A 134,364-nucleotide genomic window follows, 5' to 3' on the forward strand; every position below is an offset into this window, starting at 1 on the left:
TGAACTCTCCCACGGCCAGCGAAGCCCTGGGGAGTGACACCGTGACTGTCACGCAGCCTCGCGCACAGGAACCGCGCTCACTCCCATCTGAGCGCGCGGCCCCCAGGGCGGAAGGGAGCGCAGGGAACGGTGCTTTAGGGAACTTCCCTTCCCCTCTGCCCTACTGCTGCTGGGCCAGCGCCAGCGCACAGTGCACGCGGCCCGCCCGCCGGGGGAGGGAGGGAGGGAAGGAGCGAACGCGAAGTCTCCCCCCTCCACTGTCAGGGCCCGCCCGGAGGCCCCGACCCCAGGCAGGCAACGTGCACACCGAGGGTGGTTTATTATTCGTCACTGGCTAGAGAGCGAAGCACAGGCAGAGTAAAAAGATCAGTTAAAAAGTGAGTTGAGTGTGGAGAGGTGCAGGCTGCAGCCGCCGTACTTGGCTTGAGCTCTAGGGTGCAAGGGGGAGGGTAGCACCGGGGAGATGCCGCTCGGTGGCCCGTCCCTGCCTCTCTGGCCAGGCTCCCCTCTGCTCCAGTTTGCCCAGAGGCGACAGCGTCCAGTCCCACAGCCCGCCGCAGACCTGCCTGCCCTTCCCCCTTTTGCTGCTTTTGGCAACTAAAAGGCAGTGCTCTCTTTGCCAACGGTGAACCCCAGGGCCTCCTCAGGCCCTCGACGCTGACCCCCCCCGCAGGCCGAGGTGCTGAGCGCAGAGGCTGCAGCCAGCGTCTCCCTCCTCGGAGGGGCCAGGAGGGCTGGGGTGTTCGGGGGACGCAGGCAGGATCAGGGGCTCCAGAACCAGGTCAGAAGCAGGGCTGGGGGAGGGGCAGGGGACATTCCACCTCTGAGGCCCCTCACAGCTGGTGACTGGGCAGGGACAGGATGGGGCTGGACTCCCCACCCTGAGCGGCTAGGTCACCAGCAGACGAGACAAATGGGAGGGCTTGCACCCATCCTGTCCTGCCCAGGACGGGACAAGCAGGGGCCTGGGAGGTCCTGCTTAGCTGAGCAGTTCCAAGTAGGTGACAGGGACCTTGCCCTTCTTGTTGCCCCTCTCGCCGACCAGCCAGTCGGGGTCCATGCCAGGCAGGCTGTAGACGGTGATGAGCTGGAGAGGAGAGCGGAAAGGGAAGGTCGCACCCCGGCTGGTTGGGGCAGGGAGGGGCTTGTCCAGGGATAAATGGGGACAGGGCTGTGCCCCCACTGTAACACATGGGTACCTGCACTCCTGAGGTGGGCGTTCGCCCCCTCACCGGCTCCACAGCACCCCCGGGATCCCCTGGCCTCAGCCCCACCCCCAGGGCCCCTTGGAGACAAAGGCGGTGGTGGCGTGGGGTCCGCGGGCCCAGTGAACCCAGCTCAGCTTCCGGGCGCCTGAGCCAGCCCCTCCCGCCGTCCTTGCGGCACCCAGACCCACCTCGTCAGCCAGCAGGGCCAGCTCGCTGCTGTCGGCTGCCTCGTAGTCATAGAGGACCCGGGCCTTGCGGGTGCCGCTGGCCGGTGGCGCCACCTCCTCCAGGCAGAGCGAGGCCTCTCCCGGAGGGGCTAGGCCCGCCACCGAGGGCTCCATAGGCATGGTGGCCGCAGTGGTGGTGGGCGAGGTGCTGCTGAGGGGCGGGGAGGCGGGCTCCGTGGTGCCCACGAAGGTGCCTGGAAATCTGGAGAGCGGAGGGCACATCTCAGCACCCGGGAGCCAGATCCAGTCCCACGTGCCCCCAGAACGCCAGGGGAGCCCACCGCAGGGGCCCGGGGGCCCCGGCTACTTACATGGCTCCCTGGGAGCTGGCAGCATGGAGGGGAAAGGGAAGCAAGGGGAGAGTGAGAGGCCCCGGGCCGTCCCTGACACCTCCCACCCTGCACCTGAGAAACCGCTCCGAGGTCCCCAAGACCAGGGCCCCCACGGTCGTCCAGCGAGGGATGTGCTGGCCCACCAGACAGGGGCCCGGGCAGGGCCTCGGCCGACAGCCCTCCAACCCGCCCTGCATGCCGTGAGGGTCCCGGCTTGGGAGAAGCTCTCTCCCGAGGGAGGTGGGGCTGCTCATGGGGCCTGGGCGCCAGGGGACCCCAGTGGGCACCTGCCCAGCTGTTTCTGCAAGTCCAGCATGTGGCGGTAGCACTGCGCATAGTAGGTCGTCTGAGACTCGACGAACTCGTGCAGGCAGCGGAGGTGGTTCACCTGTGTGGGCGAGAGGCCAGTGGTGACGGGCCGGGAGGGGTGTCGGGGTGACACGTTCCACTCCCGCGCCCCCCCCCCCCACCCCGGCGCAGCATTCCCGAGGCTTCTGCCCCCACCTCTCACTCCTAGCGGGGAGGAGAGAGGTTCCCACCCTTGGGGACTTGCTGGTTCAGGACTAGTTCGCCCTCCTACGGCCCACGGGCCCAAGCACACCCCTGCCCTCCCGCCTCCAAGATCCAGGTTCGCTCAGCCTCGTTCCGGGTGATCGCAGCGGGGGCATGAGGGGCGACAGGACTCACGTGAGTGCTACTGATTCCTTCCAGCAGGAGACGGGTCACCTCCGCCTGCCGGTCAAACTCTGTCTGGGCCACTCGGAGCTCCTGCTCGGACTGGGAAGAGGGGGGTGACAGTGAGGGTGACAATGGCCCCCAGCTTCCCTCCCGTCACCTTCTCCCGTGCCAAGCCCCGCCCAGGAGTGGCTGGCTGCTCCCCTCCCTGGCAGCTGCCACTTCCCCCTGGGGATGCAGGTGGACATCTGGGTGGCAGGGCCGCACTTCCCAGCCGACCTCAGGCCGGGAGCCCCACCCCCGGGGGGAACGACAGCGCTGCTGACCGACCCCTGAGGCCCAGTCCCCTGAGAGCAGTCCCGGAGACAGGCCCTCAGGGGCTGTGCCCAGGCTCCCCCAGGCTGACACCGCCCACCAGGGGAAAATCCCACCCGCAGTCACCTCCGGGGGCCTACTGTGGAGGTGGTCTCCCCACGAAGGGGAAGCGGCAGCCCTCACAGCAGCCCCAGTGGGCAGGGGGCGCAGCCCCAGAGCTAGAAATAGGTCTGAGCCCCGAAGCGGCAGCCGCGCCCAGCCTCCCGCTTCCCGCCCGCCGCAGGCGCCCGCCCCAGGCCCCCCGCCCCACTCACCTTGTCCACCTCATCATTCCAGAGCTGCGGGCGCCACGGCAGGGCCGGTGAGCAGGGGCGGGAGGGGGCACCGGTCAGCAGGGGGCAGCGGGCAGGGGAGGGCAGCCGAACCCCAGAGCCTGTGCCCTGCCCCAGCTCCTCAAGACCCCCACCCTCTCCGCACCCCTGCCCTCCCCCAACCCGACCCAGAGCTGAGGCCGGGCTGAGGCCTGGGGGGAGGGGGCGCTTCCAATCACACCCAGTCGACATGCCGCATGCAGGGAGGGCACAGCCAGCTGGAAAGTCCTGCTTGGGTTCCTCCTGTTGCGCAAGCCCCGGGCCCTGACTACGGCTCCGGGGAGACCGAGCGTCCTCCAGCCCCACCCAACACTGGGCTGAGCCTGCCGGGTCGGGAGGCAGGACCGTGTGACCCCAGGTCAGTCACTGAACCTTCCTGTGCTCCGGCAGAGGAGGGCAGCCTCGTGCCTGAGTCACGCTGGGGCTCAAGGGCGAAGAAACAGGGCAGCCGCCACCCTCTGGGACATCCTCCCTGCCACTCGGCCCAGAAGGGGGACGGAAGTGTGATCCAGAGTCCAGAGAAGAGAGACCCGCCTCCCAACAGGACTCAGGAGACCCCTTCGTGCGCCCCGCTGTGGGGGTGCTACCGGAGACGGGACCTGCCCTGGCGGAAGGCGCCCCCCCACAGTGCCCAGCAGTGGGGCCCGCGGGACTGAACTGTGGCTGACGCCCCCGAGGGCTCATGGCCCAGCCACTGAACGGCCGCACGAATGCACACGGCAACATGCTGTGACAGAGGTGAGGGAGAGCGGGGGGGGGGGGGGGGGGGGGCTGTGCGGGAGGACATCGCCCGTGGGGGGCGTGGACGGACAGAGAAAAGGCGGAGGGAGACACGGCAGCGGTGGTGACCGACATGACTGATGGGGTGCGTGTGACTGGCCGACTTCCCCAACTAGACAGTCAACACCACGTATCTCAGTGACGCTGGAGAACGGAAGACACCAGGCCACTCAGCGTTCCGACCCTGCGCCCCGCACCCGGCGCCGCCCACGCGGGGCTGCGGTCCTCTTCAGGGCCCACCCTGCGCCCAGACCCCGGGCCCTGGCACAGGCTGCTCCTTGCACTCCGCCCGCTCATTCTCAAGGCCTCCTCACCCCCTCGACACCCAGCACGGGTGACATCCGCACAGCCTGATGACCCGCGCCATCCCTGCCACCTGTCTGCAGGGGTCTGAGAATGTGTGGCAGGCCAGGCCCTGGCCTCCTCTCTCCTCGGGGCTGCGTGCAAGGGCCCAGCAAGGTCACAATGGTGAGTGGGGGTGGTGGGTGGTGCCTGTGTTGGTGGGGGTCAGGGCTGTGTGTGGGGGCGTGCAGACCCTCCAATTCTCTGGAGACGGGGCGGCTGCTACCCTGAGTTCACCACACTGCTCAGGGCAGCTGGCCTGGTCTCCACCTTCCGTGGAGAGGTCTGTACCTTTGCAGGGAGAAGCGAGGCCAGCCACACGGGCACAGGGCACAGGGCACAGGGCACAGGGCCGGGCAGGCAGATGGCGCTCCCGGGACTGGCCGACCAGAAGGGCAGCCCCCTGCCACAGAAACCTCTGGCTCCTGTCTGCTGGGCAGCAGCCCCCGAGGCACGGGAGGGGTCAGGGGAGGCTCGGGGTGGGGTGGGGTGGGGTGGGGGCGCTTACCGCGGAGGCGCTGGCCGAGAGAATGTAATTACGAGGTCTAGTCTCCTGAAAGTCAGGCACCGTCTAGTGGGAACAGAGTTCACGGGGGGAGAGGGGTCACGGTGGGCCGGAGCTTGGCTGGGGCCGGGAGGCCACAGACAAATACAGTGCGGACCCTCTTCCCACGTCCGCCACCTGGAGAGGAGGCGGGCGTAGAGACCCGGAGGGCGGAGACAAGACCGAGTGGGGGCAGACACGCTGGGGAGGCCAGGAAATGAGATGCCACACGGAGACAGCCTGTGGCTGCTGTCGCAGCCCTGGCCTCTGGGCAAGCCACCGGCTGGATCCAGCCCCTGGCTCAGAGGTCAAGGCCCACTGCTCCCTGGACCCCAGACTCACCGAGACGCCCCAGTTAGACCCAGCCTTCCACACAAACCCCGCCCCCCACGGCCTTCTCCATCCCAGAATCTCCGCACACGTCCCTCACTCCTGCAGCAAGGACCAGGCCCCTCCCCCACAACGAAGGTGGACAGATGGATGATGCATGGATGGACAGAGTGACAGGCTTTCAACATTTGCAAAAAGCTGACTCACAGGCTCCAACGCCTGGCATCCCCCCAAAACAGAGGCTACTCGTGGTAGAGGCTCTGATGGGGAGACCAGCTGCTTGCAAAAGGCCCGGGGACGGGCCCCGGGCCGGCCACGGCACGGCGGCCGCCCCAGGCCGGATGGGCACACCAGAAGCAGCACAGCACGTGGGACAGGTATACTCACATCTCCCTCACACTGAGCCAAGTTACCCAAAGCAGGACGGAAAGGAACAGAAACAAAGAGTTAGTGAGCCCACAGTGCAGGCGGGAGCAGGCCCCCCGGGCCCCCGCAGGAGGGGGCACTACTCAGGCGGGCGGATGGGCACGCACAACCCGCCCTCTGGAAAGCGTCCTGGTGCGTGTGCATGCGTGGGTGGGTGCGTGGGTGGGTGCACATGCGTGCGTGCATGTGTTTAGAAGGGGTGGGGACGAGGCAGTGAACCCCGGGTCCTCCGGGACTCTGCACCTGGGCTGCCCGGGTCCCGGTTCTGGGGAGAGTATCCTGGACTAACCAGGAGGCCTCAGGTGGTCCGGGCCAACCAGCTGGAGGAGAGGTCGTGCCGCTCCGTGACTAAGGGAGGGCTCCCCCGGCCGGGCCGATGGAGGAAACGCTCATTCTGGCCAAGCTTTTCCAGAGTGACAGGGAAGTGGTCCTGGGCAGGTGGCTTAGTTAGGTCATCCCAGTAGCCAGAGGTCATCTACCCGACCCGAGCAAGACTCCAGTGGCTGAGCCCCTGCCTCCACCCTGGACCCCACACGCCCAGATGAGCTGAGACCCTGTCCCCATCTCCTGCTGGAGGCCCACGCAGGGTTTGGGGCCAGGACTCCCCACGAGCAGCTGCTGGGCGCCTGGGCCAGGCCTGGCCTTCCTCGGCAGGCACAGGTTTCCCAGCATGCCCTGGACGAGGGATTCCCCCCTTGGGGCTCGAGGGGGCCTTTAGGCCCCCGCACCCACGAGCAGCCAGCCGTGCTGAGAGTGTGCTTGGCTTCGCACCCAGTTCTGCCAGCCCTGGCCTAGCCCTGATCGAACTGTGCCACGTCGCACCCCACTGGCCCTTCCAGGCCGCACAGGCCTCAGTGGGCAGGGCCTGGAGGGGTAGCCCCTGTCCAGGCTCCTGCGGCCACTGAAGGGGCCCCTCAGACATGCTCCTGAGCAGGCAGGCAGTCCAGCCCCAGGGTTCTCACGCCATGGCAGGGGGCCCGAGCGAGGGCGCCCTGGGACCGGCGCTGCAGCAGTGGGGCGTCGTGAGGGGGAGCCATGCCCTGGCAGAGCCGGGAACAGAGCCGAGCATCCAGGGAGGGTGCGCAAGAGCTCTCGGGGAGCTCCAACTGTGTCTGTCTGGAGAGGCTGCGGGTGCCCTGCGCCCAGGCTGGGGCACTGCTGGCTGGCCCACCCCATCAGTGTCGCCCCTGGGACCCAGAGCTCTGGGCTGTCAGGGTTCCCTTAGGGGCGCGACCTGAAGGACCTGAAGGGGCTGGCCCAGACCAGCACCCCCAGCCAGGCCTCTCCAGGCGAGAACAGGGGACAAGGTGATGCCAACACCAGGTCCCTGCAGCGCCCCCCATGGCCGGGGGTGGGGGCCGGCAGGGACACCCACCGTGGCTTTGGCTTCCGCGGCCTTGGCCTTCTTCAGTCGTGCTTTGCAGGCATCCAAGTCTAGGCGCCGGTTTTGGAGGAGCCGCCTCTCCTTCTGCGGACGGGGAACAGGGAGCGGTGAGCCGCTGGGCCGCCCTGGGGGACCCTGGGCCGGCGGGTCAAGGCAGGGAAACTGAGGCCCAGAGAAGGAAGGTCGTCCACTCCGAGGAACCCAGTGCACAAGAGCCACAGCTGGGGAGGCCCCCACAGGGGCGGGGCGGCCCCAGGCCCCTCACCGAGATGGTCTTCCAGTCCCCTTCCAGGAAATTGCGCAGGGGTGTGAGGAAGTTGATGGAGGCCGTGTGGATAAAATCCCGCTCCGCGGCTCCCAGGCGCTTTTCGGCTTCTGCCACCTTGATCAGCGTCTTCCCTGAGGACACAGAGTCGAAGGTGAGAAGGGCAGGGGGGCAGGCTGAGGCTGCTCCGACCCCAGGAGGCAGCGGGGAGCTCGGACAGAGCCGTGCTCAAGAGGCAAACCTGAGGATGCCCCGTGCAGAGTGGCTGGCCCGGAACAACGCGGACACAACCTACATACCCATCAACGGGGACCGACAAATAAACAGTGGGACATTCAAAACACGGAACATCACAATGCCCTGGAAAGGATGGGGGACGGGGGCAACTTTCGGAATGACAGAGAAAGGAGCGCCACAAGTCCTCTCCCCAAAGAGCAGTAAAGAAACCTGGACAGAGTTGTCAAAAACATCCATTTCTGGGCTCCCGAAATGGACAAAAGGCAAACAACGAATGGAGAGACGCATTTATCCCAGATCTATTGGGCCTTGGGAAGAACAATGGCAGAGCCCCGTGCCTTTGGGGCGGGTGCTCCCACCTCCTCGAGCTGTGTGATGCTGGAGCTCCACCCGGGAGAGACAAGCCCTGGAGCTGTCCACGAGGACGCTGGGGCCCAGAAAAACCCCCAATGCTGTTGAAAACAACAGCGATCTCAGCCGCCCAGCTACTGCGAAGCTGGAAAGCTGGTTGAAACAAGAACAGACCTGCCAGAAATGTAACAGCAGATCGGGGAAGCGAGGCTGTCCCCGTGGGCCCTGGTAAACTCCAGGATGCCGCCGGAGGTCTGGGAGGGTATGCACGTGTGGGGCTCACTCAGGACGCTTCGCACACCCACCCAATGAACGGCGGGCAGACATGTCAAGTGCTTTGACCGCGCTCCCCAACCCAATGGCAAATGCATCCGGAAAGCCTGATGGTGCAGTGCACGACCTCCGACCAGTCACCGGCTGACCTCTACTGACACATGCTGACCTAGAAGCAACTCCTAGGAAGCGAGGCTTAAAAAATAAAAAAAGTCCTGGCTGGTGTGGCTCAGTGGATTGAGCGTGGGCTGTGAACCAAAGTGTCGCAGGTTCGATTCCCAGTCAGGGCATATGGCTGGGCTGCCAGCTAGGTCCCCGGCATGGGGCATGTGAGAGGCAACCACACATTGATGTTTCTCTCCCTCTCTTTCTCCTGCCCTTCCTCTGTCTGTAAAAATAAATAAATCTTTAAAAAAATTGCCCTGGCTGGCGTAGCTCAGTGGATTGAGCGCAGACTGCAAACCAAAGTGTCGCAGGTTCGATTCCCAGTCAGGGCACATGCCTGGGTTGCAGGCCACCGCCCCCAGCAACCACACATTGATGTTTCTCTCTCTCACTTTCTCCCTCCCTTCCCTCTCTAAAAAAATAAATAAATAAAATCTTTATTAAAAACCTTTAAAAAATTTAAAATTTAAAAAGGGAGAGGCACCAGTGGCTGCATAGTGCGGGGGACACAGACTCTGAACAATGAGTCCAGGTAAGTCTCTCAGCAAACAAACAGGAACGGCCCCCTGGGAGGGCAGAATCTGGAGCTGCTACATGTCAAAAACATCCAGATTCAGCAAGATATTAGGAAACATGCAGGGAAACAGGTAAGTGCGGTCAATACACAGGAAAAAATAGCCATCGATAGACACTGTCTCTAAGGAGGCCCCTATGTTAGCCGTAGCAGACAAAAAAAGACTACTAAGCAGCTATTACAAATGTCATAAAGAAAACTGCCCTGGCTGGTGTGGCTCAGTGGACTGAGCACCAGCCTGTGAACTAAAAGGTCGCCGGTTCAATTCCCAGTCGGGGCACACGACTGGGCTGCAGGCCAGGTCCCCAGTTGGGGGTGTGAGAGAGGTAACCAATCACTAATCAATGTGTCTCTTGCAGATCAATGTTTCTCTCCATCTTTCCCCTTCTCTTCCCCCCTCTAAAAATAAATAAAATAACAAAATAAGAAAGTAATGTAAAGAAAACTAACAAGACCCTAGCCATATAGCTCAGTTGCTTAGAGTGTCATCCTGATACGCCAAGGTTGGGGGTTCAATCCCCCGTCAGGGCACAAGCAAGAATCAACCCATGAGTGCATAAAAAAGTGGGCAACCAATCGACGTCTCTGTCTCTCCCTCTCAAGTCAATTTTAAAAAAAAAGGGAAAGAAATAAAGAGTACATGAAAGGTAATTATACAGACAGCTACAAAAGACAATGTAATTTTTTCTCTTAACTGACTTAAAAGGCAACTGCATAAAACAATAATTGTAAAATTGCATTACTGGACGTACAAGATACGAAGCTGCAACATGCAGTATAATGACAGCAGAAAGGAAGAGGGAGGGAATGGAGTTACATTGGAGCAAAGTTTCTATGTTTTACTCACTTAAGTCAGCATTACCCTGAAGCATACTGTGATAGGTTCAAATGCAAATTGTAATTTACGTAAAACCGCTCAGAAAAAAATTTTAAGGAAAGCAACAAAAATTAAAACTTTAGAAAGCGTCTATTTAACACAAAAGAAGGTGGTAAAGGAGGACAGATGAAGAAAAATGACCCGAGACACAGAGAAAACAACACGAAATTGACACGGAAGTCCAACCACGTTGACATTAGATGGAAAAGGATTAAACACTCCAATCAAAAGGCAGAGACTGTCAGATTTTTAATAAAGGCCCAAATATATGCTGTATATGAGACACGCTTTGAACTTCCAAGACATAAATGGGCCAAAAATGGTATACCATGAGAACAATAACCACAGAGAATGAGAGTGGCTATAGCACTGTCAGATGAAATGGACCCGAAGACAAAAAAAAAAACACACCAAAAAACAAGTTACTCAAGACAGAGCAGTGTGATACAAAAATGAGTCAATTCCTCAGGAAAATAGACAATATAAACATACAGACCTCACAACACAGCTCCAAAATATAGTAAGCAGACACGAACAGACTGAAGACAGGAGCAGACAGCTGAAGAGAAACAGGTGGAGACTGCCCAGTAATGGACAGGACAAGACAAAATCATCAAGGATTCAGAAAACTTGAACAGCTCTATCAACCAATCTGTCCTCACCAACACCTCCACAACACTGCACCCAACAACAATATAATATACGACCTTCTCAAGTGACTATGGAACATTCTCCAGGAGAGACCATATTGTAAGCCATAAACAAGTCTTCATAAGTTTAAAAGGGAGACCTCCAATCAAGATGGCGGCATAAGTAAACACGGCTCGCCTCCTTGCACAACCACATCAAAATTACAGCTAAATTATAGAACCACCATCACTCAGAACTGTCAGAAATCGAGTTGAATGATAGTCTGACAACCACAAAATGAACGAACCCACATCCATCCAGACTGGTAGGAGGGGGGCTGGTGCAGAACAGGCTGGTCCCACATCCATGTGTGGTGGATACAAACTCAGGAGGGACATCTCAGGAGCAAGGATTCCCAGGCCCCCAGCCCACGGTTCCAGTGTCAGGAAGATAAGTCCCCACAACCTCTGGCTGCAAAAACCAGGAGGGATTGAGTTGGTGGAAAAAAACTACTTGAGTCCCAAGTAATTCCTCTTAAAGAACCCACACACGGACTTACTCATTACTCAGACTCACTCCCTGTGAGCTCCAGCACTGGGGGAGCAGCTTGAATACGTTTAAAAGCATTAAAGCCATACAAAGTATGATTTTCTGACCAAAGTATAATTAAATTAGAAATCAACAACAAAAAGAAGCTTAGAAAATCCACAAATATCTGGAAATTGAACACCACCATGCTGGTGGAAATGTAAAAATCACACAGTCACTTTGGGAAAGAATTTGGTAATTTTCTTAAAAACTTAAATTTACCAAATGACCCACCAATTGCATTGCTAGGTCTATACCCAGGAGACGTGAAAACATTTGTCCTCACAAAGGTTTGTATGCAAGTGTTTCTGGGGAAATAACCCAAATGTCTACGAAATGGTGAATGGACAAAGCAAATGCGGTATATTGATATACTGAAACACCCTTCAGCCATAAAAAGGAGCGAAATCCTAAATCACACTCTAACAGGGATGAACCTCAAAGACGTGATGCTAAGTGAAGACGCCAGATACCAAGAGCAATACATCGCATGACTCCATTTATAGGAAATACTGAGACGGGGCGAATTGATGGAGCCACAAGGCACATTAGCGGTCAGCTGGCGCTGGCAGGAGAGGATGAATGTAAGCAGACGCCCGGGATCCCGTGGCAGATGATGAGGATGTTCTTTAAGCTGGATCGGGGGGATGTTTGTGCAACTCTCGACTCACTAAAAATCACTGAACTTCGCACTCAAAACAGGTGCCCTCTATGACCGGTAGGTTACACCTCAATAACACGTTTCACAAATTGAAGAAACAGACACCGGGGGGCTCCGGACGTGCTCCCGTCCGTGCACAGACGTGTGTCACGCAATGCCAAGTTTGGGGGTCAGCTGCAGAGCGGACACACGGTGGTCCCCCCACAACCGCACACAAACCGAACGGGTTCAGAGAGGCCTCGCTCTGTTCTCGTCATCTCCAGTGTCCGAGGTGTGTACAGTCAGAACGTGTAATTCAGGTATTATCTGTGTCGTTGAAACGAGGAGAGAAGGCAGTGGGGAGGGAGGGAGGGGGAATTGGAGAGGGAGACACCGCGAAGCTCCTGCCCACCGCCCAGCAGCCGCGGGCCCGGCTCACCGTAGGGAGTGGTGGGCCCCAGCTCACTGGCCGCCTCTGCCATGTACTGAGCCAGCAGCTCCCCGTTGGTGACCCTCGAGGGCACCTTCCTGTCCAGCTTCTCGTACAGGAACTCCTCCACTCGGGCACCTGCGGGGGGACAGACGCCGAGTCACGGGGCTCATCGGTCCGACCCGAGAAGGAAAGCCAAGCTGACACGAACAGACCCAGGGCGGGGTCTGCCCGTAGCAGCCTGGTGACTTCCAGAATATTCTCTCTCGGATGCCCACTCCTGTGAGACTGGCCCTCGGCCCTGTGGATGGACTCCTTTCCTCTAGCGAGGAGGAAGCCACAGCTCAGAGACACAAAATGCCTGTCCCGGGTCCCACGGCAGGTGGTGACGGCTAGAGGTCAAGGTCTCCTTCATGACACTATGGATTTCCAGAGCCTGCACACAGCTGGACCACCCCAGGCCCGCACACAGCGGGCTCCCAGGCAGCCCGGCATTGCCTTGCCCCCTACAGCCCTGTGCCAGGCTCTCCCGCAGTTTGCTCCTGCTTGCTCCGTGCTCAGACGTGACTCCGGGCGAGCCCTCTGCCATCGCCGGCCCCACGCCCTCTCCGGTGACCTGGCTGGCCTCCTTCCCGCCTCTCCTCCCAAGTCTGTTTCAGTTTCCAGGCATTTCTTCAAGTCCTCTGCCCAAAACTTAGCATTCGCACTGCCCCCGACAGCGCACCTTAGAGCCCAGCGCCGACTCCACCTCTGTGTCCTTTCCCTGGGACCGCCCCCCACAGCAGCCATAAGCCCCCAAAGCCTCCATGGATCTCACCCACCGGCCACTCCCCCCTGCAAGCCTCAGCCACCAGCCTCCTGCCCCCCCCCCCCCCCCCAGGCCTGGCCCGGCCCACTCACTGGGGTTGGGCTGCAGCAGCACCTCCGTCTGCCTCAGGATTTTCTCCGTCCAGTTCTTGGTGCTGTCGGCCCGGGCCAGGAGGTTCTCAAAGTGGGCGTCCAGCTCGGTCTTCTCGGCCTGGCCGAACTTCTCCTCCGTGAACTGTGGGGTGCGGAGGGCCCGGGACGGGGAGGGCTCAGAGGGAGGAAGGGAGGACAGCCCGCGCCCCACCCACCCACCCCTCCCCGTGAGCCGGAAGCCAGGCCCCAAGGTCAAGAAACTTGCTCTGTAACCCTGATCACACAGAGGGCAAACCGGGCTGAGAGCAGGGTCCTAACTTGAAATGAGGCGGCTGGGCCAGAGCTGGGGGATCGTGGCTTCCTTCGGAAATCCAGTGGAAGATGCGGACCTCTTCCCCGCCGAAAGCACGTTTGTACGAAATCAGGCACACAGCCCTGGCTTACGAGGCTCGGCTGGTTGGAGCGCATCCCACAGACCACAAGGTCGCAGGTTCCATTCCCAGTCAGGGCACATACACCCAGGTTACGGGTTCGATCCCCAGTTGGGGAGCATGTAAGAAGGCAACTGACTGATATTTCTCTCTCTTCCCCCTCCCTCTCGCTCACTAAAAGTGATCAAAGAATGTCCTCAGTGAGCAATTTTTAAAAAGTGTAAAAAGAAAATCTGGTGTACGACTTAAAGGGGTAAGAAACCATCGGGCACCCACTGCCCAGGGCCCTCCGAACCTGGATATGCGGGAAAGGATTCGGGAGAAAGCGCTCACGGAATACACAGGGCACAGAGCAACTTCTGGGGTTACCGGGAGGCTCAGTGGGGGGACCGGGAGCCCCGGGGAAGGGTGCCAGGGGAGTGAGTGGCTTCAGAACCAGGGGGACCTGATTCAAGTCTCGGTTCTGCTACTGATGAGCTGTGTGGCCTTGGGCAAGTGGCTTTGCCTCTCTGAGCCTCAGTCTCCTGAGCGGAAAACTGAGGACAATAAGTAACAGCACCCCCGTCCCAGGCTGTGAGCCGGAAAGAAGGAAGATGCCGGTGAGACCCGCAGGCTGGAGCCCAGAGTCTGGCAGGGGGTCGCGCTTGAAGTGAGGTGCTATGGCTGGGCTGCCGTGAGGAGCGGGTGGGAGGAGGGCCGGCCGGCCGGGAAGCGAGGACTGCGTGGGAGGAGGCCACATGGCTGGTGTGGTGGAACACCGCCAGCCGGTCAGCACCACCTCGGAGCACACTCAGGGCCCAGAAGGCTCGGCAGCCCCACCCCAGGGCCGGGCAGGGCCCAGGATGCCACCCCGTTCCCCCACGGGACTGTTTGTGGGCCAGCGAGGAACAACCAGGGACAGCCCGAGTCCTGGCCCCCCTGCTCTGGAAGGGCCCCTGGACAAATGTCCCTGTCTTCCGAACAGGGACGCGAAGGCCTTCTCCAGCCACGGGAAAGGGCCTGCTCAAGGTCAAGGCCAAACAGCAAAAGGGTGACCGTCACAAGAACAGGATTGGTAACAACGACAGATACCGCTGAGCGCCTCTGTGGCCCGAACCCTGGGCTGAGGGCTTTATGCTGCTGACCCATCCATGGCTCCGAGGGCCCCTCCAGGCAGGTCGGGCCGACTTTCCCATTTCACAGATGATGCCACCGAGGCCGAGAGAGGGGCAGACTGTGCTGGAGTCGGGATCATCGTGGCGCGGAGGCCCTTCCCAGACTGTTCGGAGGAATAAATTACCCAGAGCCCGGGGGCAGCTCCAGCTGAAGGGAACGGGAGGCAGGCAGCCACCGATAGTCCTGTGGCTGATCAGGCTGCGGGTGGCCATCAATTATGCAGCAGGGCTTGGGTTTCTCCCCGCAGGGCAGGCGGCCATGCTCCGGCCTGAGCTCCCACCAGGGACCAGCCGCTCCCGGCCTCCTCCGACCTCCCCCGGCTCCTCGCCCTCTTCACCTTCGCCCAACTAAGGCCTCCCAGGGAGCCAGGCCCTGAACAGGCCTACCTCGCCCAGCCCGCTGAGGCTGTGGCATCAGTCCCACTTTCCAGATGAGGAAACCGAGGCTCAGAGAGACACCTCTTGGGGCCTTGGTCTCCCACCTGGACCTGGAGGATGGGGATAACCGGACCTAACTCAGAATATGTGGAAGGTGCTTAGTTCTGCGGCCGGCACACAGTACGGCTCTGACGAGTGTCCGCTGGGGTCAGCATCGTCATCAGTGAAAGGCCTCCGCCCTCGGGTCCCTCCTTGGCTCGCAGGAGCTACCTAGGAACCTCCTAACCCCAGCGGTACCAGCCACCCGTTTCTAGGTGATGTGCACCTACCTGCCTTACCAAAGTTAGCGGCAGCCCTCGCCACCGAGCTTCGGGGCCCCCCACCCCTCACACCGCATGTCCACCCAGGTTCAGAGTCCTACCACGCTTTCCCAGCTTCTCGGGCACCCATCCCCCGTCCATGGCTGCCTGGCTCAGATGACAACAAGGCCGCCGCCTCCCCAACTTTCCTTACTATTGCCCCTGCCGCGGCTGTTACTATTGCTGTAGTGACAACCGACAGTGTTAGTACGACACTTCCACAGCCCACTCCCACCCTCACTGGCACCTTACACGGATATGCCTCAGGCTTTCCTGCCGCTGTGCCTGCAGCTGGGCCGCTCCCACCACCGGCCCCAACTTCGCAAACCCCTCCTGACATTCAGGCACGGTTCTGGGACTAGAAAGCCATCCCAGCATGACCGGTTCTTCCCCCAAGAGCCCAGGTCCGCTTCCCCACCAGATGGAGGAGCAGGGTGAGGCTCTTAAAGGTGTCCCTGGCACTCGGAAGGGCTGAGTGCTTACCCAGCATGTCCTGGGACCCACACAGAGGAGCTGCCCGAGCCTTAACGCCCAAGCACCCCCTCCCAGCCCTCCTGGCCGACTCCCATCCCAGGACAGACAGGCCTCGGCGGGTCCTCTGAGTGTCCCGTCCCGCTCATTCCCATTTCAGGCCCCTCGCTCCTCTGGCCTGCCACCCCTGCCCCATCCCCATCAAGGGGAAGAGCCCGGTGCTTCAGAAGCGAAGGCCTGCAGGCCAAGGCTGCTGCCTGCTGCACGGCGGCAGCAGGGGGTGGGCGTACAGAGCCAGAGAAAGCCTCTATTTATAAAGCTCCCAGCTCCCTCCTCCACCCTGGAGGCTAGGGCCTGGGCGGTGGCTCCCACTCCGACAGGGGCCGCCCAGGAGGCCTGCCCCCCTCCAGGGGGAGCAAGGCCACGGGGCCCGGGCCTCCCAAGCCCAGGCTCTGCAGGTCCCGGCCGGGTCAGGTGCTGGGGCCCACGGAGCAGAAAACCAGATCAGGTTCTTCCCAGATGTGCGAGATAACACAGTCGCCGTGCCAACCCTGGGGAGGGTTCCCCACCTTTCAGGTGCTCCTGGGGCTGTCCCAGGGACTCTGGGGTCCTGGCATCCCCACTAGGGCTGGGCTCACCCTCGGGGCTTGGAACGCGGCGCAGCAAACCCTCAACGGGACACTGCTTTCTAGTAAACATGGCCACATGGGCTTCCCAGAGCCTGTTCGCTCCGGCTGGGCTCCCCCGGAGAACAAACACGGAAAGGACAAACACCAGACCCGTTCCCAGGGCACTGGGAGGACCGACAGCCCCGGGGGCAGACTGGGGTACACTGGACGACCAAAGGGGACAGGAAGGCTGCGAGAGAAGTGACTTGCCCAAGGTCACATGCAGCCCAAGTGCAGTAGCCACCACATTCACGCCCACAGGGAGCTGGCCTTGACGGAGCACACACGTGCAAAGTGCCAGGGAGCCCTCACGCCCACCCTGGCGGGGGGATGACCGATTATCCCATTTTTCAGATGGAGAAACTGACACCCAGAGAGGTAGAGCCTCTTCCTCAGGGTCACGCCCATAGCTGACTCTGGGTCTTCACCATTGCATTCGGCTGCCTCAGTTTCCTTCTCTGCCTCCCAGGGGATAGAACTTGTTCCAATCCCAGTATTACTGGCCGGGACAGCTTCCCAAGGTACCCAGCCAGACCCCAACCCCCATGCCTGGGGAAATGGAGGAAATAGGCCTCCCAGGGAGCAGAAAGGAAATTATCCCAGCTCTCTGGCTTCCGGACTGACTATCCAAGCGTGTGAAGGGTACCTGTGGGAATCACCGTACTAGCCCATTGCACAGGAGCAGGGACTGAGGCTCAGAGAAGGGATCGCAGGGGATGCGTGAGTTCTCAGGCCTGGATATCAGGCCTCCAGAGGCCTGCCGGGAGCCAGAGTCACTGCTGGACAAGGGCAGGGCGACAGGCACCGCTTGGTGCCCTCTCCCCTCCTCAGCGGAGCCCCCACCAGGCCCTGGGCAGGCGCCAGGGCAGCGGGGTGACTCCGCCTGTCTAAACGATGAACACTGATACTTCCCTCGCAGGCAACAAGGCCGAGGCCCGACTCAGTCCGCGGACCCGCGCCACGCCTAGGGTGCGGCCGGAGTGGCCGGCCGCCTGGAGCTCTTTCTCTCTCCGGGGCAGCGCAGAAGGAGGAGACATGGGGGGGGGCGGGGGGCTAAGGTGTCCGCGCAGCGGGGAAGGGGGCAGCAGCCTCAAGGGGCTCCTCTTGAGCGCCCCGAGCTCTGTTGCAGGGGTGCTCCGGGCCCGCCCCACATCCGGGCCCCGGGAACCGGCCGCGCGGGGCCCAGGACGCACGGCCTCACCTGCACCGCCCGAGTGAAGAAGATGCCTGCGTCCGACGCCAGTTTCTTCATGTTGAAGTCCATGGCGCACCGCACGGCGGGCCGCGCCCGGCCCCAGCGCAGCCTGCCGCCCCCCGCCCGCCTTCGCCGGCCCGCACCCCGCCCACCTGCTGCCGGTGCGCCCGCCCTCCGCGAGCCCTCCCGCCCGCAGCCGCCGCAGCCGAGCCAGCCGGAGAGCGCAGGGCGGGGCGCGGGGTGCGGGGGTGGAGCCTCGGGGACCGGGCGGGGCGGGGCCGGGCGGCCCAGCGGGGCCGGGCTCAAGCTGCTGACTGCTGTCCCTTGCGGCCTTGTCACGCCGCCTAGCGGGCTTCTCTTGCTTCCTCACCCCTTGGCCCCTCGCCGATGGGTGCCTCTTCATCTCCCTTTGTCCATTTGCAACCCCTCCTCCGCTTGGCCCTCCGTCTCCCTACTTCTGGACCTCTTTTGCCCCGGGTCTCTCTGCGCTACTCACTGCCACCGTCACCACCTTGAGCTCTCTCCAGCACCCTTTCCCCCGCCCTCTATGGTAACACTAAGAACAACTGAGCCAGGGGACAGGCCGGCTGGGGACCACAGCTGGAAAAAGGCTGTTTGTCCCCCGCCCCCAACCCCTCAGGTCCCCAAAGTTGTGGGAGGGTGTACGAAGGGTTACAGGAAGGGAAGGGAAGAGGGGCGCTTCCATTCTGCCCACGCGGAGGAAGGAGTGGAGAATGGACATGAGCTGACTTTGTACCTAGCTCCTCAGAGCCCCAGACGGGGCAAGGGGATGGGTGGTCTGCTAGTACGTGCCCCCTCTGGTGGGGCTTGACATGGGGCTAATTACCTGTTTCCACCTCTCAGCCTGTAGGGTTCATCTTTTTAAACCTGTGGAGAGTGCTGTTCCTGAGCTGGTATGCCCTCCTCCCTGCTCCTGTCCCTCGGATGCCTGGCTTCATTTCCCTACACTTACCCCGGCTCCCCATCATGCGCCTGCCTGTGCACAGGTGCCTTGGGTCACCTCCCAGTTTGTCCATAACCCAGACCCTGGCCCCACTCCCAGCCCTGGTTCTTTCTGGGGTGCGGGGAGGGGTGGTTTGAAAAGCTCCCAGGTGATTTTAAATGTGCATTCCAGGTTCAAAACCACTGATCTGAATTATTATGTGTGTGGAGCCATCATCGGCTTCCTGTCTCTTACACACGTTCAGATCCTCTGTATGCGTTTCTCTGTCTATTTCTTGTGTCCGCTACGTGTTTCTACCCATCTGTATTGGTCCTTGGCTTATTTACCAGTGTCTGCCTATAGTTGACCCTACCATTTATGTAGCCAGCATCCAGCCATAGTGTCAACAGGAAAGACCTGGTTCTTCTTGCTGAGGCATGTAGAGCTACATATCAGCAAATCTATTGGCGTGCAGTCAGAGTTTATCAGTGACCTGTTCCCACATAAGGGAAAGGGTCTAGCTAAGGTGAGGGGGTGAAAGGTACGGGTTCAGGGCAATGCAGGGCTGCAAAAGGAAGGGCAGCAGAGAAGCCTGGGGGGGCGAGCCCCAGGTGGCCTGAGGCGGGTGGCCAGAGAGCCAAGAGAGGGGGTCCTTTGTTCCGAGGACTTACGGAGTTGGCAGAGTTGGCGGGACGGGGGTGAAAAAGTTACAGATTGACGGGTCAAGGTGGTGCCCGCTTTCCCTGGGGGAACATGACTACCCAAACTTAGGTATGTGGGGTGGGGGCGGGGTCTGTTAGCCCGAATCCTTATCTTGCTCCAGACTCCATTTGTTCATCTTTTAAAAAAAATTTTTTTGGCCCTGGCTGGCGTAGCTCAGTGGATTAAGTGTGGGCTTCAAACCAGTGTCGCAGGTTCCATTCCCAGTCAGGGCACATGCCTGGGTTGCAGGCCATGACCCCCAGCAACCGTACATTGATGTTTCTCTGTCTCTTTCTTCCTCCCTTCCCTTTCTAAAAATAAATAAATAAAAAATTTTAAAAGATTTTATGTACTTATTTTTAGAAAGAGGGGAAGGGAGGGAGAAAGAGAGGGAAAGAAACATCAATCCGTTGCCTCTCACATGCCCCCCACTGGGGACCTGGCCCACAACCCAGGCGTGTGCCCTGACTGGGAATGGAACCGGTGACATTTCAGTTCACAGGCCTGCGCTCAATCCACTGAGCCACACCAGCCAGGGCTCCGTTTGTTCATCTTATTGTAAAACAGATACGTGCCAGGAAGCAATCAACTAAAGTTGGGCTAGTTACCCAAGGTTATTTATGTGCTCTTTCTGGAAGCATTAGGGACTCCCTCATAAAACAGATAGTGACCACAGGTGGGCAGTTAACCAAAGCTGTCTTATGGGCTGCTTCTTGGGGCACCTCGCGCCCTGGTCTGGGGGTGAAAGCACGGTTTCAGGGCCTTCTTTCCCAGGCAGTGGAAACGCTACATAGAATTTCGAGGGCTTCCCTCCTTCCTGTGCTAACATAGTGTTTCTTGTGATGTTGGGATGCCTGGCAATATTATCAGACCAGACTCAAGCCTGCTGAGTTGGTGGGTGAGACATGTCTCCCTCCTCCTCCCTGCCTTGGTTTCCTATTCACTCTACCTAAGCGCTAAAAGGCGTTTCCTGGCAACCAGGATGCTAGACTCTGGCTAGCAAGAGCAGCGCAGTCTCCGAGTTCACCCTATGCTTTCCCTGCCTCAGTATCATCTTTCAACAGGCATGTATCGATATCGTGACATATTCATTCACTCAGTAATTCACACAGAGCACTGTTACAGAAAAAAAGGTATTCAAGATACCCGTTAAAGACGGTAAAGACGATTTTATTTGAGAGAGGCTAGCACAGTGGGGGTTTGCAATAGGGGAGACGGATCAGGCTCCACTCCAAATACAAGGTCAAGTGGAGATTTACAGCCAAGGAGCAGGGAGGGGGCAGTGGGTGGAAATGACTACTGAGAAGCATCAAGGCTAGCGAGATTCTTGCCAAAGGCAAGCTGGAGGATAAGATGGGGAGGGGGCAGAATGAGGAATTCCATCCAATGTGGAGGATGATCAGATACCAGCGTTGGGGGGGTTTTGCTCGGCTGACTCAGCGGGACTCTGGCTAGGACGTTTCTACCAGGATGGAGACGGAGCCCAAGGCTGAGCCTTGCTGAGCAGTGGGCTCAGAGGACCTGACTCAGGTTTGGTCGAGGGGGAGGTACTCTCAACACCTGTTATGTGCCAGGCACTGTTCTGGACAACAGGGAGGCCGCAGTGAACAAAGCAAAGCAACCCCCCCCCCCCGCCCTCCTCTTGGGCAAACAAATTCATAACATGTCAGGTAACAAGTCGTAGGGAGAGAAGCGCAGTGGAGTGAAGGGGAGAGAATGAGACAGTAGGCGCTAGTTATTGCTGGTCTCCGAGCTGTCCTGGTCTAATTGTTTCACTTATTCTTCCAGCTCTCACCTGATGATTGCCATTTTTCTAATAGTAATGGCCAAAGTGTCCTGAGCCCATGCTGGGCTCAGGAAGGGCGAGGAAGCTGGGGTTTAGAGAAGTTAAGTGATTTGCCCGAGGTCACAGGGAAGGACGTGGCGGATTTTAGCCAGAACCCCAGCAGCCAGCGCACAGCCCGCTCCCCTTTGCTCTGGCCCCCTCTTCCTGGGCTCGTTGGCTGCCATGCTCTCCGCCACCTGGAATCAGAGATGCCCGATTCTCTCTGGCCTCTGGGACATATGCCTTGCTGTTTCTGGAATTCCTTGCTCTCCTTCTTGTCCAGCTAATTCCTACTTATCCTTCAGGTCTCCCTCTGGGTGTCGCTTTCTTTCTCGAGTCTCTCACCACTGCAGGACAGCCCCGGTCTCCCTCGGTATTCCCCACATTCCTGAGTTTCCCCGCATTCCAGCAATGTTACACAATATCACACAAGATTGTATGCATCTTTGTTACATGTACCTTGTCCACCATTGCGCTCCCACATCTAGCCAGAGGGCTGGCGTGCAGCAGTATTAGTTGTTGAATGAATGAAAGAATACGACCTTACCAATGATTATAGTTTAAGAACTTAGATGTGCCCAGCTCTTCACAGTTATAAAAGGGCTGCCACTCAGTTTTCTTCCACGACCCACCCGAGCCCTCTGACTCTGGCAAGGCAGAGAGAGTCCACCCCCATTTTTACAAAGGGCTACACTGGGTAAAGTCCAGAGAGCTGAAGCGGTAAAACTTGATTCCAGCTCAGGTCGCCCTGATTCAAACCCGGACTTTAATACAGGGCGCAGCTCGGGACGGTCGGAGTTGAATCCCTTGACTCCCGTCTCTCGGGGAGGCACTGTCTAGTAGGGGAGACGCGGCACTTGGGCCAACGACTCCAGAAGCAGGTTGGAAAGTGGCAAGTGTGTAAGAGGATACTGTAGGAAGTCAGAGGCGTGGGGATTTGAAAATGGGCGTTTGAAGTGCAGGAAGGATTTGTCTGTGGAGCCCCAAAGAGGTAGGGGAGCCAAACCCGGGGGCTCCGACTGCCGCAGCTTCCTTCAACAAAGCCCCTTCAAAACCTCATTGATTTTCCTCAGCCCCTTTAAGAGGGCCCCGCCTCACTCCACCAGCCTCCCGCGTCAATACAATCTCTCTGGCCAATCACAGGAGAGAAAAGATCACTTTCGTGCCTCAACCGCACTTAGAGGGCGGGGCATTGAAGAGTTGAGACTAAATTGGTCATGTGACACACCCCCTCCGCGCGGCGCGGTACGGTTCAGAGGCGCTCATTGGCCAAAGTGGGAGTTGGCCACGCCCCCGAGCGGCCGAAGGGTTGGTTGCGCGGACGCCGGGGAAGGAGACGCTGCCCTTCCGCAGCTATGGGATCCCGGGTGAGTGGCGGCCGGGGCTGAGCCCGCCGGGCGGTCGGGCGGGCCGGGGACTGAGGCTTGCGGCCTGCGGGAGCCGGGCCTGAGCGGGGGGACTGGGTAGGGGCGTCGGTGTCCGGGCTCAGCAGGGCTAGGAGGGCCCGCGTTGGAATGAGCAGGTACCTACCTGGTCGTGGGCGGCGCGAGAGGTGGAACGAAAGGTACCGGGCCAGCGAGGAAGATGCCCGGGCCTGGAACGTTGTGGGGATCGGGGCAGGCCTGGGAGAGTACCCGGATGGAAGGAGCGGGTGCGCCGGCCGTGGGCGGTGCCAGTGGACATTCCCAGGGTCCGGGCAAACGATAAGGGAGCTGGACGAGGGCTGCTCTAGCAGATGCCTGGGGAGGAGTGAACCGATTCTGAAGACGGGATACTGCTGGGGTCCCGTGTTCTAGTACCCCGTTTCCGGGCCGGGTCGGACTGGTGAGGTGTCCCGGTGGAATGAACTAGACTGGGCAGAGGATGGTTCAAGGGAGTGCCTGGGTCAGGGGTCGTTGGCCGAGGTCAAGGCGGGAAGGAGGGCTGTTAAGACCAGAGTCCTTAGTGGGATGGTCCAGGGCAAGGGAGGAGGTGACATCCAGTGACATCCCCACTCCCAGGCGGAGAGTGTGGGCATCCAGCCTGAGGGTGTAAGTGCCTCCGTTTGGGGGGAAGGAGTAGGTCCTGCCCAAGGTTATAGGGCTGGAGAGGTGACCGGCCAGGTGGGCATGGCATTAGAAGTGTCCATGGGGTGGGGACATTGCCATGGGCTTATCATCATGCACGCCTCTCTCCGGGCGGTGCCCGGGGTGGGATAGGGCCCGTCTGGTCTGGACCCGGACCCGTCCCTGGAGTGAAGCAGGCTTGGGGGTGGGTGTTGGCACCTTGTATCGGGCGCTCTTTCCCTCAGGCTGGGGCCACAGAGGCTGCTGTTGACCTGCCCGCAGACACAGGCCAGGCCCCTCAGCCCCGTCTCACCCCCGGAACATGTGTTCAGGCTCATCTTCACTACTCCACGAGAGCTTCTTGCTTGGGGTCCCGGGCGTCCTTCGGGTGCAGCGTGGAGGGAGAGGGGGCAGTGTAGCAGGCAGCTCAGGGGAGACCTGTGGCCTTGGGATCCCCCAGAACCGAGGCCACCTTGCAGGCTGGCCATTTACTCAGTGACCTCAGTCGGTTCACTTACCTCTCGGAGCCTCAGGTTCCTTATTTTGTACAGTGGTTGTCGTGAGAGTTCTGTGAGTGGCTAGACTCACAGCGCTCGGTGGAGAGCCTGTGGGAGGCCTGGCCTGGAGTGAGTACTCGGGAAACAGCGCCAGGGGTGGGGGGGGGGGAAGGGGGTGCCTTAGATATTAACCCTGGCCCTGGCCACTGGCAGTCATCACACGGCTCAGTTTGCAGCCCCCTGACAGGGTGTCTCCCACCCTTGATGTGACAGTTTCCTCACCCCAGAACATTCTGCCAACCCCCCCACCCCCACAGCCCGGCCCTAGGGCTAGACTGATAGCATCGTCCTTCCGTCCCACTCACTGGGGATAAGCTGTTTCTTGTGCCAGTCCAGCGACTTTGGCCACCATCCCGAGTAGACAGGGCCTGTCCTGGCCTGTGCATTCCTTCTGCTTTAGCTCCCAGGAGACCTTGAAGGCATCCTGGGTCTTGGTGGTGGTGGTGGCCGCGCTGGTGGTGGTTGAAGAACACCCCTCAGGACCTTGGGAACGGGCCACCTGCAGCTGAGCCACTTCTTCCCAGCCTTAGAATGGGCAGTGGGCGACCCCAGCAGGGTCTCGGGGGGATCTCCCCCAGGGGAGGGCTGTCCTCGCTGCCTGCGGTTCCTCTGGGGCTCGCCCCTTCCTGCTCCCCATCACGTTTAGTGAAAGGGTTGCACGGAGCACAGAGCCTGAGGTCTGAGAGACCTTGGTCCGAGTTCTGACTCTTACCTCCTACCAGCTGTGCCACTGCGCACTCCTGACAGCCTCCCGGAGCCTCCGTTTCCCCATTGGAAATTGGCAAGGGCGGGGAGGGCGAGCAGGAGAGCCTCTGCTTCCCAGAATTATAACCATTCGGTGACACGACGTAGACACAGATGTGCAATGGCCGTTGTTATCTGAGGAAATGCCCTGCTGTTTCCATAACTCGGGCCACAGGAAGTAAAACATTCTTGGCCTTGTGGGATGGTGACAGACTGTATTGCTCCTCGGTCAGGGCCAGACCCTGTGGAGGCCTGAGGTTTATGTTTAGGAAAGAAAGGCCATCGTGTCTGAGACGGACCTGTCCGTCTCTCAGTCCCAGGTCTGCCCTCAGGCCAGCGTGCCAGAGGCACCGCCTTCTGCTCCCAGGGCGCACGGTGGGCAGAGGGTCCGCGGGGCACTTGGCTGCCTTCCTGCTGGTGGACACAGAAGGCTGGGGTCTGGTTCTGGGCCTGGCATCCCCGATGGAGGCTGTGCTCCCTCCTCGCCTCCCGGGGCCCTCTCGTGTGCGTTCCCCGCTCCTGTGCACACGTCCTTGTGTCCGACTGTGTCCTCTGTCTCTCAGCTCTGCGGAGGGACCCCTGGGTATGCGCAGCCCTGTCCCCCCCGGCCGTGGACGGTGCCTGGGACCCAGGAGGCAACCAGCTGAAGACATTCTCCTCGGGAACACTCGGCCCCAGGGGCTCTCGCCCGGGGTGTCGTCCCTGCCATGGCGTTCCGGAGGACAGAGGGCGTGTCCATGATCCAGGCCCTGGCCATGACGGTGGCTGAGATCCCTGTGTTCCTGTACACGACGTTCGGGCAGGTAATGGTGCCGGGTTGTGGTTCCGCCCTTGAACCGCCTGGACCCTGAGACATGGAGCTGCTCGGGGTCCCAGGGAAGTTGGGCCCTCGCTGTGTCGGTCCAGGGGTCTGGGGTCTCCTCTTTGCGCAGAGCAGGGAGGACTGGGATTGGGGTCCGGGGCGCCTGCCTGGCCTTTCCCTGCCATCCTCACGTGCCTGTGCTGACCGGGCCTCCTGGCACTTTCCCAAGCTCTGCCCCGTGGGATGCGGCCCAAGGAGGGGCTCCCGGGCAGGCAGGCAGGCAAAGAGTGGGGCGGGGCGGGGACTCGGACAGACAGGACAGTTGGGGGGACCGAGTGTCTTCGTCTTGCGGAAGTCCCTGAGAAGTGGAGTGGCAGGCCCGGGTTCGCTTTCTGTTTCCCTGTCACCGTGAGCACGTGTGTTAACCGGCGTGGGCCTCAGATCCTGTGCCTGGAGGGAGGATGGGCACGCGGGCAGGACACGCAGGCGGAGGCCTGGCGCAGCGGCCAGAGCAGTGGGTGCTCAGTTGCTGCAGCTGTTGGAGTCGTGGCGGGTGTCAGTGGCGCCTGCTGGACCCCAGACGTGATCTCGGCATCACTGTCCTGCCGGCCCCAGCCCTCTCTTACACTTCTGTGGTCCACATTCCAGAGGGGCTGGCCAGGTTCCCTTCCTGAGGTGGCCACCTCTTTGATTTTCTGGTCAACGGATTGCCCCCAGGTGCCCGAGGTGTCCCCAGTTCCCTTGTGCTCTCGGGGCGGCCCTGCCTGCCTGCCTGCCTGGGGCTGTCCTGTGGAGATGTAACCGGCCGTGTCCCCCTTCTCCCACAGTCGGCATTCTCGCAGCTGCGGCTGACACCAGGCCTGCGGAAGGTCCTCTTTGCCACGGCCCTAGGGACCGTGGCCTTGGCCCTGGCCGCCCACCAGCTGAAGAGGCGAAGGCGGAGGAAGAAGCAGGTCGGCCCCGAGATGGGAGGCGAGCATCTGGGCACCGTGCCCCTCCCCATCCTCATGGCCAGGAAGGCCCCATCGGTGAGGAAAGGTAGGTGTGAGGTGGGCGCGAGGGCCGGGCCTGGAGTCAGGTCCTAGCTGGACCCCTGTGAACGGTGGGTCTGGGGGTGGTGACATCCTGTCTACAAGTTCCTGTCGCCTGGGAAGCGGCGTTGACAGTCGAGCCTCCTTCCTTGTGTCCTTGCGAGAATCTGGGGGGTGGTGCGGCCCAGCGCGTGTCCAGTAGTAGGTGGACGGTTGTTCTCATTATCCAGGGCCCTGGGAGCACCTGGGTCCTTGTGTGAAAAAGAGTTTCCGTTGTGAATTATCACCGCAAAAGGAAAGTGTTGTCTTCGCAACAGTAAACGAGAAGCGTTTAGGTTCGTTTAGAACAGGACCTGAGAAATGCTGATTCGCTGGGTTTCCCTTTTGCAGCAGCGAACCTGGGAGACCGGGGGTGACTTCGACGCCAGCCTCTCGCTCCCCTTCCCCGTACCACCCCCCTCCGGTCTCACTGGTTTCCCTTCCCGTACTTCTCTCACTTAAAGAACAGTGTTCGGTGGGTCCTGCAAAAGTTGTTACCTTGGGTCCTTTTTGGAAGGAGGAGAATTCCTAATCAGTCAACCAGCAGCACAGGGCAAGTCCAGGAGGGAGGAGGCCAGGGAGGCCCTGGCCGGGTAGCTCGGTTGGTTGGAGCGCCGTCCCGACGACGCCAGGGTTGTGGGTTCGGTGCCCGGTCGGGGCAGGTGCAGGAGCCCACCTGCGAGTGCGCGGGTGGGTGGGGCAGCAGGTCAACGTTTTTCTCTCTCTCCCTCCCTCTCTCTAAAATCAACATAATAAAAATAAATTTAAAAAAGAAGAAGGTGGGAAGTAGCTGGGCTTCAGGCCCTGTGCCGGTGACAGGGACACGGGAGCGAGTGGCCCTGGCTTAGTGCCTGTCTGCGAAGTGCCCGGCTCCGGGTTCCCTGCTGCCACCCTGACTGCGAAGGGCAGGGCAGGCCCCAGATGAGGAGGAGGAGGAGGAGAGGGCGGCCAGGAAGAGGGGCGGGCCGGCCTGCACGGAGGCTGGGCAGGAAGCCTGCGCGAGCCCTACTCTCCTGTTCCTCGCAGGCTACTCCAGCCGGAGGGTGCAGAGCCCCAGCAGCAAGAGCAACGACACCCTGAGCGGCATCTCCTCCATCGAGCCCAGCAAGCACTCAGGCTCCTCCCACAGCTTGGCCTCGGTGAGGACGGGGGCCAGGGCAGAGGGGACCTGCCAGGGCCTTGAGGCGCAGTCCCTAGCCGCCAGGCCGGGCTCAGTCTGTGCTCTCGGGGGCCTGTGGACTGGCGGGAAGACGGGGGTAGAGATGTGACACAGTCGTGCGTTCGTTCATACATGCACACGTGCACTCACTCACCATCATCCGTGCAGCAGGCTGTTAGATGGTCACCGGGTGCCAGGCGTCGGTGAGGAAAGGAAAAGGGGGATGGGTGCAGGAGAGAAGCTTACAGCCTCTTGGGGAAGACTTACCTGTGAACATTCGTTCCCTCGTTTGTTCATTCATTCATTGGTTAGACACTGAGCGAGCTTCTGCTCTCTGCCGTGCACTCTGCTAGGTGCTAAGGGTGCAGAGATGAATCACACCCTGGGGAGTGACCGTGGCTCATGTACGCCTCGATAGTCATTCATTCATTCCGTCAGCACCGAGCCCCAGCTCGGAGCCGGGCCCGCCCTAGGGACCCAGGGGTGCGCAGGAGGTGGCTCCTGTGCTGGAGGAACCCACGGCCTGTCAGGGCAGGGGACTGCTCGCGTGGAAGGGCGCTGCGGGGCCCGGCGGGCCCTGGCCGACCCGCACCTGCGGCTGCTTCCTTTCCTCGTCTTCCTGGTCTGCCTGACGGCGGAGCCCCAGAGCAGGGAGCGGGCCCCGGGTGGGTTGGGCTCGAGGCTGCAGGATCCTGGGTTGGCTGTCGGTCCCGGCAGTCTCCGTGAGGTGTAGTCAGGTGCGTGCACCAGGAATGGGTGGACCAGGTTCTTCCGAGGACATGACCTCTGCACTCAGGCTGGCTCCGGGGGTGGTTTCTGGAGAGAGCCAGCGCGGCACGCGGGTGGACAGTCGGGGAGCCTCGGGTCCTGCAGAGAGTCCAGAGAGGCCTCACCCCGCGGTCTTGGGTCTTTGCACCGCCTGGTGCCCAGATGGTGGTGGTGAACTCATCCAGCCCCACGGCTGCGTGCTCGGGACCATGGGACGCCAGGGGGACGGAGGAGTCTGCGACCGCCAGCGACGGCAACGCCGAGAGCCTCTACATGCAAGGTACCCTCCGGGAGGGGCCCCGGGCTCTCCCGGGGCGGGGCGGAGTGGGGTGGCGGAAAGCGGCCTCCTGGGGCTCGGGCCATGCCCAGGACACTTCTCCATCTGCTGCTTTGTACCCCCTCCCCCTCCCCGAACCCAGCCCCCCACCCAGTGGTTTCCGTCCACCGCTGGACCGGGAACAGCCCCCAGGAGCAAATCTGATCAGAATGAAGGCCTGTAAACCGATCAGAAAAGTGGTCAGGGCCCTGGCTGGGTGGTGCAGCGGGGCAGAGCACGCCCTGCACACCCCAAGGTGGTGGGTGGATTCCCGGGCGGGGCCCATGCCTAGGCTGCAGGTTCAATCCCCTGTAAGGGGGGGCACGTGGGAGAGGCAGCTGATCAGGTTTCTCTTTCACACCGATGTTTCCCTTGCTCTTTCACATGGATGTCTCCTCTGCCTCTCCCTCCCTCCTTACCTCCCTCTCTCCCTCCCCTTTCCTCTCCTCTCTCTTTCTAAAACCAATCAACATATCCTTGGGTGAGAATTTTAAAAAGCGATCAGGACCCGGCCCACCAAGTCCTGCCATTTCTGTCCTTCGGGGCCCTCTGGAGGGACTTGGGACGGAGCCGCTCTCCGTCTGCCGGGGCCTGACCCCCCCTCCCTCCTCTCAGGCATGGAGCTGTTCGAAGAGGCTCTGCAGAAATGGGAGCAGGCGCTGAGCGTGGGGCAGCGGGGGGACAACGGCAGCACCCCAACGCCGGGAGACAGCCTCCGGAACCCCGAGACCGCCTCAGAGGCGCTGTCCGAGGTAGGTGGTCCTCGCCCCCCGTCATAGAGAGGGTTGACGGGTAGCCCCCCGCCTCCTGCCAGCCAGCCAGTCCTCCCCTTGGGCGGGAGTTTTCCTCTTGATCAGGGTGTCGGTCCCGCCAAGTAAAACATTCACGTAAGGTAACGTGCTGTGCGCGAGCGTGCCTGGCACGTGGTACTTACAAAGGGAATCACAGCGGCGCTCACCCTGGCCCCAGCCACGCATTCCCGCGGGACTACGGGAAATAGCCTGTGTGCACAGGTGAGTGGATGACGCCGCCTCTGTCTCTCGTTTGTACTTTTTTTGGGACGTCATCTGAATTTTCCATAATGGACGTTTATTTCAACATCAGGAATGAAAAAGTAGAAAAGCTACAATAAAGCATTTTTGTGACAAGCACAGCAAATGTGTGCCCTGGGACGGACGGTCTCTGAGGCGTTCTCCTGTAATAGTAGCAAAACTGGAACCTAACGGCCCAGCAGCCAGGCTCTGGAGCACCACGCAGCCACGAAAAGGCCGAGGGCCGTGGCGTGGGCCGGCAGGCTGCTGTGTGCACCGTGCGGCCAGCGGGAACAGCGAGACGCAGCGTGCGCCTAGTGCGGCCGTGTGTGTGTGTGTGTGTGTGTGTGTGGTTTAGAAAGACACAGCCACGCTCCCGCGCGCCTCTCGGTCGCTACCGGTGTGCGTGTGTCTTACTTTCCTCCAATGGGTGTGCAGGACACTGTCCACGGCGGTCTACAGGGAGGGGGTCTGCAGGGGAAGGTGGAGAGCAGCGGTCGCTGTGCCTTCCTGTCCTTTTCAGGACCTCTCTTCACTGCTCGACTTTCTCGCTCTGAGCTCGTGCTTGTGGGCGGGGTTTGTGTGAGGGGCGGGGCTCTGGGCTCTTTCCGCGTGAGAAACGAAAGGCCCCGTGGGGTGGCTCTGTTGGCTGGCGTGGTCTCGAAACGATGATGAGGCCGTGGGTTTGGTCCCTGCGCAGAGCAGCACCAGAATCCACCAGGGCGCCCGTATGTCGGTGCAACAGCAGATCAGCGTTTCTCTCTCTCCCCACCTCCTTCCTCCCTGTAAACTGAACACACAAACATTGAAAACAAGTAGAAACAAAGCCCTACGAGCTCCCGTGCTCCCCTGGAGCGAGCGAGGTCAGGTGGGGGGCGTCTCTTTGGGGAGCAGTCTGACGATGTCTGGCCCATCAGTTGGGGGTCCCCAGGAGGCGGGGACGACTTCAACTGTGATGGCCGAGGGCGGTGAGTCCAGGGGATGGTTGCGCAGGTGAGGGAGGAGCCGAGACATCTGGCTCCGGAGGCTGTGTGTCCAGAGCTCCCCTGGGAACTGGGAGCTGGGGTCACGCAGGGGCTGACCCGCGGGGACTGTCCCCACTTGGAGTGGGACGGGGCAGGGATGTGGTGTGAGGCAGGATGAGGAGGGTAGTTTCTCCGCCTTCCGCCCCACCCCCTTCCGTCCTGCCCTGGGCCTCTGTTGGAGGGAAGCAGTGTGTAGCCCCGGGGGGACAGGTTGGTGTGCCTGCTGTCCGCCCTGCTGGGGGCAGTAGCTCCGCGGCCTGTCACACAGGCACGATGGCCCAGTTGTGGGGAGCAGAGGTTGGGAAACGCCTGGGGTGCAAGGAAGGCTTCCGCGCCCTAGGGCACACGCAGCGCTTCAGGCCACCTCTGTGTGGGGGCCCGCGGTGGACTGTGTGGGAGCAGGGAGGGAGGGCAGAGCTTTACTTCCAAAATTGCAGTTATTGCCAATACTGCATCTTTTCTTTCTAAAGATTTTGTTTGTTTATTTTTAGAGAGGGGAAGGGAGGGAGAAAGAGAGGGAGAGAAACATCCATCAGTTGCCTCCTGCACACCCCCAGCAGGGGACCTGGCCCACAGCCCAAGTGTGTGCCCTGACCGGGAATCGAACCGGCAACCTTTCTGTTCGCAGGATGAGGCCCAACCCACTGAGCCACGCCAGTCAGGGCTAATGCCGCATCTTAACATTATAGCACTTTCATTGTTTTCCTTATCTCGAAAACAATGAAATAGCCCTTACAAAATAGTGGAAAGTACAGAAGTGGAAAGGCGTGGGGGAAATAAGCGCTCAGGCTGTGATCCGTGTGACGTGGACAAAGGCCTTGCTGAGAGCTGGTGCCCCCGGTGGGACAGTGGTGCTCGCCGTGCCGTCTGAGCCTGAGCCTGGCCCGTAGTAGTTGCTCGGTAAATAGTTGTCATCTTGGGTACTATTGACGCCAGAACCCGTCATCCAGGTGGAGCTGCGTAGTATCCTTGTAGGCATTTTTCTGTGTGAACATTTTTTTTAATACTCAGCAATTTAAAAAAAATATTTTATTTATTTATTTTTAGAGAGGGAAGGGAGGGAGACAGAGAGAGAGAGAGAAACATCAATGTGCGGTTGCTGGGGGTCATGGCCTGCAACCCAGGCATGTGCCCTGACTGGGAATCAAACCTGCGACACTTTGGCTTGCAGCCCGCGCTCAATTCACTGAGCTATGCCAGCCAGCTCCAAAAATTTTTTATTATGATGAAATTCAGTATCTTGATTTTTTTCTTTCGTCATTGGTGCTTCTGGTGTCACGGCTAAGAAACCGTTCCCTGACGCAAGGTCACTTCACAGAGACAGAGCTGGCGGATGTCAGCCAAAGCCATGAGTCGCACGCTGCGTGGGGACGGGTCTGACCCTGTGGCAGAGCTAAGCAGAGCGGCCCATGGCTCCGGGGTCCTGTGGCCTGGACCCACACCCACTCCTCCAGGCTCTCGACAGTGGGCCGGGCCCCCGGACCTCTCTGAGATTTCTCTGTGAAACGGGGTCACAGTAGTGCCTGCCTTTGAGGGGGACCAGGCGCCTGGTCCAGGGCAGGCGCTCGGTGAAAGGCAGCCGTTTGCGTGGTTACGTCCCCGCTGAGCCCTTCCGGCTCCTTCTCCCCAGTGGCCTCGGCCGAGCCGGCCCCAGTCTGCTCCCCAGGGTCTGGTTACGTGCAAGTGCAAGACCTGGCAGCCGCTGTGGAAACAGAGCGGGGCCTGCCGGGGCTCAGCCTCCTGGCCCAGCAGCTCCCAGGGGCAGAGGGGCAGGGGCCCCTTCTTCCCTGTGCCCGGGCCCGGAGGCGAGGGGTGGCGGGGAGGGCACTGGGGCCGCGAGCCGCCAGCCTCGGGCACTGCGCCTTCCCGGGCGCTGCACGCAGCTCTTCCTGGGCTCCCGGCCGCTCTCCCAGTGCAGCGGTGGCAAGGGCCGCGAGTGTTCTAGTGGCTGCCGCTCACTGGCGTATCTCCTTCCTGCTTTCCGAGGGTCCTGGGAAGCAGGCACTCTTAACCCAGTTGACAGATGGGCAGACTGAGGAAACCGAGGCTCAGAACGGGGATGCTTTTTGCTCCAGGTCACACAGCTTGGAGCTGGTGGGGCCGGGGTCTGCACCCAGGCTGGCCCAGGTCAGGATGGCATTGCCAGTAGGAAGCCTCGCGTGTCGTTGGAAAGTTCCTAGAGACCACGTGAAAAAGCAAAAGGAAACAGATGAGTTAATTTTGATAACATACGGTAGTTGACGTAAGCCGGTCTATCCAGAATGCTGTCGTTTCAGCAGGCGATCAGCACGAACAGTGGCCGGGACTGAGTGTGTGTGTGTGTGTGTGTGTGTGTGTGTGCATTCGGTACCAGGTGCTGGAGATCCGGTGTGCGTTTATGCTCCCGGCTCGTCTCGGTTGCCGCTGACCACGTTTCAGCAGCTCGCTGGCCACCTTTGGCTTCTGTGTCGGGCGGCTCCAGCACTCACATGGCAGGGCCTCAGAGCCTGCCCCTCTCCCTCCAGGGGCTGGGCCCCCCTGTTCTTGGTGAGGGGCGGGGCCGTTGGCGTGGGAGCTTGGAGGGCCTGGGCTGATGGCCACCCTCTCACCCACAGCCGGAGTCACAGCGGAGAGAGTTTGCGGAGAAGCTGGAGTCCCTGCTGCACCGCGCCTACCACCTGCAGGAGGAGTTTGGGTCCACCTTCCCGACCGACAGCATGCTGCTGGACCTAGGTGAGCCGGGCCCTTCGCGGGCAGCACTGGGGTGGGTGCGGGGAGGCAGCCAGAGAGCCGCAGTGGGACTCCCTCGGTGCATCAGGCAAACCAGAGTCCCCAGGGCCCTCAGGCCGCCTCTGATCCAGCGCACAGACAGGGAAACCGAGGTCCTGAAGGGGTTGAGGGGTGCTCTGACACGTGGCAGGTGGGAGCAGGCTGGGGTGAGGCCCTGGGGGGCCCCTGCACCCGTGCCCTTGGGAGTAGGCCTTGGGCTTCTTCAGGCCTTTGGTTTGAGCCTCTTCCTTCAGGCAGTGGGTGGGCAGAGGGGGTGGCCCCCAGGATTATCCGAGAGTAGGCTGGGGGCCAAGAACCTGTGCCCGCCATTTCCCTGCCCCACGGGGCTGAAGGGGCGTGGCATCCCTGGGAGAATGAAGTTATGCAGCCAACAGCCAGTGTCGCCCCAGCAGCTGCTGGGTGCCAGACCCTGCGCCGTGAACTGGGCGGCCCCCAGAGCCTCCCTGAGTGTGCTGGCAGACCCGAGGGGAACAGTGGACTCCTGAGCATCTGGCTCCTCGGCTCCACCGGTGGCCACCCAGGCCCGGTGCAGGCTGGCCTGGGCGACGCGATTCCCACAGCCCCGCCCTGAGCGGCTTCGCCTGTCTGAGGCCCCACTTCCTCCGGCCCCCCACTGGCAGGGAAGGCGGGTGGGGCTTTCAGGGGGTGAACTCTGCAGGTCAGTGTCACAGGCCTTTCCCAGGTGCCCTTAGCAGCCTCATGTCCTTAGCAGCCTTGAGGTCCAGGCCCCTTAGCCCTCAGGTGGGTGAGGACGGGAACTCCGAGGGAACTCCAAGGGAGTGGTTTGTGGGCCCCAAAAGCCCTTTGGTGTCGAGATAGCCAAGTTTTGGCTGGTCAGAGAGGGGAAGCGACCCGTCCGGGGCCACACAGCACCCTGGGGCCTGCCTCTGAGGAGCTCGGGGCCACCAGGAGTCAGGGTGCGGCCGTGGGCCGGTCCCCTCAGCAGCCTCATGTCCACGCCCAGCTGTGCCCCCCACGAGGACGTCTCAGGGTCGATGGCGAGGGCCCTGGGTCCTCACGCACGCGTGTTCGGTGGAGGGGGGCGCCGGGTGCATGCGTCCCACCAGGGAGCTTGGGGGTCTCGGCTCAGCCCTCCTCTCCCCGCTCTTCGCAGAGCGGACCCTCATGCTGCCCCTGACTGAGGGCTCCTTGCGCCTGCGGGCGGACGACGAGGACAGCCTGACCTCGGAGGACTCCTTCTTCTCCGCCACCGAGGTGACGCAGGAGGTGGAGGGACACGGGTGGGTGGGGTGGGGGCCGGTCCTCTCTGTGACCTGGGTGAGCATGGCCGTGGGAAAGTGCAGCCGTTCGCAGAGTTCGGCCGTCTCCAAGTGTCGCTCCCTGGGGACTCCGTGTGGCCGCTGGGGCCCGGGAGGCCCGGGAAGCCGGGGCTCATAGGTCCTGGGGGTGAGGGCGGGGGTCTCCGCCCCCACCAGCTCCGGCCCACACTGGCCTCTCCCTTCCCCCTGCCACACGCCCGCTGCCTGGCGGCAGCCCCCTGCCATGGCCCATGTGTCAGGCCCCGCTGTCCCGGCCTGCGGTGGGAGGACACGGGCTCGGGCTCCTTTGGGAAGGGCCCCTGGAGACGGGGACACGAGGGCCCGAGATGGGCTCGAACCCCGGCCTTCTGCCTCTCGGGCCAGTGCTCCTTCAGACGTCCCCCCTGGGAGGCCGGCCCCTTGGGCATCCGCTGGGCATGGGTGCTCAGACCCCGGGACGCTGTTCCCAGGGGCTCTGACCTGCCTCCCTCCTCCTCTGCCCCTGCCCAGCTCTTCGAGTCCCTGCGGGCCGGCGATTTCCCCGTGCCGCTCTCCAGGCCCGCCGCCGCCTACGAGGAGGCCCTGCAGCTGGTGAAGGAGGGGAAGGTGCTCTGCCGGACCCTCCGGTGAGTGAGCGCGCTCGGGGCGGGCAGGGCGGGCGGGGCAGGCGCCGGCCCCCTCGGAGGAGGCTGGAGCAGCCAGCGGTCTTTCCTCCGTGAGGGCTCGGCTGGGCTGGGCTCACCGAGGGCTGCGATGGGCTGGCACCCACCCCCGCACCACTGAGGAGGGCCTGGGCTGGCCCCGGCCGGGCACCGAGACAGGCATGTCTGGAATTAATGACGACAAATCAATACAATTAATACATAAAGCAACAGTGTTTCGTGCTTAGTCTAAGCTCTCCGAGGGGCCGGCCACGGAGACACAGGGGGCCTTGTTCCTTGGCCCCGTGTCCCGATACGACCCTTTCTGAGGTATATTTAGGCTTCTTAATTCATTTTAAATTAATTTTCCTGTGTGACATGAAAATCTCAGCTTGGCTTTTGGGCAGGGTTCCAGATTCAAGATCTGTGTGTTTAAAGTCCATGGGCTGAGGTAGCGAAAAGCCCCAGCCGGAGCCTGGTGATTCGGCTAAAGGGCAGCCAGACCCTGCTGGGTGGCAGCCCCCTGCCCTGGCGTCCAGCCAACCGGGAGCCATTGGCCATTTCTGTCCTCTGCTAACTGGGGCCGAAAAGAGGCCAAGGTCAGCCCAGCTCCCAGTGACTAGACCTGCCGGCCGTGCCCGGGGTTACTGAGGCCGACATGTCCTCAGAGAGCACCCAGGCAGCCTCTTGCTTTGGTTTGGGGGAGACCGAGGCGCATGGCGGGGCAGACAGCTGCCCCAGGTCATGCTGCCAGGCCCGGGCAGCGCCACCTGGGGCTCCGCCCAGAACCCCGTGGGGGCTTCGCCGGATGGGGCCCAGGGGGGGGCGAGGCTGACTGTGCTTCCCCGCAGGACGGAGCTGCTGGGCTGCTACAGCGACCAGGACTTCCTGGCCAAGCTGCACTGCGTGCGACAGGCATTCGAGGTGGGTGCGGGGTGGGGCTCCTGGGAGGGTGGGGTCGGGGTCTGGGCAAGGGCAGGCGGGTCCCAGTGAGCTGGGGGGTCACCTGCTCTGCTCAGCACCTGGGACCGCCCTCTCCCTGGCTGTGGGGGTCTGCCAGCCAGGCGGCTCACTCTCCCCCTGCCCCCCGCTCCTTAGGGCCTTCTGGAAGACCAGAGTAACCAGCTCTTCTTCGGGGAGGTCGGCCGGCAGATGGTGACGGGCCTAATGATGAAGGCTGAGAAGGTAGTTGCGGGGGGGGGGGGGGGGGGGGGCCTTCTTTCAGGTTCTCCCCCCACTCGGCTTGTTCTGTTTCAGGTTCTAACTTGTACTTGGTTGTGTGAAAAGAAATGAAAGAAAAGCCCTACCTGGAATCAAGCAGGGGAACTTGGACTTCACCCTGTGGGAGAGCTGGGGAAGGCTTGGGGGTTTTTTTCTGCGCTAATTTAAAAAAATGTGGGTCTGTATTGCTTCTTATTTCTGATCACAATAGAACACAGCTCTGCAGAATTCACCAGCTATGAAACGCAAACCGTAGGGAGTCTCACGGCCCATCTGTCCTGCCCGCTTCTGTGGACTCTGCCCCTTGAACTTGTTGTTTAACCTCCAAGGCTCGGGCCGTGCCCGTGGCCTCTGCAGCCTCGCCGTGCCGTGTGTGAGCGTGTCCTGCTCACGTGTCCTCACGGTGACGTTGACCGGTTGTGTTGCGTCCTGCTGGGCGGGCGGCTGCCCGTGGCTTGTCCGGTCCTCCCGGGGATGGGTGTCTGCCCTGGGCCTTGTGTGTCAGGGGCGAGGACACCGCTTCACAGCCAGTCCTGGCAGTTCCCTCCACGTGTTGAGGCTGGCTATGGGACAGTGCCGTGGCTGTGGCCACGGCCGAGGCAGCCCTGGGCGCCGGCGTGGGGCCAGCGTGCCCTCCCACACCCCTTAACAGCGTAGGTCCTCGCCAGCAGTGTGGGAGTGCGGCTCCTTACATTCTGGCCAATGCTGGGTGTTAATCATCTTTTTAGTCTTTATTTTGTTCACGCTCGATGTTTCTTTCATCATCGGTGAGGCTGCGTCGATTTCCATGTCAGTGGGACACCCGTGTCCCCTCTCTTTGACGGGTCTGAGCAAAGCTCTTGAAGGTGCCTTTGCCCCCTCGGTCCTTTCTCCTCATGTGTCAGGGCAGTGGTTCCGAACCCCACCCGTGACCTCGTCCCCCAGCTGCGTAAGAGGCTCCCGCTGCCCTCGGTGTCAACGGCAGGCTTCCCTCGGTGGCCTGCCACACTGTGCGCTCTGCCCCGTCCAGACGGACTGGTCCCAGGCTTCCGGTCCACGCCGACTTCCCCCCTGACGGGGGCCTTTGCCTGTGCTGGTTCCTCTGTGCCTGGCCCGCTCTTCCTCCATCCTTCGTTTGCTCCATCCTTCATTTGTTACCGTCGTTGTGAGGCGCGCTGGCGAGGGTGCGAAGGTGCATCTGTGGGCTTTAGCGAGAGAATAGGCGGACCCCCGTGTATCCGGCACCCGGGCTCAGAGGTGCAGCCATACTGGCGTCTGGAAGCTCCCTAGCCCCCAGCCTCCCGCCCCTCTTCCTTGGTCACCTGTCTCCTAAGTCCCCGCCAGGTAGCTCTTTCCCTGAGATGCCTTCACCTGGCTCCTCCCATCGAGGGCCCAGCCCGGCCCCTCACTCCACATCCCACTCGTGGGCTGTCGGTGTCCTTGCTCAGTAAGCTCCGCCCCCGCCCTGTTGGCCTCATGGTGAACACCACTCCGGTGCCGCCTCTGCCCGTGGTTCTGGAAACGGCACCAACCTGTCCATGCTCTTCGGTGTCAGCTCCACCCCGCCCGGCTCTCCGACACACCCTTGATGTCTCGGAACCTCAGTCTTCTTATCTGTAAAGTGGGCATAACACCAGGGCGCCCCTCTCAGGACGGTACAAACTAGGTGCGTTGACCCACATTAGATCAGTCCCAGCACGTACTAGCTGCCCGTGTCCATAAGGCACCTTGGGTCCTGCTCCAGCCGAACCTCGAGGTGCCGGGGAGCGAGGGACCCGCCCGTGTGCCAACAGCTCAGGCACCACTCTGCCGAGGCCCGGGCACCGGCCGACTGTGTCACGTGCGCGAGCTCATCGGCTGCCCCGGAAAAGCCCCACGAGTGTGGAGCTGCGGCTTCTCCCGTCCCACCAGCGAGGCTCGAGGTCATGGCGGTTTGGATCTCTGGCCGCCTGACTCGGGCTCGAGTCCTCGCCCACGCTTCCAGAGTGGGCTCCTGCCGCAGGGCGGGCGCACCTCCCGGAAGACGGTGGGTGCTCGGGAACAGGCTGGGCGCCTGCTGTGGGGTCTGTTCTGGGGACACCCTGGTCTCCGCAGGGGCACATGGAGGTGGGCAGGGCACCCTCCTTGCCTCGTCGCCTCCGCGGCTGCCGCTCAGCAACTGGCCCTGGCCCTGCCTTGGCACGTCCCCGTCCACGGGCCAGCCCATCCCCACAGATCTGGTCCAGCCGGGCCCGGGCCTTCTCCCCACAGAGCCCCAAAGGCTTCCTGGAGAGCTACGAGGAGATGCTGAGCTACGCCCTGCGCCCGGAGACCTGGGCCACCACTCGGCTGGAGCTGGAGGGCCGAGGGGTGAGTCGGTTGGTGCTTAGCGCCCGAGAGAGACCCTGAGCAGGGGGCGTGGGGGGGGGTGCCTGTGCGGAGGTCCGCCTTGATTCCGAGGGCCTCAGGTAGCTCCATCATGGCCGTGAGCCCCCAGTTTCTGCCCCGCCCCAGGCCCGGGCCGCGGGAGAGATGGCCCCGGCTGCACCGGGTTGCACAGCAGAGCTGCGTCTATGCCCCGTGGCGGCCCCGCACGGCCTCGCCCCCTCCGGCCCCCGGCCTCCCCCCACCACCCCCCCAGACCCAGGTCCTGGCCGTAGAGCAGCCCGCCTCTCGCAGGTGGTGTGCATGAGCTTCTTCGACATCGTGCTGGACTTCATCCTCATGGACGCCTTCGAGGACCTGGAGAACCCCCCGTCCTCGGTGCTCGCCGTCCTGCGGAACCGCTGGCTGTCAGACAGCTTCAAGGAGACGGTGGGTGGCCGCCCCCGCTCCCAGCGCACACTCGCAGGGACGCATGCGTCGGCCTGGACCCTGGGCCCCTCCGTCCCTGGCTTTGGGTACCGAGGCTGGGCTCCCCCATCAGTCAGCGGTCACCCCACTGGGCTGGCCTCTGCTCCTCTGCCCCAGAGGAGCCTCCCAGGGACCCCATTGTTCTCCTCAGCAACGTGGTAAAGCTAGTGGCCTGTGCGTTGTCCTCCCCTGCAACGGTTTCGCCTACTTGAGTCTGCTCATTCCGAGCCGGCGGTCACGCTATCCAATTTTAATGCATCCTATTGAGTTAAAACATGGAAGAGGATCAGCAGGAGAGCGTGAGCTCAGCGCCCCTGCAGGGCGAGGGCACCCTCGGGAAGCCCAGGCGGGTGGCAGGGGCCGGTCTCACAGGCAGTGTCCAAGCTCTCGCTGTGGATCCCTGGATGGGATGGGGTGCCGCCGGCCCACAGCCCTTCTAGAGGTCGGGAAATGGAGGCCCCGAGGTGCCCAGCGGCTGGTCCCTGGGCCCGCAGGGGTCAGCGTGAGCGTCAGGCTTCAGGTTTAGGTGTACCTGCTTCCTGACTGAGGGGCCGTTAGCGGCAGAGCCCAGACACCAGCCCCGCCTTCCTGCTGGGAGTGAGGGCTCGGGGCCGGGTCGGGTGGCGGGCGGGGGCTGTGGCCCAGCCTGTCGCTCTGGCACCCACTGGGTCCCGTCTCTGCTCTAGGCCCTGGCCACTGCCTGCTGGTCGGTCCTCAAAGCCAAGAGGAGGCTGCTGATGGTGAGTGACCCAACAGGGCCCTTGGCGAGTGCCGTGGGGCACTTGTGGCGGGGGAGCGCCCGCTCAGCTGCCCCTCTGTTCGGGGCATGCTGGCCTGTGGTCGGGGCAGGGCAGGGCAGGGTGGGCAGGAGAATGGGGCAGGTGCAGGGAGGCCCCAGGCCTGGCCGCACCTTTGGGTCTCTGCCACAGCACGGGCCGCCTGTCCCCCCAGTGCTCCTCCCCTGACCAGGAGTGCCTTCACCTCACCCCGCGGGGCCCAGCAGAGCAGGACGCTGGGAAATGCTGAGGGGATCGGAGGGGGAAGGGCATCCTTGGAGCGAGGGAGGGCACAGGCAGAGGCGTGGCAGCCGGCTTGGGCGGGGCGTCCGGGTGGGGGCGGGACACCCCGGAGCAGACACGGGGCTGCAGTTATCTGCCCTCCCAGGCGGCGCCGGCTGCCCGGTCTGGCCTGCGGTCCTTGTCCCTCTCCGCCAGCCAGGCTCTGCTGCCCAGCTGATACCAGCTGCCGCCGCCACACACGCTGGGCACTTCCTGTGCCGAGCCCTCCCCAGGCCCCTCCTCGGGCAGCCCTCACGGCAGCCCCGAGGTCCCCCCGGTTCTGCGGAGGTGAGCACGTGGTCTTCCCCAGTCACCTGTCCGCGGCCACCCAGCGCAGATGTGAGTGCCCCAGGCCCCCTCTAAAGCCCGGCTCCGAAGGGGCCGCCGGGGGCCCAGCCTCAGCCTTGCCGCCCCAACAGGTGCCTGACGGCTTCATCTCCCATTTCTACTCCGTATCGGAGCACGTTAGCCCGGTCTTGGCCTTCGGCTTCCTCGGACCCAAGCCCCAGCTCGCCGAGGTCTGTGCTTTCTTCAAGGTGAGTGGGGAGTGCGGTGGTTGCCACCACCACCGGGCCCTGCCTGCCGTGGCCCCTGGAATCCGAGCCCTGCAAGGTGCCAGGAGTGGAGCGAGAGCCTGGCCTGCACCCCACCCCCCCCACCCCCGAAAGGGCCCTGGGGCGCCTGTGGAGAGCACACTTGGCCCCTTCCACGGGGAGCCTGGCCCGGGGTGGGGGGGGTCTGAGGAAGCCCAGGACAGCTCTGGGGGTCTGGAGGCCTGGCGGGGGCGGCGGGCAGGGGCGCCGGCCCAGGCCTCACGCCAGCCCTGCCCCCAGGACCAGATCGTGCGGTACCTGCGGGACATGTTCGACCTGGACAACGTGCGCTACACCTCGGTGCCGGCGCTGGCGCACGACATCCTGCAGCTGTCCCGGCGCCGCAGCGAGATCCTGCTCGGCTACCTGGGCACGGCGCTGAGCAGCAGCAGCGCCGGCCTGAACGGGGCGCTGCCCCGAGAGAACGGCCCCCTGGAGGAGCTGCAGTAGCGGCCGCAGCAGGCTGGGAGGGGTGGCCGCCGCAGCCTCGTCCGCGTGGGTGACGGCAGAGCGAAGGCGCCCCCTTCCTCCTTCGGGTTGGCACCCAGGGGCCTGGCTTCTACGGCCGTCGGCAGCAGCAGAGCCCTGGCTGTGGTGACCATGGGCAGTTGCCCCTGACCTTGCCCCTCCCCCATCACCTGGGAATTCCTAAGGCCTGGGGGGGGGCAAACTTCCTTGGAGAGGGATGTAGCCCTTAGGGACCCCCCTGACTGCCCTCGGCTGTTCCTGGGGAAGCAGAGGCCGGACCAGCGGCCAGTGGGGCCTGCAGGAGAAGGCAGTGAGAGAGAGAGGGGGGAAGGTGTGAGGGGAATCAGGGCAGGCGGAGCCGGGGTGCCCTGGGTGTGGGACCCCAAGAGCTCCCCCAACCCGGGGCTACCGACAAGTGAGCTGGGAGGGTGGTGGAAAAAGGTGGGGGCAGCAGGGCTCTGTGGTCAAGGTCGCTGATGTCTCAAGCCAGCAGGCACTTGGGTTGAAGGTTTCAGAGTCCAGGCACACGGCTGGCCATTGCCAGGACCATGCCGCCTCCCTAGAGTTTGCAGCTCCAGAGAGGGAGGGTGGGGGCCTTGGACTGGGAGGGTGGGACTGTGGGCCCCTTGGTAGCAGCAGGCGGGACCCTCGGGAGGGGGGAGAGAGGAGGGCCTGCTCCCCCTGTGCTCGCATCTGGGCAGGGGGCGGGTCCTGGACAGATCCCAGCACCAGGCCAGGGCATCGTCCTCGGGCATTCCCTCTCCCTGCCAGAGCCTGTCATTCCTCCTCCCGCTCCCGCCACCACCAAAGACAGGAGGCGGGGCTGGTCCTCCCGCCCCTACCCACCTCTTTGGGCGAGCCCGGGACTTCCCAGGTGGTGCCAGGCGCTGAGCTGGAGGCTGTGACCCAGCCCGTCCCCTGTGCTGCCGTGGCCCGAGGGGCGAGGGGCCCAGGGACCACACGGGGCGGGGGGCAGTCAGGAGGCGTGCCGGCCGGGCCGGCCTTCAGCCGGACGTGCAGATGCTCTCCGGTTGGTCAGGCTGCAGCGTGGCGCCCCACCTGCCTCCCCGCTGGCCCTCGGAGGGAGGCGGTCAGCCCGTGTCCCCGCGTCGCTTGTCCCCACACCGCGGGGCTTCTCTCGGCCCTGCAGACTCACTTCTCTTAGGGTGTTTCCACCCGAGCCGTGACGTTTTATTTATTGCCTTAACACTTTATTTTGAGGTTCTGCCCCTGTCCAGGTTGGGAGGCACGTGAGAGAAATACCCTTCCCCTGGTTCTCCATCCTCTGGATGTGGGGGAGAAAGGCGGGGGCGGAACCCCCCGCCTGCCCCTGAGCGGCAGAGGGGCCCCAAGGGGGAGTGATCGTGCCCGTTTGGGTCCAGAGGGAGGGGGAAATGGGGGAGGGAGATGCTGGGCATGGTCCACCCTCTGTGAGCCCACTTTCCTCCTAGAGTCCGCCCCCCACATGCCCGCATCTCCCTGCACCGCCCGTACTCCCCAGACGGGGGCGCTGCTGCGCACTGAGCTCGGTCTGACTCTGAGCCCCGCAGCTTCCCCGGTGGGAGGCCCGGGTGGCGCCCCTCCCCCTCAACCCAACATTCCGTTCGTTTGCACTTAACCCGCGCTGTGAATGTAATCTCGGGCCGGGCCCGGCCCACACTGATTTGCTCCCACATCACACACAAGTGGCATTTTCATTCATTTCGTCTGTTTACACGTCCATGCACTGCCCCTGGCGCTCGGTCTGTCACGGCTTCCGACTTTTGTACGGCAGAGCATCTGTGTGTCGACTTCGAGTGGAATAAACGATGTAAGGGATTTCTCTCCGAGTTGCCGTGCCTCTGGGTACACACGTGGCCGTTTACTTCCTGGGCCGGGGCTGGGGACGCTCTCTTTGGGGCGCAGTGGGCGGGGGTTCCAGGAGGGCAAGGGGCGAGGGCAGCCTGGTGGACGTGCCGAGTCCTTCCCGGGCCACTGAGCCTGGTGGGGTCCACGTGGTCTGCGGGCTGGGAGGGCCCCTGCTGCGGGAGGAGGACCGGTGGCCAGTGAAATGCTTGGGGGCGCAGGTGTGGGTGGGCAGCCTGGGCGTGGAACAGCTCAGGCAGATCTAGGTGGGGCGGCTTCTCCGGGGCCCGTGCCCACGTCTGCAAGATGCAGGCGTTGGAGGAGACCGGGAGCGAAGACGCAGGCGCAGTCACTAACCGCCTGAGCTGGTGCGAACCAGGGCGAGGCGCTGGGGCAGGTGGGAGCGGCAGGTGGGAGCCCGCCTGACCTTCAGCTGTGTTCCTGGGTGCTCACCGCAAACTTCATTTGAAGGGTGCTTTTTTTTTCTTAAAGATTTTATTCATTTATTTTTAGAGAGGGAAGGGAGGAAGAGAGAGGGAGGGAAACATCAATGTGCGGTTGCTGGGGGTCATAGCCTGCAACCCAGGCATGTACCCTGACTGGGAATCGAACCTGTGACACTTTGGTTCGCAGCCTGCGCTCAATCCACTGAGCTACGCCAGCCAGGGCTAGCAGGGTGCTTTAAAAAAAAAGAAGAAAAAACTTGGAAAATGTTCAAAGGTACTGAAAAGTTAAAAAGAAAACCATATAAAGCCTACCCATAAAATCAACACCTTGTCAGTAATTAACATCTTGCCATTTTTTAAACGATTTTATTTATTTATTTTTAGAGAAGGGAAGGGAGGGAGAAAGAGAAACATCAATGTGTGGTTGCTTCTCATGCGTCCCCCACTGGGGACCTGGCCTGCAGCCCAGGCATGCACTCTGACTGGGAATCGAACAGGCGACCCCCTGGTTCGCAGACCAGTGCTCAATCCACAGCCACACCAGCCAGGGCCATCTTGCCATTTCTTCTAAAAAAATATTTTAGAGAAGTTCCAGACATGTGCTTTACCTGCAAGCACCTGAACAAGCAGATCTTAAAAACAAGGTAGTTCTCTGACATGACCAAAATACCATAGTCACACCTCAGAAATGTATCAGTCATTCTCTCATATCTGCTGGGACTCTGGAAACAAGTTTCCGATCAACTAAAGGACTCAAGTTCCACCTGAGAAGGAAAGTGTGTGACTCCCTTTGCCAGTTGTAGAGACGCCAGCTGACACGGTCACCTCCAGTGCTGGCAAGTAGGCGGGTTTGACTGAAACAGCTTTAATGAGGTATCACTCGTGTGCCATAAGATGCATTCGATTGAATGATTGTTCTCTTAGTTTAGGGAGCGCAGCTGTTGCCACCACCACAGGAAGACCCCTTGTGCCCACCTGCAGTGAGCCCCCCGGCCCCCGGCCGCTACTTCCCTCTCTCCACTCGCCTTTTATACATTCCTGCACACGGCCCCCGCCGTAGGTGGTCTTCGTGCCCGGCTTCGAATGACGTTTTGTGATTTGTCCGTTTTATGGCACGTACCAATTAATTTCTCTTGCTGACTAGCATTCCATAATGCAATTGAGTTTTTCCGTTTTTTGAATACTGCTGTACACTCGTGGGTTTTTATGTGATACGGGCAGTTACAATCTCTTCTGGTGCTCAAGTGGCCACAGATTTGGCCGGCGATAACCCTTCCGAGCTGCCTCCTGGGCCCTTTGGACCCCCCCCCTGCCCCCCCCCCCGCCTCGTCCCCATCCTCCTTTGAGCACTTCCTGCCTTTCTAGAATAACATGATGTTCCCAGAAGCCAAACCCCGGGGACCGGAGCCGGGGAGGCCCTGAGGGAACCCTGGCCCACTTCTGCGGCAGACCGGGGACTGCCCAGGGATCCAAACACACAGACGCCCGAGGTGAACGAAGCAGCCTCTAACGTGGGGGGCCGTGGCCGACACGGTTTGGGCAAACGGGCCCGGAGAGCACACGTGACGGAGTGCCAACCGGTGTCACGCTTTGTGCCTCCGGTGTCAGGGCTGCCCTGTCTGACCTCTGCGGGAGGAGGGGCCAGAAGGAAAGGCCAGCCCCGCTCGGGACAGCTAGGGACTCTGGGAGAGCCTGGTTCTCCGGGCTCATCCGAGGACGCCCAGGGAGCAGGCCGGCGACTTCCGCAGGGTCTCCGAGGTTCCCCGTGCGGCATTCACACCCCCACTCCCGAGCCCCTCGTCCCCATGCCCGGTCTGACCTGTCCCCTCCGCCATCTCACGGGACCCCGCAGTGGCTCCTGGGCGCATCTCCGTCAGAAATGCATCCGTGAGCGCGCCGGAGGTACGCACGAGGGTGCTCCCAGCAGTGCTGGCTGTGACCCCCAGACCCGGACACACCCCAGATGCCCGTTAAACGTCAAATGGAAGCCCTGGCTGGCGTGGCCCCTCGCACTGGATGCTGCCCTGCGAACTGAAAGGTCATCGGTTCCATTCCCAGTCAGGGCACGTGCCTGGGTGTGGGCCAAGTCCCCACTTGGGGGAGTGCGAGAGGCAAGTGATCCACTATCTTCTTGCACATCGTTTCTCTCCCTCTTCCTCCCTCCCTCCCCTTCTCTCTAAAAATAAACAAAATCTTTAAAGAAAAAGAGTCAAATGGAACATAAACCGTGGCGTACTCAACACCACACGGCACTGAGAGTGAACTAATTACGACTAGGGGGCAGGTGTGGATACATGTCGCAAACACGACTGTGAAAGAGCCACACGTGAGCAGGACACAGAGGGTGGGACGAAAGTGGGTTTACAGCTGTTCACATGGAAAAGACCACAATCATTAATCAATGCATCGTACAAGGATAAAGTGTCTTGCATGCTCAGAGCCGTAAACCTACTGTTACCCCGCCCTGTGCTGTCGGACGCGCACAGAAAGCAGGAAGCCGGCCCGAACTCGTGCACGGTGTCAGATGTCGGGGTGGTGGCCGCCCCGGGGGGAGCAGGTGGGGCGTCAGGGGCTCCTGGGGCTCTGGTTCTTGATCGGGGGCTGCTCGCACAGGTGTGTTTTGTTTCTGAAACCATCGCATTCCATTTCTGGAATTTCTTGTCTAAATGTTACATTTTAATGTAATTTATTATTAATTTGGGAGAGAGAGGGAGAAATATGGATTCCTTGTTCCCCTTATTTATGCATTCGTCGGTCGCTTCTTGTATGTGCCCTGAACTGAACCGGCAACCTTCGCCTATTGGGACGACGCTTTAACCGGTAAGCTACCTGGCCAGGGTTATATTTTCATTTTTAGAAAAAGTACAACCAGACCAAACGACGCGCCCATCCTTCCCGGCTCCCATCTATCCTCACCACTAATAGTGGTCCTTGAAGTTTTTTTGGGAGGCCAAGCCCCTGCCGCACCCCTACTCTCCCAGCCCCTCACCCCTCACTCTCTCTTGCCCATTTCACCCCGTCATGCCCCTGTCTCAGGACCCTGGGTTCTGCTGTCCCCTCTGCCAGGAAAACCCCGCACTGGATAACTCCTCCTCATTCTACAGTTCTGCGTCTTCACCACGGCCTTGGAACGCTCCCCCCCGATGAGGGCACTCTGCGACCACACAGGCCGGGCTTCGGGGGCTCTGCCTCCCTAGGCCTGTGTGCTCGCCGGAGAAGTGGCCACCGACCAGGGAGGGGCAATGCAGCCAGACCAGGACGGCTGCCCTGTCCCAGGGGCTGGCTATTCTATTCTGGGAAACTCACAGCCCACTCTTCTCGTACCTCCCGCTTCTCACAAGCTAATAATGGCAGTGCCTGAGGTAGCTGACGACAGGTGACAGGGAAATGGGGCCAGCTGACCCAGAGAAGCCGAGGGGGGCTGGGTGGGGAGTTGAGCGCAGCTGAGGGGAGCCAGGGGGCCCTCCCGGCTCCCTGGTGGGCTCTGAGGCAGCACGATCCCCCAGCCCTCCCAGCTGAGCCCACCACCCCAGCTCCAGCTGTCCCGTGCCCTTGCAGAGCCACACGCTCTGGCTGGTGGGATTCCCTGGTTTACTTTCACTTCTCACAAGCATTTATATAATTTAACAGCCCCTTGTTCTAGGTCTGGCCTGGGCCAGGCCCAAATATATAATAGGCCCTGTCTTCAGGGTGCCCTGGGCTTCTCCAGGCGTGGCTGGAACCACTTCTACTGGAACCACTCGTATCAGAACCCCAGGGTCCTGACTGGTGTGGCTCAGTGGACTGAGCGCAGGCTACAAACCAATGGATCACTAGTTTGAGCCCCAGTCAGGGCACATGCCTGGGTTACGGCCAGGTCCCCAGTAAAGGGTGCTCAAGAGGCAACCACACATTGATTTTTCTCTCCCTGTCTTTCTCCTTCCCTTCCCCTCTCTCTCAAAATAAATAAAATCTTTAAAAAAAAAGAGAGAGAACCCCAGGGCATGTAAGAATGCAGACTCCAAGTCCCTAGTTGGACCCAGGAATCTGCATTTCCTATATGTTGGTCTTCCTACAAGTTGGTCTTGGTGCGCGTGAAGTCAGAGAACCATTGTGTACTGGGAGAGACAGACAAGAAACTGATTACAGTCCTGCGTGGTCAATGCTGGGGTAGGAGAGGGGCCCAGTGGAGGCTCCTCAGGGGACCACAGAAACCTCTCCGTGAGAACGGACACTGGAGCCAGATTGGGCCCGGCAACGTCGGGGCAGGGATGCATTCCAGGCAGTGGAATAGCCTGTGCAAAGGCTAGGAGACAAGAGGAGGTCAGCACTTTGCCTGGATTATGAGTAACTCAACCTATTCTGAGACAGTGGGGGTAGGAAAGGGACACGTGGGTGGCAAGTTGCGGCTGTTTACGATGGGCCTTGTTGCCTACCGAGTGGAATGCTTGGGGAAACTGAGGTAGATGGAAAACCGGCTTCCTGTTTAAAATGTTCCCAAGCTGCCTCATTAAACAGAATAATTGTGGCTGAATCGATACGTCTTTGTTAATCGAATAAAAGAAGGAAGGAGTCTTTCTTAACTTCAATTAAGCTTCCACTCTTCGCATCAGGTAAGAAAAGACAAGTGCCTTCTGGGTCTTTGACTTCAGTTTCCTCGTAACTAAAAGTGTGTGCACTCAGGCCCCATCGTGCCCAGGTGGCCTCCCCACTTCCAGCAAGCGCCCTAACGGCGCCCCGGTCCCCCCGACTCAGAGCGGGGTCCGGGTACTGGGGAAGCCTCCACTCCGTTCAGGTCCCAGCCAAACCAAAGCTCCCACCAAAGTTCAACACGCCCCCCAAGCTAGGGCCTGATTGGCCCGCCCTGCCCACGCTGTGAGCCGGGTTCACATTCTGATTGGCTGTTCTTCTCTTTATTCTGGGCTGGAACCCTCCTCTTCCCTGATTGACCAGAAACCTACCTGCGCTCGTCCTGGATTGGACACTGGCTTGGCCGGTTCATAAACTCCTAGGGGCCTCGCTCTCTGATTGGTCACTGGGGCCAGCCCTACGGCCTGCACGCTGAATGGCTGCGCCGCTACCTGTATCAGCTTCCAATTGGATGCCCGGCGCCTCCCCGGCGTGATAGGTCAGGACCACCGCCCCCCTGGCACTCCATTGGCTGCTAGGCGAAGCCCGGTCTCCGGGTAAGATGGCAGCGGACGGACAGTGCTCGCTCCCCGCTTCATGGCGGCCGGTCACCCTTACCCACGTCGAATATCCTGCAGGTAAGAGGCGGCCCGGGCACCAAGGACGCCTTCCTGGGGCCGGCCTTTCAGCCTCGGGTGCTCCGGCTCGCGCGATCCCGCGGAGGAGGCGCCAGGGTATCGGGGTAGGAACTGTCAAATAGTGAGCCATGGAGGGGCTCGGCCGGCGCGCGCGCCGCGCAGGCGCGGTGGTGCGGCGATGAGCTGGGCGAAATTGTGAGGTTCGCTCGCGCACTCTGCGGTTGCGCGGCCGGGGTGCTCCCCCTGGTCCTGGGGCTTGGGTGGGCTGTAATGGGGAGGGGTCTGTGTGAGACGGGAAAGGACTACCGCCCTGGACCTGGGCCCTTCTTACCCGCCTACCCCGGAGCCGGAGAGGCCGGACTCTCTCCCCGGCGTTCAAGGGAGTGTCTGTTTCTTCCCAACAGTGAATTGGGGCTGCCTGTAAGAGAAAGAGCTCCTCGTTGCTGGAAGTGTGCAAACCGAGGCCAGGCAGCTATTCGTTGTTTGAGTGCTTCTGCTGTTGCCACGCCCTGAGCAGGGAAGTGCTCCACAGCGGAGGGGAACCCGGTGACGGGCCGGCAGCCCCCAGGATCGCGACTCCTGGAGCTGCCCATCAGACACGTCTCTAAACGCGCAGGGTTTTCCAGCTGGGAGGTTCTTCAGCCACCGTTCTGTAGGCGGTCTGGTAGAGTGTTGCGGAGCTTGGGCCTTGGGGTCAGAGGTGTCTGGGTCTAAGTTCAGGCCTGGGCCTTGCGCAAGTGACTTCCACTGTAGGTGCCCCAGTCACCTCGTCTCTAAAGTGGGACTAACCGCAGTGCCTCCGTTCTAGTGGTGATGTGAGAATGCACTAACAGGGGGCGTAAGAAGTGCTGAGTGCACTGCCCGGTGCACAGGACGCATTAAAAAATTACTGCGGTTCATATCCCACCTTCTCAGGACCCTCTTAAGGCCACCCCACCCTCCCTGGGTAGGATGGTTGAGGATCAGATGAGCCCCTCATTGAACCCTGGTTGCTCAAGAAGGGCCTGCTCATACACTGCTCTTTGGGGCAGAGAAGGGAGAACCTGGCCCTGCTGGGGGCCACAGGGCTGGCTGCCAGAGAACTTTGACCCTGGGTGTTCTGCATTATTGTGTGGGTGGGGTGGCCCTGCCAGCCTGCCTGCCCACCACCCATCCATCCATCTTTGCATTCAGCCAGTATCCACTGAGCGCCTCCTGCGTGCTAGGCCCTGGGCTAGCTCTGGGTTTAGAGTGGTGAACAGACCGATAAGTCCCTACATCCCTGGACCATGAACAAAGCCCACTTTCCAGGAGGGAAACCGAAGCCGGGAGAGGAAAAGGGACTTGGCCAAGGCCTCAGCGCCTTCAGGGCTTCTCCGGATGCTCACAGTCTCACGGGCAGCGTCAGGGACCCGGCAGTTGTGAGCAGTGTGATGCAGGCTGTGACAAGGGACCCTTCAGTAGGGACGGTGGGTCCGGAGGAGGGACCTGGCTGAGCCAGGGCATCCGTGCCAACTTTTCTATGGCCTTCTGCACGTCTGCATGCCCCCTGCTTCCTTTTTCTTCACACGTTCTCCATTCACTGACCATTATGTTTGAGCCTAGGTAAGTGCCAGGCGCTGTGCTGGGCCGGGGGCACTGAGTGCCGTGTAAAGAGACCCCTGTCCCTGCCCTTATGGGTCGTGTAGAGGCAGAGAGCAGTGCAGCCCTATGTCTACACTAACCGGTGTATCATGGATGATGCCCGGTTGTATATTCCCCCACCGTACTGAGAGCTCTGCAATGGCAGGAACCTGTCTTTTCTGCCACCGTGGTGGGTACTTACTTTACACTGAGGTAACCCAGGCGGCATCCCACGTGGGAGCAGCAGTGTGTGCAAAGGTCCAGAAGTAGGGCAGAGCGCGGAGTGTGCAGGGAACTAGAGTACGGTCCCGGAACTAACTGGAGCACAGGGTGGGAGGGGAGCAGGGCTGGGCCTGCTTAATGAGCTAGGCAGAGGCGGGACCCGTCCCCAGGGCAGAGGCAGCCACAGAGGGGCTCAGAGCAGAGTGGCAAGGCCAGAGCCACAGACCGCGTCTGCAGGAAGGTCCCAGGTTAGGGCCGTGTGTGGGACAGGCCATGGAGATGGCCGCAGGTTTGGGGCACCGGCTGCTCCCCTTCCTCACTGCCAGGTGCTCTGTGCGTCAGCTGGGCAGCTGAGAGACCCAGCATCTCGGGGCTGTAAGAGGCCGGGGCATCCTGTGGGTGAGGAGGCAGAGGCCCGGGAACAGGAAGAGCCTCACCCAGTGCCGCCCATCTGACCTGTGGCAGCACGAGCCCTGGAGCCGAGCCGGATGGCCTGTTCTCCCAGGCCAGCTCCCAGCCAGCCCTGCCCTGGGAGGGTGTGGGCGGGGCCAGCTGTGTGCCCATCTCTTCAGCCTGAGCCTGGGCTCCGCCCTGTGTGGGCGCCTCCCCAGCCGCCCTTGTGAGACCAGGCTGGTGGTGTGGGCCATTTCCCATGCCGAGTTCACCCAGCCTCTGGGTGAGCAGCGCCCCCAGCGTGGCTGTGCCCTGGTGCCAGGGACCGAGCTGGGTGTCCCACAGGCATGAGGGCGGGTACTAGTTTCCCCTTTTCCCAGATGAGAGAGCGGAGGCTCAGGGACGGGGCGTCTCTGCCTGGGGTCGCACAGCCAGCGAGTGCTGGCCTGGGACTGAGCCGCGCCCTCTCACCTGAGAGCGGCCGCACAGGTGACCCGAGTTGAGTGGCGGGGTGGCCTTTGGACTCGAGGGGGAAAGTGGCTGTGATCTCGCGGCTGCAGAGATTCTGTCATTGCTCTGTGTCTGTCCGTGGCTCACCAGGATGGTATAAAAGCAGGCAGCCGGTAGGTACTCAGCCTCCTGCCAGTCAGAGAGGGAGCGAGGAGCTGGCCCTGCAACGGGCGTCCGTACTGGGCAGCACAGCCTCCTCCCCAGCCCTGGCCTTGGTCCTTGTGGGGGTCGGAAGCACAGACCAAAGTTTCTGTGTGACCAGAGAGCCCTGGGTCCCCTGGAGGCCCAGGGCTGGGCCCGGGGCAGTCCAACCCAGCGCCGTGTTCCAGAGGCACCAGTGGGTGGGCCTGTGGGCTGTTGCCTGGCCCAGGGCCAGCCTTGGGGTCAGCCAAGCCGAGTGCAGACCCCTGACTGGGCGGGGTGGTGGATGTAGTGTCTGGGCAGGGGCTGCCCCCCCCACGGCCCCAGCTGCCTGGCCCCGCACACCGGGCCCTGTGGGGGCCTCCTTTCCGGCCCGGGTCCTGCTTATCTAGCGAGCAGGGCTGGCCCTGTTTCTGGTGTCATGCTCTGTCCTCACCCCAGTCTCTCTGTCGCACCCAGGTGATCTCTCTGGCCACCTCCTTGCCTACCTGAGCCTCAGCCCCCTATTTGTCATTGTTGGTTTCGTGACCCTCATCATATTCAAGCGGGAGCTGCACACGGTGAGTCTGTCCCCGCCGCTGCCCCTGAACCTGCCCCAGGAAGGGCGGTCACACCGTTCCACCCCAGGGGCTGCCCCGTCCCCTCCATGCCTCCGCTGTTCCTGAGGTGTTGGAGCCCCCTGGCTGGTTCCAGGTGGGTCACCAGCTGGGCTGGGAGGTCAGCCCCAGGCCGCAGCCTGTGGGGCTAGGCGGTGGCAGGGAAGCCCCGAGGCCCTGCTGAGCGCACCTCTTCCCGCAGATCTCGTTCCTCGGGGGCCTGGCCGTGAACGAGGGGGTCAACTGGCTGATCAAACACGTCATCCAGGAGCCGAGGCCCTGTGGAGGTAGGGCCCCAACTGCGGGGATCCGGGGCCCCCCGGGGTCGGGTCGTGGCTGGGAGGCCTCATCCTCCCGCCACGCCCTGTTCTCTCTCCCCAGGCCCCCACGCGGCCGTGGGCACCAAGTACGGGATGCCCTCCAGTCATTCCCAGTTTATGTGGTTTTTCTCCGTCTATTCCTTTCTTTTCCTGTATTTAAGGTGAGCTTCCCCCCGGCAGGACTGACCCTGAACTGGCCCAGGCCAGACTCCTTGGGACACCCCTTGGGGCTTCGCCTCTTCCGGGGGGCGGGAGGGGCTGCAGACAGGACGGCGGGCTCCCGGGGAGCCTGGGGGTGGGGCCAGGAGCGGCGTGGGGGGCCCGGGCTCCGGCTGTGGGCTGAGGCCGTCTGACAGTCCTGTCTCCCCAGAATGCACCAGACGAACAACGCCAGGTTCCTGGACCTGCTGTGGAGGCACGTGCTGTCCCTGGCTCTCCTCACGGCAGCCCTCCTAGTCTCCTACAGCAGGTGCGGAGCGGGGGCGCACCCCACCCCGTCCCTGCCCTCCGGCTCATGCTGGGTTCCTGGTCCCGACTGGACCTGTCTGTGGACCCGAGTCCCAGAGCCCACAGGGCAGGGCAGGGCGGGGAAAGAGGTCCCAGGCCTCTCATTTCATGGAGTCAGGGTCCCACTGCCCCGTGTAGTCCAGTCCTCGCTCTGTCCCCCTGACTGAGCCCAGGGTTCGGGCCACCTCCACAGATCAGCCATCTGTTCCCCGCCTCCTGGGCGAGCCCCTTGCAGACCAACTTGGAGTTCAAGGGCTGGACTCTCAGCTGAGCCGTCTCCTCACTTCGGGTCGGGAGGGCAGCTGTCAGGGGCCGATCCCTTGCCTCCTCCTGGAGTCCGTCTGAGGCTCTGCGTTCACAGAGCTCCACCCCTGTCCGTGCGCGTCTCCCCGTGCATGCCCACCGTCCCCGGGAGGCCAGGACGTGGGCATGGGACACTGTGCAGGCCTATTCATGAACTTCCCTTTGTCCTCGGCCCAGGGTCTACCTGCTGTATCACACCTGGAGCCAGGTGCTCTACGGGGGTGTCGCCGGAAGCCTCATGGCCGTCGCTTGGTTCGCCTTCACCCAGGAGGTCCTCACCCCCCTGTTCCCCAGAATAGCATCCTGGTAACTGCTTTCGGCCCCTATGGCTGCCCCTCCCCCTTCCCAGGCGTTATGGTCCCTGTGCCCCCTTGCGGAAGAGGCCATCAGCGGGAGGACCCGGGAGTCCCTGCCCCAGCCCCGGTCTCCCTGGGAGAGCCCTAGTGGCCAGGCCTCTGGTGGGCATGAAGCTCGCGTGGCTTCCGTATTGCCCCGGGGTTTCCTCGGGCCCAGAGGTCCGTGTGGCGCTCTCTGTCCCCGCCTGGGCTCTCGGGGACTCAGAAAGCAGCCTGAGTCCTGCTGAGCTGTGTGTACTCTGAGAGGGCGTGCCCCTGCCTGGGTGACATGGCTGGGTCTCTCAGTGGCTCTGGGGTCACCGGCTGGGCAGGACTCTCTGAGCAGCTGGGGGGAGGTGGGTGGCTGGCCCCAGGCACTGAAGGGGGACTCTGGCTTGATGACAGCCCTGATGTGCTCCTGGGGTTCGGGGTGTCTGTCTCTGCAGGCCTATCTCTGAGTTCTTCCTAATCCGAGACACGAGCCTCATTCCCAACGTGCTCTGGTTCGAGTACACAGTAACCCGGGCTGAAGCCAGGTGAGTTGGGGGTTCAGCAATCCCTGGGTCCTGGCCCAGCAGGGCATGGCCCCACGGAAGCCACTGCTCCCCTTTTGGGAGCGCTCCCTAAGGGCCAGGCCCTTGCCTAAGCACTTTCCTCGCACGGCCTCACTGAGTCCTCCCCTGGGCCCCGTTTGCAGATGAGAAAGCTGCGGCTCAGAGACAAGAGGAGGAGCCTTTGATGGACAACTTAGGGACCGTGTCCGGGGAGCTGGGCTGGGAACCCAGGCTGGCTGGCCCAGAGCTCTGCTTTGAACCCCTGTGGCCCAGAACCGGAGAGCCGGGCAGCCGGGAGTCTCAGGGCGCCTCTGTGTGGGTGCCCCTTAGGCTGGTTAGCGCAGACACGTTCCCTGTACGAGGGCCAGCCCGGGTGCGGCTGTGCGGCACGTTGGTGGAAAGCTGGGCTTCGGAGCCTCCTGATGGAGCTCTCCCTCCCGCTCCTCCCGAGTCCCGGGGAGAGTGCCAGCTAGGGTGGGGAGGGCCTGGCTGCTCCCGGGGCGCAGAGGGGAGCGGAGGGAGGTCAGGCTCCAGAGCAGGCCTGGGAGGTTTCCCTGGGAGCTGGTGAGAGGAATCTCGGGGCGGGGTGGGGCGAGGCGGGGGAGGGCAACCCAGCAGCCTGGGACTGTGGCTAGTGCATCATGGTCGAATTATCCTAAAGAGCTTAAGGTGTAAAGCCTTGGATCCGTGAGGAAACGGGATTTGAGGTGTTTAAGGCAGGCAATCCCATTATTGGGGGAGAAGCCCCCCTGCTGGCCCAGGCTCCTGCCCCAGAGGCCCCGCCCCACCCTGCCTGAGCCCGCTGGCCACGCCTGCCTTCATTTACCAAAATTTCGATGTGCACATGCTCAGTGCCAGGCTGCGTGCTGAGAGTGGGCAGAGAGCAAGGCCACCCCAGCGGCCAGGGGGTAAGGCGCCTGCTTGTGCGAGGAGAGCCCCGGACTTGGGACCTCCGGACAGGGCCCCGACTCAGGGCGGGGTGGGCAGGCTGCTGTCCCAGGGAGACCGACCGGATGTAGAGAAAGCCCTGGCTGCCCAGGTTGGGGTTTGGCGGGAAATGCCCTCAGCAGAGGGAAGAGAGCTTCCGAGGCGGGAGGACCTCCGGCGAGCCCACCCTGCCGGGGCCCAGGGATCGAGGGGCGGGGTGTGAGGCAAGGCCAGCCCCGCATCGTGTGGGAGCAGCGGGTGCCGTGAGGCTCCTGAAGTTTAACTGGGACTCTGTGGATGCCCCGATCTTCTTTCTGAGCCTCGGCCAGGCTCCCTAGAGAACGGGGGATTGCCCCTGCTTCCCTCTGGTTCCTGGGCCCCCAAACCAGGTCCTCCGGACTCCTCTGTGACCTCCGTCAGTAGTTCCGCCGTTGCTCGCACACCTCTCGGGTAGAGAGCATGCTGCCTCGCAGCCTGCCTTGGGGGCTACAGTAGTCCTGCTTGTGCCGGCTCCTCTGTGCAGGGGAGCTCCCTGTGCGGAGTTAGAACCTAGCCACGGCCCTCGGCCTCTTTCCTCTCGTCCTGCCCTCGCCCCTGCCCCAACCTTCTGGCTCTGTTCCTGGACTCCAGGCCAGGACGTCTGTGATACAGGCGAGCTGGAGAGATTGGCCATCTTTTTTTTTTTTTTTTTTTTAAGATTTTATTTATTTATTTTTAGGGAGAGAAGGAAGGGAGAGAGAGAGAGAGAAACATCAATGTGCGGTTGCTGGGGGTTATGGCCTGCAACCCAGGAATGTACCCTGGCTGGGAATCGAACCTGGGACACTTTGGTTCCCAGCCCGCGCTCAATCCACTGAGCTATGCCAGCCAGGGCGAGATTGGCCATCTTTAGGTGTGGGTCCTAGGGCAGGAACTCGGACTGGCCTGGCCGAGCCAGCCGCTGGGGGTCCTGGGGGTGGGCCTTCACTGATTTTGCTGGGACTGTGGGCAGGGAGGCGACAGCCAAGGGGGCACTGAATGCCAGGCACCCCCTCCTCGGACCCCAGGCATCCTCACCTTGGATCTCCACCCCCACTTTGCAGGAACAGACAACGCAAGCTGGGGACGAAACTGCAGTGACTGGTGAACGAGGCTGGGTCCAGCCTCCAGGTCTGGCCTGCAGGACGCCTTGCAGGACGGACAGAATGACAGAGGGACGAAGCAGAGACCTCTACAGACCAAGTCACCAAGTGGAGCCTTTTCTTTTCTTATTTTTATTTCAATGAACAAGGTGGCCTGATGGGCTGAGCCAGCCCCTCAGCCGGGACCCTGGAGGGCCTGCTGCCGGGGGCCGCGTGGCCGGAGACCCTCGGTGTGCTGCTGCCAGCCCCCGGCCGGGCAGGAGGTGCCCGTGGTGTGGGCGCTGGGTGTGGGGTAGCGGAGAAGGGCTCATACCTGTGCTCTCAGGGCCGGGGAGTCCAGGTGGCATGAAAAATACACACTATTTATTTTTGGTTTTGTTAATGGCAGACGGGATTTCGGAGACAGGGCCGGAAGAGCCTGCTTTGCTGTGGCTGCCCCAAGTCCCAAGGGGCCCGGGCCCTTGGCCTCTTCCTGGGCCTGAAGGGTGGCCTGGGGGCCCAGGACAGGGGAGCGCGCTGTGCCCTCCCCGCCGCCATTGCCATTCCGGAGCCTCAGTCAGTGTTTCCCGGTCTGGGGGCCAGGGCCCAGGGAGCGCGGCCTCCGGCGGCTGCTGTCCTGGCGTCCTGCGCCGAGCCGACCCCGCACCATAAGGGCTTTCTCTGGTCCCTTTCTGACAAAGGAGCCTGCACACGTGGGTGAGCGAGCCCAGGCTGTTTACAGCTCTTTCTGGTCCTGCCGTCTGGGAGCAGTCTGCTTTCATCTCCACGGGGACAAAATGCTCGGGAGCCGGGGTGGGGGGCGGGCAGTGGGTGCCTGGCATCCCCACCCCGCCCTGCCCTCTTCGCTCCTCACGGTCCTTGTCCTTCCCGGCCCTCTCCGAGGGGCTGGGAACTTGCCTGTGTTTGGGGTGGGGCGCACAGACCCCGCCGTCCAGCCCGGGACGGTCCCTGCTGCAGGGACCGGATCTCTGAGTCTCTCTGAAATGGAGTCGTGGGGTGGGCCTGGCTCCAGGCTCTTGGAAGTTTCTAGAACTGACCCAGGCTGCTCGGGGCGGGACCTGTGTTCGAACCCCGCCCCTCCCTTTCTTTGTGGAGGTCCCTAACCTGCTGCTGAAGCACAATGTTTGGGTGCTTTCTTTTTTCCTTCGTTGAAGACAGTGTCCAAAAGCCATTCCAGGTGCCAGGACCAGGGGCCTGTTTCTGGGGAAGGTTGGGCAGTCCCCACATTTCCTCCCCTCCTCTTTCCTCCTTATTTTGTACGTTTTGCCTGAGACAAGCCAAGTGTGAGATGGTTGAAGAAAAATCAATGAAATTGTTTACTATTGTTTTAAAATAAAATCTTGAACTCTGGCCGCTGGAGCGCATGGTGACTTGAGCCCACGAGAGGAGGCTGGAGGCGCGCGGCCCCGAGGAGCCGGGAGACGCGGTTAGAACCGTGGCTTCGCGGGCATCTGTGAGACGTCTGGTCCCTCCTGCCCCCACAGCCACAGTTCGAGTGGCCCTGTGACGTCCCCCCCCGCCCCCAGAACCAGAGGCGGCCGCACTACCACGCAGAGTCAGGCAGGGTCCCCTCTTCCCGCCCCAGTTCGCCTCCCTGTGCGGTCCTGGCTGGCTCCGGGCTTGCTCGTGGTGAGCCTGGCTCCTCCTCCGAGCGCCAGCCCTGGAGGACAGGGGCGACCCGTGTGCTCTCCCCAAGCCCCCGCCGGGGCCTCCGTCCTTGCGGAGCTCACTCTGGCTTGAGCGTGTGCGTGGTCAGTCTTGCTGTGGAAGAAATAACTGCAAACTGAGCTGGGATGTTGGAGGCCTCGTAGGAGTGAGACGGACCTAAGTCGAACCCTGGCCGAGGTGGGGGGTCTAACCCTCCCTTGATTCGCTGCGCTGAGACGCAGACTGGCTGCACCCTAGGGTGAGGAGGTCAGAAATAACTCTGCCCTCGCGTGAGCTCGAAGGCTGTGGGTCAGGGCCCCCGGCAGCCCCCAGAACCTTGACACTCAGTGAAGGCGGCCTCACCCGAGATGCGGGGCAGAGGCAAACGACTCTCCGGAGGAAGGAGCCCACCGCCTAGACCCCAGGCATTTGTGCGAGCGGTTCCCGCAGTGCCGTGAACGGGACGCGCGCAGAGTGGACGGGAGCGGCTCCGAGACGGCCCAGCAGGAGGCGGGCCACGGAGACAAACCTGCAGACCCCTTGGGCGCCGCAGTGGCCAGGCGCGGGCTGCAAGTGTTGTTGTGCGGAAACAAGAGACACACTTGAAAATGTCAGCAGGGAAGGGGAAGCCGTAAGGCGAACCGTGGAAGATTTTTAAATGAATCCGGACGGGGAAATCCGACAGCTGAGAAACCAGAGCCCAGCAGGTGTGTGCCGCAGCAGGCCAGACGCAGCAGCGGAGGGAAGAAACCAGACGACAGGGCGGGGGAGCCCCAGGGTGCACGTGCGGAGAGGCGTCCCTGCGCGTCCCGGGTCCCAGCTCAACTCTGCTGTCGCCCCCAGTGACACCCCCCGCCCCCCGCCTGCCAGCCCCCCCACCAGCTTCTGTTGCTGTTGCGAAGTCTGCCCAGGTCTGCTCCCCCGCCCGCTGTGGGCCCGGCCCAGGCCCCTGCCGGAGGCAGCGGGGCCTCCCCACCGCCAGGCCCCCTTCGGCCCCCCGGCATCTCCCTGAACGCCCTCCCCGGGGGCTCCGGCCCGGCCCAAGTCTTCAATGTGGCCCGCGTGTGGCTCCCTCCGTCCTGCCCTCAGCCCCCTGGCAGGCTCCACGCCAGGCCTGCCTTGTTCCCGGCCACTGCACTTGCCCCATGAAGACAGCCAAAGTCAAGTTCATGCTAACCTGGACAAATATTTAGGTACTTTGTGGCGTCAGACTCATTTTCACTGGGGGCCACAGCGGCCTCGAGGTTGCCTTCGAAGGGCGTACGTAACTTTAGGATGGTGTAAATGTAACTGCCCCTTAACTAGGGGCGAGGGGCTGGCGCTGCTGCCAGGCAGAGAAACCAGGCGCCGGGCCTTACAGAACCGGGTGGAGGGCTGGGTTCGGCCCGCGGGCCTCGTGTTTGCCACGTAGTCGTCCACTCATTCACTTACTACGTGTTCACGTTTCCAGTAGCTATGGCACAACGTGTACTCATCTAGAGCAGTTCTCTCATTTTTAAAAAATCAAGTTCATCTTTGCCACCGGGGTCTGGTTGCCCCTGCAGGCCACCCGAGTCAGCTCTCTGAACTCTGGGTCCCAGCAGCGTTTTCTGGATCTCAGGCGCAATGCTGACGCTGGAAATCACCCCCCACGCCACGAGTGCCCACTGCCGGGGCCTTCGGCAATTCGCCCGCCCAGCGCCTGCCTCTTGTGTGCGCGCAGGAACCTTCGAAGCACCTGCTCGTCTGGCTTCCAAGTGTGAGGGCGCGGGCCACACCCCCTCGGGGGCAATGACACGGGTCTGTTCCTGGGCCTTCTCCCTCCCCTCCAGTGCCCCTAGGGACCGGTACGCGTCCCACCGACACGGCCCGGGGTTCCCTCAGGTGCTTGGTGTGCCCTCCCCGGATGCTGTGTGGTTCTGGAGGACCTGGGGGTGGGGAACCCTGCCTCCCGTGGGTGCCTGCGCGGTCCTCGGGACTGGAGTCCTGGGAGTCCCAGGTGACCGTCTGTCTGTGCAGTGTCTGTGGCCTGCTCACTCGGCTGCCATGGGCCCCGCTTCTGGGGCCCCCGGGCGCCCCCGCCCCCACCCCGGCGGTACCCCACCCTGCTGGGCTCGCTGGGGGCCTGAGGCGTGGCCAGGCCTGGAGCAACCCCCACTCGCTCCATTGTCTAAGCCCCGCTTGCTCCTCAAGAGACACTGTGCAAGTGGCACGCCCTCTCTCACCCTCGCTGGAGAACAAGGACACTGAGTTTCCTGTTCCGTGGCTCTGGGGAGACTGCCCAGCGGGCTCGGTCCCCAGCACAGGTTAGTCCACTCAGCCCACGCCCTAGCGCAGCCAGCAGCTTCCTGCTGCGGCCCTGCTGCCCTCCTGGCCAGCTTGAGGGCCTGAGTCCCGGCCGCTTCCACCCACGGCCTCCCCTCTCACCACTGCCCTGGGTCGCTGCAGTGGGTGGGGCGAGGGGCTGGGGCCTCGGCTGCAGGGGCTCCCTATCCCCGACCTCTGGGAATCTCTGCTCTGTTCTTTAGGGGCCTGGTGACCTCGACCTCTCCGGGCCTCAGTTTCCTCATCTGCATGAAGGAGGAAAGCCACAGGTCCCATCCTGCTGTGACGGTCACAGGTCTGCCAGGCCACGAAGCACGTCTCACAGGCTCGGCGACCTCTCCCACCCGCACCCCCAGCCTCTGCTCTGGGTTTTCATGGGCCCGAGGGCCGGGGTGTCCCTGGGAGGGACAGACTCTTCTCTCCACATACGGGCCACCTGCCTGGCAAATCACCTTGCTCCTGCCAGGTGCCTAGGGCTGGGGACAGGTAGGTTCAGGGTTCTGGTCAGGTGGCTGTGTGATCCGGGGCCCCACTGCCGTTGGGCTCCGTGGGGAGGCTGCGGGATGAGGCCTTGGGCCCTGGTGCCAGCCCCACAGCCCACCAGACCCGGGCCCACAGGGCCCCAATCCCCCTGGGGGAGTCGTCGCCACCCTCAGCCCAGGGTACGGGAGGGGCCCAAGTCACTTGTAGGTGGGAGCTGTCCCAGACGGGCCCATGGCTCCCTGGCCTTCCCCTGAGGGCCCCTCCTCTTGTCTCCTCTGGCCCTGGTGGCCCCGGCCGCTGGGATACCAACTCCCAGACGCAGGAAGAGCTGGAAGGAGGCCAGGTGTCCACCCCCACCTGCCTGCCTCCTGAGCCGGAACGCCTCTTTACCAACAGGTTTTCCCTTTATTAATACCTCGAGCGTTACTATGACACAGCCAGGAACGTGGCTCAGGAATCCAGCCGGGCGGAGGCGGGGTTCTCGAGCCGCATTCCCCGAGGAGCGCGGCGGTCCCGCGAGAGACGGCCTCACGGTGCAGGACGGCCGGCGGGCGGCCCGGGCTCCCCCTTCCCCAGGACACCTCGCACCTGGCCTCTCAGCCTTGGGGTTGCCTGGAGCCCCCCCCCGCTCCCCCCAGACAGTCCTGCCTTGAGGCCCTTGGGAGTCCGAGGGCCAGGGTACAGATCTGAGCACGCTGCGCAGACGGTGGGCACGGGCCAGAGGGGACCTGCCGAGAAAAGGACTCCCCGTCCCCCACCCTGGGGGGGGACGGGCCCGGCCGGCTCCGTTCCCCAGAGGAAGGCCTCTGCGGGGGACACACGGGGCGCCCAGCCTCTGAACACAGCCCAGGACACGGCCCGGCAGGAGCTGGGGACGGCCCACGGAAGGCACTTGGCTCGGGCCCGCGGGCCCCACTGAGCGTGTGGCGCTGGCCCTGGCTCAGCCGGACCTGTGGGGCCCGGGGGGACGGGGAACGGAGAGCGGAGCCCTGGTGGGCGGCCCACCCGAAGGCGGCTTGGCTGCGGCGCCGGCAGGCCCGAGCGCGGGGGCTCAGAGCTTGGCCCGGGGGTGGCCCTGCAGCAGAGCACGCATGTCCAGGAGCGCCTTCTCCAGGTAGTGCACCAGGCGGGCGGCGTTGGTTTCGGCGCAGCTGTTGTAGGCCGACACGGAGAAGTTGACGTGGGACTCCATGGGGTTGTAGCAGATGCCGTAGCCGTCTGGGACCACGGGCCCGAAGCACATGACGCAGTCTGTCTTGGAGGGGACCTGGGGGTGGCACGGGACTGAGGTTCTCGCCCCTACCCCGTGGGGCCCCCGCCGGCCCCTCGGCAGCACCGGCCTGCCTTCCCACGTCTCTGTTCTGCTGTGCTCGGCCTCCCCCTGCTCCATTGGACCGGGGACTCCCTCCGGCCCTTGAGGGCGCAGCTCTGGTGTCGCCCTTCCATGGAGCCTCACTGACGCTCCTGGGGGCTTCAGCTGCTCCCCCCTCGGGGCTCTGATGACCCCCAGCACTTCCGGGGGCCGTTACTAGCTCAGTCCCTGTGCTTCCGGCCCACACTGCGAGGCCCTGGAGCAGGGACACTGCTGTCCCTGCTGTGTCCCAGCACCCGGCACAGGCTGGCACGGACCAGGTGCTCCTTCAAGTCTTGCTGGGAATACGTGGGGCCGACTCTCCCCTGTGGGGCCCTGACTCCCCTGGGCCATAGGGGAGCCCCCCGAACCGTCTCCTCTGCCAGAACTCAGCCGCTTTGGTGGCGGCCCGTGGTGGCCTGTGCGGGCCACACCGCCACCGAGGTCTGACTGTGTTCTAGACCTTGGCTCCAGCCAGCGCAGCCTCTGTCCCACTCTAGCTCCAGGGGTGCTGCTCCATCCCACCCTGGGGCACCCAGGACAGGACAGGGGCCCCGAGGGGCTCTGGGGCGGTGGCCCACCTGGCTGGTGGAGAGGTTGAAGTGCATGGCGATGGCGTAGGAGGTGTCCATGAAGATGTCCGGCATGCTCACCAGGTCCTCGATGGCCTGCAGCTTCAGGCCCAGCAGGTGCCGGTCGAAGGCTTCCCCGCGGATGGCCTGCGGGAGAGAGCATGGTCAGTCAGGAGCAGCGGCCGCGCCACCCTCCACAGAAGTGTGTGGCAGCGACGCGTTGTCCCTCACGGGCCCCTCGGACCAATGAGACCAGAGCAGCCAGGCGGGAGAGCCCTCACGTCCCACACCGGGAAACTGAGGCCCAGGGCCAGTGCAGGGAGGCAGGACAGTGCAGGGCTTGAGAGCACAGGCCTGGCGCTGGGTGGCCTAGCCCCATCCTGGCTGTGGGACCTTGGCGGGTCACTTACATCTTGGAACCTCAGTGTCTTCATTTGTAAAATGGTGACAGTACTGAACTCCCCTGGTAGGGGACCTAAACGGTTATCTGCATGTAACACAGGCGGAGCGTGGCCCACAGGCGCTCAGAGCCACAGCCAGGATGGGGACCCAGACCTCCGCACCACGGACTGTCACCTGAGCTGTCAGATGGCAGGAACCCCAGTGCCTGCCCACTGTGCATCCTCGGAGCTCCAGAGGCCCCAGGGCACCGGGGAGAGCCTGACACAAGACCGGAGGCTGCCCTGAGATCTGGGGCCATGGCAGTCATGGGCTCAGCCTCAGTTTCTCCAGCTTTAGTATGGGGGTGTTCAGCCTTGCTCTAGGTACCCAAAGGCTCAGGGGAGGGGTCGTGTAAGCTAAGGGCGAGCAGCCATTTGCTGCAGGGGTGGGCAGGCGGATGGACAGAGATGCCAAGGGCCAAGCAGGCAGGGACAGAGAGGCCTCGCTCACCCGGTCGGTGTAGGCTCGGTGGGCCTGCACGGCCTTCCGCAGCAGCTCTACCTTCTCGTGCTCCTGCAGGTGGGGGTGAGGGGAAGAGGGAGCTGGAGGGCTGTCCCTTCCCTGCTCTTGTCGGCCGTCTCAGCACCCACTCCCCACCCAGCGCTACATTCTGAGAGGAGGGAGTGGAACTACCATCACTCTAGGGCAGGTGCTCACTGGTGCTGAGTGAATGAATGAGTGAATGAATATTCCCTTTTCTCTTGGCCTGCCAGGAAGCTCAGAACTAAATTCCTGGCTCCATCTTCTATTATATTCCCTTGTCCACCACTGGGTTGGAATACAGGAGGCGCTCCATCAGTGCGTGCTGACGGAGCGAACAGGAAGGGTGATGGCTCACGCCCAGCTCACCCGCCCTCACCCCGCACCCTCACCGACACGTTGGCGTCATCCATGGCTTTGACGAAGGCCAGCGAGTCCACGGAGGCCGAGCGGATGGTGTCCGTGCGGCCCAGGTGAAACATGCGCAGGGAGGCACTTTCGTACGTGGCACAGGCCTGCCCGTATATCCTGGGGGAACACGGGGCTGAGCACGGTCCGGCGGCCACCCCCACCTCTGCCCCCGGGTCGCACCCCCCTCCAGGACTGGGCAGGGCGGGGCGCACCTGAAGTAGGCCAGCTGTAGCGCCATCTGGATGAAGGCGTCAGGGCTCAGCTTCTCCGCCTTGGGGAAGTCCTTCCCGAAGTGGTGGAAGACCGCCACGATCATGTCCAGGTCCTGGATCATGCTGGGGGCGGGGAGGGGCGGGTGAGCAGCAGGCGCGTGGCGGGCCTGCCAGCTCCAGGGAGGGAGGTCTCGGGACCGGCTGGGTACGAGGGCGGACCTGGCACCAAAGCCGGCTGGACTCAAGGGGCTGGGTCCCCTACCCAGCGCCTGGCACTCACATGCTAAGGTTCTGCTTGGCCTTCTCGATGTCATTCTTGATTTCGGGCGTGATGTTGAACCGCAGCTTCTTGGGCATGGGCAGGGGCACCATGGGAGACCTCATGAGCTCGGGCTTCTTCCTGCACAGACACGTGGGCCAGGCTCACACCAGTGCCGGGGCAGCCTGGGTCCGCCTCTGGGGTGGGGGCGGGGAGGATGGGTCCCTGAAGCTGGAGGGGGCCCGCCCAGGGAGGCTCTGGGGTTTATCTGCTGAGACCACCTCCCGCTTTCAGAAAGCCAAATGGAGGAGGCCTGGAGTGGGGAGGGGACTTGTCCAAGGTCACGCAGCTGGGAAATGGCAGAGCCAGACTTCACACCCTGGTCTGTCTGGCCCTAAAACCCATCCCCCTTCAGGCCCAGGCCCAGGGAAAATGCCATGCCCCCACAGACCAGGCCGTCCCCCGTCTCCAAGGACTGGGGGAGTGGGTGGAGGCGGGGGCCACACTCACGTGTACTCAATGATGTGGTCCACGAGGGAGACGATGGGGGGGCCCTCGGCGGCCGCGTGCTCGTAAATGAGCCCGCAGGAGCCGTCCTCCGCCACGATGAACTGCGGAGGGGCGTGGGGACCGGTCAGCCCCCGCTCCCCGGGGCCGCTCCCCGGGGCCACTCTCCGGCGGCTCCCACGGGGAGGGCCTCTCTGCGGTCCCCACTGGGCCCAGCCCTCTATCACGGTTGTCAACAAGAGCTGGCGCTCACAGGGGCCTCGGGCCGGTCCGGGCCACGCCAAGCACACCCCACGCTCGCATCCCCCACGCTTGCATCCCTCGCTGCGTCCCCGAGGCTCTCCCACCAGGCAGCCCCACCGCAACCCCTACTTTCCCAGCCCTGGGCTCCCTCTGATGTGCGGAAGGGCCACTCTGGGGGCGAGCGCGGTTTCCTGGCCCCAGGAACGGCAGGCCCACTGCCTGGTAATTACAGAAGCCTCCTGGCTTCCACCTGCTTTACGAGCTGGGGTGCCAGCGGTGGTGCGGGCCGGGGCCGGGGAGTCCCGAGGCTGCAGGGGGCCCAGCGTGGGCTTGTGGAGGGGGGCGGGGGCCCGGGCCGCCCAGGCCGTCACCTGCAGCGTCTTGTCGAACCAGCGGTTGCCGCTGTTGAGCTTGCTGCCGCCCCCGTGCAGCATCTGCCCCGCCACCTGGCTGCGGTACTTGTCCTCCGACACCCGCGGGATGACTCCGTCCAGGCACATGGTGAAGATGCTCTTCTGGATGGAGCGCACCGAGTCCCGGTTCACCTTGTCTGCGGGCGGCACGGCGGGGAGGGGTCCAAAACGGGGCGTCAGGCCTGCGGTGCCTGCGACACCTCCAGGACATTTGCCGAGCGCCAGGACCGGCGTCAGGGCTGCACACTCAGCGGGGCTCTGCAGCCCCACAGCACCCCGTGAGGCGCCCCCAGCGCCCGGCCCGCTGGAGAAATGAGGGCGTGGAAGACCAGGGTCTCACAGAGAGCGGGGGTGGCAGTCAGGGGCCCCACGCAGGGGTCTGGCTCGGGGACAGTGCCCCTGGCTGACGTGGGGGCCGTGGTGGGCTCCGCGGCCAGAAGACTCGGACTCTCACCCCACTTGGTGCTTAACCGAGGGAAGCGAACCCACCCAGCCCCCAACCGAGTTTCCTGAACTCAGGCCAACACCTGCTCCAGATCCGAGGGTTCAGGGGGGACCCGGGCCCGGTGCGGGCAGAGGCCGGGCTGGGGGCCTCGCCTCCCCGCCCCCCCATCCGGAGGCACCTTTGATGAGGGTGTTGTACGCCTTGGCCCAGGAGTTGCGGTGGTTGGAGGTGAGGACGCCCACGGGCTCTTTGTTGGTTTGCAGCGACGAGTTCCAGATCTTCTCCAGCTGCACGAAGATCTGGTCCGAGGTGAGGGGAGTCCCGTCGCTGTGGTACACGTCCAGCTCGAAGAACTGCCCGGGGACAGGCCGGTGGCGGTGAGGACCTCGGGCAGCCGCAGTCTCGTCCCACCCCAGCCCCCTCCTGGTCCCGGCAGCCCAGATGTCACAGCGAGGTGACAGGGTCAGGCCGGGGGTGAGAGGCAGGGGAGGGCGTCCCAGCACTGCTCTCCCCAGGCCGGGCGGGCCCACGGCCCCTCTGGGCCTCCCGGAGGCTGGGGCTGAGCCAGTCGCCGGCAGAGACGCCAGGGCACGCCGGCTCCCGGGGACGCGTGCGCGCAGGGCCCCACCTGGTAGTTGTGCACCACGGTGATGTGCATCGGCGGCTTCTTGGTCTTGCTGAAGCTGACGACCGAGTCCTGCTTGGGGCCCGGCACGCGGCAGGAGGACAGGATCTGGTAGTACTGGTTCATGCACAGCGGCTTCCCCCCGAGGTGCTCCACGGGCAGCGTCTCACTGTGGGGCAGGGGACAGTGAGGGGCCGCTGGGCGGGTGGGAGGGGAGAAGGGGAGAGGGAGCTGCTGGGCACGGCTCGGGGCCGGGCCGAGTCAGGTCTCACGCAAACGGAGTCCGTCGCCCGCCCCTCGGGTCCCTGCTTCCCCTTAGCCTGAGCGGGGGCCTGGCAGAGGGGGGTGAGGGTCAGGAGGCCTGCGTGAGTCACCCTGGAAACTCCCTTCCCCTCTCTGGGCGCCGCTTGCCAGGGGGGAGATGAAGCGCCCAGTCACCCTATGGGGGCCTCTTTGGCTGGGACGCCCACCCCAGGGGCCTCTCGGGACGCAGCCAGCAGAAGGCAGTCCCGGCAGCCGGAGCGGAGGACGTAGGCGTCCGACCCCCAGGCTCTCCCTCCCCAGCCCCAGAGGAGGCCGGGCCGACAGGAAGTGAAAGCGCCCAAGCTCCGGGCCTGCCCCGCACGCAGGGCTTGGGGTTGGGCCGGGCCGCAGAGGCCGGGTTCATTACACGGGCAGGGTAGAGGCAGCCCAGTGCTCACTTGTCAACCATGGCCTTGAAGTCCAACACGCCCTCGATGACTTTGGCAGCAAACCTGGAGGGACCAGCGAGAGATCAGAAGCTGTGTGGACACCATGAGGAAGGGCGCCGGGCCGGGGACACGTGCAGGGTGAGGGGGTGACCCATTGCTTCACTCCTCACACCCACTGCTGGCAGCTCGCCCTTCTGAGCCTGCTTTCTCAAAACCCCCGGAGGGAGGCGCGGGGGCTCAGGGAGAGGCTGCTGACCAGACCAGGTGCCTGGCACGGGTCCGGTGTGAAGGCGCGGGGGCGTGGCCGTGCTGGGCTACAGGTCAGTGCGGCTGGCCCCACCCACGGAGGGCCTGCACCCTGCACCGTGGTCTGGGGTCTGGAAGGACGGCGCTATTCTCTCAGGCATCCGTTACGGAGGGACCCAGGACCCCAGGGGAGGGGCTTGTGATGTCCCCTGCACTAGGTCCCTACCCATTTCTGGGCCTCCGTCTCCCCCAGGCCATCTCTCAACCTGACCTTCCTCCCTGGACTGTCTGGCCCATACCGACCATGCCCGACACCCGGGCTGTCCTTGGGCCCCCTACATGGGGACCACCAGCTGGAGTTGCTGGGCCTGAACCCCCAAGACCTTCCCAGGACGCCCTGGTGCCTTTAAGAGCAGCAGGTGGTGGCCGTGGGTAGCTGGTGCTTGGGCAGGAGATCCCCGTCTTCGGTATTTTTATCCCTGGTAGGACAGGAACAGAGGCCAGGGCAAGTGACACGGCCAAAAGTGGAGAAGGGAACTGTGTATAAAGGTCACCCCCGGGGCCAGAGGAGAACAGGAAGGATGGGCGAGGTGCCAGAAGTGGCGTGCGGGGCAGCCTCGGGTCTGGGCGGGGCAGGGTCCTGTCCACAGGGTGCTGGTGAGCAGGCACGAAGCTCTGGAGCCGGGAGGATGTGCTCCCTGCCCCAGCTCAGCCAACACCGAGAGGGGATCTTGGGCAGGCCGCCTCACTGCTCCGAGCCTCAGTTTCCCTGGCTGTAAAATAGGGGTGATGCTCCCTGCTTCATGTTTGGGGGGATGAAACGTAACGAGCAGGGCTGGGCCCCTCCGGCCTCCAGTCCGACCGGAGGAAGTGGACCCCAGGGCCCCGCCCAGCCTCAGCCACTCACCGGAGCTGTCCCTGCAGATCCACGAAGTCCTGCTTGGGCAGCACGAGGCCAGGGCTGGAGTGGATGACCAGGGGCTGGCGGTACTGGAGGTAGGCCGTCTTGAGCCACCATTCGGACAGCTGGGGAAAGAGCCAGAGCCTGTCAGGAGCTGAGGGGGATCTGGTGGCCCTCCCCCACAGGGCCAGGGGACCCTCTGCCCCCTCTGCGGAGCACAGACTCTGAACACAAAGGCTCACACCCAGAACCCCCTCCCCCTTAACCCCACCCGCAGCGCCCCGTCACCTTCCCGCAGCCGGAGCCGGGCGGCAAGGCTGATTGGACAGCGCTGCCAGGACTGGCAGGAAACCCGGGCGTGGGGCGACCGCAGGCAGAAACGGGAATCGCGTTCCACTACCTTACGGATTTTGGTCCGTGCTTTGGGCTACTTTTAGAAATAAAAAGGTCTGCCTGATAGAAAGGAAAAGCAGAGGAAGATACAGAAGAAGAAAGTCCAGTGGAGGAGTGTTTGCTCGTCCCAGCTGAGCCTTCTCCAGGAAGGTAGGAGCCCAGGGCTCCGTGCAGAACGGGGGGCCCTGGGCCCCCGTGGCCTGTTTTGCTGGTGTCAGACTGGGGAGTGGACACTCACTGGGACCTCAAGGCCAGCGTGATCTAGGGGAAGCTCGCTGAGGATAAGTCACTGCGCTGGTGACAAGAGGCGGGCTAGGTCCAGCAGGGGAGTGTTGTCTCTCTGGGGACCTGCCATGGACATGGCAGAGGCTCCTAGGTGGCTGTCACCCTTGAGCCTTACATGCTTGGCTGCAACATTGCCTGCCCTGCACCCCTGCAGAGCACACGCCCAGTATGGCTCTTTCTGGCAGGTCCTTTAATCCCCGGAGACCCGGGCCCCCCGCTGTGCTTCCTGGTCGCCCTCAAAGAGGGGTGGGACGAGCCTTTTCACCACACCGATTCCCCTTGGGAGACTGCTGGCCTGGGGCACGGGCCATTGTTAGCCTTGGGCCCTTGGAAGGGGCGCCGGGGGTGGTGTGCCCACGTTGCACAGCACACCTGTGGGTGCCTCGCTGCCCGCTGACCTGTAGCCCGTGCGAAGGAGCTGCGGGCTACGCAAAGTTGGAAAGCTGCCAGAGCCCGGACCGCCTCCGCTCCTGATTCCGGAGCCCAAGGCCTTGGGCTGCCTGGGCTCAGCGCGGCCCTCCACCGGCCGATGACTCCCGCCTCCGGTGTGCCAGCCCCACCCTCCCAGCTGCCCCCCCAGAGCACCTCCTACCCCGGGGGGCCAGACCTAGCTGTGGTTCTCTCTTACAGACCTGCCCCTCCTGTGGCCATCCCCTTCTCTGTAAGTCCCTGACAGTGGCTTTAGGTCGGGACTGTCCCTGTCTCAGTGCCCCCATTGGCAAGTACCACTGGCACCAAAACGTCCTCTGGACTGAGTGACTCCCCCGCTCCCTCCCCGCCAGCGTCTCCCTCAGGGTAAAAGTTCCAGCCTTCCCACCCACCTCCTGCTCCCACTCTTGCGTCCCCCGCAGCGGCCGGAGAGGTCACTGTGAACTTCACATTGAGGTATGAAACACACACAGAAAGGTACACGGGGCATCAGTGTAGACAACTTGCCACCAGGCGAACGCACCTGCGTGGCAGGCTGAGATACACGACTGCAGCGACTGGTCCCTGAACTCAGATCCCCTGCTTGAAGCCATCCTGCAGCCCCTCCCTGCTGAGCTCAAGTCCAAGTCCCTTCTCCTCGCGTCCCCCCCACCCCTGCACTCCACTCCCGCCTCTGTCTGTCCCCAAACTCGCCAGGCTACTGCTGCCTTGTGTCGCCCCCTCTGCTGGTCGCAGACCACCTCCTGCCTGCCTTCCCTGACCCTTCAGCGTAAAGACGCTGCGATTCTCCACCCCTCTTTCCCATCACTGCTTTTCATGTCTCCAGAACTTCGCTGCCTGACATGGCCTCGGCCCCTCACCGTGTCCTGTGTAGTCACCTTCCTCCCTGCCCTGCTTGAGTGTTGGCTCCGAGAGGCTGTCAACTATGTCTTTCCTGCTCAGCCAGCACCGTGCCGAGCGCCAGGCCCAGAGCAGCGCTCACAGAACTGTGCGCAAAGGAAGGCGCCAGTACAGCCGGTGTTGGTGTTGGAAGATTCCGTGTGCAGCGGGGACAGGCCACACTGCGGGATGCTCGCAGTGACCCGCAGCCTCCAGGAGGGCCCCGGTTCCCCTCCCCCTCCGCAGGAACTGGGGGGCCGGTGTACCCTCAGCTCTCACTCACCCAGTTCTCCATCTTCGTGGCCCTGCGCTCCAGCCCCTTCTGCAGGCGCTCTCCCACACCCCCCGAAGCCTGAAACTCTTCCACCAGCTGCTTGGTGTGGGTCCACTCCTCCTCGCTCACGATGGGCTGCAGCGCCTTCAGGTAGTGGTCCAGGGACTGCTGAAGCGGCGGCACCGGCAGCCGGGGCAGGGCGTCCTGGTGCGCCTTGAAGCGGCCGGCGGCCTTCGTCAGGGAAGAAGGCTTGAGGAAGCCCAGGGGCCTCACCTGCAGGCAGCAGAACATTCTGCTCATTCTCTTGCTGGCTCCGGGAGGCCCTGGCGATCCCGGGCTGCGGTCCTGGGCCCTTATGTGCCCATCACTGGGGTCAGATGGCCTCTTGGGTGGTGCCAGGCCTGGCTTCCCAGCCCTCAGGCTATGGGTGTCTCCACCTCTCCGGGGCCTGGGGATGCAGGTAGGGCCGGGGGAGGGATGGGTGTGGCCACTGATCTTGGCAGAGCTCTCAGGTTAACCAAGTCAGGATGAATGGCACCTGGTGAGGGTGCCCAGTGGAGAGGAACCTCTCACCTGTCTCAGTGCACAGAGCCCTGCCTTTCTCCCCCTGGGCCTCCGAGCCAGCCGACCGTGAGGTGACTGCCCCCGCCCAGAGGCCCCCACCTCCTTTTCTCCCACCCTTGCCAGGTTGAGAAACAGGAGGGAGGAAGAGAAAATCAGAGCGAGCCAGACGATTACAGCACCTTTGGGTGAGGGTGAAGCCATGGGACTCTTTCCTGCCTGTGGGATGGCGGCAGGGGTGGCGCGGGGGCAAGACAGAGCTGAGTGGCCGGCAAGGAGGGTGAGAGGGGGCGGGGAGACTCTGAAGGCGGCCAGGAGGAGAGACAGGAGAGAGTTGGAGGCTGCTGGCAGCAAGAGGCAGGCAAGTGGCAGAGGCTCCATTCCGTACCTTCTCCTTCTGCTGCCCGTCCTCCATGGCAGGACTGAGGTTCTGAGCCCTGTCTGTCTGCCTTGGGCTGGATCTCTAAGCCTAACTGTGCTACCAAGTGGGCGAGCGGAGCCTAGCAAGAGGCAGCCACTTGCCCGGGCTGGAAAGAGAAGACAAGAGCCAAGATTCAGGGGGGAGGCAGAGGGGGCAGCGGCGATGGCTGCGGTGGCTGCAGTGGCATCGGAGGCTGTGGCTGTGGCTGTGGCGGGGAAGCCGCTCCACCTGTCCTGGCTTCCAGAGGTGGGGGGGTGGGGAGCAGGTGAGAGGGCCGGAGTACGTGGGCATGGAGTAGGAGGGAACCTGGAAGACGTTCTCCTCTCTTCTCTGGATGGGCCCGGAGCCAGGGAGGGAGGCCAAGAGACACTAAAAAATCCACCTGCTAGAGTCTGTGTGGGTCTGTTTGGCGAAGAAGAACTCAGCTGGAGGGCAGGGGCTGCCGGGCCGCTGAGCTCACCACAACTCTGCGGCCAGTCTTGAAAGTGGGGATGGCACAAGGGGGCAGGCACCGGGGGAGAATGTAAGCAGACTGGCCACTCAGAGCCCCGTCCATCCTCCGGTTCCCTGCAGGGCTCTTGGGCGCCCTTCCAGGCCACCCTTCCACCAACGCCTGGTTCTCTTGAGTTGAGGCTCCTTCAGCTGCGAGCCAAGAAGGAAGGGCTTTGGATTAAAAAAAAACAAGCAGTGCTGGTTTGGGGATTGGGCTAGACTGGAGTAAGCCATCTAGGAGATCCTGGTCCAGTCACTCCTTGGCTCAGTTTCCCCAGCAGTAAAAGGGATCAGACCAAGCCGTCCGGCAGGTCCTGGGAGATGGCTTAGAGGCTGTTTGTGGGGTGGGGACACGGCCCGGGCGGCGGCAGTGACAAGAGTGAGGTGGCGCTTCGGGGTCTGGGAAGACTGGGAAGAGCCTGTCCGCCACAGGCCCGAGGACAGGAGCCCCCCCTCGTCCCCGGTGCCTGCCATGTGTGGTCGAACGTTCTCCTCCGCACGGACGGAGGGAGATACAAACGGAGAAGAGCTTGGAGTAGAGAGTAAAGGAGTCCACATCAGGGCACCAGCACCTCTTGCTCCAGGCTGCCCTCTGGGGAGCGCCGCGGGGGTGGGGTGGAGGTGTTAGGGACAGGTTGGGGGAGGGTCCTGGTGGAGAGGGAGGGCCTGGGACGGCCACCTGCCACCTCCTGCCAGCTCTCAGGCCTTTCTGGACAGCCCAACTGATGCCTCCACGTGAGTGTCTCTGGCTACACTCAGTTCCCTAGGGACTATATGGTAAGTTCAAGGAGGCTGACCAGCTGGCTGGGGCTGGGGAAGCGGCTCTGGCCCGGGCAGAGACCAACCCGGCTGAGCGTGCTCTCCGGGCGTGTGGGTCAGAATAACTGAGCCAGACGCTCCGTGTCAGCCTGCTCCCCGACTCCACGTCTAAGGGTGGGGTGCTGCCTGAAGTCGCGGTGCCACTGTTCCTGGTCCTGGAAATTTAGCGCTACAAGTTCGAACCAGCCTCTGACCTTGAACCTCCGTCTATTCCTCTGCCAAACCGGGGAAGCCCACCTGCTAACCCCACCCCGGCAGCTTCCGTCCAGCCCGTCCAGCGGCCTCCCCGGCCGTGCAGCCTCACAGCCTGTCAGCATGTTTACCGGTTTGGGCGCAGCGCTGTGTCTGGCCCGGCTGGCGGTCCGCGGCCCGCCCGCCCGCCCGCCCCGTCCAGGGCCGGCCAGGCCGGGTTCCCGGCCGCACTTACCGCGTTCCTGACCGCGAATGCCAACATCTCTTCGGCCCGCCTGCGGACACGCAGTCCGCTCCGCGTCCCGGGCTGGGCAAAGTCCGCGCCGCTGTCGCCACCGTTGGTGGATCCCCGCTAGAACCTCCCAGCCAAGGTCGCCGCGTCACCGCCGCCAACGAGTACAGGCGGCCCCGCGCCCACCCACCGGGCCGGGCGGTGGCGGGCTCGTGGCCCGGGGAGGAGGACTCTGGGAGGGGTCACCGGCGGGGTGCGAGCCCCACGGAGCTAGCCGCGAGCGCGGGGCGGAGCCACAGCGCGGGGCGGGGCGGGGCGGGGGCGCAGCTGGCAGTCCCGGGACGCCGTGAGCGATGGGACCCGACATCAGGGGCCAGGCGCGCGGGCCGCCGTCCCGCTGGCCCTCTTCCACCCCCAAATGCCGTCCACGGGTTTGGAGGCACTGGTGTGCGCTCCTCAGCCCGTTTGGGGTTCTGGAGCACTACGTTCTCAGGGTGGTAGCCACACACAACCAAGTTGACGGGGGAATGCCTCCTAATATCTCTCGCGACAGGGTCAGAGCCACGCACAAAGATGACAGGTGGGAACCGCCCCGCAAAAGCATGGTTGCCGCAAAGGCCCTCGCTCGCCCTGCAAAAGCATGGCGGCCGCGCCCCGCCCCAGTGCCCGGCGGGTAGTTGTCAGGTCGGGTGGCGAGCGGACCGTTGGGGCGCATGCGCCCGGGCGCCCCGCACCAACATGGCCGCGGCCTCCCAGTGAGCGCTGCCGCGGCGAGCGGGCCGTTGCTGGGCATGCGCTCTGCGTGCCCCGCACAGACATGGCGGCCGTCTCCAGTGGGGTGACTTTAATTCTTGGTTTTCGGTTATAGCCGGCCGGTGCTCATTTCCTTTTAGAAAGCTCTGAGCGCGGGGAAAGGAAGGGTGGGTGCGGCAGTGGAAGGTGAGGGGCCTGCAGGCGTCAGGACGCGCTCCTGGAGGGAGGAAGATGGCTGAGGGCGAGCGGCAGGCGCCGCCAGGTAGGGCGCGCCGGCCCGGCGGGGCCGGGGTGGGGGGCGCGGGGGCGGTGCCAGCAGCGGGGGCGGGGAAGGGGAGGGTCGGGCGATGGAGGAACGCCAGGGGCTGGAGCTGAGGGGCCCTGCGGGGAGGGCGGGAACGGGGGCCTGGTGGGTGGGGCGCAAACCCGGCCCGGGGGAGCCCGGCCTGCCCGAGGGGTCGGGTGGGCAGCGCCCTGGCGGGACGGGGTGGCCTTTCCCACGTCTGGGCTGCGCGTGCTGGAGTCAGCTGTTGATGCGGCGAGGAGGATGCGGAGGACGGGGGTCGCCTTCTTTAGACCCTGCGCAGGGGCCGGGGGCGCTCCGCGGGGCTCGGCCTCTGCCTGCCTGCCCGCCCGCCCCCCACCCCGCACCGCCTCCGCGCCCTGCGCGCCCCTCGCACCCCGCTTCGGGAGGCCGGCCTGTGCAGTTTCGGTGGTTGAGACTTAATTGGGAGAAACTGCCCTTGGTCGTCTAAACCCCTAATTTAAAAAGGCCGGTTGTGCAAGGAGATGAGAGAGTCTGTCTCTGGCATCACCCTTGGTAACTTTTGTTTACGCAGTGGCCTGTTTGTAGTTCGTCTCAACTATCCGGGGTGGAGGTGCCAGGGAAGGGATCTTAGAGAGGCCTGAGACCTGGAGAGCAGGAAGGCTGCTGACCCCCCCTTCCCCGCTTGGGCTACGGAAACTTGAAAGATTGTGTCAGGAGCAAATTAGGTTGGCGAAACACAGCCGGTGCTTTGAAAGCATTGGCGGGGGCGGGGGGGGGGGTGGTGCTGGGTAGAGGGGGCAATGGGGGAAAAATTGTGGCAACTCTAATGGCATAAACAATAAAACATATTTAAAAAGAAAGAAAGAAAGAACAAGAAAACCTTGGCTCTTCGTTCTACCCTGTGACATTTAGTGATCCCTGGGTGGGCGAAACCAGGTGTTGATTTCATTAAGTACAGAACTTCCACGCGTGTCCCCTTAGCGGTCTGGTAATGACGTCAGCAGATAGGGGGCCGCCGGGATTCCCAGTGAGCTGTGTCTCTGGCGGAGGGAGGGGAGCCCAGGGTCTGGGGGCGGTGGAGCGAGTGAGAGGGGGTGAGCCTGGGCCGGGACAGGGGGTAGGGCAGCTAAGGCCTGGAAGACCGTGCTTCCCTGGGTGGGTAGGGGCGGCCCGTCTCTGAAGTCCGAGGCAGGACGTGCTGGGACAGGTGGAGGGGGCTCCTCCACTCACACAGCGTGCTGGCGAAAGCCTTGGGTTTTGGGGGCACGCAGACCTGGCTCTGCCCGGCAAGAACCTTTGGGACCCTGTTCATTTCATTCTTACCCCGTTATTTTCTTCTTTAAAATGGGGCTACTCGACCTTCGTCACCAAGCTCTGGTGTGTGTTGTGAAGGTGGTGTGGGCCACCCCCGGGACACGGCAGCTCCATCAGTTTGGAGAGGTGTTATCCTTTCCAAGGGGGGTACAAGTCGAACAAATGGACTGCTGCCGCTTAGTACGTTATACTCTCTGGGTTAAAGATTTCATGTGTTTTTAAAGATGGGGAAAGGGAGCGAGGGAGGAAGAGAGGAAGAGAAACATCTGTGTGTGGCCGCCTCTCCCACGCCCCCTACTGGAGACGTGGCCCACAGCCCAGGCATGTGCCCTGAGTGGGAATGGAACTGGCAACCCTTTGGTTTGCAGGCCGGCACGCAGTCCACTGAGTCACGTGAGCCAGGGCCTCTCCGGGTTATTGAGGAACACAGCTAAAACTCTGGATGTTTCCGTCTTACACTGAGAGGTTTTAGGGGATCCAGTGGTCTGGTGGCCCCATCGTCGGAGGCGGAATCTGGTGCTGGAAAGGCTGGGTCTGACTTCATTTACCACAGTTCTGCATTTGAAGGCTTCTTTTTTCTAAATTGAGGAATTTATGTTCTGGGGATCTGTGTGCCTCATTAAAGATTTGTCGTCATTGCTACCTATAGGGTAGCCTTTGCCCTGGAGGTTCTCCTCTGTGATGAAATGGCAGGAGGGCTGTCCCCTGGCAGGGAACTGTTCTCTTCAATTTACAAAAGGGTTGTGTTCAAAGAACATTTGCACGTTGATTATTTGGAACATGGAACACGTTTTCCAGTAAAAACCGTGTAGTGAGGTTGTCAGTCTGACCTACCAAGTTTTTTATTTAGCATCTTATTTAAAGTAGCAATTTACTGACAGTAGAGGGTCTCCATTTTGGGTTCTGGGAACAGGGCTTACAGAACAGGTGGGAGGAGGGGGAGAGTTTCTGGCCTTTCTGGGGCCCTGGTTTGCATTCTGAACGAGGCAGAGGTTTGCCTTGCCCTGATCTCAGACTCTCTGTCCTGCTCCGTAGGTCTCCAGACCTCCTGGCACACCCCACCTCCACCTCACCCTCCTTGCAGAAGGGAGGCGGGGGGCCCGTGGGTTTGGCGTGACAAACCAGCGCTCTGCCCCGGGAGGCCGAGTCGGGCTTGCACTAGGGCTTGGGTGTCGGAGGCTTGGTTTAAAAATGTGCGTGTGTCGAGGGGGGCGGAATTCTATTTATCTGTGTGCTTTTTCATTTTCTTTGTCAAGATTCTTCGGAGGATGCCCCTGCAGCCACCCAGAACTTCATCATTCCGAAAAAAGAGATCCACACGGTCCCAGACATGGGCAAATGGAAGCGCTCTCAGGTACCAATGGGGTCTGCACGGTAGGGTCAGAGCTGGGAGGAGAAACTTGGGTTTTGTCAAAGACAGTGGTTTTCTAGGAGCGATGGGCTGTGAGTTCCTGACCCTTCTTGCCCTTGGAGCACTTGGAAGCTAGGGAGAGAGGTGACAGAGGAGATGACTGTCCCTCTCCTTTGGGGGCAGCACGCCAGGCCCTGAGCACTGGGACCAGGGCAATCCCGGAGACCTGTGCTCCTGGCCTCATAGCCCGTCACCCCTGGATGGCACGCTGGCCGCACACGAGTGCCTAAGTGATGGGAGCGTGTTGCTGTGGTTTTTGGTGACAGCGAGCAGCAAGTTGGGGGCCCAGTGTATCAAAGGGAGAAGAGGTTGTCATGTGGAAGCCTTGGCCAGGGAAGTGGCTGAGCTTAAAATACCAGGGATCTGGGGCCCAGAGCACTGGGGGGTGGACCGGCTTTCTGCACTGCCAGGCCCCCGGTGGGCAGAAGACAGCAGCTTGTCTCTCCTGGGCTGTGGTCAGGCAGTGGAAAGACCGTGCCCGGGGAAAAGGAGCCAATTTCAAACTCCTAGGGAAGGGCTTGGGTCCGGCTCCAGCCGGGTGCCTGCTCCTGGCCTGGTTGGCTGCTGTGGGGAGTGTCGCTGTAGGTGGGGGCAGGCTCGGCGGTCGCGGTCCGGTCCCGGTCCTGGTCCTGGCAGGTGGGGCTGGTGTTCCGTGCGTGCGGAGTCTGCTGTGCTGGCGCTGGTCTAGGCCACAGGTCAGCTGGCCTAAGGTGGCTCTCCCTGTTCTTGTAAATTCAGTGTTGCTGGAACCCAGCCACGCTCTTTCCTTTATCTGTTGTCCGTGGCCACCCCCGCACTGTGAGGGCAGAGTGGAGAGCGTGTGAACCAGGCCGTGTGCCCGTGGAGCCTGAGCGTTGGCCGCCCAGCCCTTCTCAGGCAGAGTTTGCTGGCTGCGCCCCAGCCGCCTGCACTTGCGGGGAGCGCCGGTCACTTTCTCTCCTGACCTGTGTGGGACGATACCTGCTAGGAGCCTCCGATGCACCCTGGAGCTCAGCAGTGAAGGGCACGGCCCTGCTGTGGCCGGGCAAGGGACTCTGTGCGGTGGCCCCCAGTGTCGCACTAGGCCGCAGAGTGCAGCCGCGGGAGCATGGGCTCAGGGGCAGAGGGGGCAGGGCTCGAAGCCCGGGGCCACCGCTTTCTCCTCTTGTGACTCCGGCGCGTCGTCTAGCCCGGCCGTGCCCCGGCCCCCTCTGCTATAAGGCGGGCCCTTCGGAGGCGTCCGTGACTTAAAGCGCAGAGAGCACCTGGCCAGTGCAGGCGTGTGGCGAGCCTCACTGCACATCAGGTGTGTGTGTTACTGCTGTAAGGATGACGACGATGATGGAGATGGCATCAGCAGAGACTTTGCACGCAGTCGTGTTCATAAAAGAGTGTCCTGAGTTTTAGTCACCAAGAGACCTGGACCCACGTGGGTGCAGGGACCGCGGAGGGTGACGCTGCCCCGTGTTGCTTCCCCTCTTGCGTCCCGGTGTAGCCGCAGGGGTGACCGGACAGAGGCCGTAGACAGGAGGAGGGCTCAGACCGGCCCTGCGGGGGGGAGAGTTGCAGTGGGCGACTCGCCGGGCCTGCTGTGTGACCCTCATTCCCACCGGGCCGTGGGCAGGAAACAGTTCCCTCTCTCGGGAGCAGGTACCTGCACCGCAGGCAGACGGCCTGGCCGGTGTGGTGGGGAGCCACCTGGAAGACGACCAGCGGAGGGACCCTTCACGGTTCCCTGGGACTCCTGGCGATGTAGTACGATGGTCAGTACTTGGCCGCTCTGCTTCGGAGTGTGGTTGGCTGGGTCCTGCTCCCCATCTGATGAGTTCCTGGTCTTAGGAGACTGTGGGCAAGTTACTGCTCCCGCAGCCTTGGTTCCCCCCCTGTGGAGTGGGGACAGGGATAGTGTCTGGCTCGTGGGTTGTTGTGCAGAGGGACTGCTGGTAGCGACAGTGAGCACGCAGCAAGCTCTGGCTGGAGGCCCAGGGGTCACGGGCTCGCCCTGGAGTTGGACAGAGGGTCGGGGTGGGGTACTTGGCATTATCTTCCGCTGCTCCTGCCGCTGGGTGGGAGTCGGCGGCTTGGAGCCATTCGGTGACTGGGTGGAGCCGGGGCTGGCTGGGGTGTGAAGAGCGGGGCTCTGACCGCCCTTTCCACGTTCCCCTTCCTTCCTCCCACCCCGTTTGGCAGGCATATGCTGACTACATCGGATTCATCCTCACCCTCAACGAAGGCGTGAAGGGGAAGAAGCTGACGCTGGAGTACAAAGTCTCTGAGGTAGGCCCGGAGGGGTGGGGGCCTGCGGGGAGGCCTGTCCGAAAGGAGCTCCAGAGCCACAGGGGCTCGCTTCCCACCGCAGGGCACCGCAGAAACAAGATCCCCAGACACGTGCGATGTTTTGGTGTCTGTATTTCTAATCTTTTTTAAAAAATCTCTGAATAGAAAATTGTGGTCCAGGCAAACACGCCATTTTACAGCATATAAACGGCATGTGTTTTTTGCTACTTGATGTCTTTATTTATGTTTTTAAATCAAAAGAGACCACACAAGTAGACCATAAAGGAATGCTCACTGCAGAGATTCCTGATAGAAACGTGTGTAACGCTAGTGGCAAAGCTGCCCTCTCGCTCCACCCCCCGCGTCCCCGACCTTAGTGGTGTGGGGGTTCCCCTATCCTGCCCCGCGTCCCCTGCTGCCCTGCCCTGTGGACGGCTGCCTCCTGGAGCCAGCCCTCGTCCGTTTAAACAGCCCCCGCCTAGACTGCCAGGCGGCTGCCCTGAGCACGGCTGCCCTGAGCACCCTCGCACCCGGGTCTGCGGGCGCTGTTCCCGAAGGCTCCGTCCCTGGCAGTGGGAGTGCTGAGGCGGAGGGCGCCCTGCTCCGTGGGTGCACTTGGCTCTGTTTCAGCGACGGGCTTGTTAGTGGAGGGAGGGCGGGAGCTAGCTGTGGCGGCCCGATACCCGTGGGAAGGTGTGGTCCTGCAGCTGTTTGCTCTGCTGGCTGCCGTCTTCCCGGGCTGGGTCCCAGGCCTCCCGTGGCCTTTTGGATTCCTGTCCCAGTGGGTCCACAACCACCTTGAGCCTCTTCTCTGAGACGCCAGGGCCTGAGAGCCTCTCTCCACGCCTTGTCTCACCCGGCGCTCTGGCCGTAGCCTTGGCCGGTGGGTGAGGCCTGGCTCTGCTCGTGCACACGGTATCTCCGCCGTCCTGAGGCTCGTGTTGCCCCATCGGCCTGCGTATTCCTGAGCCCTGGCTGGCTGGCGGGTGGCCGAGGCCCTCTTCTGTCACTGTGGGGAGCCAGGCCCGTGCGGGGGATTGCCAGTCTTCTCTTGGGAGCTGGCCCGCCAGCGACCTCCTGAGTTCCTGTCAGGCCCACCCAGTGCTCTGGGGCTTGGCCACGAGTGCGGACGGTGGGAGGGAGGGCTTCTCGTTGAGCCCGTGGCAAGGGATGCTCAGCTGTGCTCAGCGGGCTGGGGAGTGCGGTGGGCAGGGCTCATGGGAGGGGAGTGTTGTCATTACCCAGCAGGTGCTGCGCTGCCAAACCCCTCGCAGGTCCCTTCGTTGCCCCTGAGGGTGTGACGCTGCGTGGTTAAGTGCTCGAGTTCTGGAGTCAGGTGACTGGGTTTTGATGGCCTCTCACTTCTGGCCTGAGTGGCCTTGTCTCTTGTGACCCTCCATGTCCTCATCTGTAGAGTGGGAAGGGCCACAGACCTCCTTATGGCCCCCGGGGAGGGTTTGCTAGATCCCGCGTGTAGGGTGTGTTTGCACCGTGCCTGGCGAGCACTGGATGACCGCCGTCACTATTAGCCATTGGTAACGGGAGCCGTGTTGCCGTTCTAATTTCCAGTAGTGTTGCTGCTCCAGCCGAGGCTGTCCCAGAGCCGGGGCACATCCTGGCACTGGGCCAGTGCGGTGCTCCTTTCTCAGGGGACAGAGGGGACTAGGTCTGCTTCTGCCCTAGGTCAGCTTCTGCCCACGCTGGCAGGGACAACAGGGGGCATGGCGCACAGCACGTGGCCTACGGGGCTGTCTTCTGCCCGGGGCAGTGTGGGTCTCCTGCTGCGGGCATGGCAGCTGCAGCTGGGGCGAGGGCACAGCGGCCTCCCTCGGGCGGTGGCGCCCAGACTGCCCACGGCAAAGGCGACGCGGGGGCCGGGCCCAGGTTCGGAAGGCTCTCCTTCGTCTGCGGTTATGTCTGTCCTTCTCTTTGGGGCTTAGAATTCTTAATTTTTGCGGAATAAACATGGTAATAGATAGGAGGCTTATTTTTTGTTGTTCTGTTTTATTTTTAAAATGAGGGCAAAATAAAAAATTGGTAAGTAAAAATTTGGAGCAAATTTTATTCGTTCATGAAATCCAAAAGGGAAGCCTGGATTCGGGAGAAGGAGTGTAGGTCAAGGTGTTCTTTGTGCTTTCGGATTCCGGCCCACGGTTCCCTCTCCTCTAACTCCTCCCCGCCGACTAGCCAAGACCACAGAGTCTGCCTGCCCCCCCCCCCCCCCCCCCCAATTTAAAAATCCCCCTGCAGAACGAATTGCTAGGAGCCTTTTAATTATTCATCGGCCCTGCTGAGCTAGCAGCTGGGGCCTGGCCGCCGCAGGGAGGGAGCGCCTCCTTGATCCCCCTTAGCTCCTTGTCACCAAAGGCTGACTGGACTGGATGTGCCTTGCTGGCGCGTCCTGGGGCCAGGACTATTGCACCGCCCTCCCCCGCCGCAGCTGCTCTGTGGGGGCGGGTCTGCGCTGTCCTCATCAGTGTCCCTGGTGACCTGGTTCTTCCCAGAGCCAGGCTCTGGCGTCATTTCTGTCACACTTCAGCGAGGCAAGTGCATGTCGCCCTGACCCTCTGCTTCAGCCAGTCTAAAGGAGCTCTCCCCTCCACAGCTCGTCCCAGGCCCCAAGCACAGGGGACGGGAGGCGAGGCCATGGTCATGCCGCACAGTGGCAGGAGGCACCCCTTACAGGACAGCTGTGTGACATGTGCCTCCTGGAGCCGAGCCTCGGGGGCACTGGCCAGCATGCACACCATTAGCTCGAGCCCGCTCCCCGCCGCCCCAGGTACCTGCGTAGCTCTTGGGAAGTGGCTGCGCATGGCTGGTGGCTGTGCCTTGTGCTCCTCGTCACCGCTTTTCCTGTGGGCACCACCCTGCCAGTCCCTGCCAGTGCCAGGAGCTCCTGGGCGCCCCTCACGCCAGCTGTGCCCGGGAGACGCGGGCCTGATCCGCCTCTCAGCAGGGCCCCTCCTCCCAGGGCCGCCTGCCTTCGAGTGTCCTGTGCAGCGGGCCCTCCCGAGCCTCCCGGTGTCTCCAGAGGCCCCTCTCTGTGAGCCACGTCCGGAGGGGCACGCTCCTCGCCTCCTCGCAGACCTGCAGTTGGGCAGACAGCCTCGCCTGGTTTCCTCATTGAGTAACGTTTCGTGTGCCAATGTTGTCCTGGCCTGTGACACCAGTCCCACTCAGCCCCCACCTCCTGTGGGAAAGGTCGGGACCACAGACGCCCGAGGCCCCACAGAGCACCCCTCCCATCAGCACCTCTGGCCTGGCATTGCCGCAGAGCGTGAGTTGCCAGGTAGTTTTCCGCAGTGTGGTTTGTGGGCACGGACAGCTGGGAGTGACCCACGCATGTGACAGGAAGGGATTCGGTAAATGTGCAGTCCACTGGAGCAGTGACATCCTGGTCACTTATCAGAGGCTGTCGCAGAATTTGTTTCCATGTTAGTGTGCAGCGAGGTTCACGAGGAAACAGCGGGCTGCAAAGCAGCGTGTGCCTGTGACCCGTCACCCTGTGCCAGGCCCTGTGCTAGGCCTCCGTCCTGGATGGTTATCCAGGAGCCCTCGCGGAGCCCCGAGAGGCGCTTGTCGCCTGCCGTTCTGGAGATGCAGAAGCGGGCGCGGAGCGGTGAAGCCCCTGGCCCGAGGCCTGGCAGCGGCTAAACGGTGCCTTAGCTGGGATTTGAGTCCAGGTCCGGCCACCTTCAAAGTTGTCACTATGATAAGCAATAGAAAGCTCTAGAAAGAGATGAAGCTGAAAAGCAGGTTAAAATGCAGTAGCATTTACTTCTGGGTGGCAGGGTCGCTGGTTGTTTTTGTGTCCTGCGTTGCACACGCCCGTTCTCTGTGGTGAGGACACGGTTGTGCGCCAACCAGAGGGCCCCACCGGTTCCACCGAAGAAGGTCCAGGCTGCTGTTCGTGCGTGTCCCGCAGTTCCTCTGGGCTAGCGAGGGGCCCAGCTGCCGAGGCCACACTGTCCCTTCAGCCCAGGGCCGGTCCCTTCCTGCAGAGCACACTGTGCTCCCCTGGCTTTTTTCACATTCAGGATGGTTGGGAAGAAAGGGGGGTGCCAGTTAGCACCATGCCTTGGGGTCCTTGTTCAGCGACAGCTGGGACTTCCCTCTGTGGCTCTGGTTTGGGGCGCTGGTCATTCCGGCTTGGCCACCTCTATTTTGCCCCCGCAGGCCATCGAGAAGCTGGTCGCCCTTCTCAACACGCTGGACAGGTGGATTGACGAGACTCCTCCAGTGGACCAGCCGTCTCGCTTCGGGAACAAGGCCTACAGGACCTGGTACGCCAGGCTCGACCAGGTGAGGCTGCCACAGACAAGCCTGGGGCTGGGCCTCGGGCAGCCTGCAGGCACGTCGGGGGCACTGGGCGCTCATTCAGGTGGAAGCTCCGTTTACCAAAAGTGCAAATGCGTTTAACCATCTTCTGGGAGTCGGATGCGGATCCCTCCTCACGTGGATGCAGAGCCCTCTGCACAGTGTGTACGAGCAACTGCTGCAAACACCCGGGTGTCCGTCTGCAGGGGATCAGTGAGGTCACGGGTCATCCCGCACGGGGCACTCTGCAGCTGCGGGGAGGAATAAGGAGTCCGACTAGGGACTCAGGGAAGGCACTCCGCGATCCACGCCAGGTCAAAGAGCAGCTGCGGTGCACACTGCAAGCTGCCTTTTGGTTAAAAAGAGGGAGAAATGAAAAGATATGTTTGTATTGCTTAATTTGCATAGAGAAACACCAATGGAAGGTTACATAAAAGGCAAATAGAGCTGAAGTTTCTTTTTGAGGGCAGGGAAGAGCGGGGTGGGTGGGGACCAGGGTGGGTTGGGACTTGTCAGTGCATTCCTTTTACGACGTGTTTGTTTTTGAGTTACATGAAAGCTGTACCTATTCCAAGCAAAGAAGACAAGCAAACAAAATGCAGGATCGCGACCCCGTCCTTAGAAAAGTGGAGTCCATAGGTCAGGGCAGAGTCTGCGCACTCCGGTTTCCACCGGGTCTCCGGGAGATCCTCATGCCGCGTGTCCGCAGACCGAACTTAGTGGGGCGCAGGTCCTCACTTCCCAGCCTCGTGTCATCACGTGGGGCAGAGAGGAGGTCAGGGATCCGGCAGAACGCTCTCTTTCCTGAAGAGTGGCCTGGGCTGCCTCTGGCTCCTAGGATGGCACATGGGCTCAAGTTGTTGTTTTTTAAAGGTTTTCGTCGAGTAATAATTGAAAGCTGACATATTATACCCGTATAATGTGTTTCACCCTTGTACCCACCACCCATAATAAGCTGTAGAACATTCCAGCATTTAAGCAGTACCCTCGTGCACCCTCCTAGTCGATGTCTCCCCAGCTCTTGATTTCTGTCTCAGATAGATTTTGCCTTTTTTGTGAACTTCATATAAACGTCTGGCTTCTTTTACTCAGTGTTATGACTGTGATTCATCCGCATGGTTGTGCATAGCAGTGGCTTTTTCATCGCTGCATAACATTCCACCGTGCGGACACGGCACAGCCCGTCCATTCTTCTGTCGGCGGGTGTGTCAGTCGTGGGCCGTTTCCACGTCCTGGCTGCTGTCAGCAGCACTGCCGTGGACGTCCTCGTGCGTGTCTGTCCGTGGACAGGTGGCACAGACTCTTGCTGGCAGTGGGAAGAAAGGTGGCATCCGTGGGGATGTCGATGAGTTACCAGATGGGAGAGTTGGATGGCTTCAGGTCCCTGCTGTCTTGCCCCCAGAACCTTAGAACCTTGTCGCCAGGAGGAAGGGTCAGAAGATGAAAAACCATCCCGGGGTGGTCTCTGTTGTGTGAGAATAAATGCCCTCCTTCCTGTTCCTTCTGTGACCGGCCCCAGCAGAGAGCTGGGCCCCAGCCAGAAGCTGCCCCTGGGCGCTCTCCTACCAGGATGCTGCATAATCTGCTGCCACCACTTTGTGTCTCTTGTGTTATCAGGAAGCAGAAAACTTGGTGGCCGCAGTGGTCCCCACCCATCTGGCAGCTGCTGTGCCTGAGGTGGCTGTTTACCTAAAGGAGTCAGTGGGGAACTCTACACGCATCGACTACGGCACAGGTACCTGCCGTTCCCAGCATGCACTTGGCTTCACAGCATCCTTTTCTTGGGCTGCTTCCTCTTGCTTCCAGGTTGTCTCCGGGGAAGCCCGGAGCAAGCTGCCTGTGTGGGCCAGCTGGGGAGCAGTGCTGCTGAGCGCAAGGAGCCTTGGAGCTGCTCCTGCGGCTCTCGCCGCATCCACCAGGGGGAGCTGATGTCCTGAGTGCTGCCACACGAGCAGCAGCGCTGATTCCCATTCTTTCCGTAGACGGTCTGAGCTTAACCGTCATCACGGAAATGGTTCACTGAGCACTTACTGTATCTCAAGGCAACTGCTCACAGAAGCCTCGAGAAATGAAAGAGCTTGGTGGCCTCTGGCAGCATTACGGCCACCCTCACCCTGGGCCCCTTGCCCTCGGCCACACCCCCTGTGTTCCTGCGCTCTCGAGGCAAGGGAGCAGGCGGGCACCTCAGCCGGGGGTGATCTCTGGGTCTACAGAGGCAGGCCTGGAGAAGGGCCCCCTTGGACCTGGGGCTCGGGAAAGCCTGGTGTCAGCTCCCCCTGTTGCTAGGGAACAGGTTTAGCAAGTATTTTGATGCTTTCACGGGTGGGGCTTTGACGAAGGCTAACGGTGAGACCCTAGACGGGAGAGTGGTCGGGTTAACGGGGGTGGGTTTTTCCTCCCTCAGCTGCTCTCAGGTGTGTGAGAGTGATGGTCACCCCTGGATGAGGGTGGCCTGGGTCCTGGCCGGTCATGATGGGAATTGTGCAGGGGCCAGTAACGGGTCACAAGCTTTCCAGGCCCCTGGAGGGACTGGCCTTCTGCAGAAGTAGGACAGGATGTCATGGAAAATACTCTCCACCCCCCTCCCTCTGTGACGCTGAACCGTGGACTCGGTCCGAAGTCCAGCCAGCGTTCTCTGTGCTGCCCACCACTCCTGTCTGACGTGCCCGGGGAAGGGAGAAGAGGGCCTTCGCCCTGGGGTGTGACCATGCTTAGAGCGTGACCCGCTGAGAAGCCTTCGGTGGCTCCCTTTGCTCTGAGGACAAAGGCTAAGCTGTCCACTGTGGCCGTTGCGGCCCGTCGGGCCCCAGCCGCATCTCGTTGCACTCCCTCCCGTGCTCTCTGCCTCGGCCGAGCTGGCCTCGGGGCCCCTCAGACAGCGCGTGTCCCCCGCCTCACGGCCTGTGCACGTGCCGTCGTGCTGGCTGGCGTGCTCTCCCTGCTTTCCCCACCGTGTGCCGTGCTGGCTCTTACTCGTATTTCCGACTCCAGATTAAACACCGTTTCCTTGGGGAAACCTTCTTGAGCCCTTATGTCAGGGCGCCCCCGGGACAGCCTGCGGTTATCACCCCGCCCTCCCGCAGAGCTGGGACCCTGGATGTGACTGTGTGTTGACGCCTGTCCTGAACTCTCGAGCACGGGCCGGGGCCGTCTCCCTGGGGCCGTCTCCCTGCGGCCTGACGCAGACAGTGACCGCCCTGCAGGAGGTGCTCAGTGAACAGGGTGGGCTTGGGGGCCAGACCTGCAGAATAAAAGGTTCGTGCCTGCTTCCGGGCCTGGCGGGAGTAGAATGATAGTGCTGGTGGCTCGTAAAAGGGCCGAGGTCTTTCTGGGAGGGCAGAGCCCCCGTGACCCCTGTGCTGCCCACCCTCCTTGGAGGGGCAGGTGTCAGTGACTTGGACCCTGGGGAGGCCAAGAACAGCCCCACTCCTTTTTCGGAAGATTGTCCATCTCGGCTGTTCTCACCCCCAGGACACGAAGCAGCCTTCGCTGCCTTCCTCTGCTGTCTCTGCAAGATCGGGGTGCTCCGGGTGGACGACCAGATAGCTATCGTCTTCAAGGTGTTCAATCGGTGAGTGGGGGGGCGGGGCGGGGGGGACTGCCGGTGGGGTGGGGAGGAGTGTGGGGCCTCTTTCTTTGTCCCTGTCAGACTGGGGACAGGGTGCTCTTGTCCTGGCCCGATCAGGCTCCGGCTGTGGATGGGCTGTCCACTAGCGCTTCTAACAGCTTCAGGTTCAAGGACTAGCAAGTGAAGGGAACGTTACGTGACGACTGCTGATGCCTCCGTGGTGTTCACCGCGTGGCGGCGTGGCTAAGCGCTGTACTCACAGCTCACGTGCAGGTTCATCGCAGCGCGCTCTGACGTCCGCACGACGACACAGTAACAGCGCATTTCTCAGAACGTGTCCTCGTGCCGGCGAATGGCCAGTTGTCAGCACAACCCTAGAAAGTAGCAACTGTCATTTCCATTTTATAGACGGGGACGCTGAGCCAGAGACTTGGGGTGTCTGCTCACTGAGGTCACACAGCCCAGTGAACCCCGGTAGTCAGGCTCTGACCTGCGCCCCTCACCACCCAAACCACCTGGAGCGCAGGTGTGTTTCTGCCACCAGCGTGTTGACAGTGCCACTCTGGGCCCCACCTCCGCAGTGCCACCATGCAGGGGCTCTGTGGCGACTGGGACACAGCCCCTCAGGACGCTGGCAAGCCTGAGGCAGAGAGGCCGAGGCTCCCGCCCAGGGTCTTACATGGCAGGGGGTCAATGGTACCGTCGCCCCTTCCCAGGAGGTGTCCCACCCACTCCTGGGCGGAAGGAAGACCCAGTGTGGGGAGGGCGGCAGCCGTGTGCAGAGCACCGGCTGACGTGACTGGTGCAGTAGGTCTTCGTGGAAACAGACCAGCGACGCTCGCAGGTGGTCCCTCCCGGCCCCCTTGTGCTCCCAGCGGCAGAAGGGCCGAGGCTGTCCTTTTACCTTTGCTACCTCCCCTCCCTCCCCCGCTCCTGCGCAGGTACCTTGAGGTGATGCGGAAACTTCAGAAGACATACAGGATGGAGCCCGCAGGCAGCCAGGGAGTGTGGGGCCTGGACGACTTCCAGTTTCTGCCCTTCATCTGGGGCAGCTCGCAGCTCATAGGTACTGAGGTGGGGCGCGCGCCTCTCCACCCTCAGAGCGCGTTCTGTGTCCCCGCTCCCCGGCTCCCTCTGTCCCCGCCTCTCCTTCCTCCCCCTCCTGCCCAGACACTAACAGCTGGTGAAGCAGGCACTAGACTGGCTATAGGCGGAGGCTGCTTGCTGGCCTTCTGCTGCGTGCCAGCGGGGAAGGCGGGGGCAGGCGGGGGTGGAGGCCCTCCAAGACGATGGGAAGTGAGCAGCGGCCCTCACCAGACTCACAGTGGACCGGCGTGAGACACACCCCAGCTCCTGGCAGCAGCCTGTGGGGTTTTATGCTGAAAATCAGGAGCCCTTTGACTCAGTGACCACCGTCATCTACTGTCACTTCAGAGCTGTGTGCAAGGGGCCCATCCGGGAGCTCCCACCAAGTGCTGGGCAGTGGGACCCTTGCAAGAGTGGGCCCACTCCCCCCCAATTTCCCATGAGCAAGCTGACACGGGCGAGGGGTGATGTCTGCTCCGACATGGGTGTGGCCGACTACGCAACGACGTTAATAAGTGACCGCTGTCGGAGGCACGCTCTGTGCTGAGCAGTGCTCTAGGTGCGTGGGGTGGCGGCTGCCTCCCTGGAGCTTCTCCGTGGCCCTGGGAACCGTCTCCTAACGCCCGGGCAGGCGCCATGCCGGGCGCCTTTCCGTGCTCCTGATCGCCAGCGGGTCCTCAGCAGCCCTGCAGGGTGGGTGCTGCTCTTACCTCGCTGCAGAGACTCGGGGCCGAGGCGAAGGTTGGCACGCTAGAATACGCACACGCACAGGGCTCCTCGTTACTCCTGTGGGGTCTGGTGTCCAGGGTGCACAGGCGGGACTGTGGCCCTGGGTGGGTGTGGGCCACGTGGGCCGAGGTGCCTGGTGGCGTGAGCACCCGGTTCTGAGCTCCAGCTCCCTGCTGTCCCCAGATCACCCGTATCTGGAGCCCAGGCACTTCGTGGACGAGAAGGCGGTGAACGAGAACCACAAGGACTACATGTTCCTGGAGTGCATCCTGTTCATCACGGAGGTGAGGGGTGAGGGGTGAGGGCGGGCCCGGGGCAGCCCAGGCTGAAGGGAGCTGAGGCTTTGGACAGAGGGGCCAGAGCTGCTGCCCAAAGGCAGCAGGGCTGGTCCCGGGAGGCGGGTTATTGGAAGGGAAGCCCCACCAGGCCTCCCTGAAAGGTTGCGTCAGCCTCTGGTCACCCAGGATCTCCTCCTGCAGACCCGTGGTCTGGGCCTCCTTCCGGGGCTGAGGGACTGAGTCCACTCACGAGCTGGCCTGTGACTGACGCAGCAGGTCTGCACGGTGGGCGGGGTCAGCATCCCACAAGCGGGGCTGCAGCCTATGGGCCTCTGCGTGTGTGGCTGTGTAGGACGGGCCATCTCGAGATGGAGGGGCTTTGCAGTGGACGGCAGGACAGATTTCTCCGAAGGGACATGTTTTTGTCAGGGCCTGCGAACATGGGCCAGGGGAAGGGTCACAGGTGAAAACAAGCAGGCCTGGACCCCAGCCCTCCCAGCATCTTCATTTCACCGGTCTCCCACAGTGCAGCCTTGGACCACTTCTTCAAGGGCATCTGGGGAGCTCGTTCAAACGCACGCTCCTGGGCCCCACACCAGCTTTCTGAGTCAGAATGTTGGGGCTGGAGAGCCAGAAACCTGTCCTTAATCTCACGTTTGAGGTGACTGCACGTGAAGGTCAGGGGCCCATGGCTCTCAGGGCTTTTCTGCCAGGAGGCGGCCTGTCATCCTTCCTGCCTAGTACCTGTTCCCCGCAGACTTCCGGAGGGTGCCCTGGCTCCGTCTGGGGAGGGCCCCGTTTTCTTTCCTGATGCCCACATGCGTGTCTACCGGCCCCAGTGTCGTCCCTGGCACACCCGTGCACCCCTGCCTGTGGGCGTGGCTGCCTGCCTGCCCATTCTGAGTCCGCTGAGGATGGGGCTGGGAGGGTGGCGCCTGGTGACTAACGCAGCTGTAGCTCCAGGCTCCTCCTGGTCAGCATTCGGCTCAGGCTTCTGCCAAACTCCAGAGGCCAGAGGGGAATGACGTGTTTTTTCCAAGTCAGCAAATGGACCCGGGACTGATGGGTGGGTGACCACTGCTTCGTCCGCAGCGATCTGCCGCCTTCGGCAGTGCGGCGGGCCCAGGGTCGGAAGGGCTCCGGGGCAGCCTGGCTCACCTCAGTAGGACCCAGCCCCGCTGCTGACTCCAGAGCGGAATACAGGGGTCTGTGGAGCCCCAGGGAACCCCAGGAGGAGCTGGAGGAGCAGGGAGGGGTGAAGAGGTGCACGTGTTATGCTGAGCTGTGGCTGGGCTCTCTTGGAGGGTGAAAGGCTGAATTGTTCTGGCTCCCCCTGGTGGCGGACCAGTCGTCTGGGTCCCGGTCAGTAACTAGCAAGGGGGAAGGCCATGCCCGGCCTCAGAGAATACGGGAATTGAGTCCTGGTTAAAACTTTATATTTTTGTTTGGTTGGTTGGTTATGCTGGTATAAAAATCCAAAAGCTTTCCCAAAGTTTGGAATCCCGTTCCTCTGCTAGAGAAAAAAATCCCACAGTGGCCACAAGGTGGCAGTAAAGGCACGTTGAACGTGGAGAAGGTTTTGGTTGCCATTTAACTGGGGAGAGGCCCTAGACTTCTCAGTTGCTCCACACCCTCTGGGCAAGGCCTGCTCTTCACTTGGGGTCTAGGTGTTTGCGTACGGTGGTCAACATTTGTCTATAGGAGGGGCGTGCCTCAAGGCTGAGGTGACTGTAGTGAGGGCCCCCTTCTGCCCACCTGACCTGGCTGCTGATTGCAGCATCTAGGGTACCTCCAACCCCTGCCCCCTTCCACCTGAGGCCAGTGACCTGCAGCTCCTGATGGAGAGCGAGTGCCTGGCCTGGCCCGCTCCGACAGAGGGAGGCCCAGGGCCGGACACGGGCGGACACGGGTGGGCAGGCAGGCCCGGAGGTGGGTGTGCAGTTCTGCATGCTGTGGCCTGGAAGGGGGCGGGGCTCCCTCTGTAGCCCTGGGGATCACGAGGGCTTCGGCTGCTGGGTGCAGCAGAGCAAGCTGGAAATGGAGCCGAGCTGCTCCTCCTGGCTGGGCTCTCGCTGGGCTGGGGAGCCAGCCTGGGACGTGCCCTGGTAGCCCTGGGCCTCCCAGAAGAGGGACCCACCTGGAAGAGCTTCTGCTGCCGCAGGAAATGCAGCCCTGGCGCCTTTAAGAGCCCAAGGCAGGCAGGAAAAGAATTTCAGTTTCAATCTGGCTTCTAAATTTGGAGTTTTGGGAAGGGAGAGATCAGATTTCAGCTGGAAGGGAAGGAGCTGACAGGAAGGCGCTGTGCAGAGCCTCCCCCACCCCCGCCCCATCCCCCTCAGTTACTGACAGAGGAACCATTTACAAAAGGCCGATTCTCCTGGGAGTGGAGAGGCAGGAACGCAGCGTCTGTGAGTAATTTCCTGCTCAACATGGCTGCTCTGACTCACACGATTCCCCTGGGGTCACTGCGGGACTGCAGCTCGCTCGCTGGTTCTCGCTCTTTCTCTTCTCCCTTTGTGGCTAGAGTGAGCTAATTTTTTTTTGTTTTCTCGTGCCCATTCCTTTTTCCCCCTCATCTGTTTTCCTTTCCCAAAGTTGCAGTCTCCTTTGCAACTTGGGGAGACCTTGGGACACTGAAGGCCTAGGGGTGGGAGGGGGGCAGCTACCCTAGAGAAAGAGCATCTCTGGCCTTTTCACGGGTGGGGGCAGGGCCACTGGGGCCCTGGAGCTCAGGCCTCCCCCAGCTCTGTCAGCAGTTCAGAGGGACCTCTTGGCGCTCCTCTCCCAGGCCCGTAGTGGGTGAGGCTTCCCAGCGTCCACCCGGCACCCTCGCCGAGCAGGCCCCCGGCGCTGCTGCAGTGGGGGAAGCCCGCATGGTCCTCCTGAGTGGTGTGCTCCCGGCACCCTGGCCAAAGGGGAGCTGGTCATGCAGCTCCCCGGCTCCTGAGCTTGGGGCCTGGAAGCAAGTGAGAGAGGGCTGGAGCCAGGCCCCTGTCCCCTAGGGCAAGGAGCCTGGGGAAGGGGCGGGGCGAGGGGAGGGTTTGAGGTTGGGGGTGGAGCCTGCTTAAGTGGGACTGTTAGAAGGGAGGGAGCTCCTGGAAGGCCAGGTTCCTGCAGGCTGGGGCGCCTGGCTGCCCTCCTGGGAGAGGGAGCCTTAGGTAGAGGAGGGGAGGGATTCTGGGTACCCGGACTGGCCCAGGAGAGGCCCTGTGAGCACCAGGGTGGGTTTTGTCTCTGTCTAGCACCCTGGGCCGTGGCCTCAACTGGGAGGAGGGAGCCTGCTATATTGAACCTGGGGGTTGACAGGTTTGGGGGGAGCCAGGAGAGGGAGATGGCCAGTAAAAGGGCAGTGTTTGAAGAGCTGCCCTTTCTGAAGGAGCAGGAAGGCCTGCGGGAACGGGCCACCTGGCAGAGGCCACGGCTGGGGGGCGGCTGCAGTGGTGACGTGCTCCTGGGCCTTTATGCTTGTGACGCCCAATAGGCAGAGAGGGCTTCGGACCCTCCTGTCTCCCAGGAGTAGCTCCCTCTCAGCCCCACCTCCACGAATAGCATCTTCTGGAGCCTTCCACACACTCAGGGTCCAAGTCTGTGCTTCCTTGCCAGCTCAGCTAATTCTGCTTTTCGCACCCTTTTTTCTGAAGCCTGGGGCTCAGGGTGCTGAACCGTGTTCCCCCGGCCTCAGTGCTGCTTATCAGCCAGGGAGGGGTGGCCTGGAGGGAGGGACTGAGACCTGCTTGTGAACACGAAGCTGCTGGCCCCGGGCCGTCGGAGGGGCACGGTCAGGCACACAGACTTCCCTGTCTCCGTGCTGTGGCTGCTGATGTCATGGGGACCCCACTGGGCTCGCTGCAGTTTCTTCCCGCCCAGAGGCCAGGTTTTTGACCAGAGTGACCAGGAGCGGAGCTGTCCTCGTACCTGCCTGTCTCCCGCTGGTGTGAGGACCGTCCCTGTTACACTTACTGGCTGGGTCAAGGGCTTTCTGAACAGACCTTCCTCCTGAGCCTGCTGCAGGTGCCCCCAGTCCCTCTGCAGTCGGGCCCTCCTCCAAACCGCCCCCGCCCCCCGGCTCTGCAGCTCTGCCAGTGGCAGGTGCAGGCCAAGTGTCGTGTGGCAGAGCCCACCCTGTGTGTGGGGCTGGGCCGGGAGAGTTGGGGTCCGGGCGCTGCTGCTGTTCATCTGAGTGCGAGCTGTCCCCGTGCTGTCAGGGCGCCCCGGGCTCTGGTGGGTTGGTGGGAGCTGCACTAGGATTTGGGCCGAGAGTATTTTTTCTGAGACTGCTAGATTTGGGGGGGGGGTAGGAGCCACACACCCCCTTTTTTGGCTGTGGAAGAAAGAGGGTGACTAGGGGTTATGCAAGACCCCTAGTGGGTCTTACAGGCCAAGAGGGACCCTGCCTCCGGTATTTGGGGGTGTGTGTGTGCGTGCATGCATGCGTCATTGTGTGCTTGTGTACATGGCACGCACACTTGACCTTGCCGCGGGGAGGAGAGCACAGGCTCCCAGGTAGCCCACCTTTCCAGCCGTGGACTCTCTTTTCCAGATGAAGACGGGCCCCTTTGCAGAGCACTCCAACCAGCTGTGGAACATCAGTGCAGTCCCCACCTGGTCCAAAGTGAACCAGGGTCTCATCCGCATGTACAAGGCCGAGGTGAGTGCGGGCTGGCTGGGGCCCTTGGTCCTGGGGCTGCTGCTCCTCCACCCCCTGCCACTGTGTCCCTCTGAATCCAGGCCAGCCCCTCTGGCCCCTGAGGCCTCAGAGTCTCCATCTGTGAGGTGGGCTGTCAGAAAGCCCTGGACTGAGGCCCAGCTCTGCACTCGGAGGGAGGCAAGGCCCTGCTGCTGCCGGGGGGGGGCCCCTCCCCACTTGTCCAATGGCAGAGGCCCCGGCAGCTCTGTGCCTGTGGGTGCACAGAAGTGAAGACATGTTTGGGGGAGGGTTGTGTCCTTGGAGGTGTTTTCCAAGGTGGTGCTTCTCAAACTGGGGTGTCTGATCGTTGGGCAGGTGGGAGCTGGGATTTTTGAATGACCGCTAAAGGTGGTCCCCACCCCCCAAAGTCAGTGTTTCTGGAGCGCCCCCTGCTGGGAGGTGGCTGCCCCCTGCCCTCTTTCCTTGTCCTCCTTGGCACCCTTCTCCCAGCCAAGGAGGTGGCTTTTCTTCCCACCCCGTCCTTTCCACTAGCTCCTTCCACACCTTGGGCAGACCAGTGTGGGCTTGCTTGACCTTGGCCAGGAAGGGGCCTAGATGTGAACGAAGTCCCTCACCTGGAGCAAGGGTCCCCAGAGTCTCCTCTTTCTGCCTCAGACTGGGGTCTCAGATACTGTCTGTGGGGCGCGTCTCTTGGCCCTTGGCTCTGTGTCTCCCCTGGAGTGAAGGGTCTCCGGGCTTCTCAGGTTCCCTTCGCAGAGGCCGGAGCGAGAGGGGCGGGGTGGTGGGTGGTACGAGTGCTTCGCCCGACCTCGCCTGCTCTGCGTGGCCCCGAAGGGGTTAACAGCGCTAGAACTGGCCGGGCTGGCCCTCTCTTTCCCTTCCGCCCCTCCCCCTCCCGTCCTTTTCCTCTGGACCTCACATCCTGTGTTTAGGCTCCAGCCCACATACCTCTCTAATCTGAGAGGAGCTTTCGCTGGGCCGCGCAGGCTCCTTCCGGGCAGCCGGAGGCCCCTTCCTCTGGCTCTCCGGCGGCGTGGAGCGCACCGGGTCACTGCCCTCTGGCTGTCCTGTTGTTCCTGACGCCCCTGAGCCGCGCTCGGTGCATGCTGCTGGGGAGCTCTGTCACCCTGTGAGCCCTCCCCACTCTGGGGGGGAGGGGGTGCTGTGCGCAGTGCACGGGGAGGGGTGAAGGGCCTCTCCCCACCCCCAGCTGCCCCCTCCCCTGTATCACAGGCAGGACTCTGGTGCCTTTCCTGTTTGGGGTCTTAAAATGCTGTCCTCCCTCAGTTTTTACTCGGGTAACTAAATGTATCCTGACCTGGGCCCCTCGGCCGAACAGGAGACCCTGCCACCCTTCTGCACCTGCTCCGCAAGCAAATGAACTCTGGGTTGATTCCAAACGGTGATAGCGCAGTGAGGACAAGCCGCCTGTGTGACAGTTGTCAGTGTTTCTGTGGATGCCGGACACAAGGACAGGGCCCAGCACTGCCTGCAGCTCGGGACCAGGTGGAGGGGGCTCGAGCGGGAAGCACAGCGCCCTTCCTGCACGCGGGGAAGTCCAGCTCCGGGCGCACGCAGGCGCAGTGGGAGCCGTGGGAGCCGTGGGAGCCCGCGGCCTTGCCGGGCGCAGCGTGGCGGCCAGACTGCTTTGTAGGACAGCCCTGGGGCTCCGTGACTTTAGGGACACCGAGTCTCTGGTGGTCTTGAGTCCCTGAGAGTCCGAGGGATCACACACTCCCTTCCCAGAGGCCCAGGGGAAGGGCTTGGCTTTCCAGACCCGTTCTCAGTCTGTGTGGCGAAGCCCCCCGGTCTTGGGACCCGGAAGGCTCAGCGAGCTCCAGTGCCGCCAGCCAGAGTTGCCAGGGTCAGGGGACAAGGGGGTTTTGTCCCCTGAGCTGTCACGGAGGCCCCACATTGGGTGGCTTCAGGATTTGGAACCAGCTGTCTGCATCTCCAAGCCCTCTGTCCTGGCCTTTCTGAACCGAAGGACCAAATGCTTTCAGGACCCTGGGGGGGAGGGGGGGGGGGCCAGAGAGCCCGCAGCCCCTAGGGCCTCCAGGTGGACAACCGTTCTCCGTCGGGGTGGGCTGAGGCCAGGGCGGGCTGAGGCGTTGCTCTGCTGGGTGCGGAGGCGGGCCGGGGTACACAAGCAGCTGGGGGAAGGGCCCTGCCCCAGGCTCCCTTTTGCCGTCACCTGGAGCATCTGCTTCCTTGGCCCCAAGCAGCCTCTGCCTTAGCCCAGCCCCTCACCTTTGCAGGGGCCTGGGGCAGCTTGTTCTGGGTCCCTGAGGGCGGAATGGCAAGAACTCTGCCCCACCCCCTCCCCAGCCTCTGGCCTTTGCAGCTAGAAGCAGACTGACCTTTGACCCTTTCTGGAATTCCAGGGCCCTGCCCCCCCTTGCGAACTCCCACCACTTCCTCCATGACATAAGCACAATGGCAGCTGCTTTGCCTCTGGCCCAGATCTGCTGCTCCTCCCCCCGGGGGCCACCCCCAGCTGCTGCTCCCCACTCGCTCTGCCCCAGGCTGGGGAGCCTGGATGCGGCCTGGAGTTCTATCCCCACACTGAGCTTGGTTCCTCGGCCTTCTTCCGCTGCACAAAAAATCCTCCCTCTTCCTGTTCACCTCCCGGCCCCCCTCCAGTCCTTGTGGCCCCCCACGCCGATACGCACACAGCACAGACAGCTGGCCGGGCCCCTGGTTGCTGCCGCTGGTCCCTAAGGTGAGGGAGCCGGGGTGGTGGCCTGCCTCCTCCCTCTTAGTTGGAGGTAGAGGCCACGGTCACAGAATGGGTTTCTTCCCCCTCGGAGACCCTAGGTTTTGTCCCACCTTCTGGTGGTTTCTGTGAGAGGAGCTAGTGGCCAGGGCTTGGGTGCCGGGGGCTGGGGGCCAGGCCCCGCCCCTCCTGGCCCCGTGGTTCTGAAGCGGTGACCGGGCCAGAGGGCAGAGGGCAGAGGCGGACGGGGGCCTGGCAGCCTGGGGACCCAGCCAGCTTCTGTGGCAGGTGGTTCCATCTCTCCATCTCTCCTCCCGTGCCAGGATGTGGGGCTGCAGCCCTGGTGGGCTGGGTTTGGGGAGCAGGACCCCCCCGCTCAGTGCTCTTGTCGTCTGCCCCACACACAGGGCTGCGGGGAATTGCCCTGGGGGTGGGGGGCCGTTAGCTGGTTCTTACTGTCTCTCTTCGAAGTGCCAAGATGCCTTTTTCAGTGCAAAGCACTGAAAGTTGGAAAAAATGGACCTTGGACCCTTCTCAGGCTTGTGTTCCATTTCCTCGCTCCTCTTGTTCCGAGCGGGGACTGGGGCTGGGGGTCCTCCAGTGATCTGGAGGGTTCTTCTTGCTTCTGGTCCCAATCCGCCCCCTGGGCCAAGCGATGTCCCTTGGCTGCCTCCCTTCGTGACGTCTTCCTCGGGGGGTTGGGCTGCCTCTCCCCCGCCCCCCCGGTCTCTCACTCTCTTACACTCTCCCTCTCATTCTCATTATTTGGTGGGTCCGACTGTCATGGAGTGGGGGGCTTGGGATGGGAGGGGTGGTCAGGAAGAGGAGGAAGCCTTGCCCTTCTCCACAGACCAGGAGTCGCTCGCTCGCTCTGAGGCTGCACCTCCTCCAGGGTCCTGGGACACCTTTAGGCCGGAGCAGGTCCCAGCCTCCAGAGGTGTCCAGAGGTCCCCGGAGGCCTGAGCAGGCCTCGGCAGGGTGCTGCGTGGCCCGGCCCTCACCTCTGCTCTTCCCCTCCCCCCTCACAGTGCCTGGAGAAGTTCCCCGTGATCCAGCACTTCAAGTTCGGGAGCCTGCTGCCCATCCAGCCCGTCTCCCTGTGCTAGGGGGGCTGAGCGGCCCGTGCCACCCCGGCCGCAGTTCCTGTGCCTGCCCTTCCTGACCCCAGCCGTGGCCCCCCCCCCGCCCCCTCCCTCTGTTCTTTCTGTTCAATGAGAGGCTGTTTACTGGGGTGGGTGGTGAGTGCGGGGTCAGGAGAGGCTCAGGGCACATGGCCGAAGGACCTGAGTGGGGAGAAGTGACCAAAGTGCGGCCGGTTGGCGGACTTCTGCCGTGGTGGGTGGTGGAGAAGAGAGGGGCCAGGACAGGGTCCTCGGGCCCTGCCCCGCTCCTGGCTCTCCCCCCCCCGCCCCCGCCTGGCCAGTCCCGTCCCGAGACCTGGGCTGCCGAGCACCACTGTGGGGAGGGGAGGCGTTTGGCCGATTCTGTTGCTTTCTCAGGGGTGGGTCAGTGGACGGGTGGGTCAGTTTCCCAGCCGCGTCTGGGTGGGTGTCTGGGGGCGGAAGGCTGAGGGGGCGGCCAGCCTGGGGTGGGGCAGGCTGGGAGAGGCGCTGGCTGTCCGGTGACCCTCCCAGCTCCTCCTCACGGCTGCCCCTGGGCCTTGGAGCGCTGTGTTCGGTGCCTCCTCCTCCTGGCTTTTCTGTTCTCTGGGCCTTGGCTTCTCGGGTCTTCTGCCACGGCCACACCTGTCCCCACCCCAGAGTAGCTTCTGGAAGCTGCCCTTCCAAAGCTGTCTCTGGCCGGGAGCAGGTGGCAGAGCCTGGACAGGGCTCGGGGCCCGTTGTGGTTGGGGACAGCCTGGGTTCCCCTCGGTACACTCTGGTGGCCACCTCTGTCTCCTCACTGCTGCTTTCCCAAGGCTCTGAGCCCCGCCTCCCCGCCCGCCCAGGCACCGGGTCCAGAAAGCCCACCCCCTCGTCCTCCTGCCTCCCTGAGCTCACCTGCTGGCTGCCAGGGTGGGGTGGGGGTGGCCGCCCAGGCTTGGGCTCTGGCTGAGGACGGGCAGGACCACCCGGGAGCGAGGGGCTACTGGTAGCAGCACGCCAGTGCCAGAGTTTTCCTCCAGGGCCGCTCCTGGGCCTGGCCCCTGCACACCGTCCCCTCCCCACGCCCAGGCCTGCCGCTCTCCGCCAGCCACTCCTTCCGTCTGGGTCCACATCCCCCCCCCCCCCCCCCCCCGGACAGGTGCGCCACAGGAAGCACACCTTTCTCGGGCGCAGTTGAGCCCCGAGAGGCACAGTTCAGGGGCTTAACCCTTGGACCTGGGCTGACGTCCTGGGCCGAGGCTGGGACAGCAGTCTCGAGGGTCCGAGAGAGAGTTTTCCGAGCAGAGGCTCCGTCAGGGCCCAGACCACCGCCTTCCCGGCCCCCCCGCTCCGCCCCTCCCCTCCCTCCCGTGCCTTTGCAGGCCCCGCTCAGCCCCTCTGCGCCTTCGTTGCTGTTTGGATTAAAGCCTCTGTTTTGCACCTGTCACCTGTGTCTTTTCATGCCCTGTGCTTGTTCCGTCTCCACAGGACGGTGCGTCACCCCATCAGGTCCCCACCCCTGGCCACGGGAAGGCTCACCCCGCTGGGCGTGTCAGGGTTGCCCAGGCGGATGGAGCAGACTTGGGTTCAAAACCCGGCTGGCTCTGCCCCCAGCTGTGCGGCCTCAGTAGGTGACTGGGTCTCCGCCTGGCACGCAGGGTCTGAAGTCCTTACCCCGGCCCAGTGCTCGCTGGGGCCTCCTCGGTGAAGAGCCCCTTGGGAGGCCTGGTCAGCTCCACACCGCCTGGGGGGCCTGTGGGCTGGTCTCGGCTAGGGATCGCGTCCCTGTGGTTTCTCAGGGGGGTGCCCTCCGTTCCCCCGCTGCCCCTTGGCCTCTCCGGTGGCGGAGTCAGGAGTCTCGGGGGCTGCTGTGCCGGAGGCCTCGGTCACTTCCATAAACTCTCCTGCTCCTGGGCTTCTGTCTTCAGGTGAGTCTTCTCAGAGAACGAGAACCCTGGTCCCTCCTCCTGGCCTTCGAGGCCTCACAGGCTTGGGAGCCGCTGGCAGGAGCCCTGCCTCTGGAGTCGGGCCGCCCTCGGCCCGCTGACCGCGCCTCTGAGCCTCAGCCTCCAGACCTGCGGGGCGGGCACCGGGGCGCTCGGACCGCCGGCTGTGGGCGCACTCGGTTCCCAGCCGGTGGCTGCGCCGTCCTCATTCTCGCGCAGTGATGGCGATGCAGCGAGTCCCCGACAGCAGACTGCTGGGTAGTGGCGTGTGTTATCAAGAGAACAGCAGCAACTAGTCAGGGTGGCGGCAGCAGGGCGGGGGTGGCTACTTGAGCTACAAGGGTCGGGGAAGCCACCTGTAAGGACAAGAGAGCTGAGGCCTGAGGGGAGCCCCAGAGAGAGCCCGCTGCAGGGGCTGCAGGGGCTGCAGGGCTGCGTGGCGGGATCCCGGTGGGGCCGGGGAGGGAGGGGAGGACGGGGCTCACGGGGGTGGGCATGGGGGGTGGAGCAGAGCCAGGCTCTTTGTTTTGACCCCTCCTTCCCTTCCAGGAGCCTGCTGGGAAGGGAGCGGAGACCAGAGCCAGGGGCAGGTGGGGGCCGGAGGTCGGGAAGGCTTTCGAAGGGAGCGAGGTTCGGCCGTTCGCCTGCTGCGTTCTGGGTGCTGGGAGGGGTCCACGTGGGGGAAGGCTGCCAGGGGGCCGGAGGGGGCGAGGGGACGATGGGATCCTGGCCTGAAAAGGGTGCCAGGCCACCTGTCCATCGTCCGGGAGGGGAGGCGGGCCCTCAGCCCCTGTTTGGTGCCCCGTTGTTCTGGGTTCACTTCTTCGGAGGACCGTTGGCGAGGCCATGAGCTGTCCCTGGTACAGGGTTTGGGGGGGCACAGCGGGACCCTGAGGACGTGGGCAAGGGCTTCAGGGAGGGAAGCCTGCTGAGGAGCTGGGAGGTGACACGTGCGGAGTCGCACCTCCTGCTGCCCGCGCTGTGCTCCGTGGAGGGCGCTGCTCCGTGGAGGGCGGCTGCGCTGCCGTGCTGCCCAGGGTGCCGGCGGGTCCACGGAGCACCCGAGAGTGGACCCGGGCCCTGGAGCTGGAGGGCGCTGTCGGCCTCGCGCCATCCTGGGCCAGAGGGGCCACGCGGACAAGGTGAACTCCAGCTGTGCCCCTTCCTGGCTTGCGGGGCCAGGCCCCTCCCTGCTCTTAGGGCTGAGAGCGGAGGAGCCTCTTCCAGGAGGAGAAACCCCTCAGGAAGGCGCTGGGATGGGGATCGGGGGGCCGGGTATGCCCAGCACCACACCCAGGCCAGGGAGCCACCAGGGTCGGACACATGCTGCACACAAGACCTGGGGGACACAGACATGAAAGGGGGGTCCTGTGTTCAAGACACTGCCAGCCTGCCAGCTGTGCGTGGGCCAGCCATGGGGGGCAGGGATGAGGGACTCCGGGGGGCTGGAGGCGGGCTCTGTGGTGGGGGTGGCATTTGAGTGGGACCTTGAATGATGGGCACGGGTGCAGGGCGTCCGCGGTGAGCGCAGGTGGGAGGCGAGGCCCACAGGCGGCGGGGCGGCCTGTGGACGGCCCTGTGCGACCTCTGGAAGAGAGTCCGGTGCCGTGGCTCCGCCAGCCCTCGACACACAGCACGGCTGCCCGTGGCAGTGTGCACGGTGCGTGGGGTGCGTGTGTGCCTTCGCTGGAGGACCGGCTGCAGGAGGCGGGGGCCGCCAGCTGCTGTGTCCCCGAGTCAGCAGGGACTGGTGTGCGGTGGCGCCGGGGAAGATGTTTATCTGGTGCCTCTGGGCGAGTGTGAGTGCGTGAGAGAGAGAGAGAGAGGGACAGACAGACAGACACCCGGCCTGGGTTCAGGAGACTGCTGCTGTTCGGCTACTGGACCAGAAGCTGGTGCGGGTGACGGGGCCCGGGCCTTGGCCCAGGTAAGGGGTGAAGTCCCCATGCAGGGCAGCAGGGGCCCCGTGCTGGGCAGGGGGAGACCCAGGGCAGGCTCCGTGCTGAGGGAGGGGGAGTTCTGGACAACCTGGGGGACCCCCGAGGTGCCTGGAGAGGCCCCAGGGGAAGGAGCAGGCCTGCGGGAAGGGGCTGCGCCCAGCTGGGGTGCCGAACTTTCGGAGCTCTGTTGGGTAAGCAGGTGGACCTGGCTGATGGCTGGTGGACTGGGCTGGTGGTGCCACTGGGGTGCGGAGGGGTCTGGGCTGCAGGGAGGACCCCCTGGGCCCTGCCAGCGCTCCAACCGCGGGCTCCCTCCCCTCCTCCAGGTCTCTGGTCCCCTCTCGGTTCCTTAGACCCTGGGCCACCGAACTGGCCATCACTTGCCTTCTCCCTGAAGCCCTGGCCTTCCTTCTGGGCTCAGCCGGGGCTTGGCCCCCTGCGGGCCTCACCTGGCTCCCCGGGGCAGGGCGGGCGTCCTGGGTGTGTCCGCACCCCGCACTCGTCCCTCCCCTGGCCCTCACACGCCCTGGGGAGACTCGGGGGGGGGGGTCTACATGTGTCTGTGGGGCATCAGCAGCTCTGGGATCTCTGGGAAGGCGTTGGGGGGCAGCCACCTAGTTGGAAGATGGGGGTGGTGGGAGCTGTTTGCAGATTCTGTTTACTTGGGGTCCCTTATTTTTATTTATTTATTTTTACTTTTAGAGAGGGCAAGGGAGGAAGAAGCAGGGAGAGAAACATCCACGTGTGAGAGGAACAGGATCGGTTGCACTCACATGCCCTCTTACGCAACCAGGGGCCTGGCCTGCAACCCAGGCACGTGCCCCGACCGGGGACCAAACTGGTGACCTTCTGGTTTGCAGGACGACGCTCAACCCACCGAGCCACACCTGCCAAGTCTACTTGGGTTTCCTGATGGAGGGCGGAGGCCTGCCCCTCTGCCATCGGCACCGACCGTGGCTGCTCCCTGCAGGCCTGCCCTGGAGCGCGGCGTGCACAGCGGGAGCTCAGGGCGTAGCTGTGAGTGGTCATGGCGGAGTTGGGGGCCCTCCCTCTGCGGGGCTGATGGAGGCGCAGAAGTAGGCTGCACCACCCACTTCCCAGGACCCTGCAGGAGGAGACGGGCTGGTGGCACCCAGCCGGGACGAAGGCAGGGAGACGAGGCGGCCGCCGGTGCTGTGTGTCACTGCTTCCCTCGGGGCGGCTGGCCAGTGCTGGGGTTGGGGTGTGCAGGGGGCCTCCTAGAGCAGTCCCGAGGGCACTGGGGTCGAGGTGGCAGTGCAGTGGGCGGGGGGAGGGGGCGATGAGGGAAAGGTCAGGGTGCAGAGGAGAAAGGGCAGAGGAAAGAGCAGGGCCCCAGGAGGGCTGTCGGTGTGGCTTTGGGGAACCTGGGTGCAGCTGCGGGCTGAGGACCCGGACTCTCCATGGGGACACAGAGGGCTGGAGAGACCCGGTGGGGGCGGAGCTGGAGGCCACACTGTGTGGCCTGCGTCGGGTCACTCGTCAGGTCACTCATTGCTCATCCGCTGGAGCCCTGTGCCGGCCCCAGATGCGTGGTGGGCGGGCAGAGGCCTGCCCTGCCCCCCGCCCCCGTGAGCAGGACGTACCCTGACGAGGCAGCAGCAGCAGCCTCTGTGCACTGACAGTGGGGGCTGCTAGAGGCCGGAAGGGGCAGCCACAGAGGGGCCGTTGGACAATGGAGACGACAGCGACCCAGGAAGGTGCAGCCTCTTCTGCAGAAAGCGAAACCTACGTTTTCGATCTGATCTTCTCCCTGTCCACCTACAAAGACCAGAAGGCAGTTTTGCCAAGTGGCGACACGGTTATCTCTTGGTGGTGGGACGGGAGGATTTGGGGGAACCCCTTCTTGCGTCCCCTGTTTCCGAAAGATGGCGGTGACCGTGTTTGGCATCACCGAACCACAGAAGAAAGTGAGTGCGGGCGAGTTTGAACTTTGTGTTGCTCATGTTTGATTTTCAAGTCTCTCCGTGTCCACATGTTGTGGCGAGAGAACATAAACTGACTGTAACAACTGCCCCCGTGGAGCCTGGCGTGCCTGTGGCGGGGCGGCCTGCTCAGATACATCAGGGCGGGGGCAGGGACGGGGACGGGGACGGGGAGGCGGGCTCTCGCCGGTAGGTGTGACTCAGGCTCCTGGAGAGGGAGGCGGGCAGGTGGCCCGGGATCAGAGCCGCTGGGGACCCAGTGACCAGGACAGTCTCCCTGGCCTGGCAGCGATGTCTGGGACCCAGCTCCTGCTTTCACGACCCCCGCGGGCATGGGCTGGGCCCAGAATTAAATCCCAGAGCAAGGAGCCCCAGGTTCTGCCTGGGGCCTGGGTTGCAGGTGGTGACAAACCAAGGGACAAGTGATCCCACAAACCAAGGGACAAGTGGTCCCACTGTCCCCAATGCCTGCAGCACTGCAGGGGGCGCTTTCCCAGGCCCCAGGGAAGGGGATGCCGCTGGTGGGCCCTGCTGCATCCACCCCCGTCCTCCGGGCGCTGTGCCCAGGGGTGTCGAGGACGCTGTGCCCAGCATGAGGGTCACCCGGGACAGCACAAGGGAATGCGGTCGTGGGAAGGGCCCGGGAGTCCGGCAGATCCGTGTGACCCCAGACCAGGGGCTTCACCCCCCCGAGCCTCCACGCTCTCGCCTGTGCCTGTGGGTGGGAGCCCAGGACCGTGACGCTGGGCTGGAGGGTCCACGGAGCCTGGCACGGAGCCCGGCACAGAGGCGGAGCCGCAGGAGCAGGACCAAGCGGGAGGCCTGTCCTCTGGCGGGGCAGCAGGCCGGGTCCCTGGTGCTGGTCTCTGTGCCCCGCCTGTGGGCATCGCCGCAGGACATTAGCGCCTCTCCAGCTGGACCTGCAGGCAGACGTCTGGCTGTGGGCAGAGCTCCGTCCCCTTCGCATTGCCTCGGGGCTGGGTGGGCCTCTTCGGGGGGGCACTTCTGGTGTCCTTGTGTGGACCCCTCGTCCCCAGATAGCCGGGGTCCGGCTTCGGGTGGGAGGCCTCGGGCAGGCAGGCCTGCTTGGCCCTCCACTTGGGGACATTTGGGTTGGCTCTGCCGCCAGGACAGACCTCTGCGAGGGGTGGGGGCTGTCATGGCCTGTGCACGTGTGGGCTCTGCGGTCAGCTCGCGTGCTTGCCCTGTGTGACCTTGAGCAAGCCGCTTGCCCGGCCCAACCTCAGCTCCCCCACGTGGGGGTTGGGGGTGAATAAACACGGCCTTCCGGGGGCATGGCGTGACCCCCTGAAGGGAAGCACGTCACCTGCACCGTCTCACCCTGTGGGTGGGCGGGCGGTACCCGAGGCACAGACAGGTGAGGACTCACTGGGAAGAAAGGGCCGTCGGTTCCCGGCATGGACATTCTAACCGCTGAGCTAAAAATGGCCTTTAGTTCCTTATGGAGGCTTCAGAAGCGCCCGCGAGGGCCTGCAGGGAGTGAAGGGCCCACCATGGGGTGCAGGGGTGAGGGTCTTCAGGGGCGAGGATCCCTCGGGAGGCTACAGGGTGATTGTCCCGTTGCTGCTGGCTGCTGCCCCTGGCCCAGCCTGGACCCTGCTGGCCCGGGGAGTCCTGCTGGCTGAGTGAGCTCCTTTAGGAGCGGCTCCTCCCCCGACCCTTGCCAGTTCCTCCCCACCCCCCACCGTGTTCTCCTTTGCCACCCATGTCCCAGGGCCCCGAAGCTGCCTGCACCCGGACCCCTGGGAGTTCCCCAGAGGCCTCGGAGCTGGCGGCTCCCGAGCCCTGCCCATGCACCTGGCCTTGAGCAATGCACTAAAATATGCCCCGCCTCCTCCTCCGTGTGGGCTGGCCCCGTCCCCATTTCACACAGGAGGAAACAGGCCCAGGTGGGCCAAGTCCCTGCGGGACGGAGGAGGGGCCGAGTCTCCTCCCCACTGAAGCTGGCCCTCCAACAGCCTCTTCTTGAGGCCAGTAGATCTGAAGCCGCAGGGTGGCCGGGCTGCCTTGTGTCCCCTCTTGGGGGGCCCAAGAGGCTTGCCCCTGCTGCTGCAGAGTCCCGCTCTCCGGCCCGGTCCCAGACCCTGGCCCGGTCTCAGACGCACCTTCTCCCAGAGCCTGGCCTCCTTCCAGGAGGCGGGGCTGGGGCCGGTCCCCACAAAGACGAAGGGGCAGGACATCAGGGGCAGGAAGCAGTTCTGGCTGACAGCAGCGGGTCTGCCTGCAAGACATGCTTTCCACGTGCTCTCACGGGGGTGTCACCTTTCCATGGTAGGGACGAGGGAGCTGGGGCTTGGGGGGGCTAGTGACCGCCAGGGTGTCCGGCCCATCGCCAGGAGCAGGTGGAGCTGGGTTGGTCTGCGTGGGTCCCGTGTGGCTGGGCGGGGCCCTTCCAGCGGGGCCCTGCAGTAGGGGAAACCGCTCAGGGCCGCTGAGCTCCTGGCGCCCCCCAGCCCAGCCGGCCCATTCAGTGAGCAGCAGTCCCCAGCCCCAAATCCCGGCATCACCCCGAGTTCTTTTTTTTTCCATTCCCCAACTCCAGCTCTCGAGCTGGTCCTTGTGGTTTTCCCTCCAAATTAGAACCCCAATCTGATCACTGCCCCACCTGCACTGTGGCCACCCTGGTCTCAGCCACTGTCCCCTCTCACTGGGCCATTGCACAGCCTCCTCCCTGGTCTCCCGACTCGGCCCTACCCTCTGTGCTCGGGTCCCACACCAAGCTGCCCGTCGCATGAGCCCCACCGTGCTCCTCAAGCAGCCCCTCCCTGCCCACAGAGCAGTGCAGTGTGATCCGACCCCCCTGACCCCTTCCACTGCCCCCAGCTCTGTACTCCAGCCATACTGCTCTCTCCCCGGCCCTCTGAGATGCCCAGCTCATTGCTGCCCCAGGGCCTTGGCACCCGCTCTTGTCCCTGCTTGGACTGCCTGGGCCCCAGGGTGAGTCTGGTTGGTTGGGCCTCAGCTCAGATGTCACCACCTCCGAGGGGCCTCCCCTGCTTTCTCGGAGCTGCTGCGGAGGGCGTCTCTGCCACAGCAGCTGTTCTCCTCATGGTCTCTATGACACTCATCACTGTCGGAAGGTTTACCGTCTGCTGGTTGGTTTCCTTGGAGACCATCTCGGCTCTCTGGAGAATGGAAGCTTGTCGAGGTCAGGGAGCAGATCCGTGTGGCCTCCACTGACTCTCCAGGGCCCGGAGCAGCGGCTGCCCCCAGGGTAGGCGGGTGCCCAGTAACTAAATGTTGAGCGAATGAATGAAGAAAGCTTCCAGTCCCAGGAGTTATCCCAGCAAAAGCTGGACAACGGGAGGCGGACAGAGCCCTGGGTGCCAAGTTGTTCCTCCTGCCGCTTCAGTGCGGGAGCTCCGGGGCCCACGGAGGGTCACGCTGCCAGGGTGACTTCCCGGTGCCCCACGCTCTGAGGCTTGGTGATTCATGCCCAAGCTTGGGCGGTATCCTCGATGGAGGCAGGGTGGACTGCGTGGACTTGGTGCTGAGTAGGCTGCGTTTCGGAGACCCCCAAGGGCTGCCGACACCACTGGGTGGAGATGCAGGGCAGCAAGGAGGGAGGCCAAGCAGGACCTTCTGTTAGAGATGCCACCTGCTGGAGCAGGGTAAGGTCCGAGGAGTCGCCTGGCCCTCCTGGTCCTCCTGGGGACAGTTGGGCCCTCCCCACATCTCCAGCCTCTGCCTGGGCCTCCTCTGGGTCACCGACAGGCACCGGGGCTCTTTCACGGGGGCTGTCTTCCCAGGGCCTTCCTGGCCACAGAAAGTGGGTTCCTGCAGCCAATGGGTTCACTGAGCGCCAACTGTGAGCAGCTTCGTTTTCTCTGGGCGCCGGGGACAGAGCAGTGAGCCCTGCGGAGATTACAGCCGAGTGAGGAAGACAGATGAACAAATAAATAAGCACACGGTAAGACGTCAGGCAGGGTGCAGGGAACTGAGGCAGATGTGATGGAGGGGTGTCATTTCAAAGGGGCTGTCAGGGCGGCTTCTGAGCGGAGCCCCAAGGGAGGGAGGAAGCCGCATGCGCAGAGGCCCCGAGGTGGGGACAGCCGTGGAGGAGGAGGACGAAGAGGACGCTGGGAGCCGTGAGCGAGGGCAAGCGCGGAAAGGAAGCCGGCTGCGCCGAGCAGAGCCGTGCAGGCCGCTGCGAGACTTTGTCTCTTGCTCCGGGAGGGACGGCAGCAGCGGTGCACCGGAGTTCCTCCGGCTGGCGCTGTGGCGGCGGTTCCGACACCTCTCTGTCCCCCTCCAGGTTCGCTGCTGTCGCGGAGGTGTCCTGGGGTTGGCCGGGGTGGGAGTGTTTACACCAGAGAGACAGGCAGGCGCTACCACCGAACTCCGCCCCCACCCCTTTTAAAGGTCCCGCCCACCGGGGAGTGAGTCCGCTTGCCAAGCAGGGAGGATGGTGCCCCCTGACTGGCCAGGGCCGTGACCTGACTTCAACCTTCCCCAGTGTAGGGGAATGGCGAGGAGGCGCTTGGGGGGCCGCAGGACAAGGCCCAGGCGGGGGGACCAGTGCGGTAGTCCAGGGGAGAGACCGTGTGGCTGGGCCGGAGCCTGAGAGCGTCGCAGTGACGGTGAGTAGCGGGTGGGTCTTGGAGCTCTTTCGGCCGGAGCCGCCAGGATCTGCCCATGGACTGCACGCGGGTCTGTGAAAAGGGGAGTGAGGATGTTCTGAAGGTTTTTGGCCCGAGCAACACGCTGGATGGTGGTGCCCTTGGCTGGATGGGAAAAGACTCGGGCAGGGGCTGGGGTGGCTCCCGGGGGTCTGGGTTCAGACAGGTGAGTCCTGAAATGCCTGGTACCCCAAGAAGAGAGGGCAAGCTCGGCTAGGGCCAGTGAGCTTCATCCTGCACAGAAATCCAGCTGGAGACGGAGCTGCCAGCGGTGGTGGGACTGCACTCGCTTCTCCGGGAGAAGGGGACTAGAAGGGGGGAGGGGACCAAGGCTGGAGCCCGGGCGGGTCCTACCCAGCGTTCAAGGACAGGGAGGAAGGCCCCGCAAAGGACGCTGGGGAAATAGGAGCCGTAAGAGTGGAACTAAATTGCTCTCTACCCAGCTGGCGTTTTTGGCTTTTATTTTTTAAACGAAGCCCGAGGGGAGTGTAGAGGAAGGCCAGCGAGGGTTGGTGGCTCTGGAAACAGACCCCTCTTCCCCATGGGGAGCCCTCCGGAAGGGGCTGTGGTGGGCTGACTAGCCCCCTCGTTGTAGGGATGGACACATGTGCAGACCTGGTCAGAGGGCTCCTGCCTCCTCTCTCCTCATCGGATGTGATTGGCTCAGGGATAAGCACGTGACTCAGGCTGTACCAATGAGAGTTGTCCCCGTACTTCCTGCTGGAGCCGCTGGGATGATGCCCCTTGTGCCAGGGCTGCTAAAGCGTGAGCTGCTGTCCCAGGGATGCCGGTGGCAGGGCCAGCCGGCCCAGCGCACAAAGGAAATGCAGGGCCGCGGCGCACTCAAAAAGCAGGGAAAAGCGCCACGGAAGTTACAGGGAGCACTTTTCCTTCTTCCCACAGGCTCGCTCTCAACTTGTTAGGGTGTTTTCAATTTGCTATTTAATGCCGCTCTAAGTAAAAATTAAAAATTTAAATGATTAGCTCACATTTTGCCATTTATTTTTATATCGTGCAATACCAGTTTTAAATGCAAATATGTCAGAGCGTCTAGTTGGCGTGCAGCCGCAGAACTGACGCCGTCTGTGGCTCGTCCCTGGGGGTGCACTGCACTGGCCAGAGAAGACCCGCGCAGCCGGGCTCTGGAAGGTGAGAGGCCAGGGTGCCCCGACGTGTGGACCCGCCGAGGGAAGCTCTCACACAGGCTTGAGGGTGCTGCAGACCCTCCCGGGCACCCCCCACCCATGCGTGCCCCTGTGCCCGCTCCCTCTCCCCCTTGGGTTTGACGGTTGCTGAACTGCTCCTGCCACCAAGCAGGGGACTGAAGTCCTGAGCCCTGGCGCAGGGGTAGGACCTGGGGAAGCTGACCAGGCACCTCCCCTTCCCACCAGCCCCCCACCTCAACCTACAGTGGAGGCGCGATCCGCAAGGATCTCAGGCCTCAGGTCAGGAGTCGGCGAGGGGCTCGCCCCCGCCTAGACACAGTCTCTGGTTGGCGGCCAGACGGGCTGTGGTGCTGCCAGTGCAGGACCACCATGCCCTGCGACACCGCTGGGCAAGCGTGCCTGACCCCAGCCCTCCGTGTGCCCACAGGGAGGGTGGAGGGGGCAATAGTCACAGGGAGGAGGAGGCCAGGCAGGACCTGGGTGCCAGGGGGCCCAGGGCGAGGAGTAGTGGGAATGAAGGTCCCGTCCCAGAGAGGTGGGGAGGTGGCAGGAGGCAGGACAGCAGGTGGACCAAACCCTCAGTGTGAACGCTACTCTCCCGTCAGGCTTCTCTCACAAAACACAGATGCGAAGCCAACATGAGTATGGGTTTCAAGGCAGCCTAAGCGTTCAGCCCCATCAGGACAGCAGGGTACTAACCCCCTCAGCATGCAGGCTCCGCCAGGCCGCAGTGGTCACGTGCCCGGGAAGCTGGCCCTGGCCCCTGGCTGTTGCTGTCATGTCAGAGAAACCCCGAGAAACCAGGGAGGGACAGGACGTGCCAAGGGACAGCCAGTGAGGGAGCGCTGACGGCATCCTGTGAGCCTCTGGGTCCAGTGTGCCTGCAGCCAAAGCACCCACGCACTTCCCGGGTCCCCAGCGAGTTAGTCCCCGCTTTGCCTGAGCTGAGGCCGGAACAGGGGAGACCCACAGAGTGAGGACCCAGGCCTGGGAATCCAGACAGTCGCTTCCTTTCTTGACTGAAAGCATCATGGAGCTGTCCGCCCAACCGGAATGCGCACAGGTCCCTTGGAGCTCTAACTGCCCCTCCCCACGCGGACCTGTCCTGGTCACAGCCAGGCCCCTTGTCTCTGTGGCCCTCCAGAGCTTTCCCTGAACAAAGGGAAGCTTTATTCCTTAGCCTCCCCAGCGGTCCCCGGGCTGGTTGGTGTGGGTGTCAAAGGGGACCCTCAAGTTTCACCCTGGGGTGGGGGTGTAGGTGTGTGTGTGTGTGTGGACGGAGCTGGGGAATGGAAGTGAGAAGGTGCATGGAATGTTCGAGAAACTTGAGGACATGACTGGGTTGGGGAGCAGAGGGAGGAGGAGTTAGAGACTCGGGTGCAGTGGGGGTGGGAAGGGCCTGACTGGGGGAGGGCAGACAGTCTCTCCCCAACTCTTTGTCCTTTAAAACAACCGCTGGAATGGACACATAGTCCGTTCACTCTCCCCTGTATCCACTCCCTCTCTCACTCCCTCACTCCCTCACTGTCCTGTTTACTCAGTCACCTGCCGTACGTGCTGGAAGGAACTGTGGCACACGCACTGGAAAGTGCTGACTGTTGGGCACAGCCAGGCCCTAAAGACAAACGTTTTTGAGAACCCAAGTGCCCATTTATGGGAAGACAAAAACCCCCAAGCAAGTCCATAGGGCGCTCCCTCCCTCCGCTTTCCCCAGCCCCCGAGTGAAACGCCCTCGGTCGGTCTCTCTGGAAACAGGTTCCCGTGCTTGCATCTTCGGTCACCAATTCTGTTTGCCGGTGGGAGGGCAGGAGGAGAGCCTTCTGCACTTTCCAGGGACAAGTTATTCTCCGGGCAGAGCCGACTGGTGACAATATCGCCGCTCTCGTTCATTGAGCGCCTACTGTGTGCCAGGTGGGCACTCGCACGCATCCTCATTTTATGGACAAGGGATTGAAGACCCCCAGAGGGGAAGCGAAGAGCCCATCGTCACCTAGAAGGGGGCAGAGCCCGGGGTGTGCTCAGGCCCGCGTGGTTCTGGAGGCCGAGCTTGGAACCACGTGCCTGGGCTTTGGACGGGGGCCCCGAGTGGGGGTGGCCCCCAGAAGCCCTCTGGTGCTTGGTCTGGTGCCTGCCAGTCCACACTAATGACTCCCAGGGAGGGGTGTCACCCACGGAAGCCTGCCCCGGAGCAGACCTGAGGGTGCCTTAGGTGGCATGTCTCTGGGGCTCAGTCTGTGGGGAGGAAAGACGGAGCCTGGGTTGGAGGCGGAGGCTCGGCCTGCCCGGCAGGACCAGGGAAACTGGTTGGGGCAGCTGTCCCAGAAGGTGGTTATACTGGTTTGTCCCCTCCCCCTGGCCCCGAGGCACCCTCTCCTCACTGAACAGGCACTGCGGTGCGTGAAGTCCCTTCGCCGTGTCTTGTACGGTCCCTGTCTTCCTTTCTGGCCCTGTCTCCTGCCACTCGCCCCCTTGCTCTCAGCCTCGCAGCCTCCTTCCAGTTTCTTGAACGCATCGGGGTAGTTACCGTGTTAGGCTTCGCATCCGCTGCTCCTTCTGCCTGGTGCACCCCTCCACCGTCGCCGGCCCAGCTGGGAGGGATTTCTAGTGCTCACCCGTCTCTGCTTCAACTCTCCTTCCCAGGGCCCCGGCAGCTGAGTGGGTCATAGGGCTGCTTTGGCCAAAGGGCTGTGCGCGTGAAGAGAATCACCCCCCTTGCAGGGCTGTCTGGCTCCTGGGTCGCTGAGTCACCACACAGAACACAGCCGCCCGGGAGAGCTGTCCCATTCAGTCAGACTTTGTGTGGTCAAAAAAACCAAACAACCGAATCTTTGTTGTTTGAAACTTCTGAGATTTGGGGACTAATGTGTTACTGCAGCATAGCTTATACTGTACTGACTAATACAGCTGATCCATTCTGATCTCAGCTTAAATATCACCTTTTCTTTTCTTTTTTAATAATCTTTTAAAGATTTACTTATTTATTTTTAGACACAGGGGAAGGGAGGGAGAAAGAGAGGGAGAGAAACGTCACTGTGTGCCCTGCTGGGGAACCTGGCCCGCAGCTCAGGCATGAGATACCACCTTCCCTGATCACGAAATCTCTCTAGCCCTGGTTTAATTTTCCCACAAGATTTATCTCATGACCTGTCGGTTCGCTTGCTTCTCGTCCCGCACCCAGACCGCCAGGTCCACGGGGCAGGGTGCTCGCGGGGCTCGTTCACGGCTGCGCCCTCGGCGTCCAGCACAGAGCCCGGCACACGCAGGCACTGAGCGTGTGTGTCAGTGAACGAGTGAGTGCGTGCATTCACCGCGTGAGTGAAACACGCAGGCGACCGTTCCCCCCGGGCAGGTGTGGAGTGTGACATCGCCGCCTGTGTTTTTCTCACTGCGGTGGGACACACGCCTCCGGTCCCCGGGAGGCTGGCGGTTTTAACTTCTCGTGCATCGACCCTGGTCTGGGACCTTCCTTCTGTAGCTCTTCAGCGGAGGGGACGTGGGCCGGCTGGGCAAGTGACTGGCTGCAGGTCCCAAAGTGAGCCAGGACCCGCCCCCAGGGCCCCGGACTCCGGATCCGGCGCTCTTTCCGCCCAGTTTAACCGCCGGCTGAAAACGTCTCCCAAGCGCGTTTGCCTCTGATGGCCCATCTTGCCAGGAGGTCTGGACACTCAGACCAGATTGTTCCGTGATGATTGATGGGTAGGGCTGGGCGGAGCTGGGACGGGACGGGGGTCCGAGGTGAGATGAACTAGGCTCCTTCCAGAATGTCTAGTCCGCAGCATCCCTGAGATGAGCTTGCCGTTCGTCTCACGCTTCTCTCAACAAAGACAGAGCGCGGGAGGGTGAGTTCCGGGGAATCGAGGCTTGGGGCTGAGCGGTCCGTCTCTCAGGGGTGCAGCCCGCCCCAGCCAGGGTGACTGTAGCTGCTTCCCCTGCTACCCGCCCCCCCCCAAGCTCTGGAGCGCGCTGTGCATCCATCACGGCACCCATCACGTCACCGTTTTTCCCTGAAAAATATACGTGTTACTTGGTCTTCTAAGGATAACAGTGATACATGCTCATTGTAGAAAATTTGGAAAACACAGAAAGGCACTTGAATGATAAAACACAAGTAATCTCCCAACCATGCAACATTTTTTCAAGCTTCTGTTCAGCCTCGTGCACACACCCGTGAACTGGTGATGTCACCTGTTCCCCGGATGTCCCCGGGCCCCACCTGCGGGCGGTGTAAAGGTGCACGTGTTCACCTGGTGTGGTCTCTCCCCCTCTGCCCTGCACTCAACACCTGGCCTCTCCTCCAAGCCCTTTCATTGTCCTTGGGAGGAGCCACGTGTGAGTGGCAGCTGAGTTCCTCCGCGCTGGCCTCCTGTGGATAAGCGTTGCCCTAAGTCCCCCGAGGGTGTTGCTTATCGCTGTCCCTGACTAGGCCCCCGCTGGGAGAACCTGCCCCCTGCCCCCAGGGCGAGGGGCGGCAGTTGCTGCGGCCCCTCCCCTGGTAATCCCCGAGTGCCAAACGTGGGAGGCGCCAGATTGCCCCAAACCTCCTTATCCCGGGGAGGACCAAGGAGGGTGGGTGCACCTTCCCCAGAGCTGTGGTGGCTGCTCGTAATCCCCCAGGCCCTGAGGCGGCCATGCCTGTGTGGTGGTCTCCCCAAGGCCCACGTGAAAAGGCCTCCTTTAGCGGCCCCCTCTTTTGGAGGACACCTTTGGCCGGTCACCCACGGCTACATTTTCCTGAGAACATCCTTTCTCCGCCCATGAACTTCCAGTGGGAGCTACCAGCCACCCTCCACCAGGTTTGGACATGGCAGTCTTTCCTGGAGATTTTATTTGTTTATTTTTTAAAAAATTGTATTTATTGATTTTTAGAGAAAGAAGAAGGGAAGGAGGAGGGGTGTAGGGAGAGAGAAACATTAATTTGTGATTCCATTTATTTATGTATTCATTGGTTTGTTTTTGAATGTGCCCTGACCGGGGCTCACACTCACAACCGTGGCGTATCGGGCCGATGCTCTGATCACCTGAGCTGTCCGCCCAGGGCTCCCCGAGATTTTCTGAGTTGAAAATAAGAGGACAGTCCCTCTTGGGTGGCAAAGCTGTGAGGTGGGAAGCCAGGAGCTGCCTCCTATAGCTGTAGTGAAAACAGGCCCACAGAGGAGAGTGAAAAGCTCAAGTGCAGAGAAGTCACGGGGGGGGGGGGGGGAGGGGGAGAGACCTGGGGATTTGTGCCTGGATCCAGTTGTACCTGAAGCCAGCTGCATCCCTGCCCACTGCACAGTTTAGAGCCAGGAGCTGAGAAATCTCACCTTTTGCCCAAGCTGTTTCCTGATGGCCGGCTGCCTCCTACGATAAAGCCCTGACAAATGCCAGGAAACAGTCCGTGTCCGGTGGGGTGGGACACAGATGCCACTGTCCTGTGCATCTCTTTATCCCTGGACCCCCGGGACCCAGAGCATTAAGCGGGGTGGGGCATGCTCCTGGCCCACCAGTTCAGGTTCCGCCGGAACTGATCAATATCGCTATTTAGACAACATGAGGGTCACTGGCCAGCCCTCACTGTAATATGTTTTGAAAACATATTCCCCCCAGTGGGGCAAAAAATTCTCCCCCACTAGACTGTGAACCCCAACCGGAAGCCTGGCCGGCCCCTTCTTCACTGTGTGTCTTGGGGCAGGCTTTCTTGTTTCTGAACAAGGATGCTAATGGCATCTATTTCCGGGGGTACCTGGGGAAATTGCGTGAATCCATACCAAGCGGTGTACTGTTCTTTCAGTTGCTGCTGTTTTCTGAGGGGTCCGCTCAGCGCTCCGCACAGGCCAGGCACCAAGCGGGCGCTCTGTCAGTGTGTGCTCCCTGAGTGGAGATGTGGCGAGGCCGCACTCCTGGCCTGCACGCAGGGACGCCCGCGACCGCCCACGACGTCCAAGCCCTGGGGTGTCAGCGTCTGGCACAGTGGTCCCCCTGGAGCCCGGGGCACCCCCAGCCCCTGGCTTCTCTGGAGGGCAGCCTGTCGCTCTCCCAGTCTCTGGGCTGTCATTCCAGCAGCGCCACATGGCTGGGAGCGCAGCTTGGACCCTGGCTCAGCCCTACACCCTGTGTCAGGGCAGCAGGACCTGCGCCGTTGGCTGTCCAGGGAGCTGGAGTGAGGATTTGTGTGTGTGGCTAGGCCTGGGGTGCTAGTTACCCCGGGGGGCACCCGGGGCTTGCTGGAGCTCTGGCTTCCAGAGCTGCTGTTTTCTGGAAGCTCCCCCTCGTCACTACCTTGGTCCCCCGGTCTCTTCCAATCTCCCCACCTCCCCAAGCAGCACCTCCAAGTCCTACCTGGGGGCTCTTGTGGGGTCTGGCTTGGTCTTTTCACTGGGGAGGGGCTTCTCTGTGGACCGGGACCTGAGGACTCCTGGTTCGTCAGCCTGCCTGCCCCTCCCCTTCCTTGGAAAACCTTCACGGCTAGGCGCGTGCCCCCTCCGCAGTCATTTAACAGTGCCCCCCACACCACCCCACCCCACGCCACCCCGCTGCAGCTCATTCTGCCTCTCAGTGGTGCTGTGCCCGGGAGTGTTGGTCTCCCTGGATATTCTGGGCGGGCTCACTGCCCGCTGTGCCTGGACCGGAGGAAGGGACGTTGAGTGGAGCGAGGCTGCTACTTGGAGCACGCGTGGTGGGCGGTGCGTTTGGCTGGTGCGGCCCGCCATGCGGTGCACGGTGCCATGTCCGGGCCGCGCTCGTGTTCCTGTTTCGTGTGCAGTGTCTCAGTGTGAGATGCAGGTGGGCGGTGGGTTGTGTTTTGGGTCCCTGTGGATTATGCTCAGGGCATTGACCAAGACCCCTGGACCCCAGAAAAGATAAGCGGGAAGGGCACCTCTGTTCTGGGTGCTTCCAGATCCCTCCACATCCATCCCTCCGTTTCCCTAGATTCCAGTGAGCTTGAGTCTCTCCGCGCAGCTGAAGCTCAGAAAACCTGGCAGAAGGGAGGAGAACCGGCCCGCGGTCCCGTTGGGTTCACAGCTCTTATTTCGCACGCACACTGTCCTCTGCCGTTGGGATCGGGAGAGGGTGGGGAGTTCCAAGCCCCTCGGCTGGTCCCTTCTGTGCCCAGGTCCGCGCACCCAACAAAGGCTGCCGTCCACGTGTCCCCCCTCCTCGACGCGGCCCTGGAGTAGGAACGCACGCGACCCCAGGCTCGCGGCCAGTCGCGGCAGGATCCGGACTCTGCGCTGCGCCCCAAGTGGGCTCCAAGCAGCACCCCCGCAGTCCCGCCGCCCCCGGCTTTGCCTCGCCCACTCCCAGCCTCAGTAGCTGCAGCGCCCTGGAAGCGGCACTAGGGGGAGCTCTGGCAACTGGCTTGGTGGATTGAATCAAAACCTTGCATCCAACAGCGATTCCTAGGACTAGCGGGGGGAAAAAAATGGGGAGGGGGGAGAGACACAGCGTTCCCCCTCCTCTGCAGCTCCCGACTCTTCCCGTGGGAGGCCGACAAAACAGCCCTCGGGGGTGGAGGGGTGAAGGTGCCTTTCTTTCCTGTGACTCGCGCCTCCATAGCCTCCCTCTTCCCCCACCCCCATCGCAGACCTTCGCGGCCCCCCGCGCTCTGGAGTGTCCCCAAGAACTTCGCCTCGCGCGACACCGGGATCCAGAGCCGGGCCGACCCCTGGGACTGGCTTGGGTCTGCCTCTCGGTGTCTGGGGTGGGGGCGTCTCGGCAGCAGCCTCGCCTCTCGCTGCGGGAGGCGTGAAGGCTGGGGTGGGGGGGGGGGTGCGTCGTCCTGCGGGGTGGCTGGGGCAGGAAGGGGGAACTCAGGAGCGAGAAAGCCAGCGCGAGAGCATTGGGGTTGGTGGGGGGGGGGGGGGAGAGGGAGCGAGAGAGAGGGAGAGAGAGAATGAGAATTAAACAGAAAGCAAGCAGCCACTTTGCTTTTTTCCTTCTTGCCTGCTCCCCCCCGCCCCCCATTCTTGCTTTCCTCTCCCCTGTTTGCAAAGCTGGAACCACCCCGCGCGCCCCCGGGCCCGAGCAGCCGCTCCAGATGTGAATTTGGTTCCAGTGGGGAGAACGCGAGCCTCCTCGGGGCCTTGGCACATTCTCCCACTCTGAGGTCATTCCGTAGGTGGTCAGAGGGGAGAGCGCGCCTGGAGCCTTCCTGCCTGCATCCACTGGGGAGGGAGGAGAGGCGGGCGGGAGGGAGGGGAGAGGGAGAGGGGAGGGGCGCGAGGAGGGAGGGAGACGCCGCCAGCACACCACCAAGTGGCACGGAGCAGTGATAACAAACTCAACTTAAAAAAAAAAAAAAAAGGAAAACGGAAAAACTTCCCCAAGTTGCAGACCTAGGCGCGCGAGCGGAGGCGCGGGGCGGGGAGGGTGGGTGGCCCAGAAGACCCCCGGCGTCCCCCGGCTGCTCTTCCCTGCCGCAGAGAGCTCAGACTCGAGGCCAGCCAGGCCCTGTGTTCCTGGCTGGACAGGAAATGTGCTGGAGGCTGGCTGGGCTTCCTGCGGGAGACCCCTGGGGCGGCCGGTGCCCACGGGGGGGCAGCCCCTTTTGGAGACGAGCCCCCCCCGCACCGAGGGGTGCAGCACAGGGTTCTACCCCAGCAACCCGCACTCCCCCCACCTCCCACCCCATCCTGCTCCCACCCCAGCCCTGCGGATGTGGGCAGATCCCTGTCCTTCCAGGCCCGGGAGAACTGGGATTCGCCGGGAAGGTAGGGGTCTCTCCCCAGCGCCCTCTGTCCTCCCCGCCACCTCCAGGCCGAGTTGAAAACGAGGCACCACTATCCTCTGTAATCGACGTTTTATTAAGATTATAAATTCAAACAAATAATCTGAACAGTTTCACCCGGTGATGTACAATTCAGTGCGCACACAAATACAGGAGAATGAGGGAGAAGGGCCAAGAACGGAAGGGTTGGCAACTAGTTTTGGAGTCCACACGGTGCTGATGGCAGCGAACCAGGGGGCTGCGGGACCCCACCTTTTTACAACAAAAGGCTTTAAATGAAACAAAATCTATTGGGCTGAAGACACAGGACGGCGTTCTCACAGGCTCGAACAATGCTGGTTCCATGAAATGCAGCCGAAGGCTGAAGCAGGACAGCGCGACTCAGAAGCACACACACAAACACCACACCTGACCGGGAACTTGGGGAAAAGTCTCCGACGCAGTCGGCGGCCCCAGCCCCTCCCTCCCTCCTTCCCTCCAGGCCGTGGGGGGTGGGGGGGGGGAAATCCAGGTGGAGGAACCGACTTCCTTTTTTGTGGAGTGAGGACCGCAGTGCTGGGCATGATGGGAAATGTAGTCCTTGGTGCCCGCCCCCCACCCCTTCCCCAAACAGTGTCCGAGAGTGTCGGGGTGTCCGGCGCCACCCCTGAGTCCGGGAGACGGGTGGAGGAGGGGAAGAGAGCGGAGCCAGAGGGGCGGGGAGAGGAGGGGTTCGAGACACCCGCCCGGGAAGAAAAGAAAAAAAAAGTTGAAGTGTTTTCATTTCTGCCTTCTCATTTTGCGAACTTTGGAGGCCGCCCCCAGAGAGGAAATGTGACCCAAACATCCCTTTCGGAGATAGAGTTTGCCTTTGTTTTTGCTCAGGATTTCACAAGACCCGTTCCTCACCCCATGGAGGGACTCGGGAGAACCGAGCGCCGAGCTTCCTGGGTCTGACAACTGATTGGGATCGGCGTCCCCGGCCCCGCGCCCTCCTGCGCTGCGCCCCCGGCGCGCCCGGGCGCCCGGTCTCGCCCCTGGCTGCCCGGCACCTCCTCCGGGCAGCAGCCCTCCCTCACGTGGCTGGCTTCTCGCTAAACACCACTGCAATCGCTACAATAAAAAGAAAAAAAAAGAGTAGGAGAAACACAAAGCATACTTAAATAGGCGCTTTTTCTCTCTGTAAAAATAAAGTCCAAGATCTTAGATTTCTTTCTTTTATTTTACAATTTATAAAACATTAGCCGCCTTCCCCTGCTCGCCCCCGGCTCAGCCCCGAGTGGCCGGGCGCCCGTTCCTTCTCTCCTCTTGCCCCTTGGCCGAGTCTTTGTCTGGCCCCAGCCCCGCGGGTCCCGGTGCCCTCGGGGGTCCCTAGAAGGCGACAATGGCTCGAGTCCAGGCGCCAAGGCTGGCGAGCGCCTGCTTGGCGCACAGCTGCCCGTTGAGCGGCGGCGGCTGCTCCGAGGAGTCCGGCTGTCGGCTCACCAGCCCCGAGAAGCCTGAGCCAAAGATGGAGATCAAGTTTGAGATGTTGGACGCGTCCGGGGACGAGTCCGGGCAGAAGTCCTCGAAGCGGGCGCGCTTGCAGGGAGCGAACGGCGCACCCCCGGGGGGCTCGGCTCCCAGGTCGCCCCCGTCCTCGTCGTCGTCCTCCTCCTCCTCTTGGCCAGGGTAATACTTGCGCTTGCAGCCGGCGGCGGACGCCAGGCCCGGTCCCGGGGCGCCCTGGCCACAGCAGGGGCAGTGGGCGGAGGCGCAGCAGTCCTGGTGCAAGTAGCCGTTCTCCACCGTGGTCACCACGTGAGTGTCCAGATCTAGCACGGTGGTCTGGCTGCTGCAGTGCACGCCGAAGTCCGAGGGGGCCGGGTACGCGACGCGGTAGAAGCCCGGGGAGGAGGCGGGTGCCGGGGAGGCGGGAGCTGAGGCGGCGGCAGCGGCCTGAGGGGTGGCCCCTGGGGGCACGGAGGGCGCGGAGCAGGCGCCGGAGGCGCGAGGGTCCCGCGGGCAGAGCGCGGCGGGCGCGGGCGGCGGCAACGGCGCAGGACCAGGCTGCAGCGGCTCCAAGGGCTGCCCGCGGTGGGGCGCGCCGTGCGGCGGCTGGAGCGCGGCGCACCCGGGCAGCTCCGAGAGCGCCCCCGTGCCGCCCGCTGGCGCCCCGGCCGTCGCTGCTGCGCAGCTCCTGGGCGCCGGGTGCTGGTGCTGGTGCAGCTGCTGCTGGAGGTGCAGCTGGTGGAGCTGGTGGAGCTGGTGCAGCTGGTGCCGCGCGGCCGGCTCGCGCGCCTCCGTTTCCCCGCAGCCACCAAGTTGGAGCGGGCCGAAGTCGGCCGCGCTGGCCGGCATGCCGGGCGCCGCGTACGCGAGGTGCTGGTGCTGTTGGTGGGGCGGCTGCTGCTGTTGCTGCTGCTGCTGGCGCCTGTAGAGCTCAGCGTAGCGCTCGCTCAGGTAGAGCTGGCGCGCGTTGCGGAGCACGTAGGATACCAGGAGGTTCTTGTGCAGCTTGATGCCGCCGCGCTGGGTCCGGGAGCTGTGGATCTTGCGCAGGGAGATGCTGATCAGGCTCTGGGCGTCCAGGGCGCACTCCATGCTCCCGCGGAGACGGCGGCGGCGGAGCAGCCGCGGCTGCTGCTGCTGTTAATGCTGCTACTGTTTCGGCCTCCAGCCGGCCACCGGGGCGCGCTGGGCAGGGGAAACGGAGCCCGGATCAGCGGGTCGGCTGCGCTCCGACAGGAGCCGCCACCATGCGCTGCGCGCCACCCGCAGTACCGTGCTCCCCAGACGGCGCCAAAGCAATGAGCTTCGGCCGGCCCCGGCCCCAGCTATTTAGCTGGGCGTCCTGGCTCCGCCCCACACATGATAAGCCAATAGAAATGCCGAGTGCCTCCCGAGTGACAGACGCTGTCCGCCCCGGGGTTACTCGGTTGGCCAATCAGACCAAGGCGGTTCCTTTGTGCTATTCAAATACCGAACGGACCCGGGGCTTCTAACGCCGCTGCTGCCTCGAATGTTCTCCTGGGGCAGCCGCGCAGCGTGGGACTCAGAGGCGCTGGGGCTGCCGTCTGCAACGGGGGTCGCCTCTCAGCCGCCACGTTGGAGCCCACGGCCGCCCTCGGTCTAGGTCCTCGGAGCAGGGGGTCAGCTCACTTGCGTGCGGCGGCGACGGCTCCTCCCCCTTCCGCACGGCTGGGCCCACCTGCGGCAGGTGCGCGTGGCTCCTGGCCAAACTACAATTCCTTCCTCACCATGTCGTCCGGGCTAGCCCCGCACGACCCAAGGTCTTTGCAAGAGACGAGGGGGGCAGCGTTCTTGACCCTGAGGGACCCTCAATTGCAATGCTGGGCCTGATTCCTTGACTTTCTGGCCCAGGTGCCGCAGGGAATACTCGGGGGGAGTATTCTACCCATTTGTCTGACGTGGAAAACAAAACCTCGTGAGCAGATGGAGGAGACCCTGAGGCATGCCCTAGTGAGAGCACGGGTGCATGCTGAGGGCGGAAGTCACCGAGGATCCTAATCGCTGGCTCTGTAACCTTTCCCTCCCTAATAACATATGCTAATATGTTATTAGTACAACTGCTAATAGTGACAATAGGGCCCATTACTGTGTTCCTAGTAGGCGGCAGGCCCTCAGCCTGAACCCCTCACTGTGACTGCTGGTGGAGCAAGACTGCGTCTCAGGGGAGGGGGGTGATCTGGGCACGGCACCACTGCTTTGGAGGGGCGGAGTGGGGTCTGCGCCAGGACGGTGAGCCCCAGACCCGGAGACCAACCCCAGGGGGCTGCGGAGCCCTGCCCACTAATGTCTGTGGATGGTTTTCCTTCCTGTCCTGAACCGTTCACGGGCCACCTCCTCCCACTTGGGGACTGAGGCAATCAGAGGGCCAGGCTTGTGATCTCCCTGGAAGGGGCGTGGCTGCTGCTCTGAGAGGGGGGGTCCAAGGTGCCTGGGGCGGGGGTCTCCTTGAAGTGGCAACAGGGTTTGCTTCAGGCGGGAGGGCTCGAGTTGGCCCTGGAAGGGCCAACAACGGGGCTTCACAGAGACTGGGAGCTCGGTGGGCCCTGTGGGTGGGTGGGGTGGGGGGGTGTCGGGGGGCGAGGTCCAGGAGCAAACTCTCTGCTGGTGCACCCGCTCCTCTGGGCTGCTTCTGAGTCCCCTCCTTCCATGTGCCCCTGGTCCTCTGCACCAGCTTTGTCCCCTGGCGGGAGTGGAGGCCCGCCAGCCCATCCTCCAGTTTCTGAGTCTCCCTTCAGTCTTAAGAGTTCCCCAGGTGTATTTCCCCAGACAGCTTTTGTGGCGTCGACTCAGTGCCAGGCAGACACAGAGGGTTTACGCAAACCTCCGAGCACGCACTCTGCATTTCAGAGGAGGAAGCGGGCCCTGGCAGTGGGCGGGACTTGCCCGAGGCCCCAAGGCCCCGAGGCCCCAGGGCCCGTGCGCTGCCCTTCCCACGTGGTCTTTGGATCATCTCAAACTGGTCCGAGCTCCTCCGACCAGCAGCGCCTCTTCCTACCTGCACCCAGCAAAGCCGGGAGCGACATCCTCAGGGGATTATGGGAAAAGGGCATCTTGATTCCACTCTGTTGGTGGTCTGGTGACAGGGGAACACACAGGCGTGGGACTTGTCCGTGGGGTAACGCCTGTGGGAATAAAAAGCACTGCACCTTACTTCCCTGGAGTCTGTCTTAAAGGCGCACAATCACTTCATGGAGCTGATTTTGAAGCTCACTTTGGAGACATCGCCGGCACGTGGAGGGAAGCAGGAGGCCCCACCGGCGTCCCAGCTGTGAGGACTATGTGCCAGTCCAGTCTGGGACCCGTGGAGTCCGGCTCATTGCAGGAGTCCAAGAATGTACTAGTAATGCTGACTTCGGCCTTCATCCTGTCCTTGCCCAGATCGTGTCGGGGGAAACCCAGACTTAGAGTTTCTGTATCTTGCGCCAGTCACACGTCCAAGGAAGGGCGGGGATAGGGTTTGAGCCCAGAGCCGTGTCCAGGACTGGAACTCTCTCTAGGTTCTTCAAAACCAGCCACTTGCCTCTGCCATCAGGGCTCTGCTCAGGGTGAACGTGACCTTGATTTGGTTGCAACCCCCCACTTCCCTGCCAGCTGCTCTGAGGCCAGGGCCGGCGGGAGCCCAGGTGGGGAGTCAGGTGGGGGGTGGTCGTGGATGCTCTAGCCATGGGCTGGGGTCGGGGGAGCCGGGCCCTGGCTCCCTGCGTAGCTCCCTGGGCACTTGCCACGCCACCAGCTTCACGTCTGCCCCGAGGTGGGTCCGAGCTCTGTCGAGGCGCCTTCCCTCCCCAGGGTCAGCGACAAGGGTCAGCCCCATGCGCAGGGCCCCATTCTCTGGGATCCAGGGTGACGATCTCCCCTCCTTCTCAAGGATCCAGAGGTGGGCTAGTGGGGAGGGCTAAGCAGTTGTCGAGCTTCATAAAAAACCCTCGATCCCTTTCGGGGTGGCCCGGCAGGGGGGCGTGGCCGCAGCTGCGGTGAGGAGCATGCGCTGAAGGAGGCCGTGGAACAGCTGAGCTCCTCGGTGCCCCTGGGAACGGCGGAGCGTGGGGGGCACACAGTGGGAGCTCACATGTGTTTACAGACGGGGTGTGTCACGCACAAGCCTCTGGACACACAGCGGCTCGGAGCAGCGTGCCGTAGACTGGGCAGGGCGGCGGGTGTGCGTGTGTGGATGAGATCCCTGTGCACACGTGTGGGGAGGAGGGGCCTGCAGGCCTGACTGTTGGGGGGTGGTCGGGGTGGTCCCCTTTCTCCTGCAGCTGGGAGATCCCGTCTGGGGCGAGTCAGTGCTCCCCCCAGGAAGGTAATTAATGCCCAAACACTGACGGGTGTCTGCTGGGGCCCCTTCTGGTCACCTAGCTTGGAGGACGGAGGCATGGCTGGAAGGTTCCTGGTCAGGAACCTGGTCCAATCCTGGTGGGGTCTGCCCCCGCGGGCTCCCAGGGATTGGTCTGGGGGAGGAAATGTGGAGGCAGAACACTTAACAGAGGGTGTGGTGCGGGGGGCACCAGAAGACAGAGGAGAGATCTGGGATTCATGTATTCGTTGACTTGGCCATTGGCCCAAGCGATATTTCCAGAACCTTCCTCTGGAATCCCCGCAAACGGGAGAAGGAAGGAGATGGGACCCTGCCCTCAGGAGGCCACATTCAGAGGGACACAGACAGATAAATGGGCCAGATGACTCCGTGGGGAAGAAGGATGGGGTTGGGAGGGGCAGGGGGGCGCCCCAGAGCTGGCCTAGGGAGGCTTCCCCGGGGAACGGCCGCCTGGAGGCCCAGGAGGAGGAGCTGCCTCCCAGCTGAGAGGACAGCAAGGCACCCGGCGCAGGGCCCAGTCCACCGCAGGCGCTCGGTACTTGCGGAATAAGTCAGCCAATGGAGTGTAAGTACGCAGAAGACACTGTTAGACCCAGGGGGGACCTAGCGATCATCTGCCCCCCACCCTTTGTGTCCCCCCACCCTTTGTGTCTGGGTGGGTAAAGTCAGGTCCAGAGCGGGGGCAGGGGCGCTGAGGGTGCTGGCCGGGAGCTGGGCTGGAACCCAGGCGGACCTCCCAGGTCGGCCTCCGGCTGCACACCCCCCCCCCCCCCCCCGCTCTCTCTCTCTGTGGTGTGGAGTTGGGGTTGCTCCGTGGGGACATGGGACCATGGGAGGGGGCAGAGAAGGGGACGGGCTGCAAAAGGACCCCGCGGGGTGTGGATGACTGCAGGGGTCACTGTGGAGTCTTCTCTGAGGCCTTGGGGCCAGTGGTGCTTGGACACTTGGCAGCCTAGCACTGACCCCAACAAGGCTGCTCTGTGGCCGGTGGGCATGGGGGAGCTCAGTGGTGGTCCTGGAGCCCTGGCGGCCCCCATCGCCTGCCCCACAGAGCCTGTACCCTGTCACCATCGCAGGCAGAGGTTACTGACCCACCCACGTGTGTGCGAGCCCAGCACGGCTCCGGGCAACGGGCTCGGCGCCCAGGAAGACTCCTGGCGCCTGGCTCCCAGGGCCTGAAGCGTCACGGGAGAGGCCGAGGGCCACGTGGCTTTTCCGAGCCCTTGCTCCGTGCTGGCCCCCTGGGCCAAAGGCTTCCCGTGGTGGTCTGTGTGAGCCCCCTGCCAACCTTTGGGGCACGTTCGGGTGTAACCCCCATTTTAGGGATGAGGAAACTGAGGCACGGAGAGCCTCAGTGACTTGCCTGGGTCACATGGCAGGAAGCGGAAGTGACAGCAGTCCCAGGGGGGGCTCTGGGGGAGTCGGAGCACCAAGAGCAGCTGGAGAGGGACGGTGGCCCCCCACTGCCCTGCCCCGCCCCACCCCCAACCTCACGGCTCCTTTTGTGTTCTGTACTTACGGATGGAACGTGCCTAGAGGCAGGTGCCATCCCTCCACTGGGGGTCTCTGCCCGGGCTGGTGTCCATGTGTCCACTCACTCGTTCACCAGTCACCCTGGACCGAATGCTTGGCCAACGTGCAGGAGCTATGTGAGGCCCTGGGGAGACCACTGGGCAGTTTGCACTGCCCATGGCCCGGCTGAGGACCCTTTCAATCTCCCAGGCCAATTCCGATTGATTGGTAGGGTCTGCCTGGAGCCCAGGGTTAGAAGGGATTTGGCACATGCCCCAATTGATTAGTGATGTCTGCCAAGGGCTCAGCTGGGAGGCTGCAAACCTGCTGGGTCGCTGCCCAGGGGATGAGGAGGGAGTGTGTGTGCAGCAGCTCTGTGGACGTCTGGGGCGGCCCAGCAGACAGAGTGGGGTCTGGGCGTCAGGAGGGACAGGCCCTAGCGCGACTGGCCTGCTCTCCCTGGGTGGGAACTGTCCCCTCTCCTGGGCCTCAGTTTCCTCACTTGACACCTTCTGCAGGAGGCGAGGTGAGCATCGCGTTACTTGGAGTGTTTTGAAGAGCAGAGGGGGTTAGTATGGAAATGAAATGGGGAACTTTCCCTCCCTCTTTTCTCCTTTCTCAGAATCCTACCAGAAGCCAGTGTGCTGGTCAGGCCAGAGTTAACCCTGGGCCTGCCCCGGGTGGGGTGTGTGGGTGTGTGGGTGGGTGGGTGGGGGGCAACTCAGCGCTTCCCAGTGAGTTATGTTTTTATAACTCACTCAGTACAGACCTTTGTCCCCACACTGGGCTCAGCTGGGTGTTTCTAAGGAGAAGCTCCTTGGATCTTAGGAACTGAATCTTAGACATTTTTTTCTCTCTCATCATTTGAGTGGTGGTAGCTGATGCGTGTGCCGCCTGCCTCCCCCACCTTCCCACTCAGGGAATAAAACTACAGACCATTGTGCCAGACACAGAATTACGTTTCACAGGGGTTTTTCATCAATGCTCAAAACCATCCAACGGGTGGGGGGTAATATAATTCCTGTGTTACAGCTCAGGAAACGGAGGCCCAGAGAAGACAAGTTCCGGGGTCACGCATCTCCTGACCACGGGATGGGGTCAGCCTCTGGCCTGATGGAGGGAGAGATCCATCCTTGACCAGCTCTGCCCCGCCCCTGCTCTTTCATCCATTCACTTAAGTGTTCACGTATTCCCCTGACCTCCCTCGTGTGCTTTCGCAAGTAAGTGTCAGGTGCCTGCTGTGTACCGGGCTCTGCTTCCGCTTGTGGAGCCACGGACACTAGGTTCCCGACCGGGTGGGAAACAAACAGGAGTAAGTAGCAGATGAACAAACAAGGCTTCAAGGAGGGCGATAAAGGAAGTGACCCGGGGACTTGGGGGACCTGGGGGACCGTTCCTGCTTTGCCGAACCCGGCTGCTCCAGCAAGCAGCCTGCCCTGAGCTCAGGCCGCCCCACGCTTCCCGCCGCTGGTGAAGGTCTAATACTGCTGATGTGGAACAAAGCAGGGTTTTTGCTTTTGTTTTGAGAGCATTGCTCAAAAAAAAAAAGTTATCTTAAGTGCAAGTGTGAAGAGAGAATGAGCTAGAGACAGCCCAGTGAGGACTGACTGTCCTCAACTCATCTCCCGAGCTCCTGGGAATTTTTTAAACACTGAGGCCCAAGAGGGTTTCGGTTCTGGACTGCGCGCTGGCGGAAGGGCACCCGGCAGGGCCCTGGACGCCCCTGTCCTCCGAGATCCGACCCAGGCCCTTGGCGGCCCAGGGGTTGTCTCCTGGGCCACACAGACCCAGCCACTGAGGCACGGCAACAGGAAGCTTCTGTGTAGGCTCCTCCCAGGACGAGGGGGGAGGGGGTGGGGTGGGGTTCACCCAGGACTTTTGTGCCCTCTCTTTCCACTGCTACACACGCGGCCTGCCCCATCACACTCCACACACACACACACACACACACACAGGGCTGAGTGAGCTGTCCGAAGTTGCAGCTCTGGCCTCGGGAGGGGTGGCAAGGAGAGCAGGAGCCCGGCCCGTGACCTCCAAGGGGCTGGCATGAGACTGGCCGATGGGAGAGGCGACCTAGTGGTCCGTGCTGGGGGGGGGGGGGGGGGGGGGAGGGGTGGCCAGAGCCTTTCTCCAGAACTGACCCCGGGATGGAGCAAAGCGGGTCTCCACCTCGCGTCCTGGGCGGTGGCTCCCGGTGGTGTCCTCCCCTTAGCCGTTCACTGGGCACTTACTGTGCACCGGCCACTAAGGTCTTTCCACGAACCGCCGGGCTGAGTCCCCCTGATGCAACTCCGACGGAGGTGCGGCTACCATCACGCCCACTTCCCAGACCGGGAGGCTGAGGCCCCGAGGGGTGAGGTGACTGCCGGCACCTGCGCAGGCAGACGGCGGAGGAAGCAGGGGGCCCCCAGGCCTCTCAGGGCCGAGGCTTGTGAACTCCCATCCCCGTGAACCCGAGAACCTTCGGTGCTGTTCCGGGTTACCGCCCCGCTTTTTAGCGCTCGGGGTGGGGAGGGTAGCTTGGCCTCCGGCCCGGCCCCGGCCCCAGCCCCAGCCTGGGGTCTCATCTCCCCTTCCCACGGCCTTCATCCTTCCTGGGGGCACGGTCCCTTCTCGGTGCCTGGTTTTCCCCCTTGGCAGTGAGGACACCTTCAGTCTCATTCATGAGAACATGGGAGTGGTTTTTATAAAAAGCTGTGTGAGTTGGACGATGCTCTGTTGCAGTAACAAATAACTCCTGAAATCTTAGAGACCTGACTCCATGAAAGTCTCTTTTTTTCTCACGCAGTGGTGCAGTGTGGGTTAGAGAGCTTCCCTCCAGCCTCCTCCCGTTGTCCGTTCCACCATCCAAATTTTTTTTTTGCTTCCAGCCTTGCAGTTGTGGAAGGTAGAGCGAGTACGTGGATGATGCAGCAAGATGTTTTATGGTGAAGCCTGAATAGGCATTCCTCCCTTCCATTGGCCAGACTGGAGTCACATGGCATCACCTAGCTGCAAGGGAGGCTGGGAAATGTAGTCCTCAGGTGCTCTCAGGAGGCAAATGGCTAGGTTCAGTCAATACAGTTTTGTAGGGCAGGGCCATAGTCTCTGGGCTTGGCAGCTTCTTTGTCCCTAGCAGATAACGGATGCCCATTACTGTCTGTTCAGTGAGCCAACATATGTGAGAAGGTCTTCACGGACAACGGAATTAGCTTTGCATGTATCAGATACCTAGAAAAATATATTTCAGCCCTGGCTTGTGTGGCTCAGTGGATTGAGCACCAGCCTGTGAACCGAAAGGTCGCCGGTTCAATTCCCAGTCAGGGCACATACCTGGGTTGCAGGCCAGGGGCCCAGTTGGGGGCATGCGAGAGGCAACTGTTTCTCTCTCGCATATGGATGTTTCTCTTCTTCTCCATCTCCTTCCCTTCCCCCCTCTCTCTAAAAATAAATAAACAAAGCCCTGGCTGGCGTAGCTCAGTGGATTGAGCTCGGGCTGCGAACCAAAGCATCGCAGGTTCGATTCCCAGTCAGGGCACATTCCTGGGTTGCAGGCCACGGCCCCCAGCAACCCCACATTCATGTTTCTCTCTCTTTCTCTCTCCCTCCCCTCTCTGAAAATAAATAAATAAAATCTTAAAAAGATGAAAGTAAATGAATAAAATCTTTACACACACACACACACACACACACACACGTTGGGCACTCACCGTGCACTAGCCACTAAATTCCTTATATGGATGGCCTGGCTGAGTGCTCGTGCCAGAACGCTGACAGAGGCGCAGTAATCCTCGTGCCCATTTCTCTCTCGCACGTGCCAGATGGGTGTTATAATAATACGTATATTACCATCCACCTAGCATGGACGCCCCTCTTGGAAAGAAAAACATGCTTTTTTAAAGACATGTTTATTGATTTTAGAGAGAGAGGAAGGGGAGAGGGACAGAGAAACACCCATGGAAGAGAGAAACATGGGTTGGTTGCCTCTTGTATGTGCCCTGACCGGGGATTGAACCCACAACCTTTTGATGTACAGGACGGTGCAGCAGTGAGCTGAGCCACCTGGCCAGGCCAAAAAACATGTTTTAACCAGTCTTGTCCTTCCCCTACTGGTGAGCGCCATTTTTAAATCAACAAGCGCCATTCATTGTTGATTCATTCACTGGCTCTTTGATGAATGGAAGGATAGATCGAGTCATTCTTTCCACAGATATTCATTGAACACCTACTATGTGCTAAACAGGACATTGAGGGGGCAGGGCATTCCACTCTCCAGTGGCACACGACATGCCCAGGGAGACAAGGCCATCCCAAGGCAGTGAAGTCAGACACCGTTCAATCCGATGAAAGCCCGTCTTCATTTCTCACCTGTAATGCCACACACTGAGTTTAACCCATTCTAGGGCACCCCTCCCCCCATATCTGACATCTCTGAAGCTGGGCTGTGTCTTGCCATCGATAACATCTTAGATTTGACAAAGTCTGGTAATTTGCTCGTTGGACTATTAACTTTTATAAGATGCATCACACAACGTAATGTGTCCTACCACATTAGTGACTAGTTCCTCCTCCATGTCAAGTAAGGCAATCCCTCTGGTATGTTCAGGGTCACAGGGAATAGAGGGGAAGCTTTCTTTCTTCCTTCCTTTCTTCTTTCCTTTCTTTCTTTTCTTTAAAGATTTTTATTTATTTATTTTTAGAGAGGGAAGGGAGGGAGAAAGAGAGAGAAAGAGAGAGAAACATCAATGTGCAGTTGCTGGGGGCTGTGGCCTGCAACCCAGGCATGTGCCCTGACTGGGAATCGAACCTGTGACACTTTGGTTTGCAGCCCACGCTCAATCCACTGATCCACGCCAGCCAGGGCTGAAGCATTCTTTCTTGAGCACTGAGTAAGTACTAGGTGCTGTGCTTGGCGGCCCACCACACGGTGTTTTCTGCACCCCATCAGGCGGCTGGTGTAACCCCCAGCTTACAGGTGAAGAGATCAAAGCTTTTCTAGACACGCCCACAGGAAGCACCGGGGCTCCCACCCGGTGCAGTCCTACAGCAGACGCCCACCTGGGCGCCACTGCCCAGGCGAGGGCACTGCGGTTCGCGGGGCTTGCCTGCATCCGAAAGTGGCAGAGCTGGGGTTTGAACTGGACGAGTCTTTTCGTCTCCAAAACCCAAATGCTCTATGACTCTACTCTGTTGCCTTTGGCTTCCTCGTGGTGTTGAAAATGAGGCTGGGCTGACTGGGGAAACTTCCTGAGCTCAGACCTTGAAGTGAGTGTGTTGGAGCCCCTTGTCCTCCAGGGTCCTGGATGCAGAAGCCCACGGGCTAGTCCGGCCCAGAGGGCCCCAAGATGCTGATGAAGCCGCAAAGGCAGCTGGTGAAAGCGGTGACACCCGCCTTGCTCGCAGCGCCAGAGAGCCTGGCTGGTGGGAACTCAGGGACGGTGTTTGCTGGCTAACGAGAATGTGTTTAATACCAGTAGTGGGCTCGTGCGGAAGTTCCCCACACAGGGTCCAGCTCTCCTCTGCCTCGGAGCGGACTGTGGCCTGGGTGGCCTTGGGGCCACCCCCAGCTGTAAGCCTGGCAACTCCGTCCCCACACCAGGCAGGAGTGGGACCTGACCCAAGTCCAAAGCCAACTAGCATAGGGTTCAAGTACAGCTAGGTTAGAGCAAAGCTGACTTTTGTTCCTAGGAGGTAGGGTTTTCATCAACCCCATTTTACAGACAAGAAAATGGAGGCTAAGAAAGGATAGATTGGATTACTGTTCAGCCATGATTCACTCCCCACATCCGTAGGGCAGAATACATTTTTCTGCCCTGCAACTTGGGCCTTGGTCACATGACTTGCTTTGGCCAATAGGCTGTGGGTAGAACAGACGGTATGCCCCTTAAGAGGAGGCCTTAGGAGGTAGCACATGTTTCTGTTCAACGTCTTGCATATTTGTGATCCATCGTGGCAGAATGTATTCCATGGAGCTTCTGAGCCAAAAGAAATATGGAGACACATGGGGCGGATCGACCCCAACCCACAGCCTGGAGCCAAGTTCAACTGCCCCACAGCCTGAAACAGAGCTACCTGGTTGCTGAGTCCAGCCTAGGCCAGGCAATTGCACTCGACCTAGAGAGCAGTGGACGTGAGATGAAATATTTGCCCAGGAAGCCTCTGAGAGTTTGAGGCTGTTTGTTACGCAGCATCACTGTGGCAAACGCTGCCTGCGACAGAAGTGTTGAGGGACTTGATGGAGGGTCGCCCAGCTAACGAGTGGAAGAACCAGGGCCAAGAATGTTGGCCTCCTTACGCTTTTAGTGCTTCTCTGAAGGCTTCAGCTAGAGGCAGCCAGTGACGAGAACAGAGCAGGGAGGGGGCTCTCTGTAGACGTTTTCTAGCTGGCTTTCCTTCTCCGTCTAATGGAGGCAGTGAGCTAGCGTGTATCCACACGTCGCTGCTACTGCCGGGACTTCACCGCCTTGCGTCTCACGGTTGGAGACGGAGAGGTTTGGGGAAGAAAACCATGTATTAGCGATCTTTCTGTTGTACGAGCTCCAAGGAAACTTGGGAAGACAATTAGACAAAAATCTCTCCCCTTATTGAAGGCTGTTTGATGGGTAAGCTGCTTTTCTGTTAAAAGAGTCTCTTAAGAATGTAATACATTTTAGGAACATTTATGGATATGAATTTTCCTTTGAGTATGGCTTTGGCCGCACCCTCTAAGTTTTAGTATCCAATGCTCTCATTTTATTTAATGTCCAAATGGTATGAAATGTGTAAGTAGTATGTAATTTCCTTTGAATTTCCTCTTCAGTTTGAGTTATTTAGAAATTTAAAAAATTTCCACCAAGTTAGAATAAAAAAACAAACAAACCTCAAAACTCTAGCTATTCACTTAAAGCTTTTATTTTAGTGTTGAGAATGGGTTTTACTTTGGAATTTGTTGAAGTTGTCTTTGTACCTGAATACCACGATCATTATGTAAATGTCCCGTGGGGTTATTATTTGCAAGTCTGCAAGTTTCAGACAGCTCCAGCTACTCAGAATCCAGGTAAAATTAATCACTCACCCCTGCCCCTGTTCCTTGAGATTATGTGCAAATAACTGAGAATTGGGGTGCTTTTGTTCCGAGAGAAAACTGCCCACGGTCCCGACCAGCCAGGTGTCTGCTCCGTTGGTGACGTGGGCTCCTCTGAGGAGACGGGCTCTGTCTGTTGGCCCCTGCAGCGTGGGTTGTAACAAACACGCGTGAATCCTGCCAACAGGGGGTCCGGTGGAAGGGAAGAGGCTGATTTTTGGTTTATCCACTGTTCTGATTTCCCCACTGCTAATTACTGCACTGGGCTGTCCAGTTTGTGGATAACATTTGCACTAAAAAATGACCCGGGAGACGCTGAAGGACTCTGGTTATGACAAACTTTTCACAAATCAAACAGCCCTCCGGCTTCTGGCACCGTCTCTGGGCATTTCCTGGCCCGTGATGAGGTCTGGGATGCTGCCTCATTGCTCTTGCTGGTCACCGGTCCAGCGTGCAGCATGACAGTCTCCATCGTTTCTTTGCAGGGCTCTTCCCCCGTGACAGACTCTGGCCACCATCACAGCTATGCTGGGGGGGGGGGGGGCACTTTCACTCCAGATAGGGAAACCGAGGCCTGCACAGGATCAGCCAGCGGTTTGCAAAGGAGACCGCGCCTCAGAAGTGCCCGGGGGCTTGTTCATCACGCAGCATCCTGGGAGGGAGCGTGGAGTCACGCTGACTAACGTGAGTCGTGCCCTGCCCTCCCAGACTCCCCTCCGGCCTCCCCTGTCAGCCAGCACTTCCTGCCTCCCAGGGGCGGCTGGGGATTCCCGGGGCCAGCGGGAGTGTCAGGGTTCCGGAGGTGGGAGAGGCAGGACCGGGGAGCGCCCATGTGCGGGGGCGGGGGGGCGGGGGGGAGCATCTCGTGTGCCCTGCCGGGACGCTTGCAGAGCGCCCGCCCTCATTCCCTGCCCACCCCAGGTGCCCTGGGACCCAGCTGAGTCTCCTCCAGCCTCCTGACCTTGCTCCTCCTTGGTCACATCTGCAGTGGCCAGACTCCAGCCTCCCCCTGTCCCCTGAGCCCTGGTCACTGCCAGGTCCCAAGGAAGACCCTGCAGGGGCACATGGTCTGATGGGGAAAACAGAGCCACAGGCACGCCGCCTCCACCATCAGCCTCCCCCCACACTCAGAGAACACAGTGCAGTGAGTGCCCGGCCCTCCCGTGGGTTCTTTGGATGTGAGCTACAATCTCGTCCACATGTCCCCTCCCCATGCTGCTTCCTCCAGGAAGCCTTCCTTGACGTCCCCACCAGGACCATCCACTTCTCTTTGTCCCCCTGTCTCTGAGCATCTCTGCTTAGCAAATACTCCATGGGCTGATTCCCACAGGTGTCCATCTGTCCTGTCCTTCTCCTTCATCGGCGGCCAGCTTCTTCCGGGACAGGAATTCAGTGCTTTGGAGGTGGAAAGACCCGGGGTCTGGGCTGCTGACAGGGACCCCCACGCCTGGGGATTGCCGTCATGCCTGGCTTCCTCCCTTCTCAGCTCTCTGGTCCTTGACCTCCCTGCCTTGTGCTCACCCTATAGGTCAGGCCGAGCTCTGTAACCCTGAACCTTGGTTTCCTCATTTGTTCCATAGGGAGAGTAAGAACAAGCCGGTTCGGGGTGCGTGCAGGTCTGGGGAG

General features: G+C 62.2%; 6 protein-coding genes across 12 annotated transcripts; 3 read left to right on the plus strand and 3 right to left on the minus strand.

Moving 5' to 3' along the window:
• Positions 1–300: 300 nt before the first annotated feature.
• Positions 301–17,707, minus strand: SH3GLB2 (SH3 domain containing GRB2 like, endophilin B2). Of its 5 annotated transcripts, XM_028528685.2 has the most exons (13): positions 17,527–17,707; positions 12,865–13,006; positions 11,974–12,102; positions 7,200–7,333; positions 6,926–7,018; positions 5,512–5,523; positions 4,759–4,821; positions 3,072–3,095; positions 2,455–2,544; positions 2,055–2,155; positions 1,747–1,761; positions 1,397–1,637; positions 301–1,087 (listed from the first exon to the last, which is right to left on the minus strand). In XM_028528685.2, the coding sequence occupies exons 1-13, from the start codon at positions 17,587–17,589 to the stop codon at positions 980–982; spliced, it is 1,215 nt and encodes a 404-aa protein (XP_028384486.1). In that variant the 5' UTR covers positions 17,590–17,707; the 3' UTR covers positions 301–979. The 5 variants fall into 5 exon arrangements, with proteins under 5 accessions (XP_028384486.1, XP_028384495.1, XP_035878245.1 ...); XM_028528694.2 differs by lacking the exon at positions 5,512–5,523 and having other exon boundaries at positions 17,527–17,706; XM_036022352.1 differs by lacking the exon at positions 1,747–1,761 and having other exon boundaries at positions 17,527–17,706.
• Positions 17,708–22,257: 4,550 nt separating this feature from the next.
• Positions 22,258–43,650, plus strand: MIGA2 (mitoguardin 2). Its single transcript, XM_028514850.2, has 16 exons — positions 22,258–22,357; positions 24,900–25,139; positions 25,966–26,176; positions 27,235–27,347; positions 28,298–28,415; positions 29,067–29,203; positions 33,102–33,219; positions 34,391–34,491; positions 35,046–35,161; positions 36,028–36,100; positions 36,275–36,361; positions 38,627–38,725; positions 39,035–39,169; positions 39,895–39,948; positions 40,686–40,802; positions 41,100–43,650. Exons 2-16 carry the CDS (start codon positions 25,044–25,046, stop codon positions 41,307–41,309), a joined length of 1,785 nt encoding a protein of 594 aa, XP_028370651.1. The 5' UTR covers positions 22,258–22,357; positions 24,900–25,043; the 3' UTR covers positions 41,310–43,650.
• A 4,976-nt stretch (positions 43,651–48,626) lies between these two features.
• On the plus strand, positions 48,627–57,745 carry DOLPP1 (dolichyldiphosphatase 1). Its single transcript, XM_028515981.2, has 8 exons — positions 48,627–48,864; positions 52,192–52,292; positions 52,531–52,615; positions 52,710–52,809; positions 53,019–53,117; positions 53,636–53,764; positions 54,240–54,329; positions 56,357–57,745. Exons 1-8 carry the CDS (start codon positions 48,789–48,791, stop codon positions 56,391–56,393), a joined length of 717 nt encoding a protein of 238 aa, XP_028371782.1. The 5' UTR covers positions 48,627–48,788; the 3' UTR covers positions 56,394–57,745.
• Positions 57,746–61,212: 3,467 nt separating this feature from the next.
• CRAT (carnitine O-acetyltransferase) lies at positions 61,213–74,197 on the minus strand. 2 transcript variants are annotated; one of them, XM_028512783.2, is made up of 15 exons: positions 73,608–74,197; positions 71,837–71,975; positions 70,897–71,160; positions 68,634–68,752; positions 67,490–67,543; positions 66,792–66,957; positions 66,342–66,516; positions 65,677–65,855; positions 65,066–65,166; positions 64,577–64,696; positions 64,297–64,419; positions 64,066–64,201; positions 63,644–63,706; positions 62,762–62,899; positions 61,213–62,096 (listed from the first exon to the last, which is right to left on the minus strand). In XM_028512783.2, the coding sequence occupies exons 2-15, from the start codon at positions 71,861–71,863 to the stop codon at positions 61,881–61,883; spliced, it is 1,881 nt and encodes a 626-aa protein (XP_028368584.1). In that variant the 5' UTR covers positions 71,864–71,975; positions 73,608–74,197; the 3' UTR covers positions 61,213–61,880. The 2 variants fall into 2 exon arrangements, with proteins under 2 accessions (XP_028368584.1, XP_028368576.1); XM_028512775.2 differs by lacking the exon at positions 71,837–71,975 and having other exon boundaries at positions 73,608–74,196.
• On the plus strand, positions 73,073–99,480 carry PTPA (protein phosphatase 2 phosphatase activator). 2 transcript variants are annotated; one of them, XM_036022354.1, is made up of 10 exons: positions 73,073–73,096; positions 77,196–77,293; positions 79,520–79,606; positions 83,783–83,908; positions 85,541–85,658; positions 87,395–87,494; positions 88,433–88,557; positions 89,490–89,590; positions 94,125–94,232; positions 97,977–99,480. In XM_036022354.1, exons 1-10 carry the CDS (start codon positions 73,087–73,089, stop codon positions 98,052–98,054), a joined length of 951 nt encoding a protein of 316 aa, XP_035878247.1. In that variant the 5' UTR covers positions 73,073–73,086; the 3' UTR covers positions 98,055–99,480. The 2 variants fall into 2 exon arrangements, with proteins under 2 accessions (XP_035878247.1, XP_028383105.1); XM_028527304.2 differs by lacking the exon at positions 73,073–73,096 and adding an exon at positions 74,322–74,619.
• Positions 99,481–118,432: 18,952 nt separating this feature from the next.
• On the minus strand, positions 118,433–121,157 carry IER5L (immediate early response 5 like). Its single transcript, XM_028527155.2, has one exon. The coding sequence runs from the start codon at positions 120,935–120,937 to the stop codon at positions 119,726–119,728; it is 1,212 nt and encodes a 403-aa protein (XP_028382956.1). The 5' UTR covers positions 120,938–121,157; the 3' UTR covers positions 118,433–119,725.
• Between the last annotated feature and the right edge of the window lie 13,207 nt (positions 121,158–134,364).

This window comes from Phyllostomus discolor, chromosome 3 (assembly GCF_004126475.2).
Source record: "Phyllostomus discolor isolate MPI-MPIP mPhyDis1 chromosome 3, mPhyDis1.pri.v3, whole genome shotgun sequence".
NCBI lineage: Eukaryota > Metazoa > Chordata > Mammalia > Chiroptera > Phyllostomidae > Phyllostomus > Phyllostomus discolor.

Coding starts and splice junctions, on each gene's coding strand:
- SH3GLB2 (XM_028528685.2), bottom strand. CDS start 17,589: ATGGACTTCAACATGAAGAAACTGGCGTCGGACGCAGGCATCTTCTTC. Junction 13,007..17,526: donor TCTTCACTCGGGCGGTGCAG/GTGAGGCCGTGC, acceptor CGCACCCCACAG/TTCACGGAGGAGAAGTTCGG. Junction 2,545..3,071: donor GGAATGATGAGGTGGACAAG/GTGAGTGGGGCG, acceptor CCCTCTTCCCAG/TCCGAGCAGGAGCTCCGAGT.
- MIGA2 (XM_028514850.2), top strand. CDS start 25,044: ATGGCGTTCCGGAGGACAGAGGGCGTGTCCATGATCCAGGCCCTGGCC. Junction 28,416..29,066: donor CGAGAGCCTCTACATGCAAG/GTACCCTCCGGG, acceptor CCCTCCTCTCAG/GCATGGAGCTGTTCGAAGAG. Junction 39,949..40,685: donor CCAAGAGGAGGCTGCTGATG/GTGAGTGACCCA, acceptor CCGCCCCAACAG/GTGCCTGACGGCTTCATCTC.
- DOLPP1 (XM_028515981.2), top strand. CDS start 48,789: ATGGCAGCGGACGGACAGTGCTCGCTCCCCGCTTCATGGCGGCCGGTC. Junction 48,865..52,191: donor CCACGTCGAATATCCTGCAG/GTAAGAGGCGGC, acceptor TGTCGCACCCAG/GTGATCTCTCTGGCCACCTC. Junction 52,810..53,018: donor TTTCTTTTCCTGTATTTAAG/GTGAGCTTCCCC, acceptor CTGTCTCCCCAG/AATGCACCAGACGAACAACG.
- CRAT (XM_028512783.2), bottom strand. CDS start 71,863: ATGGAGGACGGGCAGCAGAAGGAGAAG. Junction 64,697..65,065: donor GACCACATCATTGAGTACAC/GTGAGTGTGGCC, acceptor GTGTCTGTGCAG/GAAGAAGCCCGAGCTCATGA. Junction 63,707..64,065: donor TGGATGACGCCAACGTGTCG/GTGAGGGTGCGG, acceptor CCCCACCTGCAG/GAGCACGAGAAGGTAGAGCT.
- PTPA (XM_028527304.2), top strand. CDS start 74,589: ATGGCTGAGGGCGAGCGGCAGGCGCCGCCAG. Junction 74,620..77,195: donor CGAGCGGCAGGCGCCGCCAG/GTAGGGCGCGCC, acceptor TTCTTTGTCAAG/ATTCTTCGGAGGATGCCCCT. Junction 88,558..89,489: donor GGGCAGCTCGCAGCTCATAG/GTACTGAGGTGG, acceptor TGCTGTCCCCAG/ATCACCCGTATCTGGAGCCC.
- IER5L (XM_028527155.2), bottom strand. CDS start 120,937: ATGGAGTGCGCCCTGGACGCCCAGAGCCTGATCAGCATCTCCCTGCGC.